The 144,179-nt window shown below is 39.4% G+C and overlaps 4 protein-coding genes across 8 annotated transcripts; 2 read left to right on the top strand and 2 right to left on the bottom strand.

The window, feature by feature from the left end:
• Positions 1-11,351: 11,351 nt before the first annotated feature.
• On the bottom strand, positions 11,352-28,677 carry mRpL48 (mitochondrial ribosomal protein L48). Its single transcript, XM_068364686.1, has 6 exons — positions 28,560-28,677; positions 25,232-25,321; positions 17,764-17,897; positions 16,266-16,368; positions 15,409-15,519; positions 11,352-12,286 (listed from the first exon to the last, which is right to left on the bottom strand). The coding sequence occupies exons 1-6, from the start codon at positions 28,578-28,580 to the stop codon at positions 12,203-12,205; spliced, it is 543 nt and encodes a 180-aa protein (XP_068220787.1). The 5' UTR covers positions 28,581-28,677; the 3' UTR covers positions 11,352-12,202.
• A 5,191-nt stretch (positions 28,678-33,868) lies between these two features.
• On the bottom strand, positions 33,869-52,146 carry LOC137632624 (dehydrogenase/reductase SDR family protein 7-like). Of its 3 annotated transcripts, none has more exons than XM_068364688.1 (8): positions 52,011-52,146; positions 45,924-46,078; positions 43,156-43,268; positions 40,118-40,261; positions 39,304-39,523; positions 37,270-37,354; positions 36,045-36,205; positions 33,869-34,615 (listed from the first exon to the last, which is right to left on the bottom strand). In XM_068364688.1, exons 2-8 carry the CDS (start codon positions 46,027-46,029, stop codon positions 34,401-34,403), a joined length of 1,044 nt encoding a protein of 347 aa, XP_068220789.1. In that variant the 5' UTR covers positions 46,030-46,078; positions 52,011-52,146; the 3' UTR covers positions 33,869-34,400. The 3 variants fall into 3 exon arrangements, with proteins under 3 accessions (XP_068220789.1, XP_068220788.1, XP_068220790.1); XM_068364687.1 differs by having other exon boundaries at positions 52,000-52,134; XM_068364689.1 differs by lacking the exons at positions 45,924-46,078; positions 52,011-52,146 and adding an exon at positions 44,672-44,789.
• A 12,088-nt stretch (positions 52,147-64,234) lies between these two features.
• Positions 64,235-92,437, top strand: LOC137632625 (polyisoprenoid diphosphate/phosphate phosphohydrolase PLPP6-like). 2 transcript variants are annotated; one of them, XM_068364690.1, is made up of 5 exons: positions 64,235-64,314; positions 68,991-69,148; positions 71,071-71,170; positions 81,610-81,779; positions 91,349-92,437. In XM_068364690.1, the coding sequence occupies exons 2-5, from the start codon at positions 69,008-69,010 to the stop codon at positions 91,577-91,579; spliced, it is 642 nt and encodes a 213-aa protein (XP_068220791.1). In that variant the 5' UTR covers positions 64,235-64,314; positions 68,991-69,007; the 3' UTR covers positions 91,580-92,437. The 2 variants fall into 2 exon arrangements, with proteins under 2 accessions (XP_068220791.1, XP_068220792.1); XM_068364691.1 differs by lacking the exon at positions 64,235-64,314 and adding an exon at positions 64,378-64,519.
• Positions 92,438-96,136: 3,699 nt separating this feature from the next.
• On the top strand, positions 96,137-137,871 carry LOC137632626 (small nuclear ribonucleoprotein Sm D3-like). Of its 2 annotated transcripts, XM_068364693.1 has the most exons (5): positions 96,137-96,235; positions 116,963-117,097; positions 128,355-128,462; positions 128,955-129,036; positions 137,397-137,871. In XM_068364693.1, exons 2-5 carry the CDS (start codon positions 116,972-116,974, stop codon positions 137,465-137,467), a joined length of 387 nt encoding a protein of 128 aa, XP_068220794.1. In that variant the 5' UTR covers positions 96,137-96,235; positions 116,963-116,971; the 3' UTR covers positions 137,468-137,871. The 2 variants fall into 2 exon arrangements, with proteins under 2 accessions (XP_068220794.1, XP_068220793.1); XM_068364692.1 differs by lacking the exons at positions 116,963-117,097; positions 128,355-128,462; positions 128,955-129,036; positions 137,397-137,871 and adding an exon at positions 115,230-116,211 and having other exon boundaries at positions 96,145-96,235.
• The last annotated feature ends 6,308 nt before the right edge of the window (positions 137,872-144,179 follow it).

Genomic DNA, 144,179 nt, shown 5'->3' on the forward strand with positions numbered 1-144,179 from the left:
GAAGAGGAGCTCCTGCAGTTGCCCAGCCCCTTGAGCGAAACTGCAGGTGCGACCGCTCAGCACCAAGAGCATAGTCGCACGAAAAAAAAAAAAAAAAGGCAAGAGAAGAACCCCCCAAAAGGGGAAAAACTCTAGCCTGGACAGGAAAAACTTCCCTCGGAAGGAAAGTTATCCGCCCAAGGAGGCAAGCCTCCTGACTGTTCTAAAATGAACTGGAGAGCTGTCCGTCGACACGGGAGTACTACCAGTAGAAGGAGACACGCCCCTGACGAAAATACAAGGGGGGAGGCAGCAACAGCCGAATCCCCAGGACTCAACCAGACAGCTCACACCATTGCTATATTACAGAAACGAACTAGATCGGTAACTGTAAAAAAATAAAACAAATAATAATATTAGTACACATTCATTCCCCCGGGAAGGCTCCGAAGAGGAATCCCGAGGGAAAGGAACAAGAATTACACAACAGGCACGTGCCCTCACAACCACTTACACTCGCGGAAGGAGAGCTGTAACCAAAACAGAATTATAACAATTATAATTATGTAACTATGTAATTATGTAATTAAAAAATGAATGAACACTAAAGAAAGAACGAAAACCCCGAAAGGAATCGTTCTACAAGCTGAAAAAAAAAAAACTACAATTAGATTCATAACTAATTGATACAAACGTACGCGTAGCAACCCCCCACACGGAAAGGAAGCTAGGCTACAAGGGCGTAGTAACACGTAGTAAAAGGGTGAACGACCTCAAGAGAGAGAGAGAGAGAGAAAGACATAAGTCAAACTCGATCGCCACCCATAAAATACGCCGTGGTGGCCTAACTGCCGAGGCCTCCACGTAGATATCGTACACTACACACACACATCTGAAAAGGAAACTTACTTATTTCTATACTCAAATATATATACAAACATGAAAACATGTTTACATATATATTGAGTAAAAGAAAAGTAAGCGATTAAGTAAAGACAAAACAGACAATGGCTGCCAAGCGAGGACCAAGACAGAGACGTCTGTCACAGTCCGAGCCAAAAGTGAAAGTGAGTATTCACGTGTGTGTGAGGGGGAGGAGGGGTAGCTAGCTACCACTCCCCTACCCCCCCGCTAACTAGCGCGGGGGGTAATACACCCTCGTTAAATTCTAATGGCTCGCCATTTCAGCTACGCTAAAAGTAATAACCCTTTGTAAATAGCGTGGTTTGTATTTCGGTTACGGAACAAACACAAATCCAACTGAAATCATAGATCTGATATTATATCAAAAGTTCATGATGAAATATTGTAATAAAGGGATTTTGGTGAAGGAAAAACCTATTTCTGCGGTCGACCTGTGTCGCTCCGTGAAATGCTCCTTAAGCACCATTTCTAAGGTATAAATACAGGTAAATATACCAAAGAAAAAAGGAATGCATGGAATTCCAGGAATCAATTCAGCTCGCTCACTCAATGAGTGTCGGTATAGTTACTGGGGCGTGACAGAACCACAACCATAGGTCCCTCGCCAGTTAGACCTCTCCTTCAACAACATCCCCTGGAACAACACCCGACTGCTGCCTCTACTACGACTACCCTCCCCTCACCCCTACACCTCCCCACCCCCTTACCTTCACTCCTCTATAGCACCAGCGAAGGTTCAGAAGTGTTTTTCATACCAATATTATACAAGTTAATGCAGAAAGCAAGACAACATTTGCAATATGAAACGCGACTTTTTGTTGATTTTTGCAGCTGAAAATCATAGGCATGCGAGTTAGATGTAGCCTACCCTAGGACATAATTTAACAAAATTACGCTTACAAGCAGCTTCTTGGTACCTCATGAATATCCGAGTTGAGAACTTTCCGTACTATAGTAGAATAGTGTGTAACAAGATAAAATTAGCAATAACTGATAAACAATAATTTTAACTGGAATAAAATTTTTAAATGTTAAAATTATTTGTCATACAAGTACTTTTGGCCAGATATGGGAAGAGTTTTTTTGGTTAATGAAAAGGTAAAATTTTCTTCAATTTGCTGCTAGAGATTTTCCAGTTTCATTGTGGTCAAATACTTTGGTCATAAAATCTCTTTGCAGCAACAATAGAATAAGACATATTTTATATACCGACACCACGATAAAACTTCTATCAATTCAGAATAGGAGAGGTGTACACAATTTTTTTTTATAATTCAGTTGAAAATATCTTTATAGGGAAAAATGAATTATGAAAAGTAATGAACCAAAAATTGCAATTTTGAGGTTTGAGTTTGCAGTTAAAAACTAAAGCAATTCTTGTTATTAGATTCTGCCATTTACTTCCCCAATTACAAAACTTTTTACTTGTTTAGTTCAAGTCCAAGAGTTAATAAGGAGCTCTATTAAAACTGTAAGTTCAATTTAATTTCCAAATGCAATTGATATCTTCAAAAAAAAAAAAAAAAAAAAAAAAAAAAAAAAAAAAAAAATTCCAATTTTGACAATTTTCTAAATCCTTTCTTAGTATGCCTAGTCCACAACTGTATAAAAATTTATTGTCATAAACATAAATTCTGTGTATTATATCATATTTTCCCTTCCATGAACTAAGTAGAAAGATACCCTCCCAATCTGGCATAACTTTTCAGTGGTTACTAATCACTGTTTAGCAATGGGACTTCTTTCAGAGCAGACATATTAAATTAATAACCTGAAGTTTGATATAACCATACCTGAAATCACCTCAACGTGAATCTGAATCTGTTAATGCAAATTACGCATTTTAACTAAAAATGGAGAGATTTGTGTTAGAATAAACTTATAAATGCAATTTGATAAGGCAGTAAAATGGATAGATTGAGAGGGGGTGAATTTCTGCTTTAATATTTCAAAGTTAATTTATTCTAATTAACTATATAGTGATTATTTCCATGAATCTTAACTTTGTGAACAATTAGTTTTTGTCATTATGAGGAATGATTTCAGATCATTTGATGCCCTTATTACCTTCCTTATTTACATTTGCCACTTGGGTAGAAGTATGGAAGGAAGAGGCTTGAAAATGCAGATATAAAATACAAATTATAAGGAAGAGGAAGAAGATAGCATTTTTGCACTTCTCATTAGACTGCAAATAACCAAATCTCATAAGAAAAGAGTGCATTTTACTAATGAAACCCCACCAAAAAAGCAAGAAGACATAACAATGTCGAGTGAGCAAGGGGAACGTGGAACCTAGATACAAACAAGGGCCCTGGTACATAGTTTTAATTGCCGGACCTGTGACCTGCGTATATCTACCTTATAGGTGTCAGATTACATGGGTTTCATTCATGTTAAAAATGAAGCATGTCTTACGATTTATAAGGTATTTTTGTGGTTTCCGTGGAAATTACTATATATACCATTTGTACCATACGAATAAAAAATCTAAGACATTCGTCACTTGGTAAGTTTTTTGCTGGAGAATTAGTGGTAAGGGAGACTTTGTTCTATAGGTGGTTGGGACAGACAGGTGTAAAATTCTTTTCAAAAGTTAGGACTTAAAAACCACATTTTAAAAGTGAAACAAATGCGGGAACACTTCCTAACCTAACCTAAGAGCCGCCATATCCTTACATACTTAGGAAAAGACTATGTCATAACCCTGTGTTTGCTTCCCAATTGGCTTTACTAGTGGCAAAGTAACATAACTTGTTGCGCAATAACAACTTTATACTTCCTGTACACTAACCATTCTCCCACTTTCTTTCTACCAATGGCATTACTACGGTTCATTCGTTTGTATGTAGCTCCTCCACCTACCTTTCCCTACCATATGAAGATTGATTGATTGATTGATTTAAAGTTTTCAGGCATCCTGACATCTACCATATGAAGAAGTCTACCATATTTGGGCAGATTTGTATGCTCGAGTGCGACATAGGTAGTTCTGTGACACGCCCCATTTTCTTAGGACAACTACTCAGTTACTTTGTAATTGAATTTTGTGTTATGGAGCCCAACATAACAAAGTGTAATGGCTTCCATTACGGCTAAATGGATGCTATAGCCAAGTTTCTTGGTGAGTATTACAGTACACCTAGTGTAGTGAAAAAAATTTTAAAAACTCATTGTGTTATCCCTCAAAGTTTAAGGTGTCCCAAGTGGGATTCTGAAATAGCTTTCAGGGAAGGCCGGCACATTTTCTATTGTAACTCAATTGTAAAGATTTCCATGAAAAAAAAAAATTACAGAGTTAGCTCATATAAAGGAATGTTCCTGGGTAAATTTGTGACCTGGGAAGGGGGATCCGGAGGGCTTGCCCCAGGCTAGATCTGTGACCTGGGAACTACTAGGTTAGGTTAGGTGGGGTGTGTTAAGTACTGTGGCCTTTTACGAATATCAAATGTGTTAAGTAACCACCCTTTTCCAGCTTTTGCCCATCCAAAATCCCAGGTTCCCACCTGTGTCTGTCAGGAAGGTGGGGATACTGGGAGAACAGCTTATTTGCGGTGGAAATAAAGGTCAAATTTGTTGACAGCACGATATTAACTGTAGTTAAAAGTTTTCTCTCTTGGAAATGTAGTTCCGTGCTGGTCTATAATTTTACCGAAGAAAAGTTTTGTTTAACCCTTATTGATTCCTCAGTATATTTTCCTAACCCTAAAACACCGGTTCCCACTGGGTGACCCAGGTTGTCGGCAGATATATTTGGGTATATCTCATTAAAACAAACAACAGTAGATCTAAGCTACGAACAAAGAAATGGAGCTTCAGAGACGAACGCGGCACCTTAGGGAGAGAGGATATGCAACGGCTCCTCACTTATCCTTCCCCTTAGTTGATTAGACTGGGTAAAGTCTATTGGGGGTGCAGATATCTATGGTTATCTTCGGATACGTACCTTATTATACACGATATCTTCGGATAGTCATTCCGGGGGTTAGAACCCCGTGATACCTGACAGTAATTCTCTTGTAATATCACTCGCAGAAATATTATACAGTAGGAAGCTGCCGAAGAGAACTTCCATGAGGGCGACATAGCTATCTCACCCAAAAATAGATTTTTCCTACGTCAAAATCTGTTTATTTATTTGAGGAGGAAATAAAGGTCATTTTCAAAGAAAACGGGTGTTCCTATATTAAAGCTTTTTTTATAAGAAAATGTTGCCCAATATTGTTTGGGGTAGGGTGTCTGTTGGGTCACCGAATATTTGTCCACAAATACTCGCCCACACGCCCAACTTATGTAGTGCCACATGTACAAAAAGAAAGGAGATACTATGATGTTAAAATGATTGCAAAGCAATCATGGTGGAGCAAAGACCAGTCGGTGAAAATTATGAGCGAGTTTGGCAGGGGAACCTATGCATAAAAGCGCTTAATAATGTGTGGGTGGCGAAAAACACGTTTAGGAAGAGTTCCCGATCTCTATGCATAGGCCAGGGCTGGTGATCCAATGATTTGCACACGTACTTAGACTTGGATTAAGTGGAGAGCCTTTGCATATCAGCGGTCAGTTACTCTAGCGAACATAAAATATGGACACCAACTAACCTACAATCCCCCACAACCTAGCCTATAAGACGTGTGCTTACCTATTTACCTAATGGAAGGCTTACGTCCCCTGTGACCAAACTTACATTGCCTTATTATTAGTTTGCATTCATCGTGCATACAGGTGGCTGCTATTTTACTTACATCCCTTAATTGGGATTTGGGCAAAGTTTTACTTCATTAAAGATTCTCAAATAATAACAATAACAAAAATAATAATTGCTAAAACTGTCTTCCGAATTTTACACAGATTAGGCTCATGGAAACAAACAGCCTAGTCCACTTAGAACATCAACTACATTTTACACTAACATGTATCTTCTGGAAGATATATACATTATATTTACACATACCCGAAGAGTAAAAAGTTCAACGCAGAAGAAATACGCGGCGAACACTAAATTACGGAGCACCATTATAAAAGAAACTTATGTCACAAAGTGACAAATTCAGTGTGACAATAATAAGTGACTAGAGTAGTGAAGTGACGTTTGTGGGATACGAGTCTAAAGCCAATTCAGATAATTCATAGATTATTTTAATTAATCTTAAGGAATTATTTGGAATATTTACGGAGGAACCGTATGTGTAAATTTTAGCAATCACATAATGTAAATTCACGTTTAAATTAATAAAATATGTTATCTCTTCTATAGAAAGCTTTCATGTTTTTATATTTAAGTTTAAGCTTGTTATCCGTCCAGTAATTAGCAAAGCCAGTTTTGGCAATTATTATTGTTATTGTTATTATTTGATAATCTGTAATACAGTAAAAAATTACCTTATTTCAATGCTAACTGCTTCTCTTCACCAAGTTCACCTTTACTTGCCTCAGGGAGAGAGAGAGAGAGAGAGAGAGAGAGAGAGAGAGAGAGAGAGAGAGAGAGAGAGAGAGAGAGAGACTGTAGTAGGTTGGATAAGGCACCAGCCACCTGTTGAGATACGTTAGAGAGTTAAGGAGTCTTTTGATTGGCCAGACAGTACTACATTGGATCCCTCTCTCGGGTTAGGCTCATATCATCTTTGCCGACACACAAAATAGTAAGGTAAGGGTAAAAGAGACTTTAGCTATGGTAAACAGCTAGGGCACTCCAAAATCAAACCATTGTTCTTTAGTCTTGGGTAGTGCCATAGCCTTCTTCTGTAAGCCTACCATGGTCTTCCACTCTCTCGGGTTAGAGATCCCTTTCTTGACGGTACACTTAGTCACACTATTCTATCGTTTCTTTCCCTCTTGATATTTTCAAGCATTTAGTTTATGTGTGACAGATTTATTTTAATATTATTCTTAGACTTCTCTTGTAGTTTTTCCTATTTCCTTTCCTCACTGGGGTATTTTCCCTGCTGGAGCCCCTGGACTTATAGCACCCTGCTTTTCAACTAGGGTTGTAACTGAGCAAGTAATGAAAATTATATTAGGGAAGTATGAACTTTCTCCCTCTCTCTCCTAATCCAACAGGGCGCTATGAATATTTTAAAAACCATATAAGAAAAAAAAAAAATGAAATTTAATTTCTTCAAAAATTAACATTCATTTCAAAAATATTCAAGTAGCCACTGTCTACTTTCTGATAGACAGAGAAACATTAGATTGACTGACCTTTTGACCTTAATCAGTTGATGAAAATGATTTAGTCGATGGAATCAAATAAATAAGTTGGCATCAGTCACAAATAAAGATATAGTTTATGATTGCTTAATTTAGAAGTTACTTCAAGTTAAATAATAAGATTTGGCAAATATAAATTGGCTTATATCAAATATATTTTACGCCAGCATGTATTAAAGGGACTGGGAGGCCTGGTTTAGCCCTCTGTCACAGAAATGAAGTGAGATTAATTTGGTATTTTCTGACTTGACATCCACGTTTTTACTGTAGGAAATTTATACGATTTTCTTTTGAAAGATGGCAGCAAAAACTATGGTAATAATTATAACATAATCATCTATAACAGCAACAATAATATCATTATTTAACAATGTGTTCTTTAAGATAGGAGATAGCAATACAGTATATGGGATTAGTTAATCTCTCTCTCACATACTAAAAGAAATGGGTGTGTGTATTAAAACCATTTTATTGGTAGGTGGCTATTATAAGAAATAAAATAAATACCGGAATGTTCATCTGACGTCATGCCATACAAAGAAATGGACATATCGTCAACACACACAAACACTCTCTCTCTCTCTATGTCTGTGCGTCCCAGTGAAGATCATGTGTTGGAGTGTAATGGTAATAAATGAAGAATGAGTCTTGGAATTCCATTCCAAATACAATCTAACATCATCATTAAAGACATTTCCTACCTTAGGCTTCCCTAATTTGTAACGTAGTGTACAATGTTATCTTTAATTCACAAGGTGTTAAGGTAGACTGGGTCTAGAGTTTTTAGACCAGCCTCCGTACTCTGTAGACTGTCTGTCCCTGAGGAGTGAGAAGATGACTAGTGGTGAGTCAGGAGAGAGCGAGAGAGGGGAAGGGGTTAAAAAAAAAACCCGATACAAACCTGTTTTCTATTTATTAAATCTAAAAAAAATGTGACCATTGTAGCTTATGGATCCATTCGTAGTCGAGCTTCCATGTGAATTGAAGACGCATCGTGACAGACAGGCTTAAATCATATTCAGTGAGATCCAAATGGTGATGAGAATAATTTTCTTAGAAATCATTTTGTAGTACATGTACTAACAGTTCAATGAAGACTGCAGGATCTACAGCATAACAAAACCAGATTTGAATACCTGACTTGATTACAAAGTTACTTTCCTGTAACTTTCATATTTTCTTATTACGGAACAACTCTAAATGAAATCTTAGATTCAAACGACTTACTTCTTACGAGCCAAAGTTTATAGGCCTAATCTGCTATATTTGGGTGGCTTAAAAACCTCTTGATTTTCTAACCCACTAACGATATTTTGTAAATATAAAGATATATGGCAATAAAAAACTTGACATTAACCAGAAAAACACCAACATGAGAGGCAGAGGTTGAGAATGAACTCTTTTAGAAGTGGAAAATACAAGTTCACGCTATGTTGCTAATGATCTGTTAAAAGATTCGTTTTTATCTTTTTTTTTTTCTCAATCTATAAAAATAAACTGAAATGTTTTGGCAGGGATGAGAGTAGATAGGGAGACAAGAAACAAAGGTAAGTGGCTTAAAATATCTAACCAGATGGGTAGAGCAGAGATGATTTGACAAGAAAAGAATGTGAATCTCAACACTCCAGAGGAAGGAAGAAAATATTCAAGGTAAAGAAGGGGATGAAAATTGATGGATTGGATTTATCGATTTGGGCTAGTCACGCACTGGGGCCTGTGATTCCTATCAGCGTCAAAGTACATCTAGGGTTAAAGCCAAGAATTACACTACGAAGTCAAAGTTAGAAAATGTTGGACTGCCAGATGGAAGAAAGGAAGCAAGAACTGAGGTAAAGTAGGATATAAAACTAGTGCAGCTAGGGGTCAAAACAATATTACAGACCCTAAGTGCGTATGGAGCCTCTTCTGTGAACCTTAGAATTAACCTCTGGGCATTTGACACATTAAACACTAGTTCATGCATAGCTTAGGCTACAGTGCATTTAATTTTTTGGATGCTTCCCTGGTGAATGCTTCAAATGGGAAACTTTGAGCTTATACTGATAGTGTACTACCACCTATAAAAACACCACTGGGGAAAATTTGAGATGTGCTAGTGGCCAAGCCTACTTCTGGCTGAACCCTGCTGCCATTGGAAACATGATGCAACAGTTCAGCTACAGCTGAAATTCTAAGACTTAATAATAGATTTGCCTAATTCCACAGAAACCATACGAGATTCTATGCCATTACAGTAATATATGTATAAAATGGTTGCTCATGAGTGATCACTTCAGTGGGCGGAGAGATAATAGAATCCAAACTGCAAGCCCAGTTTCTTATCTCGTAAACCAGTGGCTGTAGAGAGCTGACCGTATCATGGATATGCAATGGTTTCGTAATAGGACCTGAAGTAGTTTGTGAGTATGGCTATAGACTCTATAGTGGGCTGCATACCATTAGAATCCTTACTGACTGGCACATTAGAACTACTCAGCTAGCCTAGGATTCAACACAGGGTAGGTTATGCGAGAGTTACTACCTTTACCACGACTCATTGGTCTTTTTAACTTAAAAAATAAAGAAAATAGAGTAAAAAGCTTAAGAAGCTCACTACTATCAAGCCAGAAAAGCTTGTTGACAGCTTAGTGGCATTATCATCATCATCAATGCAATCAATTAGCCTAGTCTTTTGTGGAATTCCCCCCTTAATATTTGGAACTCTAAGTGGTCAGCTACCAGCTGTCCATATTTCTTAACAAGAGAAACTGCAAGTGAATTATATTCCTAATATCAATTATTAAAATCCAAATCCAGCTCCTAGAAACTGACAAAAAGAGAATGAAGATTTTGAAGGCACAGCAATAAGTCTAAAACAAATCTCACAGACATTCACATTTATTCCAGAAGACATCCTCTAATAATCTATGTCAAATAGACTAAAGTTACAAAAGACCACAACCTGGATTGTGGTCAGACAACAGTCTGAATCATTCAAATGCAACCAGAGAACTAATAGGACAAAGGAACTGTGGTGTACCAAATCTGGTTAACTGCCAAATTAACTCAATGCTTCACTAGGGTCGTAGGCATATTACAAGGAAAGAAATCAGGAAATTTATTAGTTTTTAGGGTAGACGTTGGCATTTAAGCAGCTCCAAGAGAGTAGTACTTTTAACATCAGGGGAGATTCATAGATAAAATGTATAATAGACTTGAGTGAATTGAAGATGAAAAGACTGAGAAACAATAAAAGTAAAACATCGTACTGTATAGACATTAAATTTCACAAATGCTAAAGTTAATCATAAAACTCTCCAGGGTGATGGCAAAGGAGAGATATGGTGGTTTATTTACTGCTGTATATTTAATATAGCCAATGATCTTGTTTTTCTCAGGATGGCAAAATACAAAAGACAATGAAAGACTTTCGGTGCTCGGAAAAATAAAGAGCAGTGGGAATGTCCAGCCTTAGAAAAAATAAATAAATCTTCTATTTGTGAATACACTGAACTGTGAAGCAATTATTGCAAGAGTAATACAGTACTGTAATAGTTTGAAGAGATATTCCTAGACAACTTATTAATAGAAGTGTCTTCTTTACAAAAATAAAAATCTTATGATGCTTGTGAGACAAAATAAAAAAAATATAAGATTCATGGCTGGAGTGCTGTGGAAAGATCATATTACAAAAAAAGTAGTAAGAGAAATGTAGTGCGCACAAATGGAAAATAATCATATCAATGCCTGATAGTTTTGTACATGTAATGAGAAGAGTTGAGGGACAGTTATTGAGGAAAGTAGTAAAAAGAAGTGACAAAAAAATACTGATAAGTAGACCATGAAAATCAGTAAAATTTAATCTAATAAATACCTAGACTAGATGAGATTTCAGGTACAAAGATCTAAACCAAAAACATTGGAAATAACTAGCTGTGTGTGAAAATCAATAATTAGGGGATAATGTTTCTAATAATATTTGAATGAAATTTTACTTTACATGTAAACAGAAGAATGGAGGGACAGTTATTGAGGAAAGTAACAGAAAAATACTGATAAGTAGACCATGAAAATCAGTAAATTTAATCTGATAAATACCTACACTAGATGATATTTCAGGTACAAAGATCCAAAATCAAAACAATGGAAATAACTCACTCTGTGTGAAAATCAAGAATTAGGGGATAATGTTTCTAATAATATTTGAATTAAATTTTACTCCTTCCCTGTGACTAACACTAAGCAAAGAAAACTCCATCCTTTTTAACATGTTTTATTTTTTTTTTATGGGTTCCTTTGCTTTCTTTTAATTTTGCTATCCCACTTTTTCTGACTTTAAAATTTCCAGTCTTCAAGGACCAGAATTTTACATGCTACCCTCTTTTGAATGTACAGTAGAAATCAGGCTGCACATGTTAACGGATTTAATGCAGAGGGTAAAAATACAATCCTAATCAAAATATGCATATCTCATCACTACTTGTACAGTACTCATTTTCATGCACTGCATATTTTTCCTATATCTAACAGCATGTGTACTTTATCAATGAGATTCGTACTTTCCCAAAGGACAATATAAAGTGCAACATTTCATAATCTAAAATTTCTCTTAAATTACATTCAAAGATGTACTATAAAACTATAAAGCTGGCTTGCGTAAAACTTAAAAAAAAAATATAAAAACACCATTTACATAATTTTGTTCCTTCAATAAACTATGTTCAACAACCTTTAAAATCAATTCAAATGATGGAGTTCCCCCAATGATATTAAGTTTGCCGAGAAAGTAGTATTGTCATTCTAGTAATATAATGGTAATGTTAATAAATATCCTCAGTAAAAGACTGAGCCTTTTATTTAAACATTACAGTACAGACCTAATGTTTACAATATACTAACTGGTGCTGGACGATACCAAACTGAACCAATTGGAACAGTGATCCTGAACCTTCTTTCATTTATGATTTTTATTTTAATAGCCCCAATATGCATGTTGGAAAACAAAAGGAAACAATATACATATACATATATCTACAAGGTTTTCAGTATAAAAGTTAAAAGTGTTTTGACAACCCTCTGCGTTAAAATATATCTATTAAAAAAACCAGACCTAATTTTTTGACTTAGAGGGTCCACCCATATCATGTAACTGTGCTCTAAGCTCCTTCAATTCCAGATCGGGGATGTAACGTACCTGAAAATAAAGCAATATATAAAACCAAATCTAAATTAGCTACAAAAATATAAAGTTATAGAAATGTGTAAAAACTACAAAATCTAAATTAAAATTCTTTTCAATCAATGATATTAACAGCTGATTACCTGGCCCTTGTCCAAAAGATACCTTTTGGGATATATACAGTAATACATTCTTAGTGAAGATACACATACTGTATACCAAATTATTTCTAATACTTTACAAATGTAATATAGGAACATTATATGCAACAAAACAATATGCATTACTGTACATCAATCTCTTACACCTACAATGGGAAGTCAAGGAAACAATAGATATTGGTTGGCCAAGGCACCATCCATCCACTGAGATACTACTGCCAGAGTTATGAGTCCTTTGACAGGCCAGATAGTACTGCAATGGATCCCTCTTATTAAAGCTAATTTTTCCTTTGCCTATATATACACAGAATAGTCTGGCATATTCTTTACACATTCTACTCTTTCCTAATATACACCTGACAACATTAAGATAACTGGAAAATTTTTCTTCACTCAAGGGGTCACACCAACTGTACTGTAATTGTTTAGTGGCTAGTTTCGTCTTGGTAAGGGTAGAAGAGACTCTTTAGCTATGGTATGCACCTCTTCTAGGAGAAGGACTCTCCAAAATCAAAACATTGTTCTCTGGTCTTGGGTAGTGCCATACCCTCTGTACCATGGTCTTCCACTGCCTTGGGGTAGAGTTCTCTACTAGAGCACTATTCTATCTATTTCCTTATTTCCATTCCTCACTGTGCTATTTTCCCTGTTAGAGCCAATGAACTTAAAGCATCCTGCTTTTCCTACTAGGGTTTTAGCTTAGATAGTAGTAATAATAATAATATAGATATGGACTTAGGACCATAGACAATTGAATTCCTGCAAATTTTACTTCCATTTGAGAGAGAGAGAGAGAGAGAGAGAGAGAGAGAGAGAGAGAGAGAGAGAGAGAGAGAGAGAGAGAGAGAGAGAGAGAGAGAGAGATCAAAGGGATTATACACAGGATGCAGTGATCTTTCTTGAATAAGGATTGCCTTAAATAAGCCTCGACTAACCTTGAACTATCTAAAAGATGTATAGTAATTGAATACTACAAAGAGGCCTTATCATAACTCTTGATTGCAATACACCAATGAGGTGACAGAGTATACACAACATAGCAATGTGGTGACAGAGTCTACAGGTGTGATCAATCCCCAAGTTGTCATCCCACCTGGTTAGAGTGAATTAAGAGTTAGTACGGATACTGTGGGATCCCAACCCTCCACAAGGATTGCTGTGCAGCTATAGTGCTAATTGGAGAACCTTTGGCTACAGTACAGTTACTAGAAGAAGTGACAGAGTCAGAAGCAGAAGAGGAAGAGTAGTTGGAAGAGGACGAACATTTCTTCCTCCTTCCAACCCTTTCAAGGTTCCGCAAGCAGAGTAGTCAAAGTCTGAGAAAACCAGACAACCCTACCAAAGGGGAGAACCACAGGGGTTACTCCAACAAGAACCACTAAACTGGGGAACACTGTCACTGGGAGGAAAGTTACACTACAGGGCGCAGAAGCCCCAGAGCCCCCCCACAACACGAGTTGGGAGAGGTACATAGGATGGGAGAAAGGAGTAGCCTTTCAGGGAAAGCACTGGAACCCTCCCCCGCCACCACCACGAACACTGACATGCCCAGCACCACTGGCATCACCAAGGAGACATTGGCACTGGGGAGCCTACCTAAAAGACCTAAGGAGGCCAAAACTTCCTTACACATTCGTCATCAGCAGTAGCACAAAAGGAAAAGAACCTTCAATCTCCAATAGGAGCAGAGAACACCACACCACCAGTACCTGAAATCCGCCGACTTACGTCCAAGGGCTCTTGCTCCTTCTGCTCACTCCACAGAAAAAGAGCCAGGGGAGCAAGCACAGGGGCAGCGAATGCACCCTATGAGCAGAAGGAGGAAGCCAAGCTTTCTTCCTCTCCCCCAAAGGTGTAAGTCTGCTACCGCAAGGAGTTCACAAACTATACTCGGCTCACAGGGATGATTAAAAACAATCATACCCTAAGCAAGAACATAGAGAGAGTGGATTTACAGCAGGTTTAACACCTGGATGTAGTCCATCCTCCCACAATGAGTTCTTGCTTCACACACTCCCAAAATTAACAAACAGTATTCACTTCTCAAAGAAAAAGAAAATGAAAAGTTCATGAGTGCACATCAGTACGTCTGTACTTGATGCTGCTGAAAACTAAGTGAAGAGATGTTGACAGGTAAGAGGCCTTTCTTTAACTACCTCGTTAACCATTTCAACGGCCATCCAGCTGGCATGCTGAAGAATGTTCCCTACATAAAGGACGAGGGTTTGTATTTCACGTAGGAACAAATACAAATTTAATCATGGCACATACAAGCACTCACTAACTGGAGGGGATGAGAAATATCAAAGGCCCTATAGGGAAACCAGAATTAAATGAATTAATCAGGGTGATCAATTAGCCTACCATTTCCTTCAGATTAAATATCTCTATGCATATTACCTTGAATCTGAGAGGGAACTAGATGTGGAATATGGGCAGAATGATGGGGGAGAATGGAGCTGAGACTACAATGCTATTGTTAAAAAGTTTCTAGAACCTGACCTATCTCATTTTTCTTGCTCTTTTATAGGCCTTTCTCATATTCCACATTTGAAAAAGATATTCTCTAAACAAATCTGACTCTATTCACATCTATCTTTGGAATTTCAATCTTTACCTTCACAAATTACACACTTATAAACAAAGGTAATGTTTAAAACTACATATTCATTATTGCAAAGAGATTGCAGAATATGAAATCCAGAGGTAGATATCCTTCTGGATAAACCATAAAGAAAACAAACAATAAATACGCAATACTAAAACAAACAATGAGCAAAATGATAAAAGATTTGTAAACAAATGCTAATCAGGAGTAGAAACCTGACAATACGGCAGTGCAGAACACTCTAGGTGAGCTAGTATGATCTACAATAGATTAGTTTTTGTTATCTGCTGACAAACTATAACGTGAAGGGATGTGGCTTATGAATATTTAGTAAGATTCATTTAAATAATATATCCTCTTTTTCTTACCTCAGAATGCTCTAGCAAATGTTCCTGCACATGGAGATCTACACAATCAGGTAAACCGTGCTGGATCACTTCTATGAACAGAGGTGCTAATATAGAAGATAAATCTGCAAGCTGTAAATAAAAATGTAAAATTAATTAGTAAAATAATAATAATAGTAATAATACTAACAACAATATTACTGTAATGATAATGATACTTATAATTGTGCAATATAAAACTATCCTAAAAAAATCTAAGTGTTGAATATGTACAGTAATGGTGAATATTAGAAGTTTTCAGTTTTTCAGAAACTAGTTTTTCCAAACAATTTAGTACAAATTCATATTAAAATATCTTGCATAAAATGGTATAATACACTTTTAAAAATTATATGCATATATCTATATATTCCACTCAAAGCTGCATGTATATACTACAAAGATAAATTTATAAATAATTCCTATAGTAAGATCCTAAAAATGGCCGTTTTGTTTCAGGAATGCCTTAAAATGTCTCCTTTAACTAAGCTGTTGAGACTCTAAGCCCTGACTAAGCAAGTAACATCACATTAGCATAACATTTTCCTTTATTGAAATCTAAAAATTGCTTCACACATACAATAATAAAATTAAAGAGAAGTAGACATTTGGTATTACATCTATCCAAACCATCAGACAACAGGGATCCAATAAAGATTAATTTTTCATATTGTATACACATCAATTCATCAGTATTATTAATCTTCAAATAAGGACAATAAAGAGAAAACATCAAGGGAATGGTAAAACTATTCCCCAAATCTTTAAGAACCCAAAGTACTGAAAATTTGTGGGACTAAACTCTGCAAATCACTAATAATTTAAATTTGTAAACTTACCTGTACAGTTCGTTCATAAATTTGCAAATTATACTCGGACTCTATCCGGGTACTATTAGGTTCGTAGGTTTGTATACGGAATTTTTCTGAAGGAGTCGCCCATCTGAAATATAAAGAAAATTATCAAAGAGAATGAAAAATTTCCTTCGTCTACTTTTTTCCCGACTGCTTTCAGTTTTCTAGCACTAGCAAAAGAAATGGGTAAAGTATACAATTTATTTGTGGTAAATTATCTTGAATCATTACTGTAGTAGTAGTAGTAGTAGTAGTAGTAGTAGTAGTAGTAGTAGTAGTAGTAGTAGTAGTAATAATAATAATAATAATAATAATAATCCTTTGGTCATCCAAGCCTTGACAAAAAAGCTATCAGGGTCTTGACTTACAAACTATTTTACAGTGAACAATGTCACGTGTCAACTTATTTATGATGTTCTATAGCATTGCTAATAATGAAATAAGGATGGAAAGAAACTGAAAACTATATTTGAAAGCAGAATATTATCTATAAAGCTACTTGAACGTAAGATTATTAAATCCTCAGTGGTTTCATACGGACAATTATTATAAATATGAATTTTATATAAGATTATTATTACTGTTATGGATCACTTTCCAACATCCACAATCTTCAAGCATAGAAACCATTCTAAGTAAGGGTACAGTCTGTTGAAACAGTGACTCAATGGTAGATGGAAGTACAGCATGGCCCTGGAACTTGATTGAGTCTCTTCAACAGATCCTTTCTATATACAACAAAAGGCATCGCAATAAACTCACTTCTAACTCTTAAAAAGTCTTCCTAATCTGTTGTACTTAAGCTTGTCTTATTCATATGTACAGTACACTATAGAAAGTGAATTATAAGCCTTTGGTGAGTGACAATTGGGAAAATACAGCTTCCCGTAGTAAACAAACACCGAAACAGAGCTTGTATGGTGGGTAACATGTAGTTCTAAATTTACTAGTAGACAAATATAGCATAGTAGGTGTTGTGACTGGATTCTAGAGAGGCTGAACCCTTTAGTCTCCCATATACACAAGGAGTCTGTATTTGCATGCTGATGTATTGGCCCTAGGGAAGGGAAGACAATATTTCTTCAATATATCCTGTTGTATTGGATTTCCCATTCTAGCCTAAATGGCAAAGTACTTGAGACCACACTATTCCTATCCCTAAATATACTTACCAAAGCCAAGGAGGTTAGATGCTGAGAATCTGAGTAAATCCTAGGGTATGTACATACCAAAGCAAGACACAACTAGGTTAAAATGCTCTCTGTGACTGTCAATGATATTTTCTGAGAAGCAAAAATTTATCCCCTATTCTTTCGTTTAGCACAGACAGTCACTGACAGAGTAGGTGAGTAGGTCCTTAAAAAGTAAAATGGTGTGAGATAAACATTTAGAAGAGCTCAACCATACATAACCATCAAGGAAAAAATACCCAAAAGAATAAAATAGAAAGAAGACACACAAGCGTATAACTTTTCTTACTTACGTATCTTCTACTTCAATGCCCATGTTAAGAGCCGTTTTGTGTACCCACTTCGAGTAATGTTCTAATACAGTGAAGTCTCTGCTTTTCATCTGAACATTGAGGAGGGGGTATTCTGGAATTTCTGCTGTTGTTACCTGTAACAACACAAGGCTAAAGAAAATATTGAATTTCTACTTCTTGCATACACAGCACTTCTCTTATCACCAGAATCCTTTACTGTACAGGTCAAAAAAAAAGTACCATTATACTTTATTGAGTCAATAATTAAAAATCAGATCCTTTCAAAAATACAACGTAGCAAAATATACTCTTCTCAAAATACAATTGATAATATTTAAAAATTTTTAATGAGGATATACTAACTCAACCTCTTACTTTTCATGTTATATATGAGTGATAGATGGGTTTATATATAAAATGTTATTTTCATTAGTAAAATAAATTTTTGAATATACTTACCCGATAATCATGTAGCTGTCAACTCTGTTGCCGACAGAAATCTACGGTCGGGATACGCCAGCGATCGCTATACAGGTGGGGGTGAACACCACAGCGCCATCTGTGGTCAGGTACTCCAGTACTTCTTGTCAACACCACCTCAATTTTTTCCTCGGTCCACTGGTTCTCTATGGGGAGGAAGGGTGGGTCAATTAAATCATGATTATCGGGTAAGTATATTCAAAAATTTATTTTACTAATGAAAATAACATTTTTCAATATTAATCTTACCCGATAATCATGTAGCTGATTCACACCCAGGGTGGTGGGTGGAGACCAGCATACATGTTAACAAAGAAGCTAAGTATCCCGTATTTTATTTTATTAGTTATTCAAAAATAACATAAAATAAATAAGTACCTGGTAAGGAAGACGACTTGAACCATTACTCTGCCTTTATTAAGTACGTCTTTCTTACTGAGCGTAGCGGTCCTCTTAGGATGCTGAACGACTCTTAGGTGCTGAAGTATAAAGGGCTGCAACCCATACTAAAGGACCTCATCACAACCTTTAACCTCGGCGCTTCTCAAGAAAGAATTGACCACCCGCCAAATCAACAAGGATGTGGAAGGCTTCTTAGCCGACCGTACAACCCATAAAAAGTATTCAAGAGAAAGGTTAAAAAGGTTATGGGATTATGGGAATGTAGTGGCTGAGCCCCCGCCTACTACTGCATTCGTTGCTACGAATGGTCCCAGGGTGTAGCAGTTCTCGTAAAGAGACTGGACATCTTTGAGATAGAATGATGCGAACACTGACTTGCTTCTCCAATAGGTTGCATCCATAACACTCTGCAGAGAACGGTTCTGTTTGAGGGCCACTGAAGTAGCCACAGCTCTCACTTCATGTGTCCTTACCTTCAGCAAAGCAAGGTCTTCTTCCTTCAGATGAGAATGTGCTTCCCTAATCAGGAGCCTGAATAGGTAAGAAACTGAGTTCTTAGACCTTGGAAGAGAAGGCTTCTTGATAGCACACCATAAGGCTTCTGATTGTCCTCGTAAAGGTTATGACCTTTTTAGATAGTACCTAAGAGCTCTAACTGGGCAAAGTACTCTCTCCAGTTCGTCCCCCACCGAGTTGGACAGGCTTGGGATCTCGAACGACTTAGGCCAAGGACGTGAAGGAAGCTCGTTTTAGCAAAAAACCGAGCTGCAAGGAACATGTAGCCGTTTCAGATGTGAAAACTATGTTCCTGCTGAAGGCGTGGATCTCACTTACTCTTTTAGCTGTTGTCAAGCACACGAGGAAAAGAGTTTTTAATGTGAGGTCCTTAAAAGAGGCTGATTGGAGAGGTTCAAATCTTGATGACATAAGGAACCTTAGGACCACGTCTAGATTCCAGCCTGGAGTGGACAACCGACGTTCCTTTGAGGTCTTAAAAGACCTAAGGAGGTCCTGTAGATCTTTGTTGGTGGAAAGATCCAAGGCTCTGTGGCGGAAAACCGCTGCCAACATACTTCTGTAACCCTTAATCGTAGGAGCTGAAAGGGATCTTACGTTCCTTAGATGTAACAGGAAGTCAGCAATCTGGGTTACAGTGGTACTGGATGAGGAAACTGCATTGGCCTTGTACCAGCTTCGGAAGACTTCCCCTTTAGACTGATAGACTCTGAGAGTGGATGTCCTCCTTGCTCTGGCAATCGCTCTGGCTGCCTCCTTCGAAAAGCCCCTAGCTCTTGAGAGTCTTTCGAAAGTCTGAAGGCAGTCAGACGAAGAGCGTGGAGGTTGGATGTACCTTCTTTACGTGAGGTAGACGTAGAAGGTCCATTCCTAGAGGAAGAGTCCTGGGAATGTCGACCAGCCATTGCAGTACCTCTATGAACCATTCTCTCGCGGGTCAGAGCGGAGCCAACCAACGTCAGCCGTGTCCCTTTGCGAGAGGCGAACTTCTGAAGTACCCTGTTGACAATCTTGAACGGCGGGAATGCAAACAGGTCGAGATGGGACCAATCCAGCAGAAAAGCATCCACGTGAACTGCTGCTGGGTCTGGAATCGGAGAACAATACAACGGGAGCCTCTAGGTTATCGAGGTAGCGAACAGATCTATGGTTGGCTGACCCCACAAGGCCCAAAGTCTGCTGCAAACATTCTTGTGAAGGGTCCACTCTGTGGGGATGACCTGACCCTTCCGGCTAAGGCGATCTGCCATGACATTCATATCGCCCTGAATGAACCTCGTTACCAGCGTGAGCTTTCGATCTTTTAACCAGATGAGGAGGTCCCTTGCGATCTAGAACAACTTCCACGAATGAGTCCCTCCCTGCTTGGAGATGTAAGCCAAGGCTGTGGTGTTGTCAGAGTCCACCTCCACCACCTTGTTAAGCTGGAGGGACTTGAAGTTTATCAAGGCCAGATGAACCGCCAACAGCTCCTTGCAATAGATGTGAAGTGTCCTTAGCTCCTGATTCCATGTTCCCGAGCATTCCTGTCCGTCCAAAGTCGCACCCCAGCCCGTGTCTGATGCGTCAGAGAAGAGACGGCGGTCGGGTTTCTGAACAGCCAAAGGTAGACTTCCTTGAGAAGAAAGCTGTTCTTTCACCACGTGAGAGTAGACCTCCTCTCTTCGGAAACAGGAACTGAGATCGTCTCTAGCGTCATGTCCTTTATCCAGTGAGCCGCTAGATGATACTGAAGGGGGGGAGGTGGGGTCTCCCTAACTCGATGAACAGGGCCAGCGATGAAAGTGTCCCTGTTAGACTCATCCACTACCTGACTGAGCATCGGTTCCTTCTCAGCATGCTCTGGATGCAATCTAGGGCTTAGTATATCTTTGGGGCTGACGGAAAAGCCCGAAAAGCTCGACTCTGAAGATCCATACCCAGGTAGACAATGGTCTGGGATGGGACGAGCTGGGACTCCTCAAAATTGACCAGGAGGCCCAGTTCCTTGGTCAGATCCATAGTCCATCTGAGAATCTCCAGACAGCGACGACTTGTGGGAGCTCTTAAAAGCTAGTCGTCTGACGGAGCCGGACACAAGATCATGGTACTGCTGCACAGTCTGTGAACTGTCAACCATGGGGAAGCGAGGAAGTACAGTGACAACCCGAAGCTGTCTAGACTGTCTGGGTCGTACAGACAACTCCTTATCGGGTTGCTGAGGTTGCCGCACTGCGTCACAACAAGTCACTTCTGCTGGTTGTTGAACGTCTTCCCAGTGACACACTGACTCCGTAAACAAAAAATCCTCTAACAAGGACTAAGCTTGGACTGCATGTCTTGCAACACAGCTCAAGGTCTATGGGAGCAGGTGTGGTAACAGACGGGGTTAGCGACTGAAGTGGAACCATTACCCTCCCTGGAAGCATGTTATGCTTAAATAAAAGTCCATAGGAGGCTAAGCAGCTAAAGGCTCCTCTCCAAATGACAGAGTCCTCAAGGGAAAATCAGAAGGAGGGAGAATAGCACTTTCTCATCTACAGGAACCATATCCGAGAAAAGCTAAGTTCTCTCAGTGAGGGTTTCACTGGTGCAAAAGCAGCAGACTAGAAGGCAACGTTATGAAACTGCTTGACAGTCTAGTGAGTTGGCAACAACCAAAGATGTGTGACTGAGAAGCATGCGGTAAGGTATGCAGAGCATGCTGTATGCAGAGCATGCTGTATGTAGAGCATGCCGTAAGGTAAGCAGAGCATGTTGCATGGCGTGCGGCTTATGCTGCATGGGATGAGGCTCATGCTGCATGGGATGAGGCTCATGCTGCATGGTATGAGACTCATGCTGCATGGGATGAGGCTCAAGCTGCAAGGGATGAGGCTTATGCCGCATGCGTTGAGGAGGATGCCGCATAGTATGAGGCTCCTGCCTCATGGGTTGAGGCGGTTGCCGCATAGCATGAGGCTCCTGCCTCATGGTTTGAGGAGGATGCCGCATAGCATGAGGCTCCTCATAAGCATGAGGCTGCCTCATGGGTAGAGGAGGATGTCGCATAGCATGAGGCTCCTGCCTCATGGTTTGAGGAGGATGCCGCATAGCATGAGGCTCCTGCCTCATGGTTTGAGGAGGATGCCGCATAGCATGAGGCTCCTGTGAGGTTCCTGCCTCAAGAGTTGCGTCTGCCTCAAGGGTTGAGGAGGTAGCTGCGCAGAGAGAGGCTCATGCTGTGAAGAATGCGGTTGCTGCATGCGTTGAGGCGGCTGCCTCATAGCATGAGGTTCCTCAAGAGTTGAGGTTGCTGCCTCAAGGATGGTGGAGGTTGCCGCAACGCAAGAGGTTGCTGCATAGCGCTGGTATCTGGCAACTCCCAATGCGGCAGCTCACGCGTGGAGGTAGGTTGAGGAACCTCAACATCATACGTCTGGCAGGGTGGACTGCGCAGAGGTGGAGTTGAGGTTGCTGCCTCGAGGATGGTGGAGGTTGTCGCACCGCAAGAGGTTGCTGCCTCGAGGATGGAGGAGGTAGTCGCAACGCATGAGGCTCCTACCTCAAGGGTAGAGGAGGAGGTTGCTGCAAAGCATAAGGCTCCTGCCTCAAGTGTTGAGGAGGTTGCCGCGTGGCAAGAGGCTCCTGCCTCAAGGAAAGTGGAGGTTGCTGCACAGAGCTGGTATCTGGCAACTCCCAATGCGGCAGCTCACGCATGGAGGTAGCTTGAGGAACCTCAACATCATACGTCTGGCAGGCTGGACTGCGTAGAGGTGGAGGAGCGCTCGCAGGAGGAGGTGTGTTAACCTTCTCTGCCTGAAACTCCTGCATCAACACCGCAAGCTGAGACTGCATTGTCAGCAGCATAGACCACTAGAGTTTAAGAAAGACAACAACAAACGGAGCTACTGTCCGTTGAAACTGAGGGTCTAAAACAGCTGGTGCGGCAACAGACGGAGTTACTGTCTGTTGCGATACCACCTTGCCTCTCTGGGAGGTGTGCAGTTGTCGTACTGCAGCAAGTCCGAACTGACCCAGTGCTAATGGCACCACCTAGGAGTTGGACTTGCGCGGAAGGGACCGACTTGCACTTAAAAGCTGCAAGATTTGGTCCATGGTTTCTGCGAGAAACCTCTTCCGCAGACGAGGAATAAATGGGCTCTCTCGTCTTTGTGTGGGTGGGGTGATCACGTCGGCTACGTGAGTTGGTTACACCCGAAACCACGGAGGGAAACGTCTGTTCGTCGATCAAGGCCTGCTGAACCCATAAGTCCTTCGACATTACTTCTCCCCTGGGCTTGGGAGCTTGTAAGAGGTCCCAGACTAGGCGAACAACTGGCACGAACAGACGAACCCTCGAACGCAACACTGTAACACTTTGCGCTTATCACTTATCACTTTTGATTTTCTGTTTGCACTTATTTCACTGAACTCGAAACTTTAAGTGGTTTGTACCTGAAACACGCAATTCTATCCTTCATTAAAAGTTAGTAATTGCGAAAACAGTATTACAATGTAACAGAAAAACATAATGCAAGATAAATAATTCAGTGGCTGGAAAAGAGACTAAACACTAGATCAAATAAACTACGTTTAAAATCTCTCACCGCATAAAGCCTGAGAACAAGAATAAAACTCTAGAAACGTTTACCTTCTTCCCCTAAAGAGACTAGGGAGAAGAGCAAAAACGATAACAACGTTACCCGCTTGAACGAAACGTTTATCCTCCTCTCTCTCCCTCCGTCTCTATCTCTCTCTCTCTCTCTCTTGACTTAGCACCTGAGAGAAGAGCCCAATTATATATATCGTTAAAACATATTATTGTTAAAGGAAAAAAACTGAAAGGTTTCCCAAATAAAAAGTTCCTTTATTAGAATTAAAACCATTTAAGCTAAGAAAGAATGAACAAAACGCTAGAATCGGTTTACTCTTACTGCAACGTGACACCGTGATAGACTCTCTCTCTATCGTAACGATAGAGCGCAAGTTGAACGTTCTGAACGTCAACAACTGCAGAGACAAAACAAAACGTTAGTTCAACTTTGAAAACAGTACAAGACTATCAAAGAAATTCTTTCAAAAACATTAAAATAGCATAATATGTTAACAGGTAAAAACGAAATGACGGGCTCAATGTTAATTAACTTCGGTTCCAAGAAAAGACCGCCTACTATTAGGAAAGGTCGAATATAAACAAATATAAAAATTAATTTTAATAAGTTTATAATATAAGGAAGTTAATCAAAGAGTCCTATAAAAGGCGGAGAGATATAAAATAAATCTATAACTTTGTTAAGCAAAATTAAGAGAGTCTATACTCTCTTCGACACCAACACTTCCGTCTAAGGGAAGGGTCGGCCATTTAAAAGTGAAAGAGAGTTCATACTCTCTTCGTACCAAAATTAAATCAAAAATTAAATCAAATTAATTCCAAAAACTTGCTAAGCTAATGATATAGCTTCCTGAATAGCGAAGGCTAAACTCTAGAGCAAATACATCACCAAATCGTGAGCAATAACTCCAGAATCAACAGCGTATCCATGTAGGTCTAGCCGGAGGCACGACAGAGGAAAAATTGAGGTGGTGTTGACAAGAAGTACTGGAGTACCTGACCACAGATGGCGCTGTGGTGTTCACCCCCACCTGTATAGCGATCGCTGGCGTATCCCGACCGTAGATTTCTGTCGGCAACAGAGTTGACAGCTACATGATTATCGGGTAAGATTAATATTGAAAAATCAAGCTTATTGCATATGCAAATGAAGAACTACAAAGATATTTGGGCTGTTCAAGGAAAAGTTACGGGGACAATGAAAGACAATGGTGATCAAACTAAGATGACATGTAAGGCTGAAACAGAACTCTGCTAAGAACTAAAGTAAATCAGGTGGGGAGTTATAAAAAACATTCTGGGTATAACCTCTACTTGGAGGGTAGTCCATATCCACCTGGAAAAAAGTGCTTTTATCAAAATGTTTTGTATATAAAGATTTGTATTTTTGTAAGAAACAAAATAGGTTTCCCACAATTGGCAATAAATGTTCTATTTGCTCAGTGGTACATTTAAACTACTTCATAACTATGAAAAGGAATTACATGGATAACTTACATCTAAATAAGGAGGATCAAACTGGCTTGAACTGAATCGCTGAGAGGAAGAAATTAGTCGACTAGCCAAACAAGAAACCCTTGATGTTGCCTGAAACAGAAGGAAGACAGGAGAATTATAAGTGATGCAAAAATATTTGTTAAAAATCAATGAGAAAATAATAATACAGTACTAGAAACGATACCAGTTTTATCTTTCCAGACTTTTCGCCCAGTCTGTTACACTTAAGGACGTCCAAGGAGAAATACTCTTGACTCAGGATTCTCTGCCTCAGTTGGCACTGATCCAAGATTCGGTGTCCTAGGGATAGCAGAATCCCGAGTAACCAGCGCTGATCCACTTATCCCCAAGGACAGAATCAGGAACGTAATTGGAAGCCGAACAAAGGCCTTGAAGGCCAACAACAGCGGGGGAAAGAATCCATTGCAATGATAACAGCAGATGGAAGAAGTAACACGTTCTCTAACCACTGCAGATCAGGGCAGTGCACTGTGGCACAAGGAAAAAGTCTAACCATCCTCTCAAACTGCTCTACTGAAGTATCGCAGAATGAGGGAGGAGCATAAGTCCAACATAAAGGTAGGAAGTGTAATGGAGGGTCCCGAAGCTCCACCATCAACAGGGGAGCAGAAAGTGTACAGGGCCGTACACTCCTGTCCTGCCTACCCAGCGGGGGGACCTAAGCCATGGCCTCGAGGTGGCGGCAGTGACCCGAAGCCATGGTCCCGAACCACACTAGTACCATCCAACATCACCACAATAACTGAGAGACACTCTCATAAGAAGCCCTTTCCTTTCAACTTTGGCTGGCATTCCTGGAGGAGGACTGTGAATGTTTCTTCCTCTTCCTGACACTTGGTTCTGCAAGCAGAAGAGAGGAGGTCTAAGCGACCAACAACAACAGCACTCTCCTAAAGGAAGGAACCACACAGGTTACTCCAACAGAAACCACAAACTCTGTCACAGGGAGAGAGGGAAGGTACAGTCAAAGGGACCTGAGACAGCAACAAGCAGGGTTACAGGCACATAGGGAGCAGGGGTACGGGACTCGGACCCCTAGGCACACGGGTCGGATTGACAGTCACAGGGGATGGGGTAGCTAACACAGGGGTAAATGGGTCAGGGGATGTTGCACAGGGTAAAGCAAAGCATCGGGGCAACACATACTTTTGGCCCTGCTGCCAATTTATGCCCTATTCATGGCATGACACTCCCCAGTACCAAAACCTTTCCTGCCATCACAGGTGTCACTTAATGAGCATTAACAGTTCTTTTGGGCTTAGGGGTACCATAGGGGACATCACTGGGGTCTCACTGACACTAGGGGGCACAACCATGACATTCACCACTTGCATCTCCACAGAGGATACTGACACTGGAAAAACCAAGGAAGAAGTAGCCTTAGCTACCAGCTCCCTTCATAAAATCATGGAGGGACCACATAAAAGATTTAAGAAGGACCAAGCTTTCCTTAAGTCAAACTTGAGGGAGAGGAAGTCTTAGCTACCAGCTTCCTCAGGAAAGTAGGCCTACCTGAAAGATCTATGGAGGCTCAACCTTTCCATAAGTCAAACTCATCATCAGCGGTCTGCATGGGAAAAGGTGAAGAGCCTCCAACCTCCAATGGGGTGTGGCAAACACTGTGCGAACCCAACACACCACCAGAATTTGAGAAGCCCGTCGATGCAGATCAGAGGCCTCCTTGCTTTTGACTCATACAGTACTGTACTCCCACGGGATTGAGCTAGGGGCACAGAAGAGGGGAAAGACTTCTTCCGTGTCTCCTTGGGCATTACCAAGGCAGACCCCTGAAAAAGGCTTAGCTCTTTTCTTCCCCATCAGGGCATACACCTGTCACTGTACAGGAGGTCACAACCAGCACTCAGCATACAGGGATGCTTGCGAACACTCATGCTCCCCCTAAAACAAACAAAGTGGTGATCTACAGCTGGTTTACTCAATCTGGTTGCAACATCCACCACTTCCCCGGCAAGTACAAATCTCCCGTTTCACACCCATTACAGCAATCAACAGCCAGCATACACTTCTTGAAAGAAAAAGAAAATGAAAAGTTTGAATAAGGGTGCAATAATACGTCACATTCGCTGCCGCCAAAATTAAAAGCGAGGCTCTTCCGACAGGTGTGCCACTTGTTGTTAACTAATTTAATGGCTGTTCCAGCTTGCGCTGAAATCATCTCCCTATTTAAAGGATGCAGGTTAGTATATGTCTAACAACAAATCACCCTTCCTCGCCACATACAAATCTTGCTTCACAACCATAGCAATCAATAGCCAGCAGCATTCACATGCTATGTCAGTACTCGTTGTGGCCAAAAACATATGTGGAGAGCTTCCGACAAGTAGGGGGCATGGGGCTCCTCGCCCCCCTCACCACTTGTCATTAACTGGAGTACCTTGTTTACGATTTCAATAGCCGGTGTGACGGTCTGAACGATCCCCCGGTCTCAGAATTCTCCTTGACATTGTATAATGGTTCTTTTCCGCCATTAGCTCGCTTCGCTCGCATGAAAATAAAACATCAAGCTCGTATGTACTGGCAAGCGGTAATGTCGAGCTGCGCACGCTAATATTACAGGAAAATAAAACATCAACCTCGTATGCACTGGCAAACGGTAAAGTTCGCGCATGCGCAGATTATAAAGGAGTATTGTGAGACCGGGGGTTGGTTCAGACCATCACACCGGTCCAGCTAGCGGTGAAAATGTAAAAACTACTTAAAGGACGAAAGATATGTGTCTGCACATAAGTAAAAACACTATGTACCAGTCTTATTTTCTCCTAAATGATTATAGTATTGTTCTATAATTTTACCAAATTCTACCAAATTTCAAACCACCCAGACTCTGAACTAATGTGAAAAATACAATTTCCTCCAAGTATTTTCATCATTACTCAAATTACCTAAAAACATACCAGGAATACCTCTTAAATTGGAAAATTGTCCATTACTATAATACGAAAAATTTTACACCATAGCCAGGATTCTATTGGCAAACATTACTTTGCCATGTACACCTAACCTATGATCATGGATTAATTAGCCTTAATTCCCAACTAATCTCCAATGAATTACGGATAATACAAAACATTATCACATGGTAAACACCCCGTGTACCCTAAAAATAAGTATAGTTTGGCTTGTGCCCAAAATATCCCAAGGCGACACTTCAAACCGAAGTATCCAATGGCTACCCTTTAAGTGACCGTCACAATAACACTAATAATATCCTTTTACCAGCATATACAGCGTGACTTGCTTCAACCATTACACATAATTTAACGTCAGATGTTCGTGAAATACTTACTCTCCCTACAGTGAACATCATTGGACGTCAAAATGAAGAAGGCGTAACAGGAGACAGAGTTGTCCGAGATAGGTCACTTTACGACTGATGTTTATTAGGACTTTGGGGCAGGGTTACCAGATTATTTCGACTGGATTATCGTACATGAGCCTTAAAATTGTCGTTTTTCAACCAAAATTGTCGTACACAGTTTCAGTATAATTATTAATAAATTACATGATTGACTTATTTCAAAATATTTTAATATATTTTTTAATTGAACACACACATGTATATACCTAAGGTATGTATCGTACATCGTACTGGACCTAAAATAATCGTACATGTACGATAATTATCGTACGAATGGCACCCCTGACTTTAGGGATACGGAACAAGATGCAGAAGCGTTCGGCACATTATATTTCGTAAAAATATTATAAAGTATAGATTATCATTTAATAATAAATGTTAAAATTTTCTTATTTTACTAAAAATGAATCCTCAATTATGTATGTTATATATACTACTTAGATATAGAATATTTCCATGGGGTTACATTTGCGCATCTTTTTGTTCGTGGCGAATGGCACGTTAAAAACATTCGTGTTTATTTTTAAAGAAAATAATTTCGATCTTTATAAAAAATACTATAAAGTATAGATTGTCATACATTTATAATTGTTAAAATCTTCTTTTTAGATTAAAAGATTTATTCTTAAATAAGAATATTATACATACTACTTAGATATAGAATACTTCCATGGAATTACATTTGCTTATCTTTTTGTTCGTGCCGAATGGCACATTAATAACATTCGTATTTTAAAAAAAAAAAAGAAAAAAAAAGGAAAAAAAAACAATTATTACGACCTTGATTTCAGTACGTTCTGTGGTGATAATTTATGTCATTAATAGGCTATAGTTCTTAAGGATAAATAAACTATTTTAACCCTACTTTTAGACCGTCCTGCGGTGACAATTTATTCAGTAACAGGTTATAGTTCTCTTGGCTAAATTGTTTTTACCGTGCCACAAATGTTAAACTTCATACCAAGAGTAAATAAGATGGGAAACTAAAATCAAAAGTAAATAAGATGGGAAACTAATATCATAAGTAAATAAAATGGGAAAATAAAAGCGAGGTTATATAAGACGAGAAACTCGAACGAAAGTAAATAAGGTGGAAAGCTAAAATCAAGAGTAAATAAGATGAGAAACTAAAATCAAACTTGAATAAGATGGGGAAACTAAAACCAGGAGTAAATAAGATGGGAAACTAAAAGCAATAGAAAATAAGATAGGGAACTAAAATAAAATAAGATGGGAAACAAAATTCAAGAGTTAGTAAGGTAGGAAACTAAAACCAAAAGTAAATAATATGGGAAACTAAAACAAGAGTAAATAAGACTGAAAACTATAAACAAGAATAGATAAGATGGGAAACTAAAGACAAGAGTAAATAAGATGGGAAACTAAAATCAATAGAAAAGATGGGAAACTAAAATCAAGAGTTAATAAGATAGGAAACTAAAACCATGAGTAAATAAGATTGGAAACTAAAACAAGAGTAAATAAGATGGTTAACTAAAAGTAAATGAGATAGGAAACTAAAATTAAGAATAAATGAGATGGGAAACTAAAATCAAGAGTAAATAAAATGGGGAACTAAAATCAGGAGTAAATAAGATGTGAAATTAAAAGCAAGAGTAAATTAGATGGGAAACTAAAACCAAGAATAGATAAGATGGGAAACTAAAACCAAGAGTAAAATAGATAGAAAACTAAAACCAAGAGTAAATAAGATGGGAAACTAATTAAGAGTAAATGAAATGGGAAACTAACAAGAGTAAATAAGATGGGAAACTAAAACCAAGAGTAAATAAGATGGGAAATAAAACCAAGAGTAGATATGATGGGAAACTAAAGCCAAGAGCAGATAAGATGGGAAAATAAAACCAAGAGTAAATAAGATGGGAAACTAAACTCAAGAGTAAATAAAATGGGGAACTAAAACCAGGGGTAAATAAGATGTGAAATTAAAACCAAGAGTAAATTAGATGGGAAACTAAAATCAAGAATACATAAGATGGGAAACTAAAACCAAGAGTAAATTAGATAGAAAACTAGAACCACGAGTAAATAAGTAGGATAACTAAAACCAAGGGTAAATGAGATGGGAAATTAAAACCAGGAGTAAATGAGATGGCAAACTAAAACCAAGTGTAAATGAGATGAGAAACTAAATTTAAGAACAAATGATATGGAAAAATAAAATCAAGAGTAAATTTAATAGAAATTAAAATCAAGAGAAAATAAGATGGGAAACTAAACCAAGGTAAATTTGACGAGAAACTAAAATTAAGAGTAAATAACATGGGAAACTAAAGCCGAGTACATGAGATGGGAAACTAAAATTAAGAGTAGATAAGATGGGAAACTAAAATCAAGAGTAAATAAGATGGGAAACTAAAACCAAGAGTAAATATGATGGGAAACTAAAGCCAAGAATAGATAAGATGGGAAAATAAAACCCAGAGTAAATAAGATGGGAAACTAAAATCAAGAGTAAATAAGATGGGAAACTAAAACCAAGAGTAAATAAGATGGGAAACTAATTAAGAGTAAATGAAATGGGAAACTAACAAGAGTAAATAAGATGGGAAACTAAAACCAAGAGTAAATAAGATGGGAAATAAAACCAAGAGTAGATATGATGGGAAACTAAAGCCAAGAGCAGATAAGATGGGAAAATAAAACCAAGAGTAAATAAGATGGGAACTAAAATCAAGAGTAAATAAGATGGGAAACTAAAACCAAGAGTAAATATGATGGGAAACTAAAGCCAAGAATAGATAAGATGGGAAAATAAAACCCAGAGTAAATAAGATGGGAAACTAAAATCATGAGTAAATAAGATGGGAAACTAAAACCAAGAGTAAATAAGATGGGAAACTAATTAAGAGTAAATGAAATGGGAAACTAACAAGAGTAAATAAGATGGGAAACTAAAACCAAGAGTAAATAAGATGGGAAATAAAACCAAGAGTAGATATGATGGGAAACTAAAGCCAAGAGCAGATAAGATGGGAAACTAAAACCAAGAGTAAATAAGATGGGAAATAAAACCAAGAGTAGATATGATGGGAAACTAAAGCCAAGAGCAGATAAGATGGGAAAATAAAACCAAGAGTAAATAAGATGGGAACTAAAATCAAGAGTAAATAAGATGGGAAACTAAAACCAGGAGTAAATATGATGGGAAACTAAAGCCAAGAGTAAATAAGATGGGAAACTAAAATCAAGCATAAATGACATGGGAAACTAAAACCAAGAATAAATAAGATGGGAAACTAAAACCAAGAATAATTCTTAGGCCCCCAGTAAGGCTACATATCTAGATTTCATATGTAGGGAGATGTTTCCCTTTTCATTATCCATATTTTATTTGCTTAAAGGATGGCTTTAACTAAAATAAAGGTACTGTACTGACTTACCTCATACACTGTAGGATTTTAGTTAAAACTTGTTTTTGTAAATTACATATTCTCTGTCATGCACGATAATTCAGCTTGTTCTATTCAGTGGCAAGATTCATGGAAATAAACAAAAACTAAAAAGCTATATCCACACAATCAGGTCCAATTAAATCCGAGGCTATATTTGCCATTTTCCCAGGTACTGCCTTACATTACTGGCCTGAGTGTAACTCTTCTCTGCCGCTCAGGTGTTTTGAGCTTAGTTTAAAGGAGGAAGGGTACAGTGAAGGCAGAAATTTTCTTTACTGTATTGTTTTTATTTTACGGACATCGCTTCCACTTAATAGCTTGTTTTATTCAGAGGTATGGGAAATAAAAGATTTAGTTTAAAAACAGAAGTTTGTATAGTACTTAACTGTACAATTATAGTAATATACACCTCAGTACAGTAAGTAAGGATGTTGCGAGTTATTCGACCATGTGAAACCGGCGGTCAATTTTGTATTGGTTAGTTGCTGAAGCAAGTGACAAGTTGCCTTACCAAAGGGAATCAATTTTTAGTGGAAGTTCACTTCTCTCACAGGTCCCTTTTACTTTACCTCAGCAAAGTTTGAAGGATAATTGTATAGTACAGTATAGACTTTATAATCTTGTAAATATAAACATGTGGGGTTTTCTGTGTTTGATATGAGTCTATTAAATTTGCCAACTTAGAGAGCCAGGAATGATTTCAAGATAAATAATTTACATCACTATTGTTAATATTCCTTCATAAACTCAGTATGTGAATAGAGATTTAGGGGGATGAGATTTTGTTCCCTCTTAGATTATTAAAGGTTTATTTAAGTGGAACAGAGCCCATTAAAGGACATGTCCTCAATTCATTTCGTGGAGTTAGAATAACCAGTTATTTTCTAACTAAGAATGTGGTAATACTATGTTCAACATTCTTAAATGGCAATGCAATTAGTAATATTTATCTGCTACTTGCAACAGCTGAAATTATGCAATAAACACAACAAGTGGGTATATGGTAGTAAGCCCTAAATAGCAGCCACTAACTTTCTGAGCACCTTAGGGATCTACTTCAAAACTTTACAAATAAAAATCTGATGACTGAACTCTAAACAATAATTTTTGACATTGTTCAGCATGGCTGTGATTCTAGAAAAATACTTTCAGATGGTGTAAACAGATCCTGTAGCTAAAATATTGAGATACTAATGCTAGAGTATCGAGTCCTTTGACTGGCCAGACAGTACTACATTGGATCCCTAGTCTGGCCTATTCTTTATACATTCTCCTCTTTCCTCATACACCTGACAACACTAACCTAACAAAACAATTTTTTTTCTTCACCCAAGAGGTTAACTACTGTACTGTAATTGTCCAATGGCTACTTTCCACTTGGTAAGGGTAAATGACTCTTTAGCAATGTTAAGCAGCTCTTTTAAGAGAACACTCCATCTTGGGTAGTGCCATAGCCTCTGTACTATGGTCTTCAACTGTCTTGGGTTAGACTTCTCTTGCTTGAGGGTACACTCAGGCACACTATTCTATGCGTTTCCTTACTTCCTTTCCTCACTGGGCTATTTTCCCTGTTGGAACCCTTTGGATTATAGCATCCTGCTTTTCCAATTAGGGTTATAGCATAGCTTTTAATAATAATACAGGCTATATACAATTTAGTACATAACTGATAAAAATATTCTAAATTACAACTCGCTCATCACTGGAATTCCAAAATTTGTCTTTTGTTGTGTAACGGATATTTCTGGAAGTTTCAACCTCAAGCATAACTATATACTTACTATCAAGCTCTACTTGCAACAGGGATTAAATTATAATTCCTTTGATAGGCATCATTCCCTTAATAATATAAGGGACTTATATTATTTTTCTTATGCAGATATCACAGTAAAATTTCAAGAGTCACTACAACAGTTAAAGATTAACAATGTGTGTTTGTATTTACATTTCATATAGAAACAACACATTTGTTTCACAATATTTAGTTAATGTAAATAGTTTCCCTATGAATCAACCATGCTCTATGAATACATTTCCAATACACATCTATTTACAATAAATATACAATATAAACATATTTTTCTCACTTCTATTAGATGAACTGTAATAAAAAGAGTATGACCTGCCTTGCACTATGTATCATCAGTCTATACATTCAAACAGTCCAGTAATTATGTCATATATAACAATATTATCAATTGAGTTTTCCCACTGACTTGTCTGGTTAACCAATGATTGTAAATAATAAATTCCTTTGGAAAAAAAAAGGGGGTGGATTACACAGCTTCAGGTGAAGTGAAAAGACTAGTCATGTTCACTGAAAAAAAAAATATAAGGAAATTAAAGTACAAACTTAATCCTCTTTTGATGCATATAAATTTTTCTGCTTAGCAGCTCTCCTCTTCATCACACGTGATAGAAGGGAGGGAGATATAGTGCGAAGGTTGATGGCTACACGGTGTGATAATGGTGCTAACACCAGCTCCTCATAGCCACTGATTATGCAGCTTACAATCTGTTCAGCAACCTCTTCTGGTTTCATTCCAGATGCTGTTGTTTCGTCCATATCTGAAACAAGGGTAATCACCTCTCTTAATTCAACATCAAGCTGTAAACAGTTACTTAAGGTATGAATAAGACTTAAAACATTACAGTGATATTTCCTACAGAACAATAAAAACTTCAAGTTATTTGACACAAATGTTTTGTTAACTGTTACCAGTACCATCTTACATAAAAAAACATAGATTATTCAGTCTTTTATTCAAAATAAAAAATTTTGTGGGCAGTTGTAAATTTAATTATATATATATATATATATATATATATATATATATATATATATATATATATATATATATATATATATATATATATATATATATATATATATATATATATATATATATATATATATATATATATATATATATATATATTAGTCAAATTTTCATGGTTACCTTTATTTACATTATTGAACTAAAAAAACATTAAACAATTAAAATTACATAAACCATCTTAACATACCATATACAGAGGTTTCATTAAATGTATTTTACAGTAGTCAATATGGGATAAGAAATCTAAGGGCTACTGGTTAATGAGACACTGTTAATGGATTCAGAAACAGTAGATTGCATGAAACTGAAAAATATTCCATAAATATATTGAACTGAAAATTAAGCCATCAAATTCTGACTAATTTCTAACTTTTAATTCTTCAACATTAATTGCCCTCTTTCTACCGCCAGCCACAAGGCTAATCAAAAGGCATAGAATTCCGATCTGAATTTTCCCCTGTCATACACTATTTTTGTCTCTTATTCTTAAAAACCCTACTACGAGTACTTTTAGTCCGTAACCTGACATACTCTTCTATAAGTTAAGAAGAATAATCAGAACCTTATGAACGCTGAAGGTTGAAAACACAGTGTTGTGCCCTATCAGTGCATGGTGCAAAGGAATCAGGATTCTTATCTTCTAAAAAAATCCTATACACATAGCATTCATTAAATCTAGAGGAAGGCACACATTGTTATTCATGCAACTAAATACATATATATTTTGAGGCCATAACCTACGAAAAATTTTATATAAAATTTCAAGGCTATTTAATATGTATTTTGAGAGCTTTAAACTACCGGTAATTTTGTAAGTGGTTGAGGTGTAAACTCTATACTCTGACATTACTATGCATTAAAGAAATCATTAATGTACTGAACATGTATTATAAATTATTTACATTACAGTATCATCATTAAGATGGTTAACTAGACCACTAAGTTAAAAGTGTTAATTCTCAAAGGATGTTACAAGCTATGAGGAAAGATCTGTATACAAAATGTAGGCATAAAAATGGTTTCTGAAAAACAATTATCATAAGAAAAATTAAATGACTTATTTATGTGTAATCTGGTGTTACAATGACTATGGTCAGTGTTGCCAATCATAGTTAAAGCATGCAATAGTTTATATACACAAGAAGAAGAAACCTTACTTCCATAAGTTGAACCGTCACCAGTAACTGCATTCAAGGATAGGTTTGTGGAAATGTACCCTGGATTTATGACTGAAACTTTAACATTTCTTTCAGCGACCTCAGCTCTGAGTGAGTCAAAGAAGCCTTGCATTGCATGTTTGGATGCAGTGTAACATGACCTATTAAATAAATGAACCCATGTTAATAAGACATGACTGAGGATATTTGAATAAAATATACTGTGTATTAAATATATTAAGTTGAACACTACCCATTACCAACATTGTAAATTTCTAGGTTTAACTAAATTTTGTCATAAAAGTTCAAGTGAGTCTAAAATTTCAACAGGAACTGTCTAATCATGAATTTAACATAAAAATGAATAATTTTTTCCTCAGCACCCACGAAACTAAGATAACAGTTCTTCAAAATTATTTGACATAACTCTTGAAAGAGATTAAAGTATATGACCATTATCTTTTTATCAGTGAGATATTCCTTTTGGCTAAACTGTTGCAATGCCACTTCACTATCAGATATGCCAATCACTTGCAATATTATTCTTATATTTCTCACAAATCTAAGAATATTTAAATCCAATAGGGACAAAAATCAATTTGAGTAATCTATCATTGCAAAAAATATATTTCCAGAAGAAATTTAAATAAGGTATTTTTTCAATAGAAAGAAAATGGGTATATTAAAGAAATATGGAAAAAATCTGGAATTCCAGAGTAAAAAGATATTTGAAAAGATGATATCAGAGGGGAAATTTCGCAGAACACAAGGTAATGAAAAGAATTTTATCATGATTGAAATAAAGAGCACTAACCCTTAAATCTAGATGTGCGTTTAATTATAGAATTATCTTCTAAAACATAATATATTCTGCATTACATATCTTGTAAGCATAGATAAATCAGACTCCTTAGTTATGCTATGATGATATTTTGAATGATTATGATTTTGGAAGCGATTAATTTTGAAGATAAATCCGATATTTCATAAGTAAAAATATAGGATGATACAGTATAAGATAGGACATTGATTAGTGAATATGTTTATCGTTCTATAAGCTACACATGTTGACTATAAATTATCTTGTGGCCAATACCATCGAGTGTTCGTTACTTATCCAAGGCCAGATCCACAAGCTGCCTATAAATTGAGGTCCTATTGTATGCAGCTCTATATTTATTTAAAAAAAAAACACACTAATCTTTGCCTGGATGACTTCAATTACCTGTATGGAATTGCCAATTTTGACTGCACGCTGCCAACTGCAATAATGTGTCCAGACCGCCTTTCCAACATTGTGGGTAGAAAAGCTACAAAAAAGAAACAATAATCTAGCAATCAATATGGTACTAAAACTTTCAAGAAAATAGCATTTCTTGCACAGAGATCAGCCAGTTTCTCCAAATATGAACTGAAAAGTATATCAAGAGGTGGAATGTCAGAACATAGCACAACGTCTGAAAGATTTATTCAAAGGTGTTAGGCTCCCAGATACCCATACAAATTGCTAAATTTAACCAATACACAGTCTATACATCTACAAAACATGTTTAAAATTCTTTATAAATAAAATTAACTTTTCCTGTTGACTCCTTGCTTATGATCAGCTTAGGTAGCTATAAGTCTCCTTATTATTGACGTCTGATCAGTAAACTGCAAGAAATTAGTGAGCTGGGAATTCACATTATAATCAATGGGTGTGTATGTTGTTTTATAAATTTTTTAATTACAAACCTAAAACTTATATGTAGCCCAAATCACAACTAAAGTGGGAAGAACTGAGCTAAAAAAAAATCCAAAAATACTTGTCGACTATCCTGACTCATAGATCAATAAGAGATCACATTACCATTGGTGATGGTTAAAAAATAAAGTGAATATACAAATCTGTACAAAGGTAAAAACAAGTAAAGGTTGTGAAAAGCTCAAGTATACTGCCCCTTCATTCATCCAAAACAAGTGAGAAGAAAGCCGAGGACGACTCTACCCTTCTTGCTTCTGTGTAAACTCGGTTATAATCTCCCAACAAGAGACGCGGGGATACGCAAACAAAAGACTACAAAATGCAAATATATTGATAAAAGAAAAAACTTGGGAATGAATATTATAAAAATATATAAAACATATAAAATCTATATTGAATGAAACAAAAGAAACCGTATGAATGAAAAATTCATGAATAAAAAAAGTGGTACAGTAAAAATTAATGGAATCAAACAAAAATCTATCTTTCCCTTCACCACACCAACCCTTAAAACTCTATCCCTAAAACTAACACTTGAAGAGAATTTGCTACATGAAGGGCCTGAGGATTTCTTTGTTTTAAATTCTACCATGAAGGTCAATAATAAGATGGTCTCGCCACCATTTCACACCAATCACCTACCATGTAATAAAGTGTGAGTGAAAACAGGAGGCTTCTGGGCAAAGACCCACAATGATTCACATTTATTGCACATAACTAAAATGTTCCTCGTATTCTATTGCAATATGGACTTTTACTTTTCTGGTTTATATTGGATTGATGAATTTTGGCTATATAGCACAATACTGGGGCCTGTGGAACCATTTAGTACCCAAGAGGTTAGACAAATAATTCGAAGAAAGGAAAAAAGAAATGAGGTAAAGTAGAGGATATAGAAAGTGCAGTGAGGAGCTAAAGGAGTGCCAGCAAGAGGCAGAGGGAGTGCCAGCAATGGGCAGAAGGAGTGCCAGCAAGGGGCTGACAAAGTGCAGCGAGGGGCTGAGGGAATGCAGCAAAGACCCTTAAGTAATACCCACAGAGCACTGCATATGGTCTTACCTAATTTAAGTGCATGAGGTCTTACCTAATTTAAGATACTGTATTCATTAACTTGTAATTATTAAGGTTTACACATTGGGGGGCTACAAATGAAAGAATAACAATCAGTGGCCCCACGTAGAATAAATGGATTAAACTCTTACAGGGTTACCACAGTATATACTTTCATAAATCATAAACCACAAAAAGACACTTCAATAAATGACCACACAGAGAGAGAGAGAGAGAGAGAGAGAGAGAGAGAGAGAGAGAGAGAGAGAGAGAGAGAGAGAGAGAGAGAGAAAAAAATTTGACATGAAAGGCAAGAAGATGCCACTATGAGAAAGGACTTTTTTTATCTACCTTCAAAATAGTTGCTTCCTTTGTTATAAATGACCATTTAATGCCAATTGCCCCTGACCAAGCATAATGGCATTTTGTATATCAAAATTCATAGTACCAAGTAATAGTGCTTACCTTTTGTAAGAGCAACTTGAGCAAAATAGTTGATAACCATCAGTTTGATATCTACGCTGATATCAGTGTCTATTACAGCACCTCTGTATGATATTCCAGCGTTGTTAATGAGGACATCAATATGTCCATGGATTCTTATAAGCTCCTTTGCAACAACAGCTATATTGTTGAGGTCTTCTAAGTCTAACTCCACTACCGATGGCATATGGAGTTCTGGTGGCTAAAAAGTAGGAGGGATTTTAAGAGTTAACAAGCATAAGATTATCATTAACCTAACTTGGCAAGACTGTTATACCTAATTAATAAAATCTCGGCAATACAGTCAAATTTAACACAATTAGGGGGCTTATGAGATGATGTAACAAATTTAGAGACTTGATCATATGGCCATTGGTGTTCTATCTCAATTTATAAGAAACATATAATGAACTAAAATAACATGTAATCAGCCTATACAGTGTAGCAAAAGAAATCAAAGTTTTTGTCCTACAATCTCCATCTTTATTTTCAAATAGTTTGTCCAAATTCTTAACAATAGTAAGAAGTTAATGGGTTTGTTCTAGATAAATTATTTTCTTTTTTCTTTTTATTGAACCACAAATTATTGGGTTCACAGAACAGAAAAGAATTTGCTTCTATGACTTAATATATATTACTGGTTGAAAATAGGGGAAATCACAGGTGCTTTATATGCAAGTTCTTTGCATTTTAACTCTAGACACCTGATAAGAAAATACTTTCATACAATTATACAACAGCATCAAACAAACAAACAAAAATTAATGAGAGAACGAGAAGTAGAAGTTTGCCTTACCACATATGATTTTACAAGAGTATCTTTCAGCTTGGTCAACTTCTCGACGCTGCGAGATGCCAGTATCAAACGTGCACCCCGCTTATAGAAAGCATGGGCCATTGCTTCGCCAAGACCAGAACTAGCACCAGTTATCATAATCACCTGGAAAGTGAAGTCTTATATAAAAAATAATTAACAAAGCTCTTTACATAAAGCAGACATTTCATTTCCTTGGAAATATCCTGCACTACTTCTTCATTATTTTCTTTGTTTCCATAAGACTTTGGCTAAACAAGGCAAGTGGGTTACCAGACTAACAGCTTTTCGCAACTGAAGAAACACACAAACAAAGATCTGTATGGTTCATTTTCTGGGATCAGCATAGCAAATAATTTCCAAAGGAACTATACTTATTATTGGGAATATACAGTAGTAGCAATTGTCTTATAATTATAGTAGAGAATTGAACCAAAAGAATACCAGTCACTATATTATCTTGAAATCTAGTCCAGATATTGGAATATATGTTTGGAGGCAAAACATTTTAGTATACAGTAAAGTACAGGAAAAAGCATATACTATACTGTATTAGAACTGTACTACAACCTTTAATGTTAATTATACATTTTATGGTTATAAAATTATACTAAACCTCATGGCATGGCCTGACTTTCATCTAATATTCATTATCTCTCTTACCATATTTTGCATCCTATTACCAGCCTATGGCCTCTGGAATTGTTATATTTATTTCTTAGTGTACTGTACTTGGCTTCAAATTGAACATTTACAAAACACCTTATGGGACATGTCAAACTTGCTACGGTTATCCTATCTGATTCTAATTGTATATCCTTAGTGTACAGTTTAATACCTGAACACACATATCCAAGAGTATTGCAGCTCAGTTTTTCTTTTATGTTTATAGTTTTTCAACTGCATTTAAAGAATTATTGAGAAACAGAATTTTACTACCATCTCATTTTCAGCTAAATAATGATCACCTTTTTTTTAGTTTCCCTAACAAATTGAAAGCCTTCTTTGAATGAAACACTCTTATCATATAACATGAAATAGTTATACACAGTAGTACTGTACCTCGGTGTATGAGTAACTTTCATGTACAAACGGATATGAGCATAAAAATTTGAACTTAAAAGAACCACAAAATGTATAAAAGTGAATTTCCGTGTATCATTTATTAAACGGGTACCAAAAGGTCAATTGTGTATAAAGGAATCTGCAGATAAGAAAATCAGACTGTTATTCAAATTTAGTTAATCCTTTCCGAACACCAAATCAGATCACTTGATAGACACAAAGGAAGACGGGGACAAAACATGAGACAAAACTTGAAAGGAATGCAATCAAAATGTTTGGCATGTGAACAAAACACCAAAACTGAATAAGGGGGTCATAAGGCTCTTACCCCATTCAAGTCATTTATTACCCCTTTCATACTAATGATTGAGCGCTACAGTGAGATAATGGTTATCCTCTTTGCAAAGACGGATTACGTGGGTCCCATCTTTAATATCACGGGTGCTAACAAGGAATGATGGGAGAAGGTTAGGAAGTGGTGGTGGTGGGGGGCGGCAGTAGCTGTAGTGAACGACACCTAGTAGTAAAGGGGGATTTTGAGGAGGGAGAAGTCTAATTGGAAAGGGATCTCTGGTAGTGATATCACTCGCCCCAGTTTTAATACCCACACCCTTTAGGGGTGAGCAAGCTGGATATATTCCTAGCATTCCATGGAACTTTTTTCTCTGGTATATTTAGCAGTATTTATACCTTTGAAATGGTGCTTTAAGGAGCAATTCACGGAGCGACACAGGTTCCTCACCCAGAAATAGATTTTTCCTTCGTCAAAATCCCTTTTTTCAACATCCAACTAATTACTTTCAAGATTACAATGGCCAATATACAGAATCTTTTTCCCTCAAAATATTCAAGGAATAATTTTCAAATAAATCACAATCAGACCTTACTATTTAGTGGGTTTGACATTCAAGAATTTTATCTTTCTCGAGAATGCCTTGGAATTCCATAAGCAATATTAACAAATATTTATTCACAATTACAAAACATATCAGTCATTGTACAGAACAGACAATGAGTCTATTTGCCAAGACACTTCCCCCAATTTTGGGGGTAGCCAACATAAAAACTAAAAGAACAAAAGGGGAATTTTCTTCTATTCACTCCTCCCAGCCTGATGTTTCGTTGGTACTGCTAGGGGGTCACAGCCTACCCTACCCAGTTATACACCACAAATGAAGCTTCATATACTGAAGTCCCTACTGCTGCTACCTTAGCCCTACCGGAACTGCGTCACAATTACTTGCCATTCACTCCTATTTCTGGCACGCTCTTTTGCCTCTCATATCTATCCTCCTATCACCTACAGCTCTCTTCACTCCTTCCATCCACCCAAACATTGATAGAAAAGAAAAAATCCATCACAATATTACACAAGGGACTGAAAATTCATTATATAACATTATTTGTCTAAACTGATGTTTTTATGTCTTTTCAGTTGAGGTGCATTCATGCTTATATAATTGTGAATGCATTTTCACTAAAGACAAATGAATTCAGTTACATAAGACAAAATAGCACTGCATATTCAGTTAGATAACAGGGGAGAGTAAGCTAAGCCTGACAATGTTATATAGGTGAATTTGAAAGCTCTTGTGTAATCATGGCTTTACGTCTCTCCTACTTGGTGTTATATAACTGAGATTGCTTTCCTGTATTTGGTGTCATATAAATATGAATACTATTACTGTACATTCCTTTTTTCTTTGAAGGCTGAGGTGCACAAGTTTATTTTTTAGTTACCTAATGAAATTTGGGATGGCTCTAGGAGGGATATTAAAGTGCATCAACGATTTTCAGTCTTTCAGCATTTGATGTTGTCTCTGTTACCTACCAGACACGAATGGTAAGGTCTGACTATTACGCATTAACCTTATTACCTGTTCTTAGAAGGAAAACATTTTCACATGCTCTTATGAGATTAAAATACTTAAAATACAACACCATAGATAACTTACTTTACCACAGAGGGCTTTGTCATTATAAAAAACTTTATCGACAACAACATTATACGCTCTATACAGTACACGCGCAGCTAACACCGGACCCATCATGGTTAATGTTGCCCAACCTGTTTTGGAAGAGAGCAAATACCATCACTTTAATTTGCAACACAAAAGAAAATCAAAGAGCTTATGAGATATTAAAGTATATGATTATATATTTTAAGTTTTCTTTAAAAAAAATTACAATGCAAAGTTGCCAAACCAAGTTTGGCCAGAATCTGAAAAGAGAATTGAAGAAGAAATTTTCTGTCATTAAAGGTATAATATCTATCTTAAAACAGGTACATCAATGAATTCAAGAAACTTCAAAAAGTGGAGGGTTCCATATCTAAGGTCACACAGATTGACCCTTGAAATCACAATTTTCACACTATATTTATGGAAACGAACCCCAAAAATAGCTACCTATAGCATTTATACCATGTCTTTTAAGACACCCACATCACTCACACTGAACCCTCATATATAGTCTTGAATACCTAAAAAAAAAAGTGTCCCTTCATGTGCCTTGCACAAAAAGAAGAGAAGCACACCATGGATCCTTATAATTAAATTCATATACTGTAGCCTGAATGTGAAATGGCAAAAAAGGGCTGGAACGGGCACTACTTATGACTGTTATGTTTATACTACATATAAATATTTCTATGGTAAATAAAACTATATTCTTTTCATTCTAAACTCATAAATCTTATTGAGAAAATTATTTTAATGCTTATTACTTGAATGTATGAAAGTCACTCATGTTAGTGACAAAATAATATAAAAGGAAATATCAATTCTAATCAATAGTCTATTGTTATGAATACCACAATACACTTGAAATCTTTAAGAATACTGTACCTTGTTTTTATTACTAGGATTAATTACTAAAATAATGTACCAGATAAATGTTGGTCATAAGTGGAAGATGTGAACATATACACATGACCTACGACTAATCACCCCTCTCCACCCAAGGTAGGGGCAGAGGGAATTAGACAGTGGCTATTGACAACCTAAAGACCAAATTCATATGTCACAGGGATGTTTAAGTAAATTTTTTTCTTAATTAAGCATTTACTTGTATTTTATCTGACTTATGGTTTACATAAGATAAATCTGACACAGTTTGTGCAACCAAGTGCCTGAAAGAATTATGAACTAACCACAACAAAAACAAAATTAAGTTTTCTCTTACTAATAATCTTCTTGATCCTGAATTTCAATTTGTAAATGAATTTGCATAACTAGAACGCAATTTTCATTACTATATCTCTAATGTATTCAAAAGGAGTTCCTGCACATTTCACACCCTATTTCATGAAATAACACCTAAGCATTTGGGTACTTGTATGAAATAATTCACAAAATGAATGAAGTCTGACAACACAATACACCTCAGTCACATATTTAAGGTCATGGCAAAGAACATTTCACATTTTATCCACTTGTTACATCAATAGAGAAACTACTAAAGTTTATGTACTTCTTTCTGCAGCTTTGCTAACTGAAGAGTGATGGTCCAATTTGATGTGGGTCGAGCTTAATGGATCCATGGTCTTTGCTTGTTGGTCAACACTTGCAATGAAGCTTTCTCCACAAGTCTGCTCTTATATACCAACACAAAATTCTACATTCATGCCATAAGCTACCAAAGTAAATATGCCAAAAACTCACATATTATAATAAAAATAATCTATCCTGAAAAAAAAATAAGATCTTTTACTCATGAATAATAAGAATACATTTACTATCAAATTATATTGACCATTAACATATTCTATTCCCATAATTGAACACAATCCAACCACTGGCAACCAGAACTGATGACGGAGTTCAACAAAATGTACAAAAATTAAAACTTGGAACTTCTTAGGCAGGATGACTCAGCCAACAAATATTACTAAGTTAGTCTTCTCTAATAGAATGTGGGTTAAGCTTCTGAGAATCATTCAATATGACCTAGTCAGAATGCAACAGATATACAGTATAATGTACAGTATATACATACATACATACATATATATATATATATATATATATATATATATTCCTTTTTATTCTGCTTTTCCCTTTGACTAGTTACCGTAATACACTACAGCATTTCTAAGTCCTGCAGAGCTCTCAACAAAATATATGATCATTATGCAAAACTTTACATGAATTAAGCTAATCGGCAAATAAAAATTTGTCAAATGTTTCAGTTTCCCATCAATCTTATGTACAGCATTAACATCACATGACTCTAAGTATTCAAATTTATTTACAATTAACACATGGGAAAGTCATTATGAAGCAACTGATAAATAAAAATATGATTGTTAATTATAGTTTCTGCCTTCCACACGAGTAATCACAAATAATGTCATATATAGGAAGTAAGTTACATAATGTTAACAAAGCTGGAGTGCGCCACACCACAAGCACTATGTTCTCCCGTAGAGTGGCAACTTGAACAATGCAGTTTGTCGGGGGGTCAGTCCCTAGAAATTTGTCTCATTTCCAACTTAATTACAGTAAAATTCACACGATGTTCAGATCAATAAACAGATTAAACTCAAGCTTGTATAAATGATTTTCTTCACGTGAAATGATGTGGCGCTGATATTTCAAGAAGAGAGCATATTCAATGATAAGTCTTTTTAGTTCAAAAATATTTTCAATAAAAGGTTAAAAAAAAAGGCTTTCTACCTTTTTTATCTGCAATGTGGACAAAGGGTAACATGATTATTTCTTACCAATCAACCAAGGAAGTGAGCTCCATAATGCCAAAGCCCATGACTGCTCAAATGCAAAGCCGAGACAAGAAAGAAAACTGGGCCATCTCTTCCGAACACACTGCATTACTGAATGATCTACGGGATGACTGCTCTCACTTCTGTCTTATATTATCCTGAAAAATAAATCCATTGCTTAGTAAGTTGGCTAAAATATCGTGGAATTCAATAAAGTAGTTTATATCACAACACTGAGAGATAAAAAACTTGAGTTTACAAACTTGTTACCAACTTCAAAAAAAAAGATGACAAGTCTAAATTAAGAAAAACCAGCTTGTGCAGTGAAGGGATAAATAATAATTTGAACACCACTATTACAAATCTAAGTTTTGTGCCATTTCTTCAATGTCCATCCCCTCTGCAACAACATATTTTACCAAAGTTTCGCTAGTTAACTCTTTATAGTAATCTATAACCTGTTATAGATTCACAGAGTTGTAGTGAGAGCCAGGGAATAGTCAACCTGTTCACATGTTTAGGAACAAAGAAAGCTAGCAGGTGTGTAACTGGACCAAGATCTAGTGTGAGTCACATTCTCTTCACTTCCTAACCAGAGATAAAGCTACAGTAAAAGTATGTTGGTTGTAAAATTCTTGAAGGACAAACCTTTTAAAAACTACCATTTAAAAACTACCAACCACATCGTAATGCCAATAAATTGATCATATAAACAGGGATCTTTTAGTAACAAAAGATCTGAAAACATCTGCAATAATACACAATAAAGGTTTAAAGGTCGCTCATGAATGGCAGAGGCAAGGAACAGTGACATTGCCCTAGAGACTCTCCATATTACATATGATCAGCAGCCAAGCCCCCTCTCCACCCAAGCTAGGACCAAGGAGGGCCAGGCAATGGCTGCTGATGACTCAGCAGATAAACCTATAGGCTCCCCAAAACCCCCTACTCTTAGCTCACATGGATGGTAAGGTTACAGACACTAAAGGCACTAACGAGTCTGAGCGGGACTCGAACCCCCGTCTGGCAAACACCAAGCAGAGCCGTTACCAATCAGGCCACAGCACCCCTTATAGACTAAATCCAATCCAATTAAGGACAGCATTAGGCACAATTCATTTCAGTCTACATTTATTCCTTATACCCTTTCTTATTCCAAAATATCCTTATTCCCTTCTTTATTCCTTCTAGTCATACCATCATTATCAGGGGATTGACACGTTCAGCATTCATGTATAGTACAGTACTGTAGCCATTATCTTGAATTATTTCACAATGTTTATGATGACTGTAGGATACAACTCATTATATCTAATTAAATTACAGCTGGAACTTGGTTTCAAAATATTCTAGTTTCCTAAAATCAGGTTTAAGCAACTTTTAGATTTGCTCTTAGTTGCTGTCGGAAGTTTTAATACAACCATCGAAACAAACAGTGTCTACTATTTTTAAACAAGTTGATCTAAACGTGCATAACATCAATTCATAAAATCTTTTCCAATGAATAATTTACTTGAAGCAAGATTTTTTACACTTGTATCTATTTATCAAATTAACATAAGTTCTCACACCAATATTAAAGCAAATCATTTGAATATTTTGCAACTACCTTGGTAATAAAAGTGCAAAAACAACTTTATACAACATATGAAAAAAGTAACAGCAAATGCAAGGAAAGAAATACAAGAAATTGTGGAGTAACATTAAAGCAAACTAAAGCAGTCTTTTCAAGCTATGAGTCTGCAACACGTTGCTTGTGTTTTGCACTGCAGGGGTTTCCTTCCTTTATTTCTTCCTTCACACAATTTCTTCTTTTTTCTTTTACTTATTCAATCATCCTACTGCTTAACATTCTTATATATATATATATATATATATATATATATATATATATATATATATATATATATATATATATATATATATATGGCTTCTATAGAACAATATTTACAAAGGGTAATTCTACCTTAACTGCACACATACCAAAAATTTGTATTCTACCTTAAATGTTGGTAAACAAAGAAGTAGGAGAGGGAAGTGTGTGTGTGTAAACTAATCACATAAGGTAAACAAATATAAAATAAAGGCCTAGAATTTCTTCAATGCACCAGAGAACAATAATTTCTGCATAGCCAGTTAAGTTTTAATAATCTCATCTGATAAAGCAATCAAACCATATTATGGTACAGTAATTTATATTTTAATTTCCAAGTCCATATTAATGTAAAAACAAATTACTCAAGCATATTATGGGCACAATTCACTACAGTAGCATCCAACATTTTTAATTGCAAAATCAATAAGATATACTGTACACAAAACTTAGGAAAATTTACTTTGGTAAAAAAAAAATCACTTAAACATCACTAATGAACTTTATATACTATACAGTAACTACATATATTTCACAGACAGGGTCATTTCTCTTGACATCATTGTTTTGTTCATGAATCCTACCGAGAGATTACAAAAAATTAGTTCCCTGGTGGCTCAAAAATGATGAAACGTAGATGCACGAGTGTAAACTCCGATTGCAGTTCCAGATCCTGTGGTTCCTAATCTTGGTAACCGATCATAAGTTTCCTGATTGCCGTAATGTACACGATTGTAAGGTTTCCAACCTCTCAGAAAGCAACAGTATGGTTCCCAATTACTGTACACAAACTTATAGTTCCCAATGCATTAAATGATAGTAGAGTTACAAATTGCAGTAGGTGATTGTTGAGTTCCAAATCATGGTAGATAATCATCGAGATCTCATTCGTGGCAAACGGTTGTATGGTTCCCGGTCACAATAACAATTATAAGTTTAGCAACCATGGCGCACACCTGATCCCAAGGGAAAACGTCAATTATGGAGAGAAAGCACAAGGCAACCTGTTTCGCAGGGAGTGAACACAATTAGAACGTTCTCCTAAAGACAAAAGAAACGAGTTGTGTACAAGCAAACTTCTCGCTTGTGATGGTAAGATCTCGTAGCCAGTAGACACGATGAGAACGGTCCTAGGTTCCTCTTTCTTTGTGTCATTTAATGAAAGAGCAAGGAATAAAGCAGGTGCCACAAGTTCTGAGACACGAAAGTCACTAAAGAAGATACTGTATGAGAAGTGTCTCATCATGCAAGGAAGAAAGAGAAGGGCAAGGCCTAACTTCCTACCAGTAGTGTGCACAATTGTTCTTGAAACTTGTATTGCACACAAACATGTACTTTTGGGGAAGGAATGTTCCCAGTAAATATTCTTTCGCCTCACGAAATTAGACGAGCGCAACTTCTTAAAAGGGCACATGCGAACAGTAGTGGGTTCTCAATCTGGCGATATACCGCCAGCAGTAAAGCACACTTGAGCACAAAGAAGTGTGACATCAAAATCCGATGAGTGCGGGAGTGCGGGAATTGTATTCGTGACAGGTGAACGTGCGTGTGTGCAAATAGATAGAAAAACACAAGCACGTGAATCCTGTAAGTACAAAGAATGAGTGCGAATAGACAGACTCGCGCCCTCTTTGAGGCATGCGTGAGTATGTACATGTTACAAGTCAAATTAATGAGAGCGCTAGTGTGAACAGGTGAGGTGATGTGCAATTGCAAGCAGCTGAGTGCACAATTGCAAGCAGCTAAAATGGCACACAATCATGAGCAGGTGAGGTGGCGCTCCTTAAAGAGTGCGCGATCATGAGCAGGTGATGTGGTGTCCCCTTGTGAGCACCCAATCACGAACAGGAGAGGTGAAGCTCATGTAGGAACATGTGAATGCAAAACAGGTGAGATGGTGCTTTTACAGGAGTATGATTGCAAACAGGTAAGATGGTGCTCTTACAGGAGTACGATTGCAAACAAATGAGGTGAAGGTCTCTTAGGAGCTTGCGAAAGCATGGTAGCATGCTAATGCATAGTTGTGCCCTAATGGGTGCATGCAAACGAAACATAATCTTGCCATGTCTTTTTTTATCCTTCGTGATGGATTAGGCAACAATATCCCAATGACTTTAAAAGGGTAAGAAAATTGTAGTAGTCACCTATATGTAACTGCTATCAATCGATCTTAAAGGACTAATCTTCCAAGAAGGGCAGCGCCCTTTTTTCTTCTGACCATCAGACCAACAATGGGATCAAAGTCCGGTGAATGTGTGGAAAGTCTATCAGCACTAAGAGATGGAAGAGTAGCAGAGGTGAATGAATAACTTGTTCTCCTTCTATCGGCAGTGTGCAACAACATTTCATTCCTAAGTTAGTCACACTGTCGTTACTACCATACATTAGCGATGGAATAAACAGTCTATCAAGCTCAAAAAGTGTATATCACCTGGTTACACAAAAAAAAAAGTGTTACCTACAGTCATCGGGAAACCTACAAAACCTTGCGTCTTCCTTAAATTCTCTCGCACACAATGAACCGAAAACCATAAACTAGAAGAAAAACAAACTAGTAAAACAGCAAGTTGACGGTGTCGGAAGTGCGTTTGTATTCTCAGGCAGTTGAAAACAAAGTGGCTATTCAGTATTCTGGCAGGGGGGCTTCCCCACCACCCTCCAGTAATTACCGACACCTCGTTATAAATTTTAACACCCAACGTTGAAGTCAAGCTGAAAGTATACGCCCATTAAAGAACGAGGGTTTGCATTTATGTAGGAACAAACAATATTTCACAAGAGAACCTGACACAAAGTTACGACCTAGCTTAGGGTAAGGTAAGGACATGGATTCTGAGGGGGGTTCTCAAGGAAACAATAAACAAGAGATATACTGTACAGAGATGCAGCCTGAGGTTCACATAATTTACCAGGATCTTCTAATTCAGATAAAGGTATAAGTAATGGGCCTAACTCTGGTACATACCGTAATAAAGTTTTACTAGATAACTTTAAAGTAATATGAGACCTTTGGCTGAATTATGGTCTGGAGAGGTGACTACAATACTCTGAGCCCCTAGGTAGTTACAGTAGTTAAAGTTAGATAAAGGAACCTCCATGAACTTTCCTTGCTTTCGTATTACTCACACCTATAAGGCATGTATCACAATGTGGTCCCATCTTATTGATTAAAACTAAACACGTTTGCCGTTCTGAGATAAAGTACCAAGTTCTTCAATGTGTAATAACATGTCACTCTAGGTCAGTATCACATAAGTATCACAGAACCCTCCCTCCCAGTAGGTTAGGTTGGAGAGAATGTGTTGTCTTGATGTTTATTAGTGACAGGATGTGAGTAAAGATTTACCCACTATTGTTTTGGGAGAGTCCCTTACCTCCACTAAATATAAAGGGCAGAGCTGTTCAAAATGGTCGTAAGACATTTCAATATCAAATTTACTAATCAGAAATACAACCAGGACCACTACAAGACACAATACTGTACCAATGACAAGCAGACCATTTAAGGTTCAAATACCAAATTATTGTTTAAAGCAACAATTAAAAAAAATAATAATACTTTATATAACGCAAGAATGCAGTCGAGAAAATATAATCTACAATCGATGTAAGGATATAACTTAAGGTAAATCTTTTTATGGTGCGTTATAACTAGTTAACAACATAACCTCTGTGCGGATCCCCATTCATTGAATTAGCATTGCCCATTCGTACTATAAGTTGTGGCACCCATATACCTGTGGTTTTAGTTTACTGTATTACAATAGAGTATTTGTAAAACTATTCTTACCAACATAATTCAATATAACCCTCGTAAAACACTAGTTTGAGCCCCATTACCTTGTTCGCTGGTTAATAATAATTTAGATACCTATTTTAATAAAATATACTATTTTATCCGCTCCCTACCACTTCCCCAAACCGACTCTGGACATGTTCTTGTTCACAATTCATAGAAGAACTTCTGAATTGTCCACAGGTACAGTCGTACCTTACTGAATTCATTGTAGATCTGTAAAATTGAAACATTTAAAGTTAAAGCGATTGATTCATTTATCATAGGCAATACGAGGAAGAAAACACGAGCAGGGTGATATAAGACATGTCATACTATTAGGCTTCTGACACCGACTTGCATACCGGACACTAATACATAATGCACAATATATAATACACAAAAAAGCCTACTATAACCTTGACACTGACCGTCAATTTACCTAGCACTAGAGTGTAGTTCGCAACCTTCCTGGTTAACTGTTCGTTCGTACCTCGGCAACAACATGAACAACCAGCTGAAATGACGTCTCTCAAGGACGTTGTTTTGTTTACAACAATTGATATTCCTCTTCTTCCTTTTTTTATACCAATCCTTGGAAGGAGGAGTACGCCCTTTTTGGGGGAGAGGGATTGCTACTAGATAGATATTTGGTAGAATGGTTAATTGAAAAACAAATGAGATAAATATTAAGCATTAACAAAGAGAAAAGGAGATATTCAATAAACAAGAAATAATGAAGAATTGAAATGCGACAATGATTGGGATATGGGCCAGGACATACAAATTGAAATATATGAAACTAGTAATTCTAACTATTTTGGTCAATGACGAAACATGGAGAAAGATAAAAGTGAAATTAAAGATTTTTGAAAGCTTACAACACTAACCAATGAAAGGAATAATAGAACAATCCTGACAACGCCATACACTGATAATGACTGATAATAGAAAAGGGATATGGTCAGTAGATAACAAAATTTGAAATAGAAAGATTATTTCATATCCCAACATAGTAACAACAAAATAAGAAAAAAATATTTGCGCAAGCTATTGTATAATATCAAATGAGAAGACTTCATAAAGGCTGCTTGAGGTGAAAGTGTGAAAGAAACATGTAAAAAGTATGATAAAAATGTGGAAGTAAAAAAAGTATTCAACAGGTCACTTAAAAAGATAATAGAGAATAATATAATCAAGAACGGAAGCTATAAACAAAAAGGGGTATGGTGAAAGAGAAGATTTATTATGCTAGAATTCACAGATAATTTCAAAAGAGCAAATGAAGATGGCTTAAGCTATCAGTCATGTGAGATAGAGGATGAAAAAATGGTGCACATATTTACTTGCAAAAGGCTTCAGTGGGCTGACCCAACAAAAATTAAATCACCAGGACTTATAGAATGCCCAGCGAAGAAATTGGCTTAATGTATAATTAGTGTAGGTAAGTGAAATGTATAGAAGGAACAAATTGCAGTTGATAAAGATGTACTAACCGGTCACAATGCTTTGTACCTGATTAGATGTGTGTGTGTGTGGCCAGTGTCTTCCTGAACGATGGAGGGAGTACCGTGGAACCAAAAAAATCAGTACTGAAGGAATTAAAAACATTCCTGTTCATTGGTAACATATAATGATTTAATGGTGTGTTATTCCACCCCCCCCCCCAAAAAAAAAAAAACTTAAGTAAACATCCCCCAGGATCAAACGAGAGGTAGGCACATACAAGTCTCTCTCTCTCTCTCTCTCTCTCTCTCTCTCTCTCTCTCTCTCTCTCTCTCTCTCTCTCTCTCTCTCTCTCTCTCTCTCTCTCTCTCTCTCTCTCTCAAACATAAACCAAGTAACCAAATAAATGAGTGAATACGAATAAGATTCAAATTTACTCTCCGTAATTTATACTATGCTCCAATTTCAAATAAATCTTTTTCAAGAGAACCAGGAAAACTGGATTGCAAACACATTAAAAAGTGTATATAAAACCAAATAATTTTTGAGTCCAGTAGCACTAAAGCGTTTCTTATGAAGCGCGATATGATAAGCAATTTCTCAAGGTAAATTTTCGAAATAAGCAGGTGCAGTATTATCGTCTTAAGTTATTTTCGAAATCAATTTGGACGTGCATATATCAAATGGAAGAGGGGAGACCTTCAATGATATATAACCTTGCGACATAACCCTGAAAGACTTTTTAACATCAATACAACTTTTTTAACATTTAAATGAATACTCAAAAGATTGCCAAAGTATAAATTGATTAAAATACTAAACTTATAGATTTAGATGTGGACATGATTTTAAGGCCAAGGATTTTAAGAACATCTAAAGATTACGTTTTTCACCATAGAAGTTTGAAAAGTCGATGAGAAAGGGAAGATAGAAGTAGAGCAATGCCATCTTACATACTCAATGATACAAGATCAACATCTTTTCAGTAGAAATGTAAGGCATTAGAGTAAGAGACGTGTTTACTTCACTTTAAGATGTGTTTATCTGGTCATACCACACATTGGAACCTTACGCAATACAGGACATATAAGGTCTGTTTGTCATATACATTCTCGGGTATTTGTCAAATCCACATGATCGTAACACCTAGAAAATAAGAAAGACTTAAGCTTCCTTTTGGAAGCCTTAATATTTTCAGTCTTTCGAATCTCTAGCCATGAGAGCTTGTTATATAAAGTATTCTTGGGACCGCATATTTGAAATTTCTAAAACCTACAGTAAATCTTGAGTTCACTAACTCATTGGGTACACGATGTGTAGCAATTATCTAAGAGATTTTGGACGTCCGGTTCTGATAAGAACATATCTTAAATCTTATTATGGCTTTAATAGACAGCCAGCTGTAATTCAGTCTATACGAGTAATCCTTTATAGGACGTGACACCTATCAATGTTGCTTCTCTGTTTATCATATTTTTGCATTTTTTTTAAGTTGCACTTTGGGTAGATTATAATAATCAATCATGGTAAAAACACGTTTATAATCACTAGTTTCTTTACTGAATATTGTAATAACATACTGACACACAAATCCCTTCTTCAACATTTTCATAATTGTATGATATTACCAATTAGGAAAAGAAATGTTATAGTAAAGGTAAAAAAAACACACACACAAACACACACACACACACCAATATTCATGGAGTTCCAAGTCCTTATGGAAAGGTCATATCATGAATAGGTAAAAGAGATCATGAATGTACAATAATTTTATCTTATATCACTAGTTTTTTCAAGTTTAAGAAAGTATATTCATTCACCTTTTGAATTAGGTTTTGCACCGTTCATCTTCTGATCAAAGAATTGATCATGGCGTTTCCTTCGGTTCAAATTCGACGATTACTTTATATACAAAATAATCAACAACATTTCAAGGTTATAGTTTTGTTATTAAACACACTTATAAGATTGTATAATATTCTACGTTTTCTTTTTCTTTCTCCATATCTTCGCCCAATGATTTCGTTGTTATAAACCACTATACACAAGTTCAACTCCTTTTTTTTCCATTATGTAAAATTCCTTTCCAAGACCGCATTCAGAGGAAAATTAGAGCTGAAAGGTCTCGCCTTGGTTCTCTTCATATGCAAAATATTAAAAGAAAAATAGCTTAAGATTCTGTAAACCTGAACGATTAGTTTGCAATACGTGATTTATCCCACGCCAGGGTTATGCTTGTTTACGTAACCGACTTCTCGTAAGAAGCTGTTTCATCTGACTTTTTTTAAACCGGTAGTTAACCCAAATATCGCTAACCCAAAAACACATATTTTTTTCCTTCGTCTTAGATTACTTATTTTATGCGTCTATTAATGAATATTCAAATAGTTTGAAGTAATCGTTTCTGGGCTTATTATTATTATTATTATTATTATTATTATTATTATTATTATTATTATTATTATTATTATTATTATTATTTGCTAAGCTACAACAACCCTAGTTGGAAAAGCAGAATGCTATAAGCCCAGGGCCTCCAACAAGGAAAATAGCCCAGTGAGGAAAGGAAACAAGGAAAAATAAAATATTTTAAGAACATTAAAATAAATATTTCCTAAATAAACTATCAAAACTTTAACAAAACAAAAGGAAGAAAAATGAGACAGAATAGTGTGCCTGAGTGTACCCTCAAGCAAGAGAACTCTAACCCAAGATAGTGGAAGACCATGGTACAGAGGCTATGGCCCTACCCAAGACTAGAGAACAATGGTTTGATTTTGGAGTGTCCCTGTCCCAGAAGAGCTGCTTACCATAGCTAAAGAGTCTCTTCTACTCTTAGCAAGAGGAAAGTAGTCACTGAATAGTTACAGTGCAGTAGTTAACCCCTTGAGAGAAGAAAATTTGTTTGGTAATCCCAGTGTTGTCAGGTGTATGAGGACAGAGGATTTTTTTTTTTTGGGGGGGGGCATGGGCAAGGAATATATGTATACCAGTATTGTATCTATAAAGTGGAGTAGTGCACGCTTTTTCAAGATGGAGAAGTATGCCTTTGATAAGATTAATTAATTTTTACCTCCGCCAACGAAGTTGGAAGGAGATTGTACTTAAACCCCTGTTTGTCTGTGTAAGATCAACTTCCTGGGCACAATTTTACTCATAGAGTAATGAAACTTTCAGAGATTAATCATTATGTTGAGACGTGGAATTCAACTTTGAAAGTCCTAGGTCAAAGGTCAAGGTCAAGGTCAACAAATATGCTGCCATGGCGAAGGTCTGCACTCCCAGAGTGCTTTGCTAATCTTAGTTTTATTTCAACTACTATTTCACTGATAAATCTCAAATAATACAGTCAAGTCTTTTTGTATTCTATGTGCTTGAATACTTCACTAGAGCTACTCCTGAATTTTTAGTGACAGTCAGATACAGTAGCCTACAATCATCAAAAGATCAGGTGGAGGACAAGAATCACCCTAAAGAAAGTTATCCTATCTCTGCAGGAGACCGCCATTTCACCTTGGGGCTTGACGTTGGTTATCCTACCCTACAAAATAAAGAGCAAGTGTCTGGCTATAAATATAAACATATTTCTTTCCTGTCACGCTGAGCGGCAGGGGAGAGACAAAAGTAGACATACCCTGGTGAGAGGGGGTACTCCGAGGGGTACAATCTTAAACCATAATCTCCCACAAATTGCCCAAGCTGCCGGGTTATGGTTATGAAAGGAGGAAGGGTTGATTTTGTGTATGCACATGTCTATCGGCTCGGGTACACTATAGTATTATACAAAAGCAATGATACACGGTATTCCCTAAATTTATATAATTTGGCTAACCGTACTGCAGAATATACTCCCCTAGACTGCGTAATTGCGTTTACACATTTAAACCAAGCCTCTGACAGATCCTAACTGCACGTGCCGAATCCGTCACATGTGTAGACGCAGGTAGGTAGATAGGTATTAGAGCGACCTGCACTGATGGTGCAGGCCACGGGCTCTTGCACTAGGCAGCCTGTAAGAATATATAGACGCAGTATTACAGACAGTAATATTATGGTTAATATAATGAACACATAGAAGACCCAGGCCTACATGGCTGGGGACTATGAAGCGTGAAGTAGGAGATGATAAATGGAGAAGTATTGAATTAAAAGTTTAAGAGAGAAATGACTGGTGGACTCTAACCGAGGCTCTTTACGTCATTAGAGGTAGGAGATGATGATGATGATGATGATGATGATGATACTTGCTTGAGATAGAATCAAACATCACAAATCATGAATGGGAAGCGGGAACAAGTAGGAATTCTATTCTTAGATAAGAAAGTTTTACAGTGCAATCGAGATACAAATGTGTGTTCGTTTTTTATATATGATTATCTTCACACGAGGATTACTAAAATCAACGATATAACTCTAAATTCATCAACCAATATCGATACTTGTATCGAATATGTAGTTGTGATAGTATTTCTTATGTCAAACGGATTTCTCTTAAAATTTATCACATAATGTTCCTGCAATTAAGTATTAAATAATTGTCTAACTATCCTTCGGGATTATCACTTTCTTTAAAAAAAACTCTTGGAAACAAAATTCCTGTCTTTGAATTGGCATATATGAAACGAAGTTGGGCCTATAGAGCATTGTCAAATTCAGCCGTCAGTTTTGCCTGTTGATGTCAGGCGTGGTTCCTTACATTTTTCAAAAGTTGCTATATATCGTATCCTGCTGTAATTGATATATAAGAATCGATAGTAATTCCACGTTCATGTAACTTGATGAGGATAATTCTCGCCAGTTCTCGTCAATTCTCTTCATTTCTCTCGCCAATACCGGCTGTTATTCTTATGTGAATATACCTTCGTCCATGAAGTTACTGTATACGTGTTTCTACACTTAATAATTTAAAGAAAAAAATACATTTATATAACTCTTAAAAGGTTTAGTTTTATATGTTACAGAAATTAACCATCATAAAACAACAGCCACATCAGAAAACAACAACGACAGCAACTTTTTACAATCTATATCGGAATGATTATAATTCAAAAAGCTACTTTTCTAAAGCCTCTTATAAAAGCGGTCAGTTTTCTTTGAAGAACATAACCAATGCCGAGGTCGCTGACGTTTAAATCCACTATATGCTGAATCATATATATCCTCCAACCTCAAACTTACGTACGCGGAGTTATGGTTGAACACAAGAAAGAAGACTCAATCAAGAACGGATAGTGAAGGTTGATTTTTTTTTTTTTGCAAATTTCAGAGCTTTGTGACGTCGCCTCTCTATAAGATCTGGGAGATAATCAATTATTATTATTATTATTATTATTATTATTTTACTTGCTAAGCTACAACCCTAGTTGGAAAAGCCCAGGGCCTCCAACAGGGAAAATAGTCCAGTGAGGAAAGGAAACAACGAAAAATAACATTATAAGAAGAGTAGGCCTAACAACATTGAAATAAACATTTCCTACATAAACTACATACTGTTTGACAAAGCAATAGGAAGAGAAATAAGATAAAATAATGTGCCCGAGTGCACCCTCAAGCAAGAGAACTCTAACCCAAGGCACTGAAGACCATGGTACAGAGGTTATGGCACTACCCAACACTAGAGAACAATGACTTGATTTTGGACTGTCCTTCTCCTAGAAAAGCAGCTTACCATAGCTAAAAGGGATTTCTACCCTTACCAAGAGGAAATTGGCAGCTGAATTTCAGTGCAGTTACTCCCTGCTATAAAATATTCTATTTATATGCATCCATAAATTTAACGTGATATCTATTTTATTTTATTAAATTACCCTTTAAAATCATCAAAATATAAGAGATAGTTACTTGTTACTTGTTACTTGTTTTGGGTTTAAATCCAACCCTCCACTGAAGTCGAGTGAACTACTTCTCGGGAGGGTCCATATTAATCATCTAACGAAACATTTTCATTATAATTTATACAATTCTTTGATTGTAGCATCTTCCAAATCATATGATCTTGTGAAAAGTAATGTCTTTAGTTTCTTCTTAAATTCAATTGCCCCCCTTAGGTCCTTCATTTCAGTTGGCAGTTTATTATAATGTCTAGGCGCACAGTAGCTAAAAGCCCTTTCACCAAAAATAGTCGACCAAAAATGTGACGTAATACTATATACATAACGAGAGCTGATGGTACAGCATATTTTTATCAACTGAAAAAAACTAAATATAATTCGGAATTTGATATTTTTCTGTGCGCAAGCAATGAGTTTACCTTTTTTATCTCCAAGTTTACGACTTTGTTGACAATTTCTTGGTCTTCAGAAGAACCAAGGATGACACTGGACTAGTGAACGTTTATAAAAAAAAAAAACATGGTTTCGAAAAAGGAAACTACACGGAAAAGTTAATAAAGAGATCGATGAATTACAGAGTTAAGAAAAAAATCAACAAAATTTACATCGCTTAAAGTGGAATACAAAAACAAAATAAGAATTAGGCCTACGTTTTTACCCAGTGTAGTAGCGTAAATTTTTTGTTATGACTGGAGGATGATGTGGCGACCAAGTGAAGACATTTAGATGTAGGCTGATTCTGAGGCCTATATTTGACCACATTTTCATATATTTCATTAATAAGATTATGATCAAAACAGCCTTTCACCGTTTATCAATTCATAGTGTGTGTGTGTGTGTGTGTGTGTGTGTGTGTGCAGAGAACGATTCTCAACTCAAGACATAAATATTTGAAACTGCAAGTAAGGCATCAGGAAAATTATCCATATATTCTAAAATATATGATGTAGATAGAACATTATTATTATTATTATTATTATTATTATTATTATTATTAGTAGTAGTAGTAGTAGTAGTAGTAGTAGTAGTAGTAGTAGTAGTAGTAGCCAAGCCGTCAAAACTGACGTCTAAATTATTAGATACCTACGCACACACAGATTCATCTCTTCCCACCCCCTCCCACTTTCCTAACTACAATACGGCAGTTTTGGGCAATTTGTGAGAGATTGTGGCTTCCCAGTGTACCTCTTTGGGGTAGCCCTTTTCAGCAGGGAATGAATATTCCTTCTTCCCTCTGAGTGTGACATGATATATATATATGTATATATATATATGTGTGTGTGTATATACTGTATATATATATATATATATATACATACATATATATATACACACATATATATATATATATATGTGTGTGTATATCCCAACACTTGTTCTTTGTTATATATGGTAGATTATTATTATTATTATTATTATTATTATTATTATTAGTGTACACGACCCTTAAAAAATGATGGCTAAATATTTAGGTAGATATGCAAACACGCAGAGGCATCCACTTACGTCAGGGAATGACTACTCCGTCTCACTCCTACCCGAGGGACTGGGAGAGGTAGCGTGATCGGAAGGGTATAAATATATATATATATATATATATGCATATATATATACAGTATATATATATCCAGAAACTTGCTCCTCATTACATAGATTTTATTATTATTATTATTATTATTATTATTATGATTATTATTATTATTATTATTATTAGTGATGTTTTAGATTATAAAGGCAACAGCAAATAGAAAAATATATGCACATATGCATATTTATATATATATATATAAATATATATATATATATATATATATGTATATATATATATATATATGTATATATATATATATATATACATATATATATATATATATATATAATATATATATTATATATATATATCTTGTATGATTTTTTATTTGGCCAACTATTTTACGAATTATATGAAGCCCCAAAACAACCCTTTAATAGTTAATTCCCTTCACCTCAGAAGTAACACACACCAATACAAATTGGACGTGATCGCTTCTTCTAAACGCATCATTTGGTTGATTATGAAATGAACAGAAAATATGAAAATATTGACTCGATCTCATGCTCTCTTGACCCCAGTGCCCCAGTTATCCTATCTGATTTCAAAGTAGAATGGGATAAAAGTAAAGATTAAGAATTTCATGATCAATTTATTTATGGTACAGGTAAAATAATTACAATAATATGAATAAGCCTAGAAGCTTTGCACCTATCTATGAGGCGATAGAGTGCCCGCAAACTTATTTTACGCAGTGAGCAATTAGGAATGATCCCCACTGACAGTCATGTCAGTGTAAATCTGTAAATATTTTTTTAGTTTAGAATAATTATAATTCCGCGGTGATATTGGCAAAAGGTAATAGGTAATACCCAGTGGTAATGGTTGACGTTTACTTTACATAACGGCTTTGGAGATCAGGTGACGCGCGAAGTCTAAGGGCTCGGCCAGACCAAGTGCGGCGAGGTTAGCGGCAAGAGGTTATGGAGACAAATTGAAACCTTAGGTATCTTACGTAGGTGGCCAGATAGGAGGCGCGAGGCTTCCCGCGCCTCCTATCTGGCCACCTACATAAGATACCTAAGGTTTCAATTTGCCGCCATAACCTCTTGCCGCTAACCTCGCCGCTAGCCGCGCTTGGTCTGGCTGGGCCCTAAAGCAGGGGTTATTATTATTATTATTATTATTATTATTATGTAAGTTACAACCCCAGTTGAAAAAGCAGAATGTTATAAGGCCAAGGGCTCCAACAGGGAAAATAGCGCAGTGAGGAAAGGAAATAAGGAAAAACTACAAGAGAAGTTTAAGAACATTAATAATATTTTAAAATATCTCTCATATAAAAACTATAAAAACTATAAAAACTTGAAAATAAGAAGATAAAAAACTTCAAAATAACAAGAGGAAGAGAAACGAGATAGAATAGTATGCCCAAGTGTACCCTCAAACAAGAATTTCTAACCCAGGACAGTGGAAGACCATGGTACATAGGCTATGGCACTACCCAAGACTAGAGAACAATGGTTTGATTTTGGAGTGTCCTTCTCCTAGAAGATCTGCTTACCATAGCTAAAGAGTCTCTTCTACCCTTACCAAGAGGAAAGTAGCCACTGAACAATTACAGAGCAGTAGTTAACCTCTTGAGAGAAGAAGAATTGTTTGGTCATTTCAGTGTTGTCAAGTGTATGAGGAAAGAGAAGAATGTAGAAAGATTAGGCCAAACTATTCTGTGCATGTTTCTGGAAAGACGAAATAAGCCGTAACCAGAGAGAGCGATCCAATGAAGTATTATCTGGCCAGTCAGAGGACCCAATAACTCTCTAGCGGTAGTATCTCAACTGGTGGATGGTGCAACTACAATGAACTAATTATAGCTATCAGATCTTTTACCGAAGCGTTAGAGTATTTCAAAATAAAAGACTGCAGAGAGATATTCTTGACTCTGGAACAAAAGGCAGAACATAAAAACCAAATCTGACAAAATTATCTAAAGTATGATTTATTTGAAAATTATCTTAGAATTTACATCTGATTTCGCGATAACTCCTTCTTCTCAGACCAAGGAGAGGTTTCGAAGAAGAAAGAGGAGAGAGAAAACGAATTCTCATTTAAAGGTTATTTCTAACCTTTTCAGTGGGCTTCCTTAGCGACAGCCAGACCAGACGTTATGTGAATTCTTTTTGTGGGCGAGTTCTTTCAATTTATGCGGGGAATCAAGGACATAAAATGAGTTGATGTATAGCCAAGATGATTTGCTTATTTTCAATGGCCAAATAGAAAAAAAAAGTTCATGAGGAAGAATGTGATGGATGCATAAAATATTCTATTTGAAGTATATGTAACTCTTATCTACACACACACACACACGCGCGCGCGCTGCACATACTATATATATATATATATATATATATATATATATATATATATATATATATATATATATATATGTGTGTGTGTGTGTGTGTGTGTGTGTGTGTGTGTGTGTGTGCGTAGAAATCACGAAAGCTGACACGTGATGAATATGAAATGTATTATAGCCACGAAAGGAAAAATGAAAAGACTTGATTGGAGTTAGTACTTTCATCCATTCAGGACATTATCAAACTCAACAATGAGAATACATATACAAAGACATCGTATTTATACAGGAGAAGGGGATCCAACAGCTGTCAATTTCTTAATAATTCCGGAAAAGTCAGATTTTAGATAAAATTATAATACCGGATTAATGGAAAACAGACCAGGGCTTAGATTCAAATTTCTACCTTTGGTACAGGAGATTAAAAAGGATTCATCAATATTCCTTTGGAAATAGTCATTTACATGGATTATTTTTTTTCGCCTCTGACCCTCCAATTCTGTGACTTGACCCTAACCAGTGGAAGGCCAAGGCATTATTAAGAGAACCCCTGGAGACGGCCACCTTATGCTGTTTTAATCTGACTGAGATACCTTTGGATGTTTGGCAGACATAGAATAATTTACACTCTGAAAAAGGAATGCTATATATTACATTATTATCATTTCCAGAACTGTTCTTAATCAACATATTTTTTCAACGTACAATTATATCTAAACACTACCCGAATGTCTAGTTTTTTTTCAAAAGGGGTATAACATCTAAAAACAAACATGAAAGGGCAAACAAAGCATATTAATAATTGTTTCCTTCCTCTCTAACTGGACACTATAAAATGTTTACTTAGCCTTATTCATACACTTTTCTAAGAAATATTTGGGATAGCAAGGATTTGTTGCAATTTTTTCAATTTTAGTGAACTCGTCCTCAACGTACTCTGGGCTACAAGTTCTAAATGCCCTAAGGTACATGGAGGAAGAAAACTGAATGCTTTATATTTTTAGAGTGACCGGAGTAGAAATGTACATATGGAAAATTATTGGTAGGCTTTCTATATATGGAAAACTTAAATTCATGTGGTTCATTTTTCCTAACTGCTCACTCCGCAGAATAGGGTTGTGGGCGTAATGAAAATCCTACTTTCTATTTTTATCCAATTGGATTAGAGTTCTCTTGCTTGAAGGTACACTCGGGCACACTATTCTATCTTATTTCTCGTCCTCTTGTTTTGTTAAAGTTTTTATAGTTTATTTATTACATCGGAAATATTGATTTTAATGTTGTTACTGTTCTTAAGATAATATATTTTTTCTTGTTACCTTTCCTCACTGGGTTACTTTTCCTGTTGGAGCAAGACTGGAGCCCCTGGACTTATAGCATATCCTGCCTTTCGAACTAATAATAATAATAATAATAATAATAATAATAATAATAATAATAATAATAATAATACAGTTGAACAGTTAAAGAATGAGAAATCAGGAAGAGCCGTACGAGAGGTTATACATCACCGGCGTTCAACCAGAAACCAGTGCAAGTGAACTTAAGAATTCGTGACATTGACACTTTTGCAAGCGTTTGTATCATCGTTATTTGTTCTGTTGCAATATAACAGTACATGAGGATTATATATATGCAATTATAAGAAGCTTAACCAATGTTTTAGACCAAGAATTTAAGAAATAGACCAATATCATCGGGAGAATTAAGTGAGATTTAGGCCAACCTAATCCTAGGTCGAGCTTAATCTGATATAACATTTGACCTAGGTTTAGTTTAGGGTATTTAGCAAGTATATTCTTTATTAGGATATTAATAATACCAAATTTTGGGTAAAATCTTGTTTGGAGCCTTTGTATATCAGCGGCCAGTTCCTCCAATGAGCATAAAATGTGGACACCATCTAAATTAAACTTCTCCCCTAACCTAGCCTACAAGCCGTGTCCCTACCTACTTACCTGTCGAGGGGGTGGGGGTCGTTCTGACTATGATGGCTACTGTTCGTAGTCTTGGTTCTTAAATCTATAGTGGGTAGCTTAAAGCTATACATACTGTACGATAGTATCCTCTTAGGTTAAGCAAAGTGGCCAATGTAGGGAAATCGATAAAATTATAATTACAGACGAAACAACATTTTAAATAGAAAAAATTGTTTTTTTTCTATAGTAAATGGTGTGTCTTCTCTGATTTTGACCTTATCAACAGCAAATAAACCGAAAATACAGCACAGCTAGGGCGATGGTAGCCATTGGTGATTTAGGCTATGTATTTTAATTCCCCTTCTGGTAGCATTATGCGTTGAAAAAAAGAGGGCTGTATACATTGTTTTAATTTCATTTACATTAAACATGCATGAGCAACTGCTGTTTCGAGCAATACTTATGGTACTGTCATTTTCTGCCAGATACTTAAATCATCAATGTTTTTTTCGCTTATTAGTTTATGAATTTCAGACCGTTATTTTTGTGGTAATACGCTGTTGATTTTGTTTTTCCAATCTCCTTTACTGTACTGTATGCTACTGTATAACAGTTTGGAAAATTAACTTGTTCTGTCACAAATGCAAACCCTCATTCTGTACATAGGAGATAGAAATTAGCGTAAGCTGCTATAAAAACTTAACAAGGTGTCACTTGGAACCCCACTTTGATCTTAACCTTTGGTTGAGAGCGGACATTCTCTTCCGTGCTTCTGGAACTGGCTTTCATAATAAAGAATTGTTCCGACACAAATACAAACCCTTCGCTATCTATAGGGATATACTTGCGGGGAAGTTGAAAGACGAGTCATGATAATTTTAGTGAGGGATAATCACCCTAATCGCTAGTTAGCTGGATATGTGGGGCGGGTAACCGAATACCCCGCTCACTCACAAACCGGGACTGAGCACCCACTTTTCTTTCTGGCTCGGTATAGGACGGTCATACTTCTCTTTCAGAAATGTCCCATGCGTACAGTACTTGTTCTGGTCCTTAAGTTCGCTTCTGCGGTACCTTCATTCCTGCTGTAAAGACGAACCCCTACCTGCTGTCTGGCTTGCCGAGGCCGCTGGTGTCACCGGGACGACACCTGTAATGAGTGTAGAGAGTGGTCTGCTTCTCTGTGGTATAGATTCAGAAAAAGGAAGAGGAAGGCTAAGCGCGATCCTTCGCTGTCGAGGTCATCCTCAAAGTCGAAGAAATCGCTGTCTTCTTCTTTGACAACCCAATCTCTTCCCGAAGTTGGTCCTCCACTGGTCCTCTTTGGGGAACGGCCGAGTAGCAGCGCAGCCCTAGTTACTCCAGGTCTAGCTTATAGGACAAGGGACGGTACCGTTTCCCCTAGCAATTTGGTCCCATCCCTTCCTCCAGGGAGTGCATGCTCTATTTCTGATTTGCTGTCTTTTTGGCCATCACTGGGCATTGATGGCCCCTCCTTCTAAGGACGTTCTCTTTGGACTTCTTCAGTTAGGGGCTGAGCTGAGGCGCTCTCCTACTTCTTCAGAAGTTGAGTCCTCCCCTGTGGGGGCAGGCGCTGCTGCCTGTCGGTCGAACTTCTGGTCCCCCGTGGCCAATGCCAAAGTCGTAATTCCACCAGGAACGGTGAAGCAAAGTCCAAGGCAAGCTCCTCCTCTGGGGAACATCTCTCGCATTTGTGAGAGAGAACTGCTTGTGATCAGCGGTGTTCTTACGTCTACGCTTCTTCTCCAAGGGTGTGGGTAGAGCTTAGTCGTAAGGAATTTTCTCCTTCAGGAGAACAAACCTCTCTTCTGAGAGAGGAAGCTTCCGAGCCCTTTGGGCCTCAGCAATCTCCCCCTCCAGAGGTTTATGCTAGACGTTCAACTTTGGGGATCCGTCGGTTGGAGGAGTTTTTACCCCTTGTCACCCCGGGCGTGCTCCTCCCCCAGCAGTAAGGAGATATTTTTATTAACCTTCCAGTTCAGGTCACGATATTCCTTCAAGTTCTTGTGACGGTCTCACCGAGCCTTCAGGCTCCTTTGGGCTCTCGTAACCTGGGACCTTCAGGTCCTTATCACGCTGAGCCTTCAGGCTCATGTGACCCGGAACCTTCTGGTTCCCGTCGTGTAGAGCCTCCGGGCTCTCGTGACCTGCATTACATTGAGCCTTCGGGCTCTCGTGACATGCATTACATTGAGCCTTCGGGCTCTCGTGACCCCTGTTACGTTAAGCCTTAGGGCTCTCGTGACCCTCGTCACGCTGAGGCTTCGGGCTCTCATAACACTCGTTATGTTGAGCCCTCGGGCTCTTTTAACCCTTGTTACATCAAGTCACGGTTCTTGTAACCCGGAGTTTTCAGACTAATCGCGCAGAGCCTCAAGGCTCTCGTAACCCTCGGTGACCTTTGGGTCCTCGTCAGGACCATCCATTGTGGTTTCGTAACACAGAACCTTTGGCTTTGATAGTTACAACAATCTTTCGAGATTTGGTAACTTAAAACCTCCAGGTCCTCCGGAGTTTTCACGCTGGACTGTTGACAACCCATCTGGGTTTCATCATCCGGCCCCTGCTCAGTTTCTAGCTGCGTTGCACGATGGAGCAGTGTATTGCAAATTACCACCCTTGCGAGACCAGCTCCGTCACCTTCCTACTGGTTGCGTAGAGCCAGTCAGTACGGCCTTGCCAACTGCTCCACCCTCGTCTTTGGATGAAATTCCAATACTTCTCCATTCATCATCTTCTATTTCACACTTCATAGTCCTCAGCCATATGGACCTGGGTCTTCCAACTCTTCTAGTGTCTTGTGGAGCCCAGCTAAACGTTTGGTGGACTTATCTCTCTTGGAGAGTGCAAAGAGCATGCCTAAAACCATATCCATCTACCCCTCATCCGGGTCTCATCCACATATGGCACTTGAGTAATCTCTTATAGTTTCATTTCTAATTCTGTCCTTCCATTTAACGCCCAATATTCTTCTGAGGGCTTTGTTCTCAAATCTACTAAATTTATTGGAGATTGTTTCATTGACTCATGTCCATATAGTAACACCGATCTCACTAAACTGATATATTGTATAATTTTTATGTCACCGTGGTTGTTTAACTTGTACAGTATGTTGATGGAGTGGTGAGAGAGGTGAATGCTCGAGTGCTTGGACGAGGATTGAAACTGGTAGACGAGAATGACCATAAATCAGTTGTTGTTTGCGGATGATACTGTACTGGTTGCAGACGCGGAAGAGAAGCTTGGCCAATTAGTGACAGAATTTGGAAGGGTGTGTGAGAGAAGGAAGTTGAGAGTTAATGTGGGTAAGAGTAAGGTTATGAGATGTACGAGAAGGGAAGGTGGTGCGAGGTTGAATGTCATGTTGAATGGAGAGTTACTTGAGGAGGTGGATCAGTTTAAGTACTTGGGGTCTGTTGTTGCAGCAAATGGTGGAGTGGAAGCAAATTGTTGGGGGCAGTTAAGGGAGTAGTAAAAATTAGAGGGTTGGGCATGAATGTAAAGAGAGTTCTGTATGAGAAAGTGGTTGTACCAACTGTGATGTATGGATTGGAGTTGTGGGGAATTAAGGTGACGGAGAGACAGAAATTGAATGTGTTTGAGATGAAGTGTCTGAGGAGTATGGCTGGTATATCTCGAGTAGATAGGGTTAGGAACGAAGTAGTGAGGCTGAGAACGGGTGTAAGAAATGAGTTAGCAGCTAGAGAGGATATGAATGTGCTGAGGTGGTTTGGCCATGTTGAGAGAATGGAAAATGGCTGTCTGCTAAAGAAGGTGATGAATGCAAGAGTTGATGAGAGAAGTACAAGAGGAAGGCCAAGGTTTGGGTGGATGGATGGAATGAAGGAAGCTCTGGGTGATAGGAGGATAGATGTGAGAGAGGCAAGAGAGTGTGCTAGAAATAGGAATGAATGGCAAGCGATTGTGACGCAGTTCCGGTAGGACCTGCTGCTTCCTCCGGTACCTTGGACAAACACGGAGGTAGCAGCAGTAGGGGATTCAGCATTATGAAGCTTCATCTGTGGTGGATAATGTGGGAGGGTGGGCTGTGCCACCCTAGCAGTACCAGCCGAACTTGGTTGAGTCCCTTGTCAGGCTGGGAGGAACATAGAGAGGAGACGTCCCCTTTTTCGTTTCATTTGTTTGATGTCGGCTACCCCACAAAATTGGGGGAAGTGCCTTGGTATATGTATGTATGTATGTAATTTCAGGTTTGTATTGTTAGGAAAAATACAAATGACTTCTAATTTTATCGTATTCGATATTACTTTTAAAGATTTGTGATACAGTACTGAATATCTTTTTGTTCCAGACACAGACTAGTGAAAAATGGGAGAGAAGAGAGATGTTCCGAAACCTTTAAAAAAGGTATTAGATTGGGATGTTGTTGCAACTGAGAAGTTTGTTAAATATGTTGACCAGAAATATGGACCACTAACTAAGTTCAAATCAATAATGAAAGGACTTGAGGTGAGTTATTTTGTACAGGTTATGTATTTAAGAAATGTTCTAATAATTTTTGTAGTTGTCTAAGTATGATAAAACTAGATGAATGGAAGAGCGTTGGCTGTACTAAAACAAGCACGTCATTTTGTGTCTTCCATAAATTAAAGAGCCAACACAGAGTAACTTTCACAATTTGGTAAATGCAACTCACTTTTATCTACTGAAATGAATACTGATGATTTCATAAGGTTTTCAGGAATCATAAATTAAGTACTGTAGTCAGTTGAGTAAACACCCCATTTGTACTGGCACAAATACAAACCTTTGTCCTTTACATATGAGAGACATAACAGCAAAGCTAGAATACATGGTAGTTGAAATTTCATGACAAGGTGTAAACAAGTGGAGCAGGGAAGCCCCCTCCACCCCTGTTTGCTCACTGAGTTCAGTCGTCCCTCGTTATTTGCTGTAGTTAGTTGACAGACAGAGGCGCAATAAGGGGATTTTTGCAAATAAATGTGACACTAGGGTGCGCTAGCTCCTAACCTAAAAAGTCACTGCCCCTTCCCACAAGCGGGTGCCCGAGCTGATGATTGACATAATAAATACAGTACTGCCTAATATTGTTTTTATTTGGTTTCTATCACAGTTTATAATCATATGTACATTGTACAGTAAATGTGCACACATGTACACTATGTAGTGGACTCAGTAAGGCTACAGTACTGTACAGTATGGTGCTAAAGTAGATATTTACCAAGTCGTCATCATCCCCCTTACTGTTCTGTATAACAAAACCGTTGTTCCTATCTAGCGTACTGTAATCTAGTAGTCACTGATACTGTAGTGTATATTACTGTAATAAATGTACAGTAATATCACTATAGTACAGCTTAACTGTACTGTAAGTGTTCGGTGTATTCGTTCAGACAACTCACATATCCTACGCGTTGTCTTGAAGCATGACGCAACTATGTGTCGTCTCTTTCGCAGTACTGTATGCTATATCTACAGTGCAGTAACCTGGTACTGTAATTATATTTTTTCCATCTTTTACTTCAATGGGCTAGAAAAATAAGAGATAATGCTAAAAGTATCATCAGTAACATTGCAGTATAATCATTGTATGAACGCATACAGCCACAATAACCGAACCCCTCCCCCCCCAAATAAAATAAACAGCGGTCGGGTTTGATAATCGTACAATTTTTTCTATTTACATAGTAGTTTGGAAGAATTGACTTAACATATAATGTGCTTAGTATCATCATAAAATTTCATCTTTCCAGTAAAAACATTCCTTTAGGATTGTTAAGTAGGTGTATGTATTTTTCCAGGATGGCAGTAGAATGTATTCTTACATAATCTCATTGACGAAGCTGTAACATTGCTAAAACTCTCAAATTGTTTTATTTCTATACTTTCTTAAATATAAATAGTTTATTTTATAAACTAAAAATAAATATCTTGGTAATAATTGTTTCTTGTAAAGAAACAAACAAAAACAGTGCATCTGATTACTGTTTAAGACACACTCTCTCTCTCTCTCTCTCTCTCTCTCTCTCTTTCTCTCTCTCTCTCTCTCTCTCTCTCTCTCTCTCTCTCTCTCTCTCTCTCTCTCAAGTATTGTTCCTCCACATAAAGCAGTAATACTTGAATACAGTACCTTCAATATCCTTCCTAATAGTAGACATGCACTGGTTACAAAAATACCCATAAAATCTCTCACCCAAAGTGGCTACTCAGTGAGCCGATGGTGGGTGGGGTTGGGGCTGGGCATCCCTGACACCCATCTGTAACTACCGGGACCTCGTTGTAAGTCCGTAACAGCCGAGTTTCCAGTTTTACTGAAATCATACTCCTATTAAGGGACTCAGGTTTGTAAAGTTAGGAAAAATACAAATTATTTTTTAATTTTGTGATATTGATAAATAATGTTCTTTCAGATATCATGTCATGGCATACCATGGTTAGTTGGAACTGCAACCTTCATCTTCTTTTTTGACAATCCTTCTGTGAGACAACTTCTTGTAAATATTTTTCTTGGTAAGTGGCTAATAGTTACTGTTTTAATATAAGAAGAAAGATGCTGCATTTTGATGGTGTGGTAGTAATTGAGCGACTGACTACTTACAGGAAAGTTCCAAAGGAAATTTGTTCCTGCACAACATGCAAACCCTTTCATTCTTTACTTTGGAACTATAGTTCTGGGTTGCTGGAAAACTATCCATAAACTTTTAATGCGAGGTAAACAACCCCTCCTCTAGTTAGGCTGGGCTAGCAGGGAGTTAGACCAAACTCCCCGCTCACACACACACAGCTCGGCTGTCTACCCACTTGATCTTGTCTTGGTAGAGTGAGGATGTGTCATGTCTTTACTCTGTTAACACTTACTTGAACTGGCTTTAAACTAACTCTTTCTTTTCCTTTTTAGGAGTCATTGGTTTTGAGGTCTTAACAATATGAGGGTTTGTTCTGGCATCGAAGGGCACCCTTACATTGTCTTCATGTCAGCGCAGGAGACGGATCCTCATTTTGTTTGCCCTGGTTGCAGACGACACACTTGCTCATAAGTCTCCTTGCGAGGAGTGTTGGGAGTGGTCATCTTCCCAGTGGGAATGGTTGTGTAGTTAATGGAAAAAGTCTAAAAGGGATTCTTCTTTCTTGGGGTCATCCTCTAGGTTGAAGTCCTGACTTTTTATTCGGGTCGAATGAGTAAGAGTGATGTGTCTTTGACCCCTTGACAACCCTCTACTTCGGCAGACCCTGTTGCTTCCCCTAGCAAAATGTCAGTGGCCACATCTCAGGGGGAGTCTCCCGCTAGACGTTATGCATCAGCTGTGGCTTTTCTTGCAGTTTTTGGGTCCCACCTCCAAAGAAAAACTGTTGGAGGGGCTGAAGTTGAGGTTCAGCAGAAGCACAAAGCTGCTTCGGCAGAGATTGGCTCCGGCCTTCCCCAACAAAAGCTCTTGAGTAGTGTCCCTCCGGAATTTCTCATGCCCTTAGCTGAAACTTCCTCCACAATTTCTGTTCGACCAGAGAAGTAGTTGGCAGGGTCTCCTCGGAGTCCTGGTCAAGCTTGCGATGTGATCACGCTGTTCCTCCAACCTACGAGGAACAATGTCCTTGCTAGCGCAAGAGGGCTGCCTCACTTGAGTGGTTCAGCAGGGAATATTGTTACCATTTTGAAGCATTGTGATGGGCAAAAGGGCTCTTGAACTTTTGGAAATTGCTCCCCCTACTAATTTTATAAACTTTCTTAAGTCTTGCTGTCCAAACCATATGAGTAATATTTCCCTTATTTTTATATATATTTTTGTTAATGTGTTATATTTAGTTTCTTAAATGGCATCAATATTTCTTTCAGTGACCTCACATATACCCATAAAAGCCCTCTTTGAAGCATTCTAAGGTAAAAGTTGAGACCGTTAGAATTTTGAGAATTTTCGTGTACGTGGACCTTGCTCGTTTTGCAGTGAAAATGCGGGAAAATAGAATATCTTCAATATCCTCTAAAATCTTTGAAGCATTCAAAGGTGAAAATTAAGACCCTTAAGATTATGAGAATTTTCATGCATGCAGCATACACAGGCTTAATGCGTTACACAATGAAAATTTGGATAAAAAGATAGCAGGAAAATTCACCCCCAACCCACCTCCAGTGTTTAAGGTGAAGGATCAGTTTGTGACTGGAGCAACTGAGGTTAGCAATGCCATGACTGATCATATCTCAAATGTATCATGCAAGTGTGTAGCAGCTCCTGGTCACCAGTATAGGAGCATTGAATAAAAGAAAATTTTAAATTTTGCAACAGGAAGGGAAGGGTCATACAATTCTCTTTTTACTGAAAGAGAATTTGATTCTGCACTTCCTCCTTTCACTGATATAGCCCCTTGACCCGATGGAATTCCATATGCAATGATTAAACATGTACCTGTTAATACCAAGTTATTTATTTTAAGCATTATTAACAGATTATGGCATGATCATAGTTATCGAAGTGTTTAGGAACTAGCTATTATTTTAGCCTTTTTAAAACCTGGTAAGGATAAGTTTTTAAAAGCAAACTATTGACCAATTGCATGGACATCTGGCTTATGTAAGGTCATGGAGAAGATGGTCAGTTGTGGTACCTGCAAAAGAAGGCTATCCAGTGTGGGTTTAGAAAAATGCCCTCAACGACTCGTGTTGATAAGTCTTGAGTCTTCTATTTGTGAAGCCTTTGCTTCCAAACAGCACTATGTAACAGTCTTTTTTACTTTAAAAAGGCATAATGAAACTGCATGGAGATATGGTATACTTCGTATACCCTTGACAGTGAAGCATTTGTTGCCTGAGTGCCCAACTTATAGCACAGAAATAAACAGATATCTGTTTTAGGCTCGAGGTGAGGATGGTAGGTTCATGCTTGCCAAGATCCTAGGACATGATGTGTTGTACAATGCTAGCAGCATTTTTATATTTATTTCAGAAGCAGGTCTTCTGAAAGCTAATTAACTTTTATAACATATTTGCCTTTATGGGTTTATTTATTATAAATGATTTAATATTGGCATCAATGACCTTAGATGTCAGGATGCCAGAAAACCTCAAATCAATCAATTACATTGAAATTTAAATGAGATTTTTCAATATTTAACTTAGCCGGTGATTATATAAGCTGCAACTCTGTTGCTCGACAGAAAACTCTACGTTAAAAATCCGCCAGCGATCGCTATGCAGGTAGGGGGTGTACTTCAACAGCGCCATCTGTCGTGCAGGTACTCAGTACTCAATGTAAACAAAGAACTCAATTTTCTCTCTGTCGGGCTACCGGCAAGACCTACTAATTCGCTGTGCTAACTGGATTTGTTTTCACAACTATTGGTGAAGTACACTATTCTAGTTTTGAGCTTTCGCTATGCAGGTGTTTTATCTTCATCTCAAAACTTGAACTCGTTTTGTATAGATTTAATTATGGTGACAAAGAGAGTATGGACTTTCTTTCACTTTTAAATGGCCGACCCTTCCCTTAGACGGAAGTGTGTTTAGGCTTTTAGTAATTATCTTATCACGTTATAGATTTTCCTCTATATATTTTATATCTCTCCGCCTTTATTAGGCCTCTTCGATTAACTTTCCATTTTTTATAAACATATAAAATAAATTTTAATGCTTTGTTTATACTGTATAGACCTTTCCTGATAGTAGGCGGTCCTAACTTGGAAACCGAAGTTAATCTACATTGAGCCCTTTATATCGTCTTTAGCTTTTAAAGGATTTAAAACTTTTTAAATGTAATATTTTATGAAAGAATTTCTTTGATAGTCTTCGTACTGTTTTCAAAGATGAACTAACGTTTAGTTTTTTATGCTACGCAGTTGTTGACGTTCAGGACGTTCAACATGCGCTCTATCGTTACGATAGAGAGAGAGTGTATCACGGTTTCACTTTGCAGTAAATCGATTCTGACGTTTTGTTCATTCTTTCTTAGCTTAAATGTTTTAAATTCTAATTTAAAGGAACTTTTTATTTGAAAAACCTTTCAGTTTTTTACTTTAGTCAAATAACATGTTTTTTTGACGATATATAATTGGGCTCTTCTCTTAGGTGCGAAATCAAGAGAGAAAGAGAGAGATAGAGACGGAGGGAGAGAGAGGAGAGAAAACGTTCCGTTCAAGCGGGTAACGTTGTTCTCGTGTTACTCTCGTCCCTAGTCTCTGTACGGGGAGGAAGGATAAAACGTTTTTAGGTTTTTATTCTCGTCCCCAGGCTATGTGCGGTGAGAGATTGAAAACGTAGTTATATGAACTAGTGTTTAGTCTCTTTCCCAGCCACTGATTTTTCTTTTTATCTTAAAATATGTTTTCTGTTTTTTGCTGGTATTAATGAGCTTGCATTATACGACTAATTTCGCAATTACTACCTTTTAATGAAGGGTAGAATTGCGTGTTTCAGGTAGAAATAAGTGCAAAGCAGAAAATCGAAGTGATAAAGTGATATGCGCAAAGTGTTACAGTGTTGCGTCCGAGGCGCAAAGTGTTACAGTGTTGCGTCCGAGGGTTCGTCTGTTCGTGCCTGTCGTTCACCTAGTCCGGGACCTCTTGCAAGCTCCCAAGCCCAGGGGAGAAGTAATGTCAAAAGACTTATGGGTTCGAGAGGCCTTGACCAACGAACAGACGTTTTTCCCTCTATGGTATCGGGTGTTTCTTACCAAGATCTCCCCTACCATAAGACGAGAGAGACGTTGATTCTCCTCGCCATCCGTAGGCTTTTCGCATAAGAAACCTGTCACAAGGTTTCGAAGCCCTTAAGCGAAAGTCAGTCCTTTCAGGACAGGTCCAGCGTCCTGGTTACAGCCATTAGGACAGCTCTGACCCTATGCAGTCATCGGATAACTGCTCGCCGCCTAACAAAAGCGTAACACAGACTCCGAAAGTCTTTTTTTGTAGGCAAAGTGTTGCGGTCACAGACGTTACCCTCGTCTATTACCACAACCATTTCCGTTGATCCTTAAGGGGTTGTATGGCAAAACATGCAGTATATGCTTGCCTCCCTTATGGAAGACTATTCTGCCGATTAGTCCGTTGAGTCTAGCCGTTTATCTCATCGATATCCTGGCTTTCAGCCAACCTAACGTTCCTTTGTGCTTACTGTTGACGTTGGCGTAGCTTAGTCACGTCAGTCAGGTTGTTTAGAACCACACTCGATGCGGTCTCGTGTGGTTTTTCAGCCGCATTTGGACGTTAGGCCACTGGCTGATGCTCCTGTTGACGTTCTAGACGTTCACTAACAAACGTTCAATAACAATCGGAGTTGACTTGTTTTGACGCTGTGCGTCAACCTCCGCATTCTAGAGTTGTTTTGACTGCTCAGTCTAGGCAGTCAAAGCAGTCTCGAGTGGACGCTGTACGTCCTCACGCACCTGTTGTGGTTGACAGTTCAGTTGTTGACAGTTCACAGACTGTCAAGCAGTTACATGACGTTGCGTTCTGGTCCGCTACTAATGCACCAGTGAGAGACTCAGCTTTTATCGGACAAGGTTCCTGTAGATGAGGAAGTTGCTGTTCTCCCTCCTACTGATATTCCCTTGAGGACTCTGTCAGATGGAGAGGAGCCTTAAGCTGCTTAGCCTCCTATGGACTTTAATTAAATCATGATGATTTTTTTAAGGATCTTCGTCCGGATCTTGTAACTGCTGCTCCTCGTTCGCCTAAACGTCAGAGCTTACACTAGGCTATAGCTACTTCGAAGCCGTTGTTTTTAAGCTAGTGCTCTCTCGCTCTCCTAGAGAGCGTTACGTTGGCTAGGCGACTGGTTTTTCACCAGGAGGAGTTTGGGGGATACAGCCTTTGCTTTCCCTTCTTTTAAACTGGTTTATAGAGCGAGAGTCTGATATGACACGAGAGAAGTTCTCGGCTTGGGAGTTCATGCCTCTGCCCAGATAGACTTCTCAATTCTGGTAGACTCTCCCTGGCGCCTAGCCAGGAGACGCTCCAAGTTGTTTACAGGTCAACTTCTCAGCTGTTGTCGAGCCTTTGAAGTTTTGCTGTACTATTATGTCACGCATAACAAGGCTTTCAGGGATGGTAAACGGTTCCGCCTCAGTCGCTAACCCCGTCTGTTGCCACACCTGCTCCCGTAGACCCTAAATGGGCTTTGCTGCAAGACATGCAGTCCAAGCTTGCGTCCTTGATAGAGGACTTAAATGCGGAGAAGAACCTTCTGGCCAACAACCTTCCAACCGGTCGGTTGTGCGCCCTGTTGACGCTGAGGTAACCTACTCGCGTCTGCCAGTTGAGGTGGTTCCTCCACCGATGCGACCCAGTGTGGGTTGCCAGCCGCACGTTGACGTTAAGCGACGCTCGGAGGTGGTTGTTGACGTTCAGGACGTTCAACAACCAGCAGAGGTGACTTGTTGTGACGCAGTGCGTCAACCTCAGCAACCCGGTAGGGTGTTGACTGCACAACCCAGACGGTCTAGACAGTTTCGGGTTGACGCTGTGCTTCCTCGCGCACCCATGGTTGTTGACAGTTCACAGACTGTGCAGCAGTTCCATGATATTGCGTCCGGCTCCGTCACGCATCCACCAGTGCGACCGGATTCAGCGAGTCAGACGTTGCCCACTCCGTTGCCGTTTCCTCATCAGTTTCGGATGAGGAACCCTCTGATGAGGACGTTGCTGAACAAGACGATCAGCCCCCAGCCCTGCTATCCATCCAGAAGATGCTGAAGAAGGAACGCTGCTCAGTCAGGCTGTGGATGAGTCTGGTAGGGACGCTGTCATCCGTGGATCAATTTGTGTCACTAGGAAGACTACACCTCCGTCCTCTTCTATACCATCTAGCTTTTCACTGGAAAAAGGACAAGACGCTAGAAGCGGTCTCGATCCCGGTTTCCGAAAAGATAAAGTCTAGTCTGACTTGGTGAAAGGACTATATCAACCTAAGAGAGGGTCTTCCCCTGACTGTTCAGACTCCCAACCACGTTCTCTTCTCGGACGCATCGGACGTAGGCTGGGGTGCGACATTAGACGGTCGGGAATGCTCGGGAATATGGAACTCGAGTCAAAGGACAATGCATTTCAACTGCAAGGAGCTACTGGCAGTACGTCTGGCCTGGAAAAGCTTCAGGTCTCTCCTTCAAGGCAAAGTGGTGGAGGTGAACTCGGACAACACCACGGCTTTGGCGTACATCTCCAAGCAAGGAGGGACCTACTCTCTGACGTTGTACGAGATCGCAAGGGACCTCCTCACCTGGTCAAAAGGTCTAGACATATCACTAGTAACGAGGTTCATCCAAGGCAACTTGAATGTCATGGCAGATTGTCTCAGTCGGAAGGGACAAATAATTCCAACAGAATGGACCCTCCACAAGGATGTATGCAAGAGACTTTGGGCCACCTGGGGCCAGCCAACCATAGATCTCTTCGCAACCTCGATGACCAAGAGGCTCCCAATATTTTGCTCACCAATCCCGGACCCAGCAGCAGTTCATATAGATGCCTTTCTCCTAGATTGGTCACATCTAGATCTATATGCATTCCCTCCGTTCAAGATTGTCAACAAGGTACTGCAGAAGTTTGCCTCTCACGAAGGGACAAGGTTGACGCTAGTTGCTTCCCTCTGGCCCGCGAGAGAATGGTTCACCGAGTTACTTCGATGGCTAGTAGACGTTCCCAGAACACTTCCCCTAAGGGTGGACCTTCTACGTCAGCCACACGTAAAGAAGGTACACCAAGGCCTCCACGCTCTTCGTCTGACTGCCTTCAGACTATCGAAAGACTCTCGAGAGCTAGAGGCTTTTCGAAGGAGGCAGCCAGAGCGATTGCTAGAGCAAGGAGAACATCCACCCTTAGAGTCTACCAATCGAAGTGGGAAATCTTCCGAAACTGGTGCAAGTCAGTATCCGTATCCTCGACCAGTACCTCTGTAACTCAAATAGCTGACTTCCTCTTATATCTGAGGAAAGAACGATCTCTTTCAGCTCCCACTATCAAGGGTTACAGAAGCATGTTGGCATCAGTCTTCCGTCACAGAGGCTTAGATCTTTCCAACAATAAAGATCTACAGGACCTCCTTAAGTCTTTTGAGACCACGAAGGAGCGTCGTTTGGTTACACCTGGTTGGAATTTAGACGTGGTACTAAGATTCCTTATGTCAGACAGGTTCGAACCGCTACAATCAGCCTCCCTGAAAGATCTCACCTTAAAGACTCTTTTCCTGGTATGCTTAGCCACAGCTAAAAGAGTCAGTGAGATTCATGCCTTCAGCAAGAACATCGGATTCTCATCCGAAACGGCTACATGTTCTACAACTTGGTTTTCTAGCCAAAAACGAGCTGCCTTCTCGGCCTTGGCCAATATCGTTCGATATTCCAAACTTATCGTATGGTTGGAAATGAACTAGAAAGAGTCTTATGCCCTGTAAGAGCTCTTAAGTTCTATTTAAAACGAACTAAACCTTTACGAGGCCCGTCTGAAGCTTTATGGTGTTCAGTTAAGAAACCATCTTTGCCTATGTCAAAGAATGCTTTATCCTATTTTATCAGACTGTTAATACGAGAAGCTCATTCCCATCTGAGTGAGGAAGACCAAGCTTTGCTGAAGGTAAGGACACACGAAGTTAGAGCTGTCGCAACTTCCGTGGCCTTTAAACAAAATAGATCTCTGCAAAGTATAATCGACGCAACCTATTGGAAAAGCAAGTCAGTGTTCGCGTCTTTTTATCTTAAGAATGTCCAGTCTCTTTACGAGAACTGCTACACTCTGGGACCATTCGTAGCAACGAGTGCAGTAGTGGGTGAGGGCTCAACCACTACAATTCCCTAATTCCATAACCTTTTTAATCTTTCTCTTGAAATGTTTTATTATTGTTTTTGGGTTGTCCGGAAGGCTAAGAAGCCTTTCGCATCCTACTTGTTTTGGCGGGTGGTCAAAGTCATTTCTTGAGAAGCGCCTAGATTAGAGGTTTTGATGAGGTCCTGTTGTATGGGTTGCAACCCTTGATACTTCAGCTCCTAGGGGATCGCGAGGCTCCGTAAGGAAGACGTACTTAAAAAGGCAGAGTAATTGTTCAAGTCGACTTCCTTACCAGGTACTTATTTATTTTAAGTTTGTTATTTTGATAACTGCTAAAATGAAATAAAAAATCCTTAGCTCATAATAATGTAAACATTTATTGCTGGTCTCTACCCACCCCCCTGGGTGTGAATCAGCTTATATAATCACCGGCTAAGTTAAATATTGAAAAATGTTATTTTTATAATAAAATAAATTTTTGAATATACTTACCCGGTGATTATATATTACTGTAAAGGACCCTCCCTTCCTCCCCAATAGAGATGCAGTGGACCGAGGAGAAAATTGAGTTCTTTGTTTACATTGAGTACTGAGTACCTGCACGACAGATGGCACTGTTGAAGTACACCCCCTACCTGCATAGCGATCGCTGGCGGATTTTTAACGTAGAGTTTTCTGTCGAGCAACAGAGTTGCAGCTTATATAATCACCGGGTAAGTATATTCAAAAATTTATTTTATTATAAAAATAACATTTTACAATCTTTAAGGAGTCTTGAATATGAGTTCTTGCAGACAATTGGTTTAAAAAAAGTTTAAAATTGAAACTACTGTATTTTCTTTTCAGATTATCAACAGGCATATTATTAGCAAATTAAAAATATCAGAATATGATGGTATGAAGCTACTTTTATCCCTTTTAATTATTCATATGGTAGTGTTTTTATATCCTGTCACCAGACTTTATATCTACCTGGATAGTTTCAATTCCAAATTTGTTCAGCTGACTCAGGTTACGTAAGACTCTATGTCGAATCAATTCCAGATTTGTTCAGCTGACTCAGGTTACGTAAGACTCTATGTCGAATCAACTCCAGATTTGTTCAGCTGACTCAGGTTACGTAAGACTCTATGTCGAATCAATTCCAGATTTGTTCAGCTGACTCAGGTTACGTAAGACTCTATGTCGAATCAACTCCAGATTTGTTCAGCTGACTCAGGTTACGTAAGACTCTATGTCGAATCAATTCCAAATTTGTTCAGCTGACTCAGGTTACGTAAGACTCTATGTCAAATCAATTCCAAATTTGTTCAGCTGACTCATATTACATAAGTCCCTATGTCAAAGATAATAATTTTTTATCAAAAGATAATACTACTTGAAGTTCTTCTTGGGTTTACAGCTTTCTTCTCGTCCTTTTTGCGATTCAGAGTGCACATTAGAGTACTTATATATGCAAAGAATGTCATAATTATATGATGGAATGCAGGAGGTGTGAATAAATGAGGTTTATACTCGGAACTCTATATTTTTGACTGTCAGTACTTGGTCCTGCTTATCCATCTTGGGATATTTTTGGTAAAGTTAATTTAGGGTTATGGAAGGATATCATATTGCTCATTTGGTTTGTAAGTGGTGAATGATCTATCGCTTGATTTTTTTTTTAATTCCACGTATATTCCTTACTGTTGCCCCAATTATAGCAATAAGAAATAGAGATCTATTTGAGGCTCGAGATGAGTATGACAGGTTCATCCTTGCCAAGATTCTTGGACATGATGTGTCGTACTATGCTAGCAGCATTTTTAGATTTATTTCAGAAGCAGGACCTTTGAAAGCTATTTAACTTTTATAATGACACCTCTTCTTTTATGGATTTAATTTAAAATTATTTTATTCCTTATATATAATAAAGAATATTGGTTTCAATGACCTTTGATACCAGGATGACAGACAAATTAAAATCAATCAATTATTCCCTGTTGGTTTGCCATTGACCAGACCTTCATTATTATCCTTTACTTGTGTTTTTCTGTGATGGTCTTGATTGTCAAGTTAAAATTGTCTTCATAGTAAATTGTTTGTGTTAGAAAACTTGGTGTTAAACCTTTTTAAAAGTCAGGTAGATCATTTATAACCATGTAAGTTTAATTATATTTGTACAGCATTGATTATACAATATAAAGTTGTAATGTTTATTTCAGCTCTCATCTTAGACATCATCATAGTAGCTGTATTAAAGGCAGTTTCAAGACGGCGCCGTCCCTCTGATAACAAAGATGATATGTTTGCAACTGTGAGCGTTGACAAGTTTTCTTTCCCATCTGGTCATGCAACAAGGGCTGTCATGCTTAGTTTTCTGATTCCATTCCAGGTATGAATATGTTAACTAGTTAAATGAACTCAATAAACTAGAGGTACAGTTAATGTAACATTTGGAAGTTTATCAATCAGTACATAAAGTTCTTAAGGCAAGCTTGAAAGATTTAAGCCTGATTATTTTTAACTATATCCATAAATCTTATCTTTAAAACATCAGCTTCCAAGACCTCATGAAATAGAAGATAGATATATTTATATCTTTAGACCATCCTTCCCCTTCCTATGCAGCCAGGACAATGTACCTACGCCACACACCAGTCACCAAGACTTGGGCAGGAAAATTACCAGCAACCTGTGTATCAGTTTGATTCAAGTTATGAATAGTAGCAACATCACACTTTTTATCAACAAAATTAAGGGTTTATGATAAAAAGCTGCTTGTCGTTTATATCTTTTGCTTGTAGTCCAGGAGATTTCTCTTCAGTATGTCTATATCATCTAATAAACAAAGTGTTTTTAAATATTAAACTTAGCCGGTGAATATATAATAGCTGACGTCTCCGACGGCTCGACAGATTCCCAAAAACTCGCGAGCGATCGCCATGAAGGTAGCGGGTGTGCCCACCAGCGCCAACTATCGGCCAGATACCGCATATACATGTAAACAGCTCCAGTTCTTCTCTGTCGGTTTCATCGACAAGTCGATTCCTCTCTTTTTATGACCTCGAGTTTTCTACCGAATTGGTGAAGTACTTGGTTTTGGTTTTATTACTTTCGCCGTGTTGGATTATTCAATACTATCCTCAAAAGAAATGCTTTTGAAAGGAGAGTAAAAGTGTTTTGCCCTTGCTTTTTTATCTCTGGTTTTTTTCCATTGAGTAAAGATGGCCGACCCTTCCCTCAGTGTACGGAAGTGTGTTTTAGGCTTTTAGTAATTATTTTATCACGTTAAAAATTATTGTTGATAATTATAGATTTTCCTCTATATATTTTATATCTCACCCGCCTTTATTAGGCCGCTTCGATTAGCTTTCCATTTATACTAAACATCAAGATAAATTTTATGTTTTTGTTTATATGCGGCCTTTACCTCCGAGATGTAGGCGGTCCTAACTTGGAAACCGAAGTTAAACAACGTTGAGCCCATTCAACTTTTATTTTCGTTAAGTTTAAATCATTTGCTCTGTAAGAGTTATGAAATGAAATGAATATTTTTTAGAAAATATTTTAAGAAAGATATTCTTTGAATAGTCTTCGTGCTTTTTTTTTTTTTCAAAGATGAACTAACGTTTGGTTTATTTATGCTACGCAGTTTGCGCTCTATCGTTACGATAGAGAAAGAGAGAATCACGGTTTCACTTTGCAGAAAGAGTAAATCGATTTTGACGTTTTGTTCATTCTTCTTTCAAACTGAAGTGTTTTAAATACTAATTTAAAGGAACTTGTTAATTTTCATTTTCTTAGTCCTTTCAGTTTTTTCCTTTGGTCAAATAACCTGTTTATTGACGAAGGGTGAGTGGGCTTTTCTCTTGTATGTGACAAGAGAGAGAGAGAGAGAGAGAGACGGAGAGAGAGAGAGGAAGAGAGAACGATCCGATCTTTATTCTCGTCCCAAGGGAGTTTAGGAGCGAGTAACGTTGTTCTCGATTCAGTTTACTCTCGTCCCAAGTCTCTGTACGGGGAGAAAGGATAAAACGTTTTTAGTTTTTATTCTCGTCCCAAGGCACTGTACGGTGAGAGATTGAAAACGTAGTCTTTAATGAACTAATGTTTAGTCTCCTCCCCAGTCACTGATCCTTGTTAACTTTATATATTTCCGTTTTATTCGATATATATGTTTACTGATTTTTGCATGTACTAATGTGCTTACATTATACGACTCATTTCGCAATTATAACCTTTTGATGTAAGGGAGAATTGCGTGCTTCAGGTAGAAATCAGTTTTATTCATGCCTAATGTGAAATTATTGAAAAATACGATATCGGTGAGGTAAGTGCAAAAAAAAACGGAAAATCGTAGTGATAAAGTGATAAGTGCGCAAAGTGTTTTTAGTGTTGCGACCGAGGGTTCGTCTGTTCGTGCTTGTCGTTCACCTAGTCTGAGACCTCTTGCAAGCTCCCATGCACCAGGGAGAAGTAATGTCGTAGGACTTATAAGGACGAGAGGCTCTAACCAACGAACAGACGTTCCCTCTATGGTTTCGGGCGTGTCTCGTCAAGACCGCCCCTACCATAAGACGAGCGAGGCGGTTTTCTCCTCGTCATCCGAAGGCTTCTCGCGAAAGAAACCTTGGAGCAAAGTTTCTAGACCCTTAAAGCGGAAGTCAGTCCCTTCAGGACAAGTCCAGCGTCCTGGCTGTAGCCATTGGGACAGCTCTGACCCTGTGCAGTCATCGGAAGACTGCTCGCCGCCTAAACGAAAGCGTAACACGGGCTCCGAGAGTCTCAGTAAAGGCAATGTTTTGCCGTCACAGACGTTGCCATCGTCTCGGCCCGTACCGACTCCCGTTGATCCTAAATGGGTTGTCCTGCAGGATATGCAGAATAAGCTTGCCTCCCTTATGGAGGAGTATACCGTTGAGCAGGTTCACGATGATCCTCGCCGTTACGCTGATCGAGATCCTGGCCTTCAGCCGCCTAAACGAGCCTTTACTCGTCCTGTTGACGTTACAAAGTCACGTCAGTCACGTGACTTGGAGCCTCACTCGATGCAGTCCCGTGTTGACTTTCAGCCGCTTGTTGACGTTCAGCCGCCACCGCATGCTCTCGTTGACGTTCAGGACGTTCGCCAACCAGCTCAGTTGCCTTGTTTTGACGTTGAGCGTCAAGCACCGCAGTCAAGGGTTGTTTTGACTGCTCAATCTAGGCAGTCAAGGCAGTCTCGACTTGACGTCGAGCGTCCTCCCGCTCCTGTTGCTGTTGCTGGTCAGTCCTTTAAGCAGTTACATCACGTAGCGTCCTTGACTGCTACTGATGCTCCTTTGCGTGTGGACTTTGCTTGTCAAGTATTGCCACCATGGCAGGTCTCTTCCTTGCTTGAGACTCATCAATTGTCGGACGAGGTTCCTTCAGATGAGGATGTTGCTGATCCCCTGCCTACTGATAATCCTTTGGACGTTTTATCAGACGGGGAAGAGCCTAAGGCTGCGCAACCTTCCATGGATTTTAAGAAAATCATGATGGTTTTTTAAGGATCTTTGTCCGGACCATTTTGTAACTGCTGCTCCTCGTTCGCCTTCGTCAGAGATTACACTAGGCCTAGCTACTTCGAAGCCGTTGTTTTCTAGGCTAGTGCTCTCTCGCTCTTCTAAGAGAGCTTTACGTTTGCTAGGCGACTGGTTGATCACCATGAGGAGTTTGGGGGAGACAGCCTTTGCTTTCCCTCCTTTTAAACTGGCTTATAGAGCGAGCGTCTGGTATGACACGGGAGAAGTTCTCGGCTTGGGAGTTCCTGCCTCTGCCCAGAGAGACTTCTCAAGCCTCATAGACTCTCCCCGGCGCCTGGCCATGAGACGCTCCAAGATTTTATGGTCGGCTTCAGAGCTAGACCATCTCCTGTTAGGAGTTTTTTCGAGCGTTTGAAGTTTTGCTGTACAATTATGTCATGCATGAACAAGGCTATCAGGGATGGCTCCAATGATCTGACAGCCACGTTCTCTGCAGGAACAAGACTATCAGGGATGGCTCCAATGATCTGGCAGCCACGTTCACTGCAGGAGTACATAAGATGTAAGTGCGCTCAATGTGTTCATTGTCAAGACAAACTTCACCATGAAGACTACCAAATCTGTCTTGACAGCATTAAGGGAAGGCGACTGGATGGTCTCTCTCGACCTTCAGGATGCATACTTCCACATCCCGATTCATCCAAACTTTCGACTACATCTGAGGTTTGTGGACGGGAAAGTAATGTACCACTGTCGAGCACTGTACTCCGACCTCATTCCTGCTCCTCTTGTTTTTACAAGGCCCTTGCAAAATGTAGCAAGCTTTCTACATTTTTTGAGGATTCAGAGCCTCCCTTTATTTTGACGACTGGCTAATCAGGGCGTCGTCATTATATCGCTGTCTGGAGAGCCTCTAATGGACATTAGACCTAACCAAGGAGCTAGGTCTCATAGTGAACGTAGAGAAGTCGTAACTTACAGTACCCCATCCCAGACTATTCTTTATTTGGGAATGGAGATACAGTGTCTGATTTTTCGGCCCTTTTCGTCTCCCGCAAGAATGGAACAAGCTCTGTTAAAAGTCCTTCACTTGCAAGAGAAAAACAGTTGCTCTGTAAGAGTTTGAACTAGCCTCGTGGGAACTCTTTCATCGCTGGAGTAGTTTATCTCTCTGGGGAGACTCAACCTATGCCCTTTCCCATTTCACCTAAAACATTGGAACAAGGAGAAGGGCTTAGTGAGTATCTCTTTCCCAATCTCCAACTCAGTCTAGACATGTCTGACTTGGTGGGACAGCAACATCAGACTTCGAGAAGGTCTTTCTCTTGCGATCAAGAACCCAAACCATGTGTTGTTTTCAGATGCATCGGATTTGGGTTAGGGAGCTCCACTGGACAGTCTGGAAGGCTCGGGTCTTTGATCCACGGATCAGAAGGAACTCCATTTAAGGCATGTAACATCTCTCCTTTGGCGAGATTTGTGCAAGGAAAATGAATGTCTTGGCGGACGGCCTCAGCAGAAGAGGACAAGTCATCTCCATGGAGTGGACGTTGCATAAGACTGTGTGCGAGAAGCTATGGATGACATGGGGTCAACCCACCATAGATCTTTTTGCGACTCTCTCTGACAAAGAGGCTCTCGACTTACTGCGTTCCAGATCCAGAGGCAGCCCACATAGACGCTTTCCTGCTGGACTGGTCTCACCTGGACGTTTATGCCTTTCCACCTTTCAAGATCCTAGACAAGGTGCTGCAGAAGTTCACCTCTCACGAAGGGACCAGGTTGACATTGGTTGCTCCACTCTGGCCCGCGAGAGAGTGGTTCACAGAGGTACTTCAATGGCTGGTAGACGTTCCAAGGAGTCTACCTTTAAGGATGGATCTCTTACGGCAGCCCCACGTAAGGGATCTTCATCAATGCCTCCCCGCGCTTCGTCTGACTGCCTTCAGACTATCGAAAGACTCTCAAGTGCTCGAGGATTTTCGAAAGAGGCAGCCAGAACGATTGCGAGAGCTAGGAGAGCTTCTACCATCAAAGTATACCAGTCGAAGTGGGAAGTCTTTAAAGACTGGTGCAAGTCATCATCTATTTCCTCTTCCAGTACCTCTGTAGCCCAAATCGCAGACTTTCTCCTACATCTGAGAAATGTTCGCTCCCTCTCAGCGCCCACTATTAAGGGCTACAGGAGCATGTTGGCGTCTGTATTCAGACATAGAGGCTTAGATCTTTCCAATAATAAAGATCTCCAAGATCTCCTTAAGTCTTTCGAGACCTCTAAGGAGCGTCGTATGGCAACTCCTGGATGGAACTTAGACGTGGTCCTAAGGTTCCTAATGTCCGACAGGTTTGAGCCATTACATTCAGCCTCCCTGAAGGATCTCACCCTCAAGACGCTTTTCTTAGTGTGCTTGGCTTCGGCTAAAAGGGTCAGTGAGATCCATGCCTTCAGAAGGAACATCGGCTTTTCCACAGATAAAGCCACATGTTCACTTCAGCTTGGTTTCTTGGCCAAAAATGAACTGCCTTCTCGTCATTGGCCTAAGTCATTTGATATACCTTGCCTATCAGAGATCGTAGGCAACGAGCTTGAAAGAGTACTGTGTCCAGTTAGAGCTCTTAAGTTTTATTTAGCTCGTACCAAATCCTTACGAGGTGGATCTGAGGCCTTGTGGTGCTCAGTTAAGAAGCCATCATTGCCTATGTCTAAAAATGCTTTGTCGTATTTTATTAGATTTTTAATCCGAGAGGCTCATTCTCACTTGAGTGAAAAAGACCGTTGCTTGCTTAAGGTTAAGAAGCACGAAGTAAGAGCTATAGCAACTTTCGTGGCCTTTAAGCAAAACAGATCTCTGCGAAGTATTATGGACGCGACCTTTTGGAGAAGCAAGTCGGTATTCGCGTCATTTTACTTAAAAGATGTCCAGACTCTTTATGAGGACTGCTACACACTGGGTCCATTCGTTGCAGCGAGTGCAGTAGTGGGTTAGGGTTCTACCACTACATTCCCTTAATTCCAATATCCTTTTAATCTTCTCTTGAAATGTTTTTAATTGGGTTGTACGGAAGGCTAAGAAGCCTTTCGCATCCTTTTTGATTTGGCGGGTGGTCAAATGTCATTTCGTGAGAGCGCCCAGATTAAGGGTTTTGATGAGGTCCTGTTGTATGGGTTGTCGCCCTGGATACTTCAGCTCCTGGGAGTCTTTCAGCATCCTGAGAGGATGGCTGGGCTTCGTGAGGAAAGCGGACTAACAAGGCAGAGTAATCGTTAGAGTCAGCTTCCTTACCAGGTACCTATATTTATTTGGGTTTTGTTATGATATAACTGTCAAAAACTCTAAGCATATGCGCCGTAAACTGTATTAATACTGGTCTCTACCCACCACCATGGGTGTGAATCAGCTATTATATATTCACCGGCTAAGTTTAATATTTAAAAATGATATTTTGATTATAAAATAAATTTTTGAATATGCTTACCCGGTGATGAGAAGAACTGGAGCTATTTACATGTATATGCGGTATCTGGCCGATAGTTGGCGCTGGTGGGCACACCCGCTACCTTCATGGCGATCGCTCGCGAGTTTTTGGGAATCTGTCGAGCCGTCGGAGACGTCAGCTATTATATATTCACCGGGTAAGTATATTCAAAAATTTATTTTATAATCAAAATATCATTTTGATGAAGGAAAATCCTATTTTGGGAAGGTGTGTAGTCCCCCCAGGAATTTCTCGTAAGGGCTTTGAACAGGGAATTCAATATGACATGATATACCAAAGAAATTTTATCTTATGCTATGTATTTTTAGCTTTACTTCAGAAGCAGGTCTTCTGAAAGTTATTTAACTTTTAAAATGACATCTTTGCTTTTATGGTTTTGATTGAATAATCTTTTATTCTTAATTTATATTAACTGATATCAGTGTCAATGACCTTGGATGTCAGGATGCCAGAAAACCTCAAATCAACCAATCAATCCCTATGTTCAGTTTATCAACATGCAAAGCACAAACTCAGTTCAGGTTGGCAGGTTCATCCTTGCCATGATTCTTGGAGATGATGTGTCCTACCATGCTAGTGGTATTTTTAGCTTTACTTCGAAAGTAGGTCTTCTGAAAGCTATTTAACTTATAAGATAACATCCTTGTTTTTATGCTTTTAATTGAGTATTCTTTTATTCTTTATTTATAATAAATTATATCGGCGTCAATTACGTTAGATGCCAGGATGCCAGAAAACCTCAAATCAATTAATTAATCCATTTATTAAGCAGTTGGCCGAAGTGACTCAATCGGCGATGAATGTAGTGTGGAAAAAACTGTGCCCTCAATTTGTGCATGTTTTTAAAGGGCTTTGAAGAGCCCATCAAGGACAAATGATTTTGTTAATGCTGAGTAATGAACTAAGAGGTGGAGTTGGGAGAGGAAGAATTGGAACAGTTGATCAAGGCTTACACGTAACCACTGACAAACAAAGAATTGTTGGGGTTAGAGGAGCAACAGAAAACTGAAGAAAGTTTACCGAACCCAGAACCAAAAGCCTTCGAGCTCAAAGAAGTGCAGCAGGGATTTTACCACCTATCAAAGCTCTTGTCGATCTTTGAGGCCCAGGATCCTTTAGCCAAAAAATTTGCAAAATTTACGAATGATATTGGAAGATTTAGTCATGCTTTATAGGCTTAATTGTGAGGGAAAAAGAAGGAACGCCATTCAGAAAACCATGGATCAGTTCTTGATTCGGATAGAAAAAAGAAAAGCTACAAAGTGGTCACCGGATCTTGACCCTGAAGAATTGCTGCCATCAACGTCAGGTTTGACAGATAAAGCTCCTGTTATAACTCATACATTTATACAGGTAGTTGCATCTTTGCCATCGGCCATGTCATCCTTCTCCTCCTCCAATAATCAATTCCTCACTTATAATATTAATATGACAGACTATTGTACCATAACATTGTTTATTGTATCATTTTATCTCTCTTTCTCACTCTCTTACTGTTAAAAACTATGCTTTTCATTCAAATCATATATATACAGTACGTGTACTTCACATGGAAGCTTATTAATGTAGGTATGTGGTTTATATAGAGTGATAGCAGAGTATATGTGCATTTTTATGAATATCACGTGTATAGGGAGCGTACAAATCACTTGTTGGGAATAAAATCCAACGTATGTCAAAAATCACCTTACATTAGGTTTCATGGAACAAATTGATGACAGCTGGGTATTCCTGTACGAGCTCCTCCCTGGCCAAAACTCTTAAGGCCAAAAATGTCTTTTGACATCTACAGTACAATCCTAGACCCATTTGTGGTTTTAATTGGCAGCCTTGTGCTATGGTGATCATTTTGAAGGTGTCCCATATGATGTATTTGTTGAGAGGAGGGAGTTTGAGAATCACTCTTCTCTCTATTAAGTCCTTCTTGGGAATTCTGACAATGCACCTCTTTACATAAATATCTTGTAGACAAAGGGACCGAGTTCTTTGGGTTTGGGCCGAAAATGTCTTGTGGAGGACCACGACCAGTCCAGACCTATTTTTATTTTTTATTTATTTATTTATTTTTTTTATTTATTTATTTTTTTTTTTTTGTGGAGGACCATGATCGGTCCAGACCTCTTTTTTTTTTCCTTCCCAATGATTGTTTAGGTTCCTTACCTTTGCAAAGAGGGCCAGAATGCTGTACTCCCCTATTTTGATTCCTTCCTATTTTACTATCTCTGGAAGAATCCCATAGTATCATTCTGCCACCCTGAGGGAAATTAACAGTCCAGTGGCAGAGCCAGGATTAAGCCTTTTGCAATGTAAGTCTCTTCGGAGGATTCCCGGAGTACAGTACTGCTGTTGATCACAATGGGAGTATTGCCTCGTGGCAAAACACTTCCTCCTCTTCACTGGTGGCTGAAGGATTTTTGTATGCTCTACCAAAGGAGAGGGTTTTGCAACTATTGCATTATCCTAGGCTCTATCCACCAAGGCCTCAGGATTACGTCCTTACAGAGATGATTGCTGTAAAATTTTACCTAATTCTTCCTAAAGGGTCAAACAGTAATCCGTTAAATTATCAGCATTATTTTGGTGGTTTTGCTAAGATACTTTTATTACATAATTCATTTTCCTGATAAATCTTTTGAATTTAATTATGAATCTAAAGGGCAGTATAGCTTATGATAGACATTATTTGTAATGACTGTCAACTGTAAGATATCATTAAAATTCAAGTTTATTCTATTCATTAGGTTTTAATAAATATCACATTTTGTTGGTTATTAATACAGACCTCTGAAACATTTGATAGGTTGAGAGACTACTTTATATACATTATCTCTGCCTTTATGTTAGTCTCTGGTGAATTACTATTACAGCATATTTATAAATAAAGTTTTCTTGAAAATTATTTCCAACAAAATGTTCCTACATTATTTTTATTTTAATTTGTTATTTTGAATTTCAGTATTCACTTTGGATGATCATCACATTGGCGCTGATATGTTGGTCATTGGCTGTTTGCATTTCTCGTGTACTTCTACGTCGCCATCATATTCTGGATGTCGCAGGAGGCATGTGCATCGGAATCTTGGAAGCCTGTTTGATGTCACTTTTATGGTTGTCTCCAGAAGGTGCCCAAGGACTGGTTAACTTCTTTTTAGATGAAACTCAAGTTGGGGCAAGCTTTGATGTGTAAAGTTATAAGTATTTAGTTTCACAAGTTGCTCAGGTTATAAATATGAAGTCTCAATAAATATTTTACTCTTGACAGAACTGGTTTTGTGGGTTGTTGTCAGGCATTAGTTGCAGAAAGCAATGTATTTTTCACGGCATGTTTCTTTTTATAAGCCATATTATAATTATGGTACGTGCATTACTGTAGCATGGTTTGAGTTTAAAATTACTTTTATTCTTTAGTTAGGGGTTAGATTGAAAATTATAATTTTCCCTTTTGTCTATTTGTAGATTTAATCAATAGAGTTTTTAAGATTTGTAGAGGATTTCAGGTCAAAATAGCAGAATTTTTCTTATTTTATGTTGCCCTGGTATTTCCAAATAATATACAGTACTGTATGAATTATAATTCAGACTACATTCAGTGTCAAATTTAGGTTCCCTCTTGTAAGTCATTAGATTTCTAATATAAAATCATAACTTAGAACTAAATTTTTGGCTGTGTTATCCTTCTAATTTTTGACTTGTTTTCATACCAAATATTTATGATCAAAATAAGTTATGTACAATATCTGTTTGTTAAAGTTGAATACTGTACTGCATCTTTGTAACAAAATGTCAATTCACTAAAATAGATGCACACTATCTGAAAATTTATGTCAGCCAAAACTACACAACTGCATTGTAGGATAAAGGTTTTTATTACAATAATAAAGTCACTTATCTCATTCGTATTGGATTATACAAAGTCCTTGGCAAATATTGCTGGTTTGGCATAATATGGAACAGTGTTTGGTCAGAAGTGATTTTTCTCACTTTTGTACGTCATATATTTCTATTGTCTTCCCCAAATAAATTTGTACAAGTTGAAAGTGGAGAACTACTTCTATTCCTACACCTCGACTTCTTAATCACAAAGATTAGTAAGAATAAAAATCCTCTAAATTATTGTTAGGAACTATTACATTCCCAGTAAGAGCTAATCAAGTCTTGAATTTATCACTCCACTTAACATGAGAAGTTTTTTTTTTTTTTTTGGTAATGTACAATGTCCAAATATGCACTCATTTGTTCTATTGAAAAACATAATTTTCTTCATGTAGATTTTTTTTTCTTAGACGTACAAACCTAAATCTTAGTGTCATGTAATTTTATTCTTTTATAAAAAGCTAATTTAGTTATTGAGGCTTGTTAACAAGTATTTTTGTTGTGGCCAAGTTTAAAATCCCAACCGCTTACCGAATAGAACCCTCACTTCTTCATTTTGACTGCAATGGTGAGCATAAAAATCCGTGGTATTCACCTGATGGCTGTTTTTTATTTTTTCTTCTTTCTTTTGATTGCTGACAAATACTGGGCTGAATGGAGAAGAAAAATTTGTATTGCATTTATACAAATGAGATTTGTACGTATATCTAAAAGGAGAAAAGATTAATGAGCTGGATTTATTTAAATATTTAGGAACTATGATCTAATGAAAGATTGAAAAAAGTAAATCAGACAATGGCTAGATTAAGAAAAATTTGGAAATCAAATTACCTGAAATTACATATAAAAATTAGGCTGTATACAATTTAGTGAAAACGGTGTTACTGTATAGACATGAGTCGTGTATGACACTGAAGCAATATCCAACAGATTTAGTAGATTTTAGAACAAAGCCCTCAGAAGAATATTGGGAGTTAAATGGCAGGACAAGATTAGAAATAAATTTATAAGAGAGATTACTTATGTGCCATATGTGGATGAGATCATGGTAAAGGGTAGATGGAGATGATTTGGGCTTGCTCTTTGCATTCGGCAAGAGAAATTAGTTCACCAAACTTTAAACTGGCCACCACAAGGCATTAGAAGAGTTGGAAGGCCCAGGACTATGAAGTGTGAAGTAGGAGATGACTAATGGAGAAAGTATTCATTTAAAAGCTCAAGATAGAGACTATTGGCAAAATCTAATGGAGGTCCTATGCGTCAAAAGTCCTAGATGGTGATGATATCTAAAAAAAATTACATGTTCAAAAAAAATTTTCATTTTGAAATATTTAGCATCATCTATCTATACGGCAGAGCTATATGGTATCCTGACTGCTACTTAAAAAAATAGCAGTTATGAAAGGCTAATTTTACTTTGGCTGAAGAGGTTAAAGGAAAAGTTAATCAAAATTGTGAAAACTTTTGTAAAGTATTCACAAGAACCAAATTGAATGCAGCTTTTAGATAATAGATTAATAGATACTTAATTTTTTGTACAGCAAATCAATTTGCCAATCAGCTGCTGAAGACCAAACAGGGGAACGAATACTAAAATAAATAGTCCAATTAAAGATTTAAAACATTCCCTGAAAATAGACCATTTACAAAGATATTGAAAGATTCAGTATCCCAATATTCTGTGTAGTTGAAAAAGAGAGACCAGATATATCTATCAAGAGTGATTTTGTAATCAAGAATGCTACTTGGAATTCTAAACGAGTAGGTCATGCAAAAGGAATCTTTATCAACGTAGATATCTGGGAGAGCCATTGACTTAAACCTACAAATAATCATACTTGAAGCTTAATTAAAGTTTGACTTTCAGGTCTATTCTCAGAATTTGCACTATGTATTAATATTTGGTTGATCTTTTAATAGATTTTCCAATCACAATTATTTAGAAGATGAAATCTGCAGAAAGAGAAGGCAAGATGTAACCTTAATGCATTTTTTATGTTATGTACTTCAGTCTTATCCGTGGTCATAACAGCAGAAGGGGGAGGGGCATTTGGGCCATGACCCCAATAGAAATGAAATAATTGAATAATTTTTTCCTTGGAATTATTAATATTTTTATTTTGTTTGAATAATCAAAAGGACAGAGCATACCCAAAATTTTCATTCTTATAAAATGAACTTGCTTTCATCAAATTTATGGTGCATCTCTAGACTATGAAACTATATATATATATATATATATATATATATATATATATATATATATATATATATATATATATAGGCTATGTGTGTATAAGACTGTCAAAAGGACTAGTATATCGATAAAGTTTATTTTTTTTCACAATACATGTGGTGCATTGAAAGTATAAACATACATACAGACATCTGTGGGACAAAATATCAGATAAACATGTCGCCCATATTTGCGATAACACTTTGGTGCCCTTGTAGGTATCCTAGAGCTCATGCCCCATTAGACAGGGGAGAAGAGTCTACAGTGAGAGATCAAATTTCAGACGTCACCTACAATTTCTTTATATCAATAATCATAAATAATTTTTCATATAAATTTATATTGAAAATATACATAGATTACCTATATAACTACAAAGTTTTAATTCTTTCATGACCAGCTTGTTTCAAGGATTGTTCACCGATCTGGTCTTCATTGCTGAATCTTATCTTAATTTGTTGGACAAGAATTTACGGTCTAACAAATTTCATATGCCTGATCTTGATGTTGATTTTGGACACCGTCGTTCATTTAGTTTTTTTGTGCATGTTTCCCTAAGATTTTTCATGATTATGACTATCCCTTGCATTCGGCTTTTTCCAGACTGTACCATTTTGTACTTAGTGCTAGGTATACAGTTAATTATAACGCTTTTTTCGCCTTCCCCATCAAAAGGCTCAATACTAAACAGCCATGATCAGATTGTGGAATGATCTTCCTAATCCGGCAGTTTAATGGATGGAACTTCAGAAGTTCAAACCTTCAGCGAACGTTTTAAAGTTGAACAGGCTGACAGCACACCCCCCCCTCTCTCTCTCTCTCTCTCTCTCTCTCTCTCTCTCTCTCTCTCTCTCTCTCTCTCTCTCTCTCTCTCTCTCTCTCTCTCTATATATATATATATATATATATATATATATATATATATATATATATATATATATATATATATATATACACACGACATATCTATTTCAACGTTGTTACTGACATGTCTCTCTCCATTTTATATACGATACATCTATTTCAACATTGTTGCTGATCTTAAAGATATTTTATATTCTTTATTCACTACTTTCCATATAATGTATGCATCTACTTTCCTTACTGGACTGTTTTTCCCTGTTGGAGCCCTTGGTTTATATCATCGTGCTTTTTCAACAAGTCTTGTAGCATAGTAATAATACGTTTCACGGACGTATGTCTACTGTGACGTCATGAAGCAAGTTTAACATGTTTTCTATTTTTTCTGTTTGATGTTCTAGCCTTTTAATTACCTATTATAAGATAAAGATAATAATTTCATAAAATTAATCTCAAATAATTCAAAGTTATTTTTTGAAAAATATTTCATTTATTCATGTGGATTCATGTATTTGATTTAACAGCGCGGCTGCTGCGCAGGGGTGCCATTCGTACGATAATTATCGTACATGTACGATTATTTTAGGTCCAGTACGATGTACGATACATACCTTAGGTATATACATATGTGTTTAATTAAAAAATTATACTAAAATATTTTGAAATAAGTCGATCATGTAACTCCCTAATTATTATTTTGAAACTGTGTACGATAATTTTGGTTGAAAAACGACAATTTTAAGGCTCATGTACGATAATCCAGTCGAAATAATCTGGCAACCCTGCTGCTGCGTCGTTTTGATTGTAAACAACAAACATTGGATACAAGGCAGAACCGTCGAACTATTTATCGTCTTTTACATTTAACATCAGGTGGGTATTATTGATAAATATGGTCTTAAATTACGCATTTAAGCTTCAACAATGTAAATGTTAAAATATTTTTGGTTTACATTTTGTATGAAGAAAGTATATTGCATCTATAACTTTCGTCAGATTTTCCCTCCATAAACTGACGCTACCGGTATGTTTTGGTCGAGTTTGGAATGAATTAAAATTTTACTGAATGGTTCAAGGAACTTGAAAGTAATGACTTTAGTGTACTATTAGGTTCATTATCGTACTCTTTGTTTTGGTTCTAGAGTGTCATTTACATTAAACAACTCCAGGCAAGACCTGGTATGCCTATAATGTTTAGTACCGTAAGCTTTGTTAGGTCTTGTTTACACTTAAACCTCCTGGATAACTGCCTTACAATGTTAATTCATACCTTATGGATAACTGTTGAATTAAGGGTCATTTTGTATATTGACGGCCCAGACCTGCATGCATCCTTTATCCTAATTCGCTGTCTTACTGCACATTGCAGGGTAATGTAACTTAGGGAAAAATTTATTTTTTTCTGTAGAAAAAAGGGTAATTTTGTATATTATTCCATGGTAATGTAACCTAGGAAAAAAATTACTGTTTCTTACAGAAAAAATTACGATCTCTTCAAAAATGACACTCGTTTCCGTCGCAAATGAATAGTTTCAGAAATATATATACATCTATATCCTACGATAATGGGGGACCCCTAGTGGGAACTCGGGGTTTTGGGTGGGGAAAACATACTGGGGAAACGATATATAATTGTTTTCCTATAGTAAATAACGTGAATTAAGGGAATTTAATGTTCATTTCAATCGGAAACAAACATCAACCAATTCAGATAACTTTAGGATGCACGGTGTCACTTCTCTTACGAACGAACGATAACATTAGCAACGTTACCAATAATACAGTGTTACCAACGTTGACGTATGGTACACAGAGTTACCAACGGCACGTTGACATTACTAAAGATAGTAATGATAGATATCTCCATATATTAAATAATTTCTCCATATAAGTTTTACTCAATATATAAAATGTACAAAAAGGGCACAGAACCTAACAAACCCACCTAACCTAGCCTAGTAGTATGACAGGTCACATAATAACATTTGATCTACATCGAACGTTGGCAGCACTTACCAAAAGGGTAATTTTGTATATTATTCCATGGTAATGTAACCTAGGAAAAAAACTACTGTTTCTTACAGAAAAAATTACGATCTCTTCAAAAATGACACTCGTTTCCGTCGCAAATGAATAGTTTCAGAAATATATATACATCTATATCCTACGATAATGGGGGACCCCCAGTGGGAACTCGGGGTTTTGGGTGGGGAAAACATACTGGGGAAACGATATATAATTGTTTTCCTATAGTAAATAACGTGAATTAAGGGAATTTAATGTTCATTTCAATCGGAAACAAACAGATCAACCAATTCGGATAACTTTAGGATGCACGGTGTCACTTCTCTTACGAACGAACGATAACATTAGCAACGTTACCAATAATACAGTGTTACCAACGTTGACGTATGGTACACAGAGTTACCAACGGCACGTTGACATTACTAAAGATAGTAATGATAGATATCCATATATTAAATAATTTCTCCATATAAGTTTTACTCAATATATAAAATGTACAAAAAGGGCACAGAACCTAACAAACCCACCTAACCTAGCCTAGTAGTATGACAGGTCACATAATAACATTTGATCTACATCGGACGTTGGCAGCACTGGTGGTAAATTTTTAGTTTCAGCCTAATTTGGAAAAATGCAATAAAAATATATTTGTTGCATCAGAAATAGTGTGGTTTCAATGAATTTAACGTTTATTTTGACTGCAAACCAACCGATTTAGAGATTTACTATGTATACCCTAGTTCATCCCACCAATTATGGGGGACACCCTTTGGGAACCGGGGTTTTGGGTGGGGGAAGGGGGGGAGGGTGTTGGGGCATTGAATGATATTTGCAATAAATGAATAATTAATGTTCCAGCACCCCTCCCCCATACCCCTAACTAGGCCCCCCAGCGACCCCCCCTTAAAGCCACAGTAATTTTCAGGGCACCACAGAACCTAACAAACCCACCTAACCTAACCTAGGGGCCCTGTACCCCTACCGGGGGGGGCTTCGCCCCCCCTGCGATCCCTCCTTATGGCCAAAGTAATTTTCAAGGCACCACAGAACCTAACAAACCCACCTAACCTAACCTAGGGGCCCTGTACCCCTACCGGGGGGGGCTTCGCCCCCCCTGCGACCCCCCCTTAAGGCCACAGTAATTTTCAGGGCACCACAGAACCTAACAAACCCACCTAACCTAACCTAGATGCCCTGTACCCCTACCGGGGGGGGCTTGGCCCCCCCTGCGACCCCCCTTAAGGCCACAGTAATTTTCAAGGCACCACAGAACCTAACAAACCCACCTAACCTAACCTAGGGGCCCTGTACCCCTACCGGGGGGGCTTCGCCCCCCCTGCGACCCCCCCCCCCCCTTAAGGCCACAGTAATTTTCAGGGCACCACAGAACCTAACAAACCCACCTAACCTAACCTAGGGGCCCTGTACCCCTACCGGGGGGGGGCTTCGCCCCCCCTGCGACCCCCCCTTTAACCAGGGGTAAATTTTAATATATATATATTTTGTTAAATCACTTCTTACCTTAAACGGAAGATGACGATGAAGATGTGGAAGGTTGTGGTTGACCCTCTTCTGAATCATCAAGTACTGGAATACGTTCAGATTTGGTACAATACCACACATGTCTATCTTCACGAAAATGTAAAGGCGAATCACATTTACCACACTGGACACTTAAAGGTAATACGGAATGCTCCCTTAGAAAACGATTCACTACTTCAGGAGTTCCATTATAATTCCCATGAAATCGGCCGATCACATCAAAATAGGAATAACGACATATTTCACGCAACCGTACCGGAGGATCCATGACAGTAAAATGACGTGTGATGAAAATATAGAAACCGGAACTTTTGAAAACCGAAAACAAACGACAATCACGGGTTTCTCCCATAATGAAATAGGGAAAAAAACAAAAGAGTATCGTTTACAATGTTATATTGCACGAAAAACAGATCCTTGAAACAAGACTGAGAGACCAATGAATCGTCCAATAATAACCCTTGAAAAGAACCCAGTAGTATTTTGATTGGAGGAGCGACATTAGTGGGAGGAGCAAATGCGCATTCAAGTAAATATTGTCACATTGCGCAATGGGGCGGAGCCAAGTAAGATGAAAACAGACATACAAACGAACAAGAGCTACCTTGCGTGCCCATGGAAAGATAAACACAAAACTTAGAAAAAGTCAAGACCTTCAATTCCTGAAATATTTTTTTTCTCTGTAAGTATGCATTAGCGACAATAATGTTTTGAGAAGAAGTGTTTTGTTATCACGTGCTTTACTAGGAAAATATATTAATATAATACATTTCCCAATTTGGTTGAATCCAAAACTTTACCGCACTGGTTACTGTATTTTTTCATGACACAATCTTTGCAACGGCGCCTCCAAAGTTTATTCATATATACTGTTCTGTATTTTCCTCCAGTTATTATAATTTCAAGAAGGTAATGTATAGAGAAGAAAAGGCTTGTTTTACGTTTATATATCGATTCCCCAGTTTGTTTTCCCCACCCAAAACCCCGAGTTCCCACTGGGGGTCCCCCATTATTGGAGGATATAGATGTATATTTATTTCTGAAACTATTAATTTGCGACGGGAACGAGTGTCATTTTCGAAGAGAGCGTAATTTTTTCTATAAGAAACAGTAGTTTTTTTCCTAGGTTACATTACCATGGAATAATATACAATGAAACCGAAAAAAGGTCTGCTCTCTTCGAAAATGACACTTCCTGACGCTAATGAATAGTTTAAAAAATATAAATTTATATCTACATCCACCGATAATGGCGGACCCTAGTGGGTACTCTGGGTTTTGGTTGGGGAAAAAATACTGGGGAAATGGTATAGAGTGGTATAACAAGCCTTGGAGCCTTTGTAGGGTGACGGCCAGATCCCGTAGAAAATGGGAATATTCTGAACTGTGGCCGTCGTTCTAAAAACGATTTTGGCGGGAGAAGCTAACTTAAAAAACCCACCTAACCTATGCTAAAAGCCGTGTACTTACCCAGGGGGGCTACGCCTCCCTGGACCCCCCCCCACCCTTACACAACATATTTAAGATCCGTAGACCATTTACAAACATTTTTATTCTATACAAAATAATAGTCTGAGCGATAATAAGCAAATTAGGACGCTTGGCCGTAGCGCTACAAACTACTCCAAGCCTTTTCTTGATACATTATCTTCTTGGATGTATAATATCCTATACGATATTTTTTTATTTGTTGACATTCTATGGGGCAGTTGAGTCGCTCTCCTTCGTTAGTTTGTCCAAAGCGGTTTTCGACCTTATATACATGTATGTCCGCAAATTTATTAAATCACTCGCTGGTTTTTGCTCAGTTTATCACTTCACTCGCAGTTTACCATGATTTCACTGCTCGGTTTTGTCAAGTTGTACGTGAAAGTGCTACGCATGCCAGCCACAGGTCATAGTATTTGGCGTTTATTTTTCTTATTTAATTAGTCACTTGGTTCAGCTGGGTTTATCTTGGCCATATCTCGCTTCGCACGTCATTTAACATTACACTGCTCTTTTCTGGCAACCAGTATGGGGATGTGCTGCGCATGTCGGCCTTTTTTCGGATGTATTTTTACGCTACCTGGATTATTTAAATTACTTTAATTTATATTATTGCAATCAAATCTGGCTGTATTTCCATTATTCAGTGATTTGAAGTGTGCCAGAAGAATGTGGCCTTCCCTGTGTGTGGTGATCTGTCAACATCATTATACTTATACTAAAATTTTTATTAGAAAAACTCCTGAGTAAATTGCCTTTGCTAAGTTGCCAGTACCTAATTATCATGTTCAAATTGTTGAATAAATTATTTGTATAAAAATGTCGTACTGTACTACGTTGCTCCTGGAGAAATGTTGCCATCTTCATAGCCTTTGTACATAAGCAGCCAGTTCGTCCATGCATGAAACAGGAATTTTAAATATTTAACTTAGCCGGTGAATATATAGCTGCAACTCTGTTGCTCGACAGACAAAAAACTGTACAAAAAAAACTCGCCAGCGATCGCTATACAGGTTGCGGGTGTGCCCATCAGCGCCAGCTGTCGCCAGATACCAAGCTCCATATAAACAAAGACTCAATTTTCTCTCTGTCGACGTGTCGACAAGACGTACTTTACTCGCTGTTGAAACCTGGAGTTTTTCCCATCATCTTTGGTGAAGTACTATATTCTGGTTTGAGCTTTCGCAGTGCAGGTGTTTTTTCTTCATCTTAAATCTTGAACTCGTTTTGGATAGATTTAATTTTTGGTGACAAAGAGAGCATGGACTTTCTTTGACTCTTAAATGGCCGACCCTTCCCTTAGACGGAAGTGTGTTTAGGCTTTTAGTAATTATCTTATCACGTTATAAATTAATTATAGATTTTCCTCTATATATTTTATATCTCTCCGCCTGTCTTAGGCCTCTTCGATTAACTTTCCATTTATAATAAACATAAAAAAAAAAAATTTTTTAATGTTTTGTTTATATGCGACCTTTCCGGAGAGTAGGCGGTCCTATCTTGGAAGCCGAAGTTAAACAACGTTGAGCCCTTTGCAATCGTAAATAGCTTTTAAAGAGCTAATGATTTAAAACCTTTTAAATGAATATTTTTAATAAATATTTTATGAAAGAATTTCTTTGAATAGTCTTCGTACTATTTTCAAAGATGAACTAACGTTTAGTTTATTTATACTACGCAGTTTGCGCTCTATCGTTACGATAGAGAGAGAGAGTATCACGGTTTCACTTTGCAGAAAGAGTAAATCGATTCTGACGTTTTGTTCGTTCTTCTTTCAAAGCTTAAATGTTTTAAATTCTATTTTAAAGGAACTTTTTAATTGAAAAACCTTTCAGTTTTTTCCTTTGGTCAAATAACATGTTTTTTTGACGAAATGTAATTGGGCTCTTCTCTTAGGTGCGAAATCGAGAGAGAGAGATAGAGACGGAGGGAGAGAGGAGAGAAAACGTTCCGTTCAAGCGGGTAACGTTGTTCTCGAGTTGCTCTCGTCCCTAGTCTCGGTACGGGGAGAAAGGATAAAACGTTTTTAGTTTTTTATTCTCGTCCCCAGGCTATGTGCGGTTAGAGATTGAAAACGTAGTTTTGAATGAACTAGTGTTTAGTCTCTTCCCCAGCCACTGAATTTTTTATCTTAAAATATGTTTTCTGTTTTTTGCTGGTATTAATGAGCTTGCATTATACGACTGATTTCGCAATTACTACCTTTTGATGAGGTTAGAATTGCGTGCTTCAGGTAGAAATCAGTAAAAGTTTCGTTTTCAGTGAAATAAGTGCAAAACAGAAAATCGAAGTGATAAAGTGATATTGCGCTAAGTGTTACAGTGTTGCGTCCGAGGGTTCGTCTGTTCGTGCCTTTCGTTCACCTAGTCCGGGACCTCTTGCAAGCTCCCAAACCCAGGGGAGAAGTAATGTCGAACGACTTATGGGTTCGAGAGGCCTTGATTAACGAACAGACGTTTTCCATCTATGGTATCGGGTGTATCTTACCAAGATCTCCCCTACCATAAGGCGAGAGAGACGTTTTTTTCTCCTCGTCATCCGAAGGCTTTTCGCATAAGAAACCTGTAATAAGGTTTCGAAGCCCTTAAGCGAAAGTCAGTCCTTTTAGGACAGGTCCAGCATCCTGCTTGCAGCCATTAGGACAGCTCTGACCCTATGCAGTCTCGGAAAACTGCTTGCCGCCTAACAAAAGCGTAACACAGACTCCGAGAGTCTTTTTTGTTGGCAAAGTGTTGCGGTCACAGACGTTACCCTCGTCTCTTACCACAACCATTTCCGTTGATCCTTAATGGGTTGTACGGCAAGACATACAGAATATGCTTGCCTCCCTTATGGAAGACTATTCTGCCGATTAGTCTGTTGAGTCTAGCCGTTTATCTCATCGATATCCTGGCTTTCAGCCAACCTAACGTTCCTTTGTGCTTCCTGTTGACGTTGGCGTAGCTAAGTCACGTCAGTCAGGTTGTTTAGAACCACACTCGATGCGGTCTCGTGTGGATTTTCAGCCACATTTGGACGTTAGGCCACTTGCTGATGCTCCTGTTGACGTTCAGGACGTTCGCTAACAATCGGAATTGACTTGTTTTGACGCTGTGCGTCAACCTCCGCATTCTAGAGTTGTTTTGACTGCTCAGTCTAGGCAGTCAAAGCAGTCTCGAGTGGACGCTGTGCGTCCTCACGCACCTGTTGTTGTTGACAGTTCAGTTGTTGACAGTTCACAGACTGTCAAGCAGTTACATGACGTTGCGTCCTGGTCCGCTACTAATGCACCAGTGCGTGTGGACTCTGCTTGTAAAGCATTGCCACCACGGTAGGTCTCTCCCTTGCTTGAGACTCAGCTTTTATCGGACAAGGTTACTGTAGATGAGGAAGTTGCTGTTCCCCCTCCTACTGATATTCCCTTGAGGACTCTGTCAGACGGAGAGGAGCCTAAAGCTGCTTAGCCCTCTATGGACTTTAATTAAGTCATGATGATTTTTTTAAGGATCTTTGTCCGGATCTTTTTGTAACTGCTGCTCCTCGTTCGCCTAGACGTCAGAGCTTACACTAGGCCTAGCTACTTCGAAGCCATTGTTTATAAGCTAGTGCTCTCTCGCTCTCCTAGAGAGCTTTACGTTTGCTAGGCGACTGGTTTATCACCAGGAGGAGTTTGGGGGATACAGCCTTTGCTTTCCCTTCTTTTAAACTGGCTTATAGAGCGAGAGTCTGATATGACACGAGAGAAGTTCTCGGCTTGGTAGTTCATGCCTCTGCCCAGATAGATTTCTCAAATCTCGTAGACTCTCCCTGGCGCCTGGCCAGGAGACGCTCCAAGTTTTTTACAGGTCAACTTCACAGCTGTTTTCGAGCCTTTGAAGTTTTGCTGTACAATTATGTCATGCATAAACAAGGCTTTCAGGGATGGAAAGCGGTACCGCCTCAGTCGCTAACCCCGTCTGTTGCCGCACTTGCTCCCGTAGACCCTAAATGGGCTTTGCTGCAAGACATGCAGTCCAAGCTTGCGTCCTTGGTAGAGGACTTTAATGCGGAGAAGGTTGCTGCCGAACCTTCTGGCCAACAACCTTCCAACCGGTCGGTTGTGCGTCCTGTTGACGCTGAGGTAACCTTCTCGCGTCTACCAGTTGAGGTGGTTCCTCCACCGATGCGACCCAGTGTGGGTTGCCAGCCGCACGTTGACGTTAAGCGACGCTCGGAGGTGGTTGTTGACGTTCAGGACGTTCAACAACCAGCAGAGGTGACTTGTTGTGACGCGGTGCGTCAACCTCAGCAACCTGGTATGGTGTTGACTGCACAACCCAGACGGTCTAGACAGTCTCGGGTGGACGCTGTGCTTCCTCGCGCACCCATGGTTGTTGACAGTTCACAGACTGTGCAGCAGTTCCATGACGTTGCGTCCGGCTCCGTCACGCATGCACCAGTGCGACCGGACTCAGCGAGCCAGACGTTGCCCACTCCGTTGCCGTTTCCTCATCAGTTTTCGGATGAGGAACTATCTGATGAGGACGTTGCTGAACAACAAGACGATCAGCCCCCAGAATAGATCAAGCCCTGCTATCCATCCAGAAGATGCTGAAGAAGGAACGCTGCTCAGTCAGGCTGTGGATGAGTCTGGTGGGGACGCTGTCATCCCTGGAACAGTTTGTATCACTAGGAAGACTACACCTCCGTCCTCTTCAATACCATCTAGCTTTTCACTGGAAAAAGGACAAGACGCTAGAAGCGGTCTCGATCCCGATTTCCGGAAAGATAAAGTCTTGTCTGACTTGGTGGAAGGACAATATCAACCTAAGAGAGGGTCTTCCCCTGGCTGTTCAGACTCCCCACCACGTTCTCTTCTCGGACGCATCGGACTTGGGCTGGGGCGCGACACTGGACGGTCGGGAATGCTCAGGTCTGTGGAACTCGAGTCAGAGGAGCATGCATATCAACTGCAAGGAGCTGTTGGCAGTTCATCTGGCCTTGAAAAGCTTCGAGTATCTCCTTCGAGGCAAAGTGGTGGAAGTAAACTCGGACAACACCACGGCCTTGGCGTACATCTCCAAACAAGGAGGTACCCACTCACTGACGTTGTACGAGATCGCAAGGGACCTGCTCATCTGGTCAAAAGGTCAAGACATCTCCCTAGTAACGAGGTTCATCCAAGGCAACTTGAATGTCATAGCAGATTGTCTCAGTCGGAAAGGGCAAGTAATTCCAACAGAATGGACCCTCCACAAGGATGTGTGCAAGAGACTTTGGGCCACTTGGGGCCAATCAACCATAGATCTCTTTGCAACCTCGCTGACCAAAAGGCTTCCAATCTGTTGCTCCCCAGTCCCGGACCCAGCAGCAATACATATAGATGCCTTCCTCCTAGATTGGTCACATCTGGATCTCTACGCATTCCCACCGTTCAAGATTGTCAACAAGGTACTGCAGAAGTTCGCCTCTCACGAAGGGACAAGGTTGACGTTAGTTGCTCCCCTCTGGCCCGCGAGAGAATGGTTCACCGAGGTACTTCGATGGCTAGTAGACGTTCCCAGAAGTCTTCCTCTAAGGGTGGACCTTCTACGTCAGCCTCACGTAAAGAAGGTACACCAAAGCCTCCTCGCTCTTCGTCTGACTGCCTTCAGACTATCGAAAGACTCTCGAGAGCTAGAGGCTTTTCGAAGGAGGCAGCCAGTGCGATTGCTAGAGCAAGGTGAGCGTCCACCATTAGAGTCTACCAGTCGAAGTGGGAAGTCTTCCGAGACTGGTGCAAGTCAGTTTCTGTATCCTCGACCAGTACCTCTGTAGCTCAAATAGCTGATTTTCTCTTATACCTGAAAAAAGGACGATCCCTTTCAGCTCCCACTATCAAGGGCTACAGAAGCATGTTGGCATCAGTCTTCCGGCATAGAGGCTTAGATCTTTCCAACAGTAAAGATCTTCAAGACCTCTTTAAGTCTTTTGAGACCACCAAGGAGCGTCGTTTGGCTACCCCTGGATGGAATTTAGACGTGGTGCTAAGATTCCTCATGTCAGACAGGTTTGAGCCGTTACAATCAGCCTCCCTGAAAGATCTCACTCTAAAGACTTTTCCTGGTATGCTTAGCCTCGGCTAAAAGAGTCAGTGAGATTCATGCCTTCAGCAAGAACATCGGATTTTCGTCAGAAAAAGCCACCTGTTCGCTGCAACTTGGTTTTCTAGCCAAAAAATGAGCTGCCTTCTCGGCCTTGGCCTAAATCTTTCGATATTCCCAGCTTATCGGAGATCGTAGGCAATGAACTAGAAAGAGTCTTATGCCCTGTTAGAGCTCTTAAGTTCTATTTAAAGCGTACCAAACCTTTACGAGGCCAATCTGAAGCTTTATGGTGTTCAGTTAAGAAACCATCTTTGCCTATGTCAAAGAATGCTTTATCATACTTTATCAGATTGTTAATACGAGAAGCTCATTCACATCTGAGTGAGGAAGACCAAGCTTTGCTTAAGGTGAAGACGCACGAAGTTAGAGCTGTAGCAACTTCCGTGGCCTTTAAGCAAAATAGATCTCTGCGAAGTATAATGGACGCAACCTATTGGAGAAGCAAGTCAGTGTTCGCGTCTTTTTATCTAAAGGATGTCCAGTCTCTTTACGAGAACTGCTACACACTGGGACCATTCGTAGCAGCGAGTGCAGTAGTGGGTGAGGGCTCAACCACTACAATTCCCTAATTCCATATCCTTTTAATCTGTCTCTTGAAATGTTTTTAATGTTGTTTTTATGGGTTGTCCAGAAGGCTAAGAAGCCTTTCGCATCCTGGTTGATTTGGCGGGTGGTCAAAGTCATTTCTTGAGAGCGCCCAGATTAGGGGTTTGATGAGGTCCTGTTGTATGGGTTGCAGCCCTTGATACTTCAGCTCCTAGGGGTCTATCAGCATCCTAAGAGGATCGCGAGGCTCCGTAAGGAAGACGTACTTATAAGGCAGAGTAATCGTACAAGTCGACTTCCTTACCAGGTACCTATTTATTTTGTTTTTGTTATTTTGATAACGTCTAAAATGAAATAAAAATTCTTAGCTCATGAAATGTAAACATATTTTACTGGTCTCTATCCACCATCCTGGGTGTGAATCAGCTATATATTCACCGGCTAAGTTAAATATTTAAAAATGATATTTTAATTATAAAATAAATTTTTGAATATACTTACCCGGTGAATATATAAATTAAATGACCCTCCCTTCCTCCCCAATAGAGACGCAGTGGGACGAGGAGAAAATTGAGTCTTTGTTTACATGGAGCTTGGTATCTGGCCGACAGCTGGCGCTGATGGGCACACCCGCAACCTGTATAGCGATCGCTGGCGTGTTTTTTTTTGTACAGTTTTTTGTCTGTCGAGCAACAGAGTTGTAGCTATATATTCACCGGGTAAGTATATTCAAAAATTTATTTTATAATTAAAATATAATTTTTCTTCCCCTTTTCTAGTCGCTTGTAAGACGTGGCTGCTATACTACGTAAACTGTCCATTTTTCTGCAAAACCTCTATACAAGAACACCACCTAACCCAACATACGAGCTGTGTCCTTACCTAAACCCCCCTGCGACCCCCCCCCCCCCTTACACTGCCGTCTTCATACATGCAGGTGGCCGCTATTGTGCATAGCACCCCCATCCTGAGTGCTTCATGTGTGGGCTGATGAGATCAAGCACCACCAAGTTTGAATTATTGAATTCTGATTGGATAGGAAAGATGGCGTGCAGTAATTTCCCAGGTCGAGTGGGATCTGATTGGGCTGTTTCAAACTACTGCGTCGGTATTAGTTCAGTATTCCGCCACTAAAGCTCTTCGGAATTGATCAAACTATCATCTACAGTGAAATCTAGGAACTACGGAAGGGAAAATATATCTTCAAGTACTTCCCAGGGTATTTAGAACAAAACAGTTTTTATTCTGAACAAGATTCTAATAGGTTTGAAATTAAGCTACTTTTGGTGTTGGGCCGTCGTCATACTTTCCGAACCTAGAACCGCGTACCGAGCCTACCGATAGGTTTTTTTTTTTTTTTTAACAAACTAGGGAAGCTGCTAATAGCTCTTGTAATGCTCCTTTTGGTGTTGGGCCGTCGTCATACATTCCGAACCTAGAACCGCGTACCGAGCCTACCGATAGGTTTTTTTTTTTTTTTTAACAAACTAGGGAAGCTGCTAATAGCTCTTGTAATGCTCCTTTTGGTGTTGGGCCGTCGTCATACATTCCGAACCTAGAACCGCGTACCGAGCCTACCGATAGGTTTTTTTTTTTTTTAACAAACTAGGGAAGCTGCTAATAGCTCTTGTAATGCTCCTTTTGGTGTTGGGCCGTCGTCATACATTCCGAACCTAGAACCGCGTACCGAGCCTACCGATAGGTTTTTTTTTTTTTTAACAAACTAGGGAAGCTGCTAATAGCTCTTGTAATGCTCCTTTTGGTGTTGGGCCGTCGTCATACATTCCGAACCTAGAATCGCGTACCGAGCCTACCGATAGGTTTTTTTTTTTTTTAACAAACTAGGGAAGCTGCTAATAGCTCTTGTAATGCTCCTTTTGGTGTTGGGCCGTCGTCATACATTCCGAACCTAGAACCGCGTACCGAGCCTACCGATAGGTTTTTTTTTTTAACAAACTAGGGAAGCTGCTAATAGCTCTTGTAATGCTCCATTTGGTATATGTTCCGTATTTTAAAGCATTCAACTCTTTGGAGCCTTTGTAGATCAACGGCCAGGTCCTCCCAGGTGCATAGAAAACGGAATTTTTTGCCGTTTTCTAGCGTTTCGTAAGACGGCTGCTGTACTACAAAAACACTTCTGCAAAACCTCTACCAAAGCACACCACCTTACTTAAACGGCCCCACATAACCTAACCTACAAGCTGTGTCCCTACATTACATGCGACTCCCCTTACATTGCCTTATTCTTAATTGGCCATTGTCATACATACAGGTAGGAGCGATAATACATACTCGGAGCGAGCTGTACTTACATAACTTTAGGTTCAACCTCCGGGATAATTTGTAGCCTTTACAACAGCACCACCATTACTTGAAATCACTGTAGTCCCAATCTTCGAATAGTATTTTCTTGTTTTAAGGGGGTTAGATGAGCGAGCAATTAGCAGAGTAGGAGGGTGTTGCTACGGACTAGGACTTTCAGAATCACTTATTGATTGGGTAAACTTGCTTGATTAATTCCTGGAGTGCCTTCAGTCTACACCCAGTATCTTTCAAATAGGGTCAATGTATGTACATAGCAAAGTAGCTATCGTACAAATATTTCTGGGTCCCAAATTTTGGTATTAGTATTTTTTTTCTTTTTATATATAGATAGATAGATAGTACTTGCCACAGGGGTTCATTCGGTGTGCACGCCGGGACCGTTTGGACTCACAATATTAACGCTTTGATTAATTGTGCGGTATCGAAGAAATTTATCCTCGATATTACTGTAAGCCTTCCAACAGTCCAAAATTATTGTATTTTTGGGGGATGAATGAACTTAAATAATATTGTGATCAATGTCTTCCCAGTGATCCACGACAACCCTGAGTATAAGTCTTGCCTGTTTCCCAATCAATCCTGCCGAAAACCCATTTGCCATCAACCTTGCTATTAAAATTATATTTCCTCTCTCTGAATTTACGTTTGCCTATCTCGACGATATGTCCCGTCTGCCAATCATCTTGTTTTCCATCATTAAAATGTCCACAGCAGCCTTTGTAGTTTATGGGGACAGGCCTTTGACCGGCCGAAAATCGAGTAAAAAAAGTCCGAAATCGGCTCTTTTTCACGGGAATGATCACAGAATGAAATAATATTAATTTCACTAGTTTTGTAAATACTTGTCCCAACAATCTACATACTGTACTAGGACCACTCTGGTCATGGATGTCGGAAACCTGCGAGAAAAAAGGACAACCCAAAATTTCCCTCCTAACCTGACCTACAAGCCGTGTCCTTACCTTCCTCGTGAATTAATGGGGGGGGGGGGGGCGCTAACGGCCCCCCCTGCGACCCCCCAAGCACTCGCTAACATACAAACCCCACAAACCCAACCTAACCAAACCTAGTCACTACCCCTACCCGGGGGCAAGCCCCCGGACCCCCTTCGTAAGTCTCTCTCCTACACAAAAAAAGTTATGGGAAGCACTCAAAATTATATCTTAACCACATTGTCATGATAAAAAAGTTACTCAGGCTTACCTTAATATTCGATGTTGCAACATCACCAATTGTACACTTCTCACATGGACCCCTAAAATCCCCTAAGAGGCCTTCTCGAAATAAATAATGAAAGAATTCAGGGGTAACTCGAGTAAAATCACATAGGTGTATATACCTTAGAGTCTTAATCGAATCAATTTGATCAATATGAGTGATAAACTCAACAATATCGCTCAAAGAGTAACTGTACGAAACACTTCTATCCAATACGGCGGTTAGAGTTGGAAAGGGTCGACTCCAGGTCAATCTCGGGTCATGTGGGGGGGATTAAAAATTTGAAATCACGCGGCCAACGAAAGGTTTAGTTCGGTTGCTTTGTTTGACACTGGCTTTATCTACCGAAATATCTTAACTAGATGTTGGCTAGCCTAACCTTTGGTTGTATATAAAACAAATTAGTATTCGGCATAATTTCAGAACGTGTCCCAACGAAATAATCTTAACAAGAGGTTAAAAATGAAGATTGTTGGAATTAGAGAAAACATAAGTCCGAACATCGATAACTGTTCAAGCTTGCGCCACCAGCTGATAGGCGAACCGAGCGCCGCCAAACGGGTGTTATTATAGTCAGGAAGGAAACAATGCTTGCGGGAAATTTTACGATCGAGTAAATTGGCCGTGGCTTCAGTGAACGACGCATTGTAACGACCTTTCCCTAACCTAACAATTCATGATAATTATCATAATGGTATCAAATATCACTATAAATGACGTGTCCCTAAAAACTACAAACTTAACAAAGAGGTAAATATGTAGATTGATGGGTCAGTATTAAATTTTAAAAACGAGCGTTTATTAGACTGGGATGACACGGGCTCTATCTATCGGGAAAGTTGGAAACTAAGCAGGAGCTACCCGTGACTTGCGTTCGGACCGTGCTGAACTTAGAAAATATTGCCGTGGTAAAGGTAAATAATGATATTATTCAAAATGATAAAATAACATCATATTATGGTATGTTGGATCATTGTAAAGAACATCATCTCCTTATTGAAAAACGATTTGGCTAGTAATAAGAAAGATATCGCCCTGTCCCCAAAAACTACAGACACCCCTGTCCATACACACACGTCGTGGTAGAAGTTGCAATCCATAAGTGTATGAGATGCAAACTTTTTGTGCATGGGCCAATCAGGTTCTTAGGAAAACTATACAAAACTTGCTTGAATAATACACATTTCTGCACGATCGTTTTTACTATCTGAGCACCGCCAAAAAAAAAAAACTTTGCCACTTTTTGATGATTTTCTGTCAATGCATTTCCCCAATACGACATTTTAAACAAATATCAGAATAATCCCCCATGAGTCACATTTTATACAAATATGGTCTAAATTCATCACTGAAATTCCCAATCCTTACAATACTTGGATAGATTAAATTGAAAAATGAGTCGCAGGTATCTTTGCACTGATAAGTTGCCATCTTAATGCCGCGTGGGTAAGCACTGAGCATTTCCGACCCGTGATGAATGCTCCCATTACCCTGTTTGAATTTATGGAAATTGGGATTCTGATTGGATAAAGAATATAACCTCCGGCAGTTTCACAGGTCAAGTGGGATCCGAGTGGGTCATTTCAAATTGCCGCGTCTGCCGCTAAAATGCTGTTGAATCAATCAAAACTCCATCTGCATGGAATTTTATGAACTATGGGAGCAAGAAACTGCGTGGCGGGATACAGAGCTTGTTCGACTTATACCGTAAATTTCCTGACAATTTTGGTTTGCAAAATAATTCCATAACTATCCAGAAAGTACATACTTGTGGGTATTTAGAGCATTCTGAACAGTTTTTGTTCTATAAAAGTTTCCGATAGTTTAAGATAAGGCGACCATCATACATGCAGGTGACTGCTATCATACATACATCCCAACTCTTCTACATAACCAATAGACAACTGAAAGCCCGTACAAAAAAGGAAAAAACAATAAGTACAATATAAACATCTTTTCTTAACCTAACTGTACTGCAGTTTGATGTAACCAACCTTCTACAAATTACTCCATGTAAACTATACGGAAAATTTGGAGTCTGCGTATCAGCAGATCCGGCCTTCTGTGTAAATAGAAAAATTTTTCCCTCCATTATTCTAGGTAGTCTAGTGGTCATTCTTCAAAAATCTTCAACTTAATTAAATTATTGGTCCGTTAAATTACCTCTTCAATCACCTAGTTGTCTGCTCCTCTTTTCTCACAAAATGTTCATGTTATGCTATGCACGTTAGCTAATATATTGGCATTATTGTAATAATCTGCCAGGGCTCACTTTTCTTGCAGTTTAGCATCTATGCTTTAGTTCTGGCAAGCTGTACCTGTTGAGGTACGACAGTTAGCCACGTGGCCTATTATGTTATCTTAATAATCTGATTGATCTCTTTGCGCAGCTAGTCTTTGCTCGTAATTTAACATTATCGCATCGCTTCTTGGTTCTGGCAGCGATGCATGTTGTGCCACCACAGGCTTGAACAATTTTTTTGGCTTTACAAATTTCAATTAAATAAACCACTGTTCAATGTAATGAATAATATAAACTAATGTATTGGTGTACCTACATTTATCTAAAGTCGGAACATTCTGGCTACGTCACCTTTGCAATGACAACTTCCTCTCTGTCTGGAGTGGCGGGATGTGACTGATCGAGAAGTGGTGAAGAAGAATTCATTTACTGTATGGGGCTCCAATCACTTGAGCAATATTCTATGCAAAACATGGTATTATAAGAAGTATATTTTCGTACGTTAGTTTAGTCTTCATTAAAACCATGTTTTATAGCAATCTTTCTTTGGTGTGAATAGTTTGTACAGCATCATGTTTACACAGGTGGGCTACTCGTCCATTGTACCTTGAGCAGAGGTAATCAGACCAATGGAAATGTCCAAAAGGATGGCATAGAAAATAGGATTGGCATTCATACTTGCTATACCTTACGGTAGCAAACCTGTTACAGCCAATATCCCACCGAGACCCTTAGTTGACTATGATTTCAGAGATACCGTTGGACAGCTTGTAGATCAGCGGCCATGCCCACCAGCTATTAACCCTCTGATAAAGATACTAATATAGTTAAGGTTTGTTTTGGATATTTTAGGTTAGGCATACTGTACAGTATCTCCTAATTTATTAGAATGGAACTAAACTTCCTGTTATGCCTCAGCCATCTTGTCTGTGATCAGCAAATGCTCCACGATATGTGTAACGCTCTTGTTTTTACATTATTGTTAGAGCCCCAAATGTTTGCTTGTTATGCAAAGCATAGAGCTGTTGCTACATTTTGAGAGGCCTAAGTGTATCGCCGAAGTTGCCCAGCTTAGCCATCTTCTGATGTCGGTATTGGTGATACCAGATGGTTGCAGGAATGGATAAATAAGATCCCGAGACATAAGTTTATTTTATTCCATACATCAACAAGGATACTGGAATGTTCTGCAAGGCAGACTGCTTGTACCAAAGGAAGTGTGAAGATTGCTGGTGCGCATGTACAGAGTGGAGACGTCACAACTCGTGAACTGTGTTTATAAGGGACAAAATTCGTGGAATTTATAGGATGCACATATGTGGTAATCTCTTTAGTAATCCAGCTCACTCTAGGAGTCAAATGGGTCTGGTAACTCCATCCCTTGTATAAGTGATTTACTGTTTCTTTATTTTGAAATTTAAGGTAATCCATGGTGAAGAAAAAACATGTTGACTAGTCACTGTTAAAATATTACTCTTGACTTCATGTAGATGGATTTTAAACATGAACAAGGTCATTATTTTCCTGTTTTTTTGTTGTTTCACTTTTTTTTTTTTTATGTAGGGGTTAAGGGTTACTGGGGTTTTGTATATTTACTTTTCCTTATGGCATATTTCCCTCAGTTGAATTTAAGTTATAATTTGGTTGATTCCAAGATGTGTAGTACTCTTGTAAACTTTTTTTTTTTTAAACCTTCTGTAATTGAAAATAGAATGAATAAGGTAATTTTCTTTTGGGTGTGCTTCTCAAATGAAATTTATTATAGAATGTTATCAGATTAAGTCCAAGAACCAAGGAGGTCTGTACATTTATCTTTCAATAACTGATTGAGAGATTAATCTTCTGTTTCTTTTTGGTTGGGCAGTGGTAAACAAATGTTTTTATATATTTTTTTTTTTTTTAATTCTGTAACCTTGTAAATGGAGAGTAATATATATATATATATATATATATATATATATATATATATATATATATATATATATGTGTGTGTGTGTGTGTTTGTGTAAATGACATATTGGTCTTTTTGTTAAGGTTGCTTTTGTTTTAATTCTTTATAATCTGAAATAAGGGCAATTTTTCATGTCGGTAAGTGCAAACTGTTAGAGACTTGTATTTTGCTTGTAACTATTACATTTTGTTTATGTAGACAGGAACTTAACTATTTTTCATACCACATGGAAGAATAGATATAGTTCTTTAGGATAGGGTGCACTGGAGGTTTTTAATTTGTGTATGTTTTAAAGGAGCTCAACATATTTGATGAGTAAATAGAGAAGAATTTTTTCCTTAGTAACTTTAAGTAAATTTAGATAGTCAATTTAGATTGAGCAGCTCTTTAAAACTTACACACATTAATTGACCTCTTCTTTTCTAGGTCTTTGGAGAGCTTGCATCCTGATCCAGCCTCACATAGACCGCTCTTCAGGACTATATCTCAAGGCGACAGCTGTGTTTCATCCTGTGTTAAATTCAGCCATAAACATTTCTTCTAGGTTATGCAGATCTTTAACAAGTCTTGAAGATGAAGATGTCAAAGAGTAGTGTGGGTTCTGTCACGGGGAATGACACTAGAGCAGAACTAGCTGAGTTGGTGAAAAGACGTGCTGAAATTGCTGATAATTTAGCTTCCCTAGAAAGACAGATCTATGCCTTTGAAGGATCGTATTTAGAGGACACTCAATTGTATGGGAATATCATAAGGGGTTGGGATAGATATCTAGTAACCAATAAGAACACTAATGCAAAAAATGATAAGAGAAACAGAAAATTCAAAGAAGCCGAGAGACTTTTCAGCAAATCCTCCATCACATCGATGGCTGCAGTTAGTGGCATTGTAGAACAGGTGGCGGATAGGTTGGAAGACAATACCGATACCAACGATGTCAATTCCGGTAGCGAGGATAACTCGAAAGATTCTGTTAATCCTGGAGTGAATGGCGATTCCTCACGGGATGGTGCTTCACTCCACAAGGTTTCAAAGAGCTCTCACAAAATCAAGAAGAGTAACAAAAAGAATAGACATCGATAATTTACCTGTCCTGTTGTAGCAAGATTATTATTATTATATAGGGACATTAATGGTGCTTTGTGTTTAATGGTTTTGCTCCCAATATTATAAGTCAAAGACTGGTAGTAATAAAGGGAAATGATTCTCTTATGCAATATGAATGTACTGTAGATATGTTCTGGGTATTTTGCTGAAAATGTAACTTGCACTTGACTATTCAGGATAATGTATTAGTTTTTAAACTTCACCTTTAAGCAGTCGTAGCCTAAATTGTTTTAAGTCATAGCTTAGTGTATTACTTTGTAATATAGACATTTGATTATAGTACAAATTATAATTTTGAATATAATATTGTCTTTCAAGTTCCCTTAAGCATTGAATACATTTTTGTTCATAAGAATAATTTTGTATGTGATATTTAACTCCAGTACTTTGATTTTCTGAAGTACTGCAGCTGTCATAAGTATCTTGTATATGACTATTTTACATTGCATGCTATTGTAACTGCTAGTTGCTTTTTCAGGCACCAAACACTTTGGGCCTTTGTTTCAGATTATTTATTAGAAAAAAATATACAGTTGTGTAAATACCTACAGGTAAGGAATGAAAGCTAGGAAGAAGTTTCTTGCAATATTAGTTTCAATAGAATTTAAGAATTATAACAATTACCGTACTTATTTATGCATTAAAACGGTGGTAATCAATGCTTGTTCACATGAACTTGAAAGTATGCTCTTTTTTTATCAGTGCTGACATTAATCTGTTCAAGTTATGGCCTTTGGCGCATGCTGTACTCAATTTTTTTTTTTTGGGGGGGGGGAATCCTTTATGAGAAATTACTGGTGAGTTTGTTATAAACCAGTACTTTGTGATTGCTACTCTTGAAACTGGCAGAAAGTAAGCATGATGTTGAAACATTCTTGTGACTTGAAATATATAATGCATTAAAGAGATGACCTGTTATAATCTTAACTGAAATTCAATTAGTGGATTGTAGATGAAAGATGTTACACTACTGGTTTCACTTCTTATTGTCATTGTCACTGCTGCGAATTGAATTTACTGATTTGCTGATCTTAATTAGATTTTGATAATCTTAGGTTTTCATCATGTCTATTGGAGTACCTATCAAAGTTCTGCATGAAGCGGAAGGCCATACAGTCACTGTGGAGACCATGCTTGGTGAAGTGTACAGAGGCAAGCTCTTGGAAGCAGAAGATAACATGAATGTACAGGTAAGTGTGCTGTCATTTTGTGCAATCCAACTTCTTTAAGAACAAAATGGTAAAAGCTGCCCAACTTGTGTGGTATAAAGTTTTTGGTTTTATTTTTATTATTTGCCTTTTATTGTGTTTGGATGCTCGATTCCCACATGTAGGTTATGATATTGGTGGGAACACGTTTATCCTGAGTTGAAGGAATCGGTTTTGTTTAGCTAGGAAAAATAGAATTGTTCTGTAACCGAAATACAAACCACGCTATTTACATGGGGTTTACTTTCGGCGTAGCTGAAATGACGAGCCATTAGATTTTAACGAGGGTTAAACTACCCCCGCGCTAGTTAGCACGGGGGTTGGGGAGGGGTAGCTAGCTACCCCTCCCCCCCCCCCCCACACACACACACACACACTGGTGAGCTGCCTCACTTCACTTTTGGCTCGGACGATGTACAGACGTGTCTGTCTCGTCCCCGCATATTTGACAGCCTTAATCTGTTTTTCTTTTTCTTTCAGTTGTGTGTTTGAAGTTGGCCTTTACCTTTTCTTCCCATTATGCCGAAATGCCCTGGACTTCCCGACCGCCCCTGAGGAAGATTCATGTCGGCGGTCGATACAGACCCTCACACCCTTTGCCTGCAGTGTCAAGGTCAACGGGGTGAAAGTGATAATGTTTGTATGGAATGTAGGGAGTGGCCTACCTCCCAGTGGGAGAGGTTTGCCCGGCGGCGTAAGAAGAGTTCTAAGCGAGACTGTTCTCCCTCAGGGTCTGCCCTGGGGAAGGAAGGCTCCAAAGGACTCTTCTTCCGTTGCCCGAACCTCCTCCGAAGCTCCCACTCGTTCGGTCTCTCGCGAGAGGCCGCCGAGTGGTAGCGTAGGGCCTTTTTTTGTTTCCTAATCTCTGGGTTCGGGAGAGGGTGTTGCCTCCCATAGCGAGGCAGCTCCACCTCCCCCCGGACATTATTGATTTTGTTGATTATGACCAGACTGTATCTAACAATGATCTTTTCCAGCTTTGGGCTTCCTTGGGGCTTAAGGGCTCGCCCTCCAAGGAAGCCCTGTTAGATCTGATCCAGTTGGGGGCAGCTGTCCAACAGTCGCCGGTAATACCAGAGGTAGACCCTCTGGCTATAGTCGACGTTGTTGTGGCAGAGGCGTCCGACGGGTCGGGTCAAACCCCAGCTGCTACTGTTGCGGATGATGCCTAAGGCTCAGGTTCCCCCTCCGAACATTCTTCGAGGGGGAAGCTGGGTCCAACGGTCTCTCTCTTCGGAGGACCGACGACGGTGATACCCTGCCTCGGGGTCATCTTCGCCGTAAGGCTCGCCCTCCTCTTCGCCGCCGAGGCCTTCCTTCTCCTTACAAGGGAGTTAAGAGGCGCCTTCTCTTTGGGTCTTCATCTTCATCGTCCCCCGCAAAGGACTCTTCTCGTCGGGAGCAGACCGTGGCAGTAACATCACTGGACCTTTCCGCAGATTGTTCGCTATCTCCTGCGCCTACCAGATCTTCCTTGTTAACTCAAGCACCAGTCCCTTCGGGGCAGAAGAGCTTATCCCACAATGTGGGTAAGTCTCTTCCGCGCCAGGTTTCACCTGTGCGCCCTTCAGTAGCGCGCAAGCGCCACCGCTCTTCTGATCGCCAGCGCTCTCCTGCTGAAGAGTCACCTGACTCTCCTCGCCAGCGCTCTCCTGCTGATGAGTCGTCAGACTCTTCTCGCCAACGCGCCCCTGTTCGCCAGCGCTCGCCTGCGCACACGCGCCCTTCGGTCCCTGCTGCGCGCCCTGCGCGTCAACAGTCTCCTGAGCGCCGTCAACCTCCTACTCGTCAGCACACTACTGCGCGCCAACGTTCGCCCACGCGCCCACGATCTTCGGATCTGGGCACAGGCAAGGACATTGATCCGTTGCCTCGCCAGCGTTCCCCTGCGCATCGACCGCCGCCTACGCACCACCGTGCGTTTTCTCCTGTGCGCACTTCTAAAGTGCATGCGCGCCCACGAGTCAACTCCTGAGCCCGCCCTCGAGCACATCAGCGGCCCAGTTGGCAACTTCTCTCCGTGCCACTGCGCGCTATCCTACGCGTCGGCAATCTCCTACGCGCCAGTGTTCTCCTACACTCCCGCGCCGCTCACCAACGCTCCCACGCGTCTGATCGCCACAGGTCTCCTACTCACCCACGCGCAAACTCGCCTGTGCGCAGTCGGTCGTCTACTCGCCCCACGCGTCATCGTTCGCCAGTGCGCTTACTCTCACCTAGGCTCCACCGTTCGCATACGCGCTATCGTTCTCCTGATCGCCAGCACGCCCACGCGCGCCCCAACGCGATTCCTGCCGGGATTCGCAGCGCGCCCAACCTTGCGAGTTGCCGGGGCCGTTTGCTTCCAGATCGTCCTCGCGATCGCCATCTCGTAAGCGCCGAGCACCCGTCCAGGAGCAGGAAGATTCATCGGAGAGGTCCAGGCAACATTCTTCCCTTTCTTCATTTCAATTTCAAGCAGGCCCTGTAGTATCCACTCCTAAGGATCAGCCGATCCCCTTCCTTCCAGCGGGAATCGCTGACACTGCGTCAGTCAGCCGCCAGCCTTGGTTTGGTTCCCTGATGAAAGCGGTTGTGCAGGCTATGAAGCCAACCCTCGCTGATCTGGGACTAAAACCAAAGGCTCCCTCGCCCCCGCTGAAGAGAAGGAGAGGAGTGGATTTCGCGGTAACTTCTCCCAGGGTTAAGCTGGCTCCCAAGAGGTCCGTCGGGAAGGCCCCTTCCCCTTTGCAGGCGTTTTCTCCTTCTCCTGCGGACGAACCTTTCCCGTCCTCGGGAGAATCCAGTGAGGTGAGGCACTCTCCCACGGCACCAATAGGAGGAACCCCACCTCAGGGAAGAGAAAAGTCTCCGTAGGTGGGACCTTCCAGACCTCTTTGCTGGAGTCCTTTATCCCTCCCAGGAGGGAGCCCAAGGACTCAAAGACGATACCCAAGTCATCGTCGAGGTTTCGTCCAGAGCCAACCTTTCCCCGGGAGAACGTCCGCGTGGCCCCCCATGAAGAGCCAATGAGGACAGGAGACTTAGCTACCAGTCCACAAGGAGGAGAGCAGCGCGAGTCGGAGCACGCCTTCTGGAAGGTCCTTAATCTAATGAGGCAACTCAATAGTTTTAAGGACCCCGAGACCGCCCCTCACGAAGGCAAGGATACGGTCCTGGACCAGGTTTATGGTATTCAGAAGCTCCCCAAGACCAGTGCAGCCCTACCCTGGTCCCAGGGGGTGAAGAGTGCCAGCTTTCCGAGCTCGCCTCTTCCAGCCGTTCTTCTGCCGGGAACAAGCTCCTCCCACCTCCTCGCGTTCAGCAGAGGAGGTACTTCGAGATCATGGAGGAGTCTTGTTTAGCTCTTCCCCTCCATCACTCCGTGGAAGAGCTCACCAGGGGTCTCTCTCTATAGAAACTCTATGCCCGGCAGGTGACATTCTCAGCGTCGGAGATCCTGAGCCAAGAGAAAGTCGCGAAGTGTGCCATGCAGGCCACTTCGTGGCTGGATGTCTGGCTAGGGTCTCTGGGCATCCTATTGCACTCTGAGGACTTGTCCAATGAGAGCAATGGCCTTCCTCCTCTCGGGCACGCGCTCCATCGAGTTTTTAGCTCACCAAGTCACTAACCTGTGGGCTAACTCGATTCTTAAGCGACGTGATGCGGTGACTGAGAGGTTCCACCTGAAGGTCCCCGCTATGGATGTCAGCAAGCTCAGACATTCCTCCATCCTTGGAGGAAACCTGTTTGAGCCCAAGGATGTAGAACGGACAGCTGAGAGGTGGAGGAAGACGAGTCATGATTCGCTCCTCCAGAAGGCCCTTACATCTCGGCCCTACAAACCTCCAGCTCCTCAACAGCAACAGCAGCCTCACAAGACACCGAAGCAGGCTCCGGCAGCTAAGACCAAGGTGTCTAAACCGCAGCCCTTTCCTGTCAAAGACAAGAAGGGCGGAAAGTCCTCCAGGGGAGGCAGAAATCCTAGGAGGAGCGCCCGAGGCCGCAAACGCTAGGATTGGCAGTCCCCCTGCGTGTCCACCTGTGGGGGGGATGCCTGCAAAGTTGCGTGCTCAGGTGGCAGCAACACGGGGCCGATTCCTGGACGGTCTCTGTGATCGGACAAGGATATCGCATCCCGTTCATATCATCTCAACCTCCCCTGACAGCGAATCCAGTGTCGTTGAGCTCCTATGCCATGGGATCGGCAAAGGTGCTAGCCCTTCGGGCAGAAATCGAGACCATGCTCAAGAAGGATGCTCTCCAGGAGGTCGTAGACGGCTCCCCAAGCTTCTTCAGTCGACTCTTTGTTGTAAAGAAGGCGTCTGGAGGCTGGAGACCTGTCATCGACCTCTCAGCCCTGAACAAGTTTGTCAAGCAAACTTCGTTCAGCATGGAGACAGCAGACACGGTCAGACTTGCAGTGAGACCGCAAGACTTCATGTGCACACTGGATCTGAATCCCAATCCATCTGTCTTCCAGGAAGTGCCTAAGATTCAGCCTAGACAACAAGATCTACCAATTGAAGGTGCTGTGGTTCGGTCTCTCCACAGCACCTCAGGTGTTCACCAGAGTGTTCACACTGATATCTTCGTGGGCGCACAGGAACGGCATCCGTTTCCTCCGTTATCTGGATGACAGGCTGATCCTGGCAGACTCGGAGTCGACCCTTCTTCGACACCGAGACAGGCTTCTGGGAATTTGCCAATATCTAGGGATCATGGTAAATCTCGAGAAGTCCTCTCTGCTCCCAACACGACGACTGGTATGTCTAGGCATGATATTAGACACCAATCTCCACAAAGCCTTTCCATCAGACGACAGGATAGCAAGGCTGAGGAGGGTTGCAAAGCATTTCCTCAGTCGAGAAGACCTTCCGGCCCAATCTTGGTTACGTCTCTTAGGTCACCTAGCCTCCTTGGCCCGCCTAGTTCCCAACGGCTGCCTCAGGATGAGATCTCTGCAGTGGCGGCTCAAGTCCCGGTGGGATCAAGGCATCGATTCCCCGGACTCTCTGGTCTCGATAGGACCTGTGGAACGGACGGACCTGCGATGGTGGCTGACCGACGACCACCTTCGAAAGGGAGTGGATCTTCTCGTCCTTCCCCCGGATTTGATGCTGTTTTCGGACGCATCAAAAGAAGGGTGGGGGGGGCCACGTTCTGAACCAGAGGGCCTCAGGCCTATGGTCAGAATCAGAAAAGTACCTCCACATCAACCTGCTAGAGATGAAGGCCGTATTTCTGGCCCTTCAACAGTTCCAACAGACCCTGGCGGGCCACTCCGTGGTGGTGTTGAGCGACAACACCACAGTAGTGGCTTATATCAACAAGCAGGGAGGTACCTTTTCAAAACAGCTATCCCATCTTGCAGTAGAGATACTGAGATGGACCGAAGTCCACTCGATACGTCTATCAGCTCGCTTCATTCCTGGCAAAAGGAATGTGCTCGCCGACAGTCTGAGCAGAGCTTCGCAGATAGTGAGTACCGAGTGGTCTTTGGATCCTCAAGTAGCCAACAAAGTCCTGACTTTGTGGGGTTCCCCGACAGTGGACCTGTTTGCGACAGCCTTGAATTTCAAGATGCCGCTGTACTGCTCCCCAGTCCCGGACCCCAAGGCACTCTGGCTAGATGCTTTCCAACAACGGTGGGACAACATCGACGTCTACGCCTTCCCACCGTTCTGTCTGATGAGAAGGGTGCTCAACAAGACCAGACTATCGGTCAACCTGTCAATGACCTTAATAGCTCCACTATGGCATCATGCAGAGTGGTTCCTGGACCTTCTGCAGCTCCTGACGGAACCTCCGAGAGAGTTTTCCCCACGACACGAGCTACTCAGACAACCACATTGCAACATCTTCCACAAAGCCGTGGCATTGCTTCGGCTTCATGCCTGGAAACTATCTAGCGTCTCCTCACTGAGAGAGGCTTTTCGCAACAAGTTTCGGAAAGGATGTCTCGACACCTGCAAAAGTCATCCGCAGGGGTCTACCAGGCGAAGTGGAGAGTCTTCTGTGGTTGGTGTCGTGGGAGGCGTATCTCTCCCCTCAATGCCTCTATTCCAGTAATAGCGGAGTTCCTCGTTTATTTGCGGGAGGAAATACGCCTTTCGGTCTCGGCGGTGAAAGGCTATCGCTCAGGCTGAAAGGAATAGACATTTCCTCCTCGCTGGAACTTTCCTTACTCATACGAAGCTGCGAACTTACCTGCCCTCAGTCGGAAGTGAGACCTCCTTCTTGGAACGTGGTTCGGGTCCTCAGGGCACTGAAGAGACCCCCGTTCGAACCATTACGCCAGGCTGTAGTGGTTTGCGGACTGTGGCCAGAGGTAGCACCCGAACTGCCTATTGTCCGAATGCCGACCACAACCCGACATTCACTACACAACAAATACTGTATACAACGGTGAAATACTCAAAGAAACCTAAGTAACAGGTCAAGAGAATGGAGCTCTGAGCACCACCCCTTGATTTATACTGGGCAAGGGGACCCAGCTAGAATCTTGCTTTTTATCATACCTTTCATTGGGCTAGCTGGCTTATAAATAAAGGTATAAGAACATTTGGTGAAAGGGAATCTTATAATTAATAACGGAACACACTGTGGGAGGAAAGAATTATGATAAATTACTGTACTTAAGAGATCTTAAAAAACAGTGGCTGGGGAAGGGGGGCCACATTGGTGTAGGAGCAGGAATGATATGCTGTATTCATAAAACACAAGAAAATAATATTTATTTTGAAACAACTGTTAGGGTTATGTTAGCATGGACCCATCAATCCAAATAGAAAGTTAAAGGCAAAATTAGCATTCCTTTACGTCAAACTTCAGCATCCGGGTAATAAGATAAACAAATTAACCAAACAAGATTTCCACAGGTGGGGCACTCATAAGTGTTCCTATACAGTACAAGTATAAACAGAAGCACTCCTAACCGTGTATCTATTTGGGCAAGTACCAGTATGCCCTTTCAATAGTTCCAGTTAACTATTAATGTTTATGACACTTGAACGTTTGACTGTCTCCACAAAAAGACGGTTTTAGGCCCCCTTACGTTCACTTGGTTCTGGGGCAAACATTTAAAAAAAAACTGTCCGTTACTAAGTTCCAGTATGGAATCACCTTTTGTGATCTGGTGATGTGGAGTAGCAATATCTTGATCCTTGTTGATGAAATCTTGGATTCGCAAGGTTTTCAACTGTCGAAGCTCTTTTTCAACTGAACTGAGAATACTGAAGAAGGGCCGTGCCTGATGTCAAAACTTCTCAAATGACATCATCTTCTAGCTGAGCATTGAAAATTGAGTACATATCTTTACCTTCTCCCTTTTCACCCATTTTTGCAATGCATCATTTATTGCTATCAAACGAGATAATCCCATTTTGCGATACTGTACATTCAATTCCAGGGAGTGATTTACTCTCTTTTCTATACAATGTTCATTCAGTAGGGTAAAGGAAGTTTATACTGAGCTGATTAACCCTATTCAGTTGTAGGAATCATTCAATAACCTTCCAATCATTTTTCTTGTGCCATGTCTTAACTCAATTTCTAGTTGCCTCTCTAAAACCTTACAGAGAGTAGGGCGTGCTGCGAAAACAAATGTGGTTAGACAACGGGTAGGACCAAAAAAAATTACAATACCCCTTGAAAATATAAATAATGCTTCTATTCATGACTTTGTTATAAAAATAAATGAATTTGTTGCTGGCAAAATATGTACAGTAAACCTATTTAAGAAAAATTGAAATCTTTACTGTGAATATATGGAAAATCATTATAGTACAGGACTGGGGCAGAATATCAGACATTATGACAAAAGGGAATTGATAATGAGAGTTACTTTAAAACATATATAACCCAAGCTTGTTATATGTGGAAATGGTTTTTATTTTCCCCAACTATTATTAATTTTTTTCACAAGGCCTCTGACCAACACCTGACTTGGAAGACGGTATTCCTGCTCGCTCTGGCTTCAGCCAAGCGAGTCAGTGAACTTCATGGTCTCTCATACGACATCACCCATTCAAGGGGATGGGGGGAGGTAACGATCAGGTACGTCCCTGAGTTTGTTGCCAAGACTCAGAACCCTGGAGTGCCGGACCCACGGTTCGATTCCTTCAGGGTCATGAGTCTCCATTCCGTAACAGATGACCCAGATCATCTGCTACTCTGCCCAGTAAGAAGTCTGAGGTGGTGTCTTAAGAGAACAGCTGCAGTCCGTCCCCGTGTGCAAGCTCTGTTTGTGAGCACGGGAAGGCCGAAGAGGAGGGTAACCAAGAATACCATCTCAGCCTGGATTCGACGGACCATTCATCATGCCTTGAATCCAGACCCTCCTCCGTCACGTCGCCCTAGGGCACATGATGTCAGGGGCATCACCATGTCCCTGGCCTTCAAGAGAAACTAATCTGTGACGCAGGTGCTACAAGCTGGGGTCTGGAAGCGTCAAACGACCTTCACAGCCCACTACCAGCAGGACGTGACCCACAGGAGCCTCGATACTTTTACTATCGGCCCTGTGGTGGCTGCACAACAGCTGGTCTATCCTCAGGCTCCTTAATGGACAAGTAGCAGAAGGTTGAGGGCACTGTTACCCGGTTTTAGTCTGCGTGAATGAAAGAGTATGTCTGGCCCTTACTTCTTTCTTCATTCTCCCCTCTCTTGGTGAATGCAACATCCTGGGTCTGTGCATAGCTGACCTCAAACCTCTGCAGGTAAACCATGCTTCCTTTTATTCCTAGTATTAAGTATAATACTGTCGCGTCCCCCATACCCTGACGAGGTGGTATTGGGAACGTCCTAGCCTAGAATTCCATCTAAAGGACTTCAGGTCAACTTCATAGGACGAGTCACACTTCTTCCCTCCACATACAAGCTTATGTAGGCCGCACGTTTCTTGCGTAGCAAGAACTTGCGAGGTGCAGGGACTCTTTTTCTCGAGTGCTGCTCACTCGGATTGTGAGTCCCCGGGTAAGCCAAAGCCAGTAAGACTGGGGACTTTCCACCCTGCCTAAGGGTAAGTCACCCTATGTAAATAGCGTGGTTTGTATTTCGGTTACGGAACAAATGACAAATTCGGAGTTAATTTGTATTTTTCCTAACCATACAAACCTTAGCTATTTAGACATATTTGCCCGCCTGCCCTGTCCCCCAAGACAAGTCCTACCTCTAAGTGAAGTGAGGCAGCTCACCGGTGTGTGTGTGTGGGGCGGGGGGGTTAGCTAGTTACCCCTCCCCTACCCCCGTGCTAACTAGCGCGGGGGTAGTTTAACCCTCATTAAAATCTAATGGCTCGTCATTTCAGCTACGCCGAAAGTAAACCCCTATGTAAATAGCTAAGGTTTGTATGGTTAGGAAAAATACAAATTGACTCCGAATTTGTCATATTACACTAAAAGTATTAGTAAAAATATGATCAGTACCCTATTTAGATAAGAGGTGGTGGTAGAGATTATAGTATAGTACAACGTAGTGGCTGCTTATTTGAAATCAAGTACCAATGGAATTTCTTCAAAAACAAAATGAGATGCTACAACTTTTTAGGAAACTAGTAGCAAGCGTAGGACAAATAGGTGTTGCGCTAAACCCCAAACCGATATTTGACTATTCCCTCATTCTGAGTTAGGAAGTTTAGAACGGAACTTTGGCTTGATCCTTTACGACATACAAACCCTCACCCTTTGAATTGGGATATTACTTCTGCGAGAACTGAAGTTGCACTTCGAAATGGATATAACAAGCAGAAACAAGAAGTTACTGTTGCCAGAGCTTGGGTGGTTGCTGTAGCTGCTTCATGGCAAAGCTGGCTGTGGATCTGCACTCCCTCTGTGTTTTGTTTTTGTCGCATGTCTTCGCAGGCAGTCCTCTTGTTCTGAGTGCCAATTGTGGCCACATGTGCAGTGGTAGGCACATATCCTGATGTGTAAGAAGAGAGTTTAGCGTAAGCAACCTGTTAAATCGTCGCATCCTGCTCCTAGGAAGGATTGTTGTGGGTGATGAAAGATTGAGGGAAATGTAGAAATAACTCACCCCCTCCTGCTAAGTAGAGTAGGAGGTTGTTGGTTTTGCCATTGTGCTAGGTGGTGAAGTTAGGCCGAGCCTCGGGTGGTTATTGTCCTTCAGGATGGTTTCTTATGATCCTTTTTGGACCTACTGTCCCTTCCTCATCTCTTCCGATCAAGTTCCTAGTGGTACATCCAACATCAAGGGAAACCCTGACCATGCTGGCAGAGGTGGAAGGAATGTTCATTATTTATTATTATTATTTTTATTTTTATTACTTGCTAAGCTACAACCCTAGTTGGAAAAGCATTAAGAAGAGCAACAATAATAAAATAAATATCAGTTTATAAACTTTAAGAACTTTATCAAAACAAGAGGAAGAGAAATAAGATTTAAGATAGAAGTGTGCCAGAGTGTACCCTCAAGCAAGAGAACTCTAACCCAAGACAGTGGAAGACCATGGTATAGAGGCTATGGCACTACTTAAGATGAGAGAACAATGGTTTGATTTTGTTCAAGATTGATCTCGACTTCTTTAGTTAACTCTTCCTAGTGGAAAAAGGCAACTGGGTTCTGTGGACTGGTCATCTACCTATCTTTGAACAAGTATTTGGCAAATAAAGTTCAGAATAGAAACGGTGCCGTCTGTGTTGTCCTTCATCGGAGAGGGAGACTTCATGCTTTGTAGAACTAAAGGATGAGTACTATGCACTAGTGGCTCTGCGGTTGTATTATTAAAAAAATAACATGGTTTGCTTGAAAAGGATACAATATATCATCTTATGATATTCAAGTAAATGGGAAAAGCATCGACCTTTTAGGCACAGGTTATGTTTTATTATTAGCTGAGTTCATCTTCTTTGATGATGGCAAGTGGTGTTGGGAAAAAATATCTGGTGATTGGAGGGTGGGCTTACTCGGAAATAATTCAAATCACTTACTGGGTTTTCCTTGGTAAAACAAATTCTATAAAATACCCAAGTGTCTTTTCATTGGATTGACATTATTAGAAAGTCCATAACTCGCTAGATTAAACCAATTGTTGTATAAATTTATGAAATCTAGCTTCACTTCGTACATGTCCTTTGATTCCAGGCATACTCATTCAGTATGCAAAACATGAATATCAGATTATACTTGTACTGGAGATTTGTATTTGATTTTTGCAAGTGGGTTCTTAGTAGTCATAAACCCACTGTTTCATAATTAAATGATTTGTGATTCCCAATAAATAGATGATTATATTTTTCAGATGGAGTCATGCACCGTCACTTATCGTAACGGCCAAACAGCACGGTTGGAGAACGTTTTCATCAGAGGTTCCAAAATCAGATTCTTGATTCTACCTGACATGTTAAAGGTAACACTCTCTCTCTCTTTTTATACAAATGTTACATTATACTGTCCAAGTGTCCAGTATAGTAATGGAAAAAATAACAAAATACACTTTATTGCTGACTCTTGATTATTTTATGGGTCTTCCCGGAAAATTAAATGGAAATGTGAATCTTAGTGTCTGGCATTACTGTAGTACATATGAACCAAAACAAGTTTAATAACCTCTATACAAGAATACCTAATGGTTGTGTTCAAAGACTTTAGGCTACACTAAACACTGAATCCCATTTTTCATGAGACCAAATTCTTGATTTTTTAATTAAATGTGATCATCTTTGATGAGGAGCCATTTTATGATTATAATCATTGTACTGACAATTTTGCATAATTACTTTTGTTCAGGCTAATTGCTGACTTGGAATATTTATTACTAAATGTATTGTGTAGCATATAATTCAAATTTTGATTCTATAATTAAATAAGAGTTATGTTCATGTTATTTCTTCATTTCCAGAATGCGCCAATGTTCAAAAACATGACGGGTAAAAAGGGTGGAGCAGCAGGTAGTGGGAAGTCTGCTATATTACGAGCGCAAGGTATGTTAACGTGTATATTTTTGATTAATGAGTTTATTTTACCTTTTGATGTTTTTATTGCTTCATTCTTGAAACTTAGTTTTATTAGATTACCTACAAATCTAGAAAAAATCCTGGTGGTGTTAAGCAAATTTTAAGCTTTTTTTTTATTTTCAAATACAGTTGTATTAAACTATCCATACGGCCTTTGATTTAATCTATACTGATATAATTTTTTTTTCTCCTTTAAGTGGAATAAACTGTAAATGGGAATTACATTCTTAGGAAGCTTTCTTTGCTAATTGATGCCCTCTAATCTTCATGGATATTTGTTAAATATTTTGAAATTTGTAAGAAAATGTTTATGCCCATAGTTTGTCATAATTAGAATGAAATATGGTCATTATTATCCATTCTGGGCATGTTAAGTAATAAGAGTTCAGCACAGTAACTATTGCATATATAAATACTGTATATGGAGATAAAACATAAGCTATGGTTATCTTGGTAAATTATGTCATCTTTAAAGATGCCAAAATGGATGTATGTTGTCACTTAAGTAGAAAAAAAATTCTGTTCAGAAATTTCTGTCCTTGCAGTGGCATCCTTGCTTGGGCATAGCTAATTAACCCTGGATAGGTACGGTCCTCGGACACCCCTTTAAGGGTATACTCGGACGCGAACGACCCCGACGCCAAAAAAAATTCTTGAAAAATCAGTTTTTGCAGTAACCTCCTTTTTTCTTTTGCCAAAAAAAACTTCAATGAATGCTTAAAACAACTGTATAGATAAATACTACTCATCTGCAGAAAAACTATTTATTATAAATATTTTAAAAAATTAAGTAGAAAAAAAAAAAGACCTGACATAAAAATTCATAAAAAAAAAGTTTATACATATATACACAAATCCTTTTAGGAATTGATTCTTGAATGTTTAGGACACATCTTGATGTATTTTGGATGAAGTCAGACCCATGGAGGTGAAGATCTGAAATGAGAAAAAAAGGGTAACTTTTTTTGGCCAAAAAAATTTGTCCAAATTTCATGAATTTTTTTGGGTACCCAAATGAAATAGGAAGTGGCTAATTTTTTTAGGGAATAAACATATGTTATCCTAAAATAGAAATATGTAAAAAAATCTTCATTATTTTGTAAATTACATTTATATCAGGGGCCATATCTAAAGGTAATTTTTTGAGTACTTAGAAATTCCGTAAAAAAATACATATATTTAATATATAATATGATATTTATGCAGGTAAAAATATACCAAAATATCACAAATTCTATAGGGAACAAGAATATATATAGATAGGGCAGCTTACGCTTCGGATATGTCCACAAAATGGCCGCCAACCACACTGACTCAGACTCCCTAATCTGCCACTTGAAATGTAGGAAGGGTATGTCAATTTCAAGGTGTTATTTACTAATCTAATTATTATTGGATATGCATAAAAATTGTATGGTGGGTTGCTGGATAATTGTCGATTATTTTACGAATATAAAATTAAAATTCTGACCCAAAAAAATTTTTTTGAAGGGAAATAAAATCGAAAAAAAAAATGTAAAACAATATTTTAGCTAAAAAAATTTGATGATATTCAATCAAAAAAAAAGTAAACAAAATTTTCCGACAAATAAACATCTAGAGGAATCATTACTCTGTGATAGTTCCTTAGTACGTAGTAATTTTGAAAGAATTGGGAAAAAACGAAAAATGGCAATCACCGGAAAATCGAACACATACCTATATATACGCCATATCTGGCTAAAAAAAAGATAGGCATGGGTAGCCAGATCATCTAGAAACACTTTCCAACACTATAAAAATATAAGTTTTGCGACACTACTTGCCAATTCCTTACGGTAACATGACTAAGCAAAAAAATGCAAAACAAATAAAAAGGGGCACTCGAGGAAAAATGGCTAACATTCTAATATACGGCATTTCAGAAAAAAAAAATTCAGCCACGTGCTAGTCAAACCATCAAGGCACATTTTCCGACAAATAAACATCTAAATGAATAATTACTCTGTGATAGTTCCTTAGTACGTAGTAATTTTGAAAGAAATGGGAAAAAACGAAAAAATGGCAATCACAGGAAAATCGAACACATACCTATATATACGCCATATCTGGCTAAAAAAAGAAGATAGGCATGGGTAGCCAGATCATCTAGAAACACTTTCCAACACTATAAAATTATAAGTTTTGCGACACTACTTGCCAATTCCTTACGGTAACATGACTAAGCAAAAAAATGCAAAACAAATAAAAAGGGGCACTCGTGGAAAAATGGCCATTCTAATATACGGCATTTCAGAAAAAAAAAATTTCAGCCACGTGCTAGGCAAACCATCAGGGCATATTTTCCGACAAATAAACATATAAATGAAATATTACTCTGTGATAGTTCCTTAGTACGTAGTAATTTTGAAAGAAATGGGAAAAAACGAAAAAATGGCAATCACAGGAAAATCGAACACATACTTATATATACGCCATATCTGGCTAAAAAAAAAATAGGCATGGGTAGCCAGATCATCTAGAAACACTTTCCAACACTATAAAAATATAAGTTTTGCGACACTACTTGCCAATTCCTTACGGTAACATGACTAAGCAAAAAAATGCAAAACAAATAATAAGGGGCACTCGCGGAAAAATGCCCAACATTCTAATATACGGCATCTCAGATAAAAAAAAAGACATGCACGTGTTAGCCCAACCATCAAGGCACACTTTCTAACACATAAACATGAAAAAAAAATCAATAATATACGGCAATTCCTTACTACGTAGTAAATTTTTACAAATATTGAAAAAAAAAACAGAAATTGGCAACCGCAGTTAAATACCCAATATACCAATAACTACGTCGTATCTGACAAAAACAAAATCACGCATGGGTAGCCAGATCATCTAGACACACTTTCCAACACTAAAAAAGCAAAAGTTTTACGACACTATTTCGCAATATCTTACGGAAAAATGACTTGGCAAAAAAATGAAAAAAAAGGAAAAAGGGACACTCGCGGTAAAATGCCCGACATTCTAATATACGACATCTCAGATAAAAAAAAAGACATGCACGTGTTAGCCCAACCATCAAGGCACACTTTCTAACACATAAACATGAAAAAAAAATGAATAATATACGGCAATTCCTTACTACGTAGTAATTTTTACAAATATTGAAAAAAAAACAGAAATTGGTAACCGCAGTTAAATACCCAATATACCAATAACTACGTCGTATCTGACAAAAACAAAGTCATGCATGGGTAGCCAGATCATCTAGACACACTTTCCAACACTAAACAAGCAAAAGTTTTACGACACTATTTGGCAATATCTTACGGAAAAATGACTTGGAAAAAAAATGAAAAAAAATGAGAAAGGGGCACTCGCGGTAAAATGGTCCTCGTGGTGATGAACGACATTTTAACTAAAAAAAAAAACATGCACATGGTAGCCAAACAATCCACCAAGACTTTCCACAACTGATAACCTATACAAGTTGCACCATTCTACGACAATTTCATAATACGTAATAACTTTGATAATTATGCAAACTACCCTAGAAGGGTAAACTCGGACGCGAACGACCCCGACGCGTCTCAGAAATCGGGGAAGGAGTACAGCTACAGCAATGCACATCTGGACACTACTAGAGCGTGTAGGGGAGACACCTCCTGCAGGTCGATCACCCACAAATTCAGTCACGGGGGTGAGTCACGTGAGAAAAACCTGTTTTTTTTTGACGCTCGGGGTCGCAAACGACCCACCGTACCTATCCAGGGTTAATACTAGTTTTATTTAAGCCTGTCAATTGTAATTCCGACCATAAATCTACGTTTTAACCCTTTAACCCCTGGGGTATTTGGAAATTTCTAACCCTTAACCCCCAAGGGGTTATTTTTTTCCTAGCACATTTTGCAGTATATTTTTTTTTTGATTGCTTTAACAGCCTTAATTTTTGTCATAGAGAGGTCAGGTTGGTCTCATTCTCTTGGAAAATGCCTGAATTTTCTCAAAAAATTATAAAAAAATATGAAAAACAAATTTTTATAGCATTTTTTTGCAAGGACGTACCAGTGCGTCCATGGAGGTAAAGGGGTGGCTTTTGTGAAACGTACCAGTACGTCCTTTGGGGGTAAAAGGGTTAAGATTGATGTACGCCTTATTAGAGTTATAGGGACCAGAATCAAACACTTATTTTTCTTCATTTTTTTCTATTTATGTATACAATTACTGTACATGCATTCACAAATTTTCCCTCCTGTTAATCTTAGAACTAACCTCCTCACTCATTTTACACAACAGGTATACTCCAACATTTTGCATAGAGAGTGTTGTTCAAACTGAAATAAACACTCGCCTTTACATAACCTAATTATAATAAGCTACTGTACTTCATTTATTGTATTCGCCTTAAGCCAAGGGTCGTTTTTCCTTTGCTACGCATACCTCAAATAGTCTGGCCTATTCCTTATACATTCTCTTCTTATCTCACACACCTGACAGCACTTGATGAAAAACTTCTTCACTCCAGGGTTTTTATGTGGTTGACAGGAGTAATCAATTTCTATCTTCTCCGAGTCTAAAAGTGTATCGATAGTTCCTTAATTAGTAAACCAGCCAGATGGTGCCACTAAAAAAGTGGAGCAGGAACCTGTGAACACCACCAATAAAAGGTTGTTTATGTTGAGCATCTATAGAAACAAGCGTTTCATTTTTTGCCACTGTCCTTAACCACCCCACAAGTTGGTTAATGTCAACATTAAGGTTACTTTATTGTGTCTGGACAAGGGTTGTCTGCCAGCTAGTACTATTACCACAACCTTGTTTAAAGATTAAATTCCCGTTTTGAGCTTCACTGAAGTCATACTTTGATTTGTATGTGTAGGACATCACATACATATACCAAGGCACTTCCCCCAATTTTGGGGGGTAGCCGACATCAAACAAATGAAACCGAAAAGGGGACCTCTCCTCTCTACATCCCTCCCAGCCTGACAAGGGACTCAACCGAGTTCGGCTGGTACTGCCAGGGGTGCCACAGTCCACCCTCCCCCGTTATCCACCACAGATGAAGCTTCATAACTGAATCCCTTACTGCTGCTACCTCCGCGGTCATCCAAGGCACCGGAGGAAGCAGCATGGCCTACCGGAAGCGCGTCACAATCGCTCGCCATTCATTCCTATCTCTAGCACGCTCTCTTGCCCCCCTCACATCTAAATCACCCAGAGCTTTCTTCACTCCATCCATCCACCCAAATCCTGGACTTCCTCTTGTACTTCTCCCATCAACTCTTGCATTCATCACCTTCTTTAGCAGACAGCCATTTTCCATTCTCTTAACATGGCCAAACCACCTCAACAGATTCATATCCACTCTAGCTGCTAACTCATTTCTTACACCCATTCCAGCCTCACTACTTCATTCCTAACCCTATCTACTTGAGATACACCAGCCATACTCCTTAGACATTTCATCTCAAACATTCAATTTCTGTCTCTCCGTCACTCATTCCCCACAACTCCGATCCATACATCACAGTTGGTACAATCACTTTCTCTTACAGAACTCTTTATTCATGCTCAACCCTCTATTTTTTACTACTCCCTTAACTGCCTCCAACACTTTGCATCCTACACTCACTCTCTGACGTACATCTGCTTCCACTCCACCTTTTGCTGCAACAACAGACCCCAAGTATTTAAACTGATCCACCTCCTCAATAAACTCTCCATTCAACATGACATTCAACCTCACACCACCTTCCCTTCTCATACATCTCATAACCTTACTCTTACCCACATAAACTCTCAACTTCCTTCTCGCACACCCTTCCAAATTCTGTCACTAGTCGGCCAAGCTTCTCATCTGCGTCTGCAACCAGTACAGTATCACCCGCAAACAACAACTGATTTACCTCCCATTCATGGTCATTCTCGTCTACCATTTTCAATCCTCGTCCAAGCACTCGAGCATTCACCTCTCACCACTCCATCAACATACAAGTTAAATAACCACGGCGACATCACACATCCCTGTCTCAGCCCCTCTCACCGGAAACCAATTGCTCACGTCATTTCCTATCCTAACGCATGCTTTACTGTACTACCTTTGTGGAAACTTCACTGCTTGCAACAACCTTCCACCAACTCTATATAACCTCATCACATTCCACATTGCTTCCCTATTAAATCTTATCATACGCTTTGTCCAGATCCATAAACGCAACATACACCTCCTTACCTTTTGCTAAATATTTCTCGCATATCTGACTAACTAAAAATCTGATTCACACAACCCTTACCTCTTCTAAAACCACCCTGTACTTCTAAGACTGCATTCTCTGTTTTATCTTTAATCCTATTAATCAGTACTCTACCTTACACTTTTCCCACCACACTCGACAAACTAATACCCCTTGAATTACAACTCGTACACATCTCCCTTACTCTCATATAGTGGTACAATAAACGCACAAACCCAATCTACTGGTACCATTGACAACACAAAATGCATTATTAAACATTCTCACCAACCATTCAAGTACAGTCGCACCCCCTTCCTTCAACATCTCAGCTCTCAAGCCATCCATACCAGACGCTTTTCCTACTCTCGTTTCATCTAGTGCTTCTCTTCACTTCCTCTCTTGTAATCTCTCTCATTCTCATCTCCCATTACCGGCACCTCAACACCTGCAACAGCAATTATATCTGCCTCCCCATTATCCTCAACACTCGGTTAACTTTCAAAATATTCCGCCCACCTTTTTCTTGCCTCCTCTCCTTTTAACAACCTTCCATTTCCATCTTTCACTGTCTCTTCAATTCTTGAACCAGCCTTCCTTACTCTCTTCACCTCTTTCCAAAACTTATTCTCTTCATATGAATGACCCAATCCCTGACCCCACCTCAGGTCAGCTGCCATCTTTGCCTCACTTACCTTGGGCTTTACTTCCACATTTTTCTCTCTATATCTTTCATACTTCTCTACACTATTACTCAGCAGCCATTCTTCAAAGGCCCTCTTTTTCTCGTTCACTTTTACCTTCACTCCTTCATTCCACCATTCACTGCCCTTCCTCATGCTGCCTCCAACAAACTTCTTGCCACACACATCACTTGCAATCCCAACAAAATTTTCTTTTACTAACTTCCACTCCTCTAAATTACCAGTTTCTCTTACTTTCACTTCGTCATATGCCATTTTCAACCTTTCTTGATATTTACTTTTTACCCCCGGTTTTACTAGCTCTTCAACCCTCACTAGCTCCCTTTTACATCCACCTACTCTATTCCCTCACTCTTTTGCTACAACTAATTTTCCTTCAACCAAAAAATTATCAGACATCCCGTTAGCCATACCCCTAAACACGTGCAAGTCTTTCAATCTTCCAAACATTCTTTTAGTTATCAACACATAATCCATTAACTCCCTTTCTACCACTCTTCCATTTGCCACTCCTACCCTTGTACAGTACAGTATACTTGTTCTTATCTTTCTCTTTGAAAAAGCTAGAACTTATCACCATCTCTTGCTCAACACTCATTTTCACCTGGTACGCCATACTTCCTAATGACACCTACCTCTCCAGCGCCCTCTCTAGCATTTAAGTCACCCATGACAACTACATAATTCCTTCAACACACCTAGTTAAATCATTCCAGAACTCATTCCGCTCTTCACTTTTCTCGCAACCTGGCCCATACGCACTGACAAAAGCCCAACATTCCCTACCCAACGTAACCCTTACCCACATTAACCTAGATGGTATCTCCTTCCCTCCCACTACTTTATCTGTCATCCATTCTCTCTGCAATAAAGCCATACCTTGTCTTGCTCTTCCCCTTTCAATCCCAGACACACTACCAGACATTTCACCAAACATCACTTCACCTTTCCCTTTTATCTTTGTCTCACACAAAGCCAATATATCCATCCTTTTATTCCTAAACATACTTCCAATCTCATCTTTTACCCTCTACCGCACTACATCCACGCACATTCAAACACCCCAAAACTAGAGTACGGGGAGCAGTCACTCTCCCCCCCAGCTCCACCTCTTTGATGTCTCACAGGATGTAGATACAGGAGAGGAGGTTCCTAGCCCCCTCATCCCGTCCCTTTTAGTCGCCTCTTACGACACGTAGGGATATGTTGGCGCTATTCTAATTGTTTTTATGCTCCCACGTCCACAAAAATACAAAATTTAAGAATTGTGAAATATTACTACTGTACATATTATTAAGATGTTAAAAAAATATCTTTCAAGTGTTTTTATAGTACATTAACTGTATTGACATTGAGCTAATATCAATTTTCTTCTAAGTTCCATCTTTTTATTTTTCATCAACAGCTGCAAGAGGTCGAGGGCGAGGTGGAAGAGGGGGACGTAACTGGGGTCCTAGTGGGCCTATGAGGCGTTAAAGACTCCAAATCTTAAGGTCCTCTGAAGTTTGAGATGTTCCTGCTACCTAGGTCTTTTTTTATTTAGTCTTTGATAAATTTTCTAGTTGCAGGCATTTGAAGTCCAGTGGGCTAGGTTTGAATTTATAGTTTAAGGGAATCCCTCTTATATTATTGTTTTATATTTACCAAGTATGTTCCTCAAGTATAAGATGTAAATGGCAAGGTTTAGTAAGCCTGAATTCTTATTTTGTCTGTTAGGAATTTTTTTTTTCATAGTGGTCAGTATTTTAACTGGTTAATAAGTACGTTCATTCCAGCTAAATGTATCAGACGTTACTTTACATGGAATTTATACCTGGATATCAGTTGATTTGTGTTTTATTTTTATGTCTATTTTCTGAAATTGTACAAAAATGTTTTGAGTGTTCTTTCATTGATCCTGAATAACTTGCTGTTATAGACGTTTTAATAACAAATTTATTTATCGTAAGTTGGAGTTGGAGGAGCATTAAGATGAGTAAAGAGGGACTACAATAGCAAGATGCTAAGGGAATGTACTACCTTTGAAATTTTTCAGAGGATTAAGCTTACTTGAAAATGCCAAGTAAGAGATTTCCAGTGTTATTCCGAGGAAAAGTTCAGAGGAAGTCTGAAATAAGGGAACAATTTATACCTTATTTGTGAATCTTATAAATAAAAGGATTTTATCAAACTTTTGTGTGGTAGCTTCAACCAAGGTAGGTGGTTAGTTTGGGAAATTTAAATTATTTTTACTTGGTATTTTTTTTTTTTTTTTTTTTTTTTTAGTATGATTCCATAACAGAAAAATGGTATGATTATACAATGACTGATGGGTTTATAAGTAGTGGAAGGAAAGTTACAAGTTGGAGATGCCTTTTTCTAACCTGTTTGTAAGAAATCATGGAGACAAGGAAATCTGTAAAGTCCTTAGGGTTAGTCTTCTATTTTAGATAACATAAGATGTTAAAAGTATTTTGAAGACCAAGGAATAAAACGTTTGGTCCCATGTGATTGTGAGATGGGTAAAACTGCCAAGCAAGCCATGTCAATATAATTCTATGATAGTGTATCCTAAAACCATAATATTTTGATAGATTGTAAAACCTTTGATTTTGCCTAATGTACTAAGCACATTTGCTGTGGTCTGAAACCTTGCTTTGCTTAAAAAAGTATAAGTTGAAGGATGGTTAGAATAGTAAACTACGGGTGAAAGTTTATAGTGAGGGACCTCTTAGATTTCATGGTAATGTTATTGAAAAATGGTTCATTTGTTAACCCTTTTAACAAGTAGATTTGTATGCAAACTCAAATATGAAGAAGCTGTCAACCATGCTATCAGAACCCATAAAGGAAGTTAATGCTAGTGATATCTGCATTTCAGGAGTAAGCTGAAACCACTCTTACATATCTGCGAGGTTTACTCAGCTTTCTGAAGCACCCAATAATGGGATAAAACTAATTTCTTATGTCTGAAAGTAAAGTCAGCGTGATCAAATTGTAACAAGGTTGTACTTTAGATTTGTATTGAAAGTTACTGTTCATTTAGAAAAACTCTTAATTTGATTCATTTGATTCTAAGAAAATTTAAGGTTTGACAAGATGAGAAGAGTTTTCATAAAGATTCTTACTGTACATTTCATGTGTAAATATTATGGTTTGATCACGTGAGGTTCAAAGTGATTTTTAAACTCGTGATTTCATTATGTAATAAAATAGCACTTAAAGTATAACTTCTTTTAGCTACTGGTAAATGTAGTGCTGAATGCACTTAAATGTCCCAGTGCTTGACTTGAAGTCCTAAATCTTATTTCGATTCAATTGCATAATATTGATTAATAGCTACCTGACTTTGCCTTTGAAGAGACTGGTCCAATCTCAATTTGCATTAAGACTTTTTGTCATTTGAAGACAAATTTTACATACAAAACCTTATTTGCCCCCTTTTGCGTACTAATTTCAGCGGAAGTGTTTTTTTTTTTTCATACAGAATTTGTTAAACTATCAAACTCCTCAATGCCTGGGCTAGATCTGGGGCCTAAATTTTATAATCTCCATCAAACTCTGGTTACTTTATTGGATGAACACTGGTCGTATAATCATTTATCATCTGCCCAAGTAATGGTATGCGCTACGAAAGTAAGAGTAGTGTAAAATATATATGTCTTCGTCGTCGGCGCCCACTCGTGTCCGAGTATTGGGTTCTGTCGTTAGCCATCGGCCTCCTATCTTTCGGGTGGGTGCTTATGTCTGATGTGGCTGTTAAGTCCTAGTCAGTGGTGGAAGAGTTGTGGACGGACAGTGTTCACAAGGGAGGGTAGGTGGAGGGTTGGGCTGTTCTAATCGCGCTCTCCTCCTCCTCCTCCTAGCCTCCTCATTTTGTCTCCTCGAAGTCCACGGTGCCATGGTGTACTGTACTCCTCCAGGTTTTCCTGTCCCTGGCTGTTTCTTCACATGAGGAAGGATCGATGTCAGTTAGAGCCAGGTTGCGCTTTAGTTGATCTTAATAGCGCATTTTTGGGGCTCCTCATGGTCTGGTGCCCTGGGTCAGTTCTCCGTAGAATATCTTCTTTGGAAGCCTAGATGGATCCATCCTATGCACGTGTCCTATCCAGCGGAGGTGGTGGTGGTGGATGATGGTGGCCTCCACGCTGGTCAGCGAGGCACGTTCTAAGACTTCAATGTTGGTGGTGTGGCTCTCCCAGGGGATTTTCAAGATCTGCCTCAGTTTCATTTGTTGGAAGCGTTCTAGGTTTTTAATATCGCTTCTATATAGCGTCCATGTTTCACATGCATACAGGAGTGTGGGGGCCAGAACACAGCCCTGCTTCAGGCTGCCGTTGATGGGGAATGGGCCTGAAAGAGAGTTCTGGTGGCAGACTCCCAACCATTCCGTCATGGAGGGCACACACCGGCTTGACAAAATTGGGTGGGCAGCCATATCTTTTGAGGACAGCCCACATGGCAGGTCAAGGTACTTTGTTGAAGGCCTTTTTCAAATCCCAGAAGATGAACATTATGGGCTGTTGTTGTTCGAGGCTCTTCTCTTGTAGTTGTCGCGCACGGAAGATCATGTCTATGGTCCCGCGGGAAGGTTGAAAGCCGCACTGGGACTGGCAGGACGTCTTCTGCGAGAATAAGGTAGTGGTCAAGGAGAATCCGAGCGAAAATCTTACTCGTGATGCTTAGTAGTTATATTCCCCGGTAGTTGTTACAGTTCTCCCTGTCTCCCTTCTTGAAGATGGTAATAATGTTTGCGTTGCGGAAGTCACTGGGGATGGTCTTGGTCTCCCATTTTTTCAGTATAAGGAGCATCAAACGGTTCCTCAAGCCGGGGCAACTGTGAGTGAGGAGCTCCAACGGGATGTCTGGGCCTGGGGCTTTGCCGGGCTACATGCCTTGATGGAGGGTGATAGTGCCATGCAGTGACAGACGGGATGCTGCGGGGTCATTCGCAGGAGATCGTCTGGGGTGTCTGCTTGGTCATTGAGGAGGTTCTCAAAGTGAGACCTCCACCTGGCCAGGATGCACTCGCTGTCGGTGATGGTTGTGGCCCCATCCGCGTCCTTCAAGCCGCCCACTGATGACCGTGTGGGACCGAATATTTCCTTTGTTGCTGCATAGAAGCTGCCCAGGTCACATTGGTCAGCGAAACTGTATTTCTGCAGCTTTTCTTTGCCACCAGGTGTTCTGGGCTTCACGGATCCCTCTTTGGCAATCAGCTTCAGCCACCTTGTGAGCACATGTGTTAGCTGCTGTTGGTTGGTTTTCTAAAGTCAGGCGTGCTTGTTGTTTGGTTTCAATGAGAAGAGAGATGGTAGCATCATTCTCATCGAACCAATCCTGCCGTTTCTTGGTGGTGTAGCCTAGTGTTTCCTCCGCGGCACGGGCCATGGCGTTTCTGAGGGTGGTCCAGTGGTGCTCAACAGTGGCCTGACCCGCGGGGTCTGCGAGGTGACGTTCGCAGACCTCCTTGTAGTTCTGTGCCTCCTGTGGGTTGCGGAGCTTGCTACAATCAAAGCGCTGGTGTGGTACGCTGTCAGGTGCCCCTCTTGGTGGTCGTAGGGTCGTCACAGAGAGTCTGGAGATGAGGAGTCTGTGGTCCGTCCAGCAGTCGTCCGCTCCGGGCATGGATCGGGTTATGCGGACGTCTCCTCGGTCTCTGGCTCTGGTCAGGACGTAGTCCAGGGTGTGCCAGTGTTTAGACCGTCTCTCCATGTGGTCTTTTGTCGCTTTGGTAACTGGAAGATGGTGTTGGTTACCACAAGTTGGTGTTCTGCACGCAGACCCAGTAGGAGTTGGCCATTGGCTTTGGAATTTCCAATGCCATGGCGGCCGATGATTCCCTCCCACAGGCGATGGTCTTTGCCTACTCGGGCATTAAAGTCGCCAAGCACAACGAGCTTGTCGTTGGCGGGCACTGCCTGGATGGTGCAGTCGAGCTAGGTTTAGAAGGCAGCTTTGTCATCATCGATTGAGGTCATAGTCGGGGCGTAGACAGAGATCAGGGTGAGGTGTCTGTCCCGTGTGATGGGGATGCGGACAGTCATCAGGCGCTCACTGATGGCCTTGGGAGCGAGGTTGTGCTTCTGCACCAGCTGGGAACGGATGGCGAAGCCGACACCGTGGATGCGAGGCTCCTCTAGGGCCTTGCCTTTCCAGAAAATGGTGTAGCCTGTTCCAGCTTCCCTGATGTTGCCCTCTTCGGGTAGTCTGGTCTCGCTAAGAGCCGCCACATCAACATTGAAGCGGGCTAGCTCCTTGCAGACGAGGGCTGTACGTCGTTCCGGGCGGTTGGTGTTCGTCACGTCTTGGAGGGTGCCGATGTTCCACGCACCTAAGGTTAATATTTTTTCTTTGTTGTTTCGACCGCATTAGTGGGCTGACCAGACGGGTTTGCCGTGTCCGATGTTTACCCCACCTTTTCTAGGGGCCTCCCCATGTGGGGTGAGCTGTGGTGTCCTCAATAGGCCAGCCCAGTCACGTGTCCAGCTGCCGAACTCTGGTGTCACGGCACTGCACCAGAGTGACTGAATCTTAGACTCGCCTTCCAGCTATCCAGGCCTGCCCCCTTTACCCACGGTGCTGTCGCCTCAAGACTTGGTGGTGGTGGTGATGATGTTGGTGGGAAAGAGATGAAGAAGGGTGGAGGAAACGACAGAATGCCAGTAGCTGGGTATATTGTTTTGGGTGGTCGTGGCTTTGCAACGGCCTCGCACACACACTTGTCCCACATTGTTTTCACCGATATGATCTGATGTTTATATATATACACACACGAGGTATGTTCAATAAGTAATGAAAATATAAGGAGAGGCAGTAAGTATAATTTGATCAAACTTCTACTTCATGGTGAAATATTATTATTATTATTATTACTTACTAAGCTACAACCCTAGTTGGAAAAGCAGTATGCTATAAGCCCAGGGGCTCCAACAGGGAAAATAGCTCAGTGCGGAAAGGAAAAAAGGAAAATAAAATATTCTAAGAAGAGTAACAACAATAAATATCTCCTATATAAACTATAAAAACTTTAACAAAACAAGAGGAAGAGAAATAAGATAGGAGAGTGTGCTTGAGTGTACCCTCAAGCAAGAGAACTCTAACCCAAGACAGTGAAAGGCCATGGTACAGGGCTATGGCACTACCCAAGACTAGAGAACAGTGGTTTGATTTTGGAGTGTCCTTCTCCTAGAAGAGCTGCTTACCATAGCTAAAGAGTCTCTTCTACCCTTACCAAGAGGAAAGTGGCACTGAACAATTACAGTGCAGTAACCCCTTGGGTGATGAAGAATTGTTTGGTAATCTGTGTTGTCTGGTGTATGAGGATAGAGGAGAATATGTAAAGAATATGCCAGACTATTCAGTGTGTGTGTAGGCAAAGGGAAAATGAACCGTAACCAGAGAGGAGGATCCAATGTAGTACTGTCTGGCCAATCAAAAGACCCCATAACTCTCTAGCGGTAGTATCTCAACGGGTGGCTGGTGCCCTGGCCAACCTACTACCTACCTACGTATATGAAATGAATAACTCGCAGCTTCCTCACGTTCAAAGTTTTGAGTGCAGCAATGTACGCGGTGGAACCAGTCTGACCTGTTTTGTGAATACTTGAGAAGATGCAGGGAAACAAGGAGCAATGTTACGCCATCAAATTGTGTGTTAAAACTTAAGAAAACCAAACAAGAAGCTTATGGAATGTTAAAGGATGCCTATAGGGATGAAGAGATGAGCTAAGCAAGTTTCTATCGGTGGTTTGACAGATTTTCTGAAGGGAATGAACAGGTTGAGGATGAACCCAGATCTGGAGCACCGAACAGTGCATGCAATGAGGAAAACATTAACAAAGTGCGAAGGTTAGGGATGCAAGACCGTCGAATAACTGTTAGGATGATATCTGAAGCTGTTGGTGTTGGTATTGGCACAGTGGAGACAGTTCTGACCGAAGATCTGAATCTCCACAAAGTCTGTGCCAAAGATCCTCTCCGACGACCAGAAGCAGTTTCGTGTGGAACGTTGCACTGACATTCTCGAATTGATAGAGGCTGATTCAGGTTTCCTGAATAAGGTAGTGACTTGCAAACGTCAGAGTGGCCAGTGAAAGCACCCGACCTCCCCCAGGCCCAAGAAGGCAAAGATGAGCAGGTCACAAGTGAAGGTCATAGTCATTCCTTTCTTTGACTCCCAGGGCCTCATTCACGTTGAATGGGTTTC

This window comes from Palaemon carinicauda, chromosome 41 (genome assembly GCF_036898095.1).
Source record: "Palaemon carinicauda isolate YSFRI2023 chromosome 41, ASM3689809v2, whole genome shotgun sequence".
NCBI classification, from domain to species: Eukaryota; Metazoa; Arthropoda; class Malacostraca; order Decapoda; family Palaemonidae; genus Palaemon; species Palaemon carinicauda.

Excerpts from the sequence above, each read along its gene's own strand:
- mRpL48 (XM_068364686.1), bottom strand. The coding sequence starts at position 28,580 with ATGATGTTCACTGTAGGGAGA. Across the intron at positions 25,322-28,559 it reads TGATGTTCACTGTAGGGAGA|GCAACATCAAGGGTTTCTTG; the intron begins GTAAGTATTTCA and ends CTTCTGTTTCAG. Across the intron at positions 12,287-15,408 it reads ATTTGCTAGAGCATTCTGAG|GTACGTTACATCCCCGATCT; the intron begins GTAAGAAAAAGA and ends CTTTATTTTCAG.
- LOC137632624 (XM_068364688.1), bottom strand. The coding sequence starts at position 46,029 with ATGCAGTGTGTTCGGAAGAGATGGCCCAGTTTTCTTTCTTGTCTCGGC. Across the intron at positions 40,262-43,155 it reads ACAAAGCCCTCTGTGGTAAA|GTGATTATGATAACTGGTGC; the intron begins GTAAGTTATCTA and ends TTCACTTTCCAG. Across the intron at positions 34,616-36,044 it reads TGACGGTTCAACTTATGGAA|ATATGGACGAAACAACAGCA; the intron begins GTAAGGTTTCTT and ends CCCTTGTTTCAG.
- LOC137632625 (XM_068364690.1), top strand. The coding sequence starts at position 69,008 with ATGGGAGAGAAGAGAGATGTTCCGAAACCTTTAAAAAAGGTATTAGAT. Across the intron at positions 69,149-71,070 it reads CAATAATGAAAGGACTTGAG|ATATCATGTCATGGCATACC; the intron begins GTGAGTTATTTT and ends ATGTTCTTTCAG. Across the intron at positions 71,171-81,609 it reads TCTTGTAAATATTTTTCTTG|CTCTCATCTTAGACATCATC; the intron begins GTAAGTGGCTAA and ends TGTTTATTTCAG.
- LOC137632626 (XM_068364692.1), top strand. The coding sequence starts at position 115,377 with ATGAAGATGTCAAAGAGTAGTGTGGGTTCTGTCACGGGGAATGACACT.